The 144,179-nt window shown below is 34.1% G+C and overlaps 8 protein-coding genes across 8 annotated transcripts; 4 read left to right on the forward strand and 4 right to left on the reverse strand.

Moving 5' to 3' along the window:
- The first annotated feature begins 5,404 nt into the window (after positions 1-5,404).
- On the forward strand, positions 5,405-6,452 carry LOC113780019 (transcription factor MYB41-like). The gene is made up of 2 exons (XM_027325840.1): positions 5,405-5,670; positions 5,777-6,452. The coding sequence occupies exons 1-2, from the start codon at positions 5,405-5,407 to the stop codon at positions 6,450-6,452; spliced, it is 942 nt and encodes a 313-aa protein (XP_027181641.1).
- Positions 6,453-6,933: 481 nt separating this feature from the next.
- Positions 6,934-9,077, reverse strand: LOC113781054 (pentatricopeptide repeat-containing protein At5g15300). The gene has a single exon (XM_027326891.1). It carries the CDS (start codon positions 8,937-8,939, stop codon positions 7,266-7,268), a length of 1,674 nt encoding a protein of 557 aa, XP_027182692.1. The 5' UTR covers positions 8,940-9,077; the 3' UTR covers positions 6,934-7,265.
- A 7,261-nt stretch (positions 9,078-16,338) lies between these two features.
- Positions 16,339-17,471, forward strand: LOC113780020 (transcription factor MYB41-like). Its single transcript, XM_027325841.1, has 2 exons — positions 16,339-16,592; positions 16,739-17,471. Exons 1-2 carry the CDS (start codon positions 16,339-16,341, stop codon positions 17,469-17,471), a joined length of 987 nt encoding a protein of 328 aa, XP_027181642.1.
- Positions 17,472-29,878: 12,407 nt separating this feature from the next.
- On the forward strand, positions 29,879-30,994 carry LOC113780021 (transcription factor MYB41-like). Its single transcript, XM_027325842.1, has 2 exons — positions 29,879-30,132; positions 30,265-30,994. Exons 1-2 carry the CDS (start codon positions 29,879-29,881, stop codon positions 30,992-30,994), a joined length of 984 nt encoding a protein of 327 aa, XP_027181643.1.
- Positions 30,995-54,548: 23,554 nt separating this feature from the next.
- Positions 54,549-56,093, forward strand: LOC113781141 (transcription factor MYB41-like). Its single transcript, XM_027327003.1, has 2 exons — positions 54,549-54,914; positions 55,010-56,093. Exons 1-2 carry the CDS (start codon positions 54,661-54,663, stop codon positions 55,737-55,739), a joined length of 984 nt encoding a protein of 327 aa, XP_027182804.1. The 5' UTR covers positions 54,549-54,660; the 3' UTR covers positions 55,740-56,093.
- A 7,584-nt stretch (positions 56,094-63,677) lies between these two features.
- On the reverse strand, positions 63,678-65,347 carry LOC113781159 (inositol-tetrakisphosphate 1-kinase 1-like). The gene has a single exon (XM_027327032.1). The coding sequence runs from the start codon at positions 65,109-65,111 to the stop codon at positions 64,002-64,004; it is 1,110 nt and encodes a 369-aa protein (XP_027182833.1). The 5' UTR covers positions 65,112-65,347; the 3' UTR covers positions 63,678-64,001.
- Positions 65,348-76,433: 11,086 nt separating this feature from the next.
- On the reverse strand, positions 76,434-77,048 carry LOC113780022 (probable leucine-rich repeat receptor-like protein kinase At2g33170). Its single transcript, XM_027325843.1, has one exon. The coding sequence runs from the start codon at positions 77,046-77,048 to the stop codon at positions 76,434-76,436; it is 615 nt and encodes a 204-aa protein (XP_027181644.1).
- A 27,362-nt stretch (positions 77,049-104,410) lies between these two features.
- On the reverse strand, positions 104,411-105,817 carry LOC113779688 (myb-related protein Zm38-like). The gene is made up of 3 exons (XM_027325370.1): positions 105,616-105,817; positions 105,348-105,477; positions 104,411-105,196 (listed from the first exon to the last, which is right to left on the reverse strand). The coding sequence occupies exons 1-3, from the start codon at positions 105,746-105,748 to the stop codon at positions 104,506-104,508; spliced, it is 954 nt and encodes a 317-aa protein (XP_027181171.1). The 5' UTR covers positions 105,749-105,817; the 3' UTR covers positions 104,411-104,505.
- Positions 105,818-144,179: the final 38,362 nt, after the last annotated feature.

Genomic DNA, 144,179 nt, shown 5'->3' on the forward strand with positions numbered 1-144,179 from the left:
ATAGCCGGGAACTAAGCCAATCTTTTAAGGAAAGACTAGTAATACCTCACGTGCTTTGCACGCGATCGTCTTAATTCAAAATATGACACTTTTATGATACTAAAAATCTTTGTAAAATTTTTGTTGTTGGCTTTAGAATAGAATACTTCTTATATGAATTTTTAAATTTTGAACTCTTATATGAGAATTTTTTTTTTTACTTTTTTAGACAAATCATGACCCAAACTCTGATACACAAGTATTGATTCTTTGCAAGAAATGTACATGCATATGTCGAGTGGGGAGTAACAAATAAAATTGATAAACACTAGTAAAGTAAAGATTTAACCTGTAAAAATAATTTGGGAAAATCGTTCAAAACGTCCCTCACATTGTGTAAAATGACTTTTTTCGTCCCTCACTTTTAAAAGTGTAATTTTACATCCCTTACAAATTCATATTGGTCAAATTTGGTCCCTACATAGGTTTCCGACTAATTTTTGGTCGGAATTCATCACGTGCCTTGCATGTGATTATTTTTGAGGGGTAAAATTGTCAAATCAAAAATTACATAATCCATCTATAATCCCTTACATTTCACAAAATAAATTTTTCATCCCTCACATTTCACAAAATGAATTTTTTCATCTCTCATTGACCATGTACACAAATAATTTTTTTTTAAATTCATGTATATATATATTTGATTTCACCTGAACAATATGAATAGTATGTAATATATCTCTATTTTATTTCACTTAAACAGACTAATTGTAGTTGTGCATATGCTATTCAATAGATATATACATTAGTTTAAATCTAATAATTTTTTTTAAACCCATATATTTATATTTGATTTCATCATGTAAATTTATTTAATATTTGTAACCTTTTCTATTTTGGTAATAATTCATTTATTAAGTTGCATAATAAGACCATCTAATTAATCAATGTTAATTCGAATTTTATAGCCATGCTAACAAATTGCAATTTAAATCTGAAATTTTTACTCGCTACCTTTATGACTAATAGTTGAATTTCTTACTTTATGATTATCTTAAAATTTAAAAATGTCAATCACTTACTTCATTTGGTCATACTTTTTTTTGTTTATTTTTTCTATCCAAATTTAATTCGGTATAAATGCTTGATAATGTTTAGAATTAAATATCTTCTTTGTTTTCAATTTTTGAGTAAAAGGAATGAACATTAGTAAAAAACTAACAAATTTTTTTAAACCACTGTATATATCTATTTTAATTTCACTTGAACAGTATGTTCAGATGAAATGTTTAGGTGAAATTAAATAGAGAATACTATTTATATTGTTCAGGTGAAATTAAATAGATATATATTAATTTTAAAAAAAAGTTATTTGTACATATGATCAATAAGGGATGAAAAAATTTATTTTTTAAAATATGAGGGACGAAGTAATTCATTTTGTGAAATGTAAGGGACTATGGATCGGATTATGTAAACTTTGATTTGACAATTTTGCCCTTAAAAAATGATTACAAGCAAGGCACATGGTGGATTTCGATTAAAAACTAGTCGGAAACCTAGATAGGGATCAAATTTAACCAATGTGAATTTGTAAGGGATGTAAAAATATACTTTTAAAAGTGAGGGACGCAAAAAGTCATTTTGTAAAATGTGAGGGATGTTTTGAACGATTTTCTCAAATAATTTTTAAAGAGTATATAACTGGAAACGTGATAATGATCCGCCACATCTAATTATTTCTAGCTAACTGTTTCTCTTTTTCTTTTTAACGAAGGAATTCTTTCTTTCTTTTTCCATTAGATGCTGTCATTTTTTGTCCATTATTACTTGCATTAATTAGAAGGCTGCATCAATGTATAACAATCTTTTTGCCTCGTTATAAACTCCCCTTGCTGGATCTTGTACAAGATTGGTTAAGTTGCATGGGAATAACTTTGACTTACATTTGATTTACCTCTAAGAACTTTGTTTTATTCTCACCTTAGATGGTAATCTTTACATTATATCTGTCAATTCAATCCATAGAACTCTTGAGATGTCACTCTTACATAACCTTTTAGCTGGAAGTCAAGCAAATGACGAAAGAAATGGACAAAACTGCCTTTACTGTTCAAAAGCAGCCGCTACCAGCTAAACCGGCCCATTTCAACTTTCCTATGGTTGAAAACAGCAACCGACCAGCGTTCCGATTGTTTTCAACTTTCGGATGTTAATTTCTGCTGCATTATATCTTGATTTGGTCCACTAAGAATTCCACAAGAAATTTTTTTAGTCCATTTCTTAGTATTCTTAAAAACTAGCTATGTTATTTTAAGTCAAAGATGGTAGAAAAGGTAAACTTTTGGTTGCAACAATTTATCTTCCTCAACTACCAAAATGTTAATATTAGGGGAAATGTAACTAAACAAGAAAGGTATTATCTGGTTCTTCGGCTTACTCGAGTTCGACTCGACTCAATTTTCTAAACAAGAAAGGCATTATCTGGTTCTTCGGCTTACTCGAGTTCGAGTTCGACTCAAATTTGATTGAGTCGAGTCGAGCTCAAGCTCGAACTTTAAAAAATAAAAATAATTATTTTATTTGTTTAAAAAATGAACAAAATAATAATTGTTATTTAATAAATAATAATAAATTAGGGATATATATGTAATTTTACTATTAAAATAAAAATAAGATAAATATATATTTAAAATCGAGTCGTATCGCGAGTTAACGAGTTGAGTATTTTTAAACTCTGAGTTCAAGTTCGAGTTACTCGAATTCGATGTTGACCGAATTCAAGTTGAGTTTTGACTTGAGCTACTCTCAATCGATTCGCAAATAGCTCGACTCGTGTGCACGCCACAATGGCATCACCTGAAATATCACATTTGCACCAACTACTCGCCGTCATTATGCGGCGAATGATAGTTGAAATTAGTGCCATGCATGGACATGCATATCCAATACTTTTCAATAGGACCACAGCTAGCCATAAATGATAACACAGCCTTAATTAAGCCTTAAAAGCTAAGGGTTTGGATTATGTATTGTAAATCAGGACATCTTATAAAAAGGAAATCTTCTTCCAGAAAAAAATAGGAATACAACACATGTGGCTTTGACCATGAACTTTCTGGATCAATTGCTGGATCTCTGAACTTTCTTTTTAAGAGGAAACAAAGTTTCCCTCTTCAGTCTTACGTACTTACCTTAATAATTAGGGCAGATTATGAGGAAATTGTTTATCACATTTAACATATGCACTTAAACTTGTAAGCCAGATTGATGAATGAAACTTAGCAATCCAGAGGGGGAGTACTGAGTAGCCACCACCTAAGCCACTATTTTAAATAGAGCTACAATAACAATGAAAGTTGTAGCCAAAAGTTTTAGAAGGACTTTGTATTAAGTACTTTTCAAGGCCGACTTGATCTTACTAGGATCAATATTGTCAGCAATTTTAGATAGCAGTTGGACAAGTTTAGGTAGAAGAAAGAAATAAATGCCTAGACAATGATGATCCGAGTCCATCAATGTATTACAATCTTTTTTGTCCAAATGATTTGTGTTGCTTGAATTGATCATTAGAAGAGCTCAACCGAGTGAGTACATAATGACAATAATATGATTTTAGCACCTTAATTGTACTCAATTGGCTTCCTCAACTCTCCAATTGCTCCCATCAAAAAGGAATTGCACCAAATTGTCTTGCTTAAATTAAAGTGCATTGGTTAGAGTTGCACATTCTTTACAATTTTGAGGTGCTCTATTTCCTCAAATTTGGAATTGAAGGAATGCAAAGTTTTAGGGTAGTAAAATGGATCCAAAAGCGTACAAAAGCATGAACTTGTTGGGATTGAAAATGAAGAGAAAGGGAGAGTTTGAACAAAGTGCAAAGTAGGCAGTTGGGATTTGCAGATGAAGAGAAAGGAAGTTGTTTAGGTTGGTGTGGGATATATATATAATTAAAGAGCTACCGTTGGTGAAGGCAAGATGAACCGTGCCATTCAAAGCAGCAGTTAGAGACTTCTTCTGTTGAAGAAGCCATATTAGAAAAATGGTGTTAGAGGATGTGAAAAATAGCTCCTAACTTTCCCAAAAAAAAAAAAAAAGGAAAGAGAAAATGACGAGAGCATTGCTGACGATTTCAGTGACATTTTATTATGACCAGAAAAAAATTATTTAAGAAGAGGAGCAGCCTGGATAATTATTAACTAATTGCACTTCACTTACCCTGGCTCCAAAAAAAAAAAAAAAAAAAAGGAGTATTGCAACTAGTAGATCAGTTCAAGTACTAACGTAATACGTACATAGCCCAACGTTCATCTACATTCACAAATTACAAAAACCAATTAGCTCCCAGCAAGCAGAGTCAGAGCTAGGACTCTATAATTAAGGGGGACAATAATCAACTCAATCAATAGTATATGGCTTTTAAAATATTAATTTTACATCTCTTACAAATTCAAATTAATAAAATTTAGTTCTTACCTAAGTTTTTTACTACTTTTTAGCCTAAAATTACCATGTAACCCACATGCAGTTCTTTTTTTATAGTCAAAAATATTTCTCGATTTTAGTGGCAAAAATGAATATAAATTAGGTCAGATCCCATTTTCTTAGAAGAAAAAGTAAATATGATTGAGGTCAGATCCTACATTTTTAGAGACAAAAATGAATATGGATCAGGTCATTTGTTTAATTACAATAAGATCTAACCTTTTTGCTTTTAAAAAAATGACAATGTGTCAGTCACGTAATGCATTTAAGGTAAAAAATAGTCGGGATCAAATTTTATTGACTTGATTTTGTAAGGGATGTAAATTTATTATTTTAAAAGTGAAGGATGAAAAAATTTATTTGACGAAATATGAGGTACGTTTTGAATGATTTTTTCTTAAAAAATTGTGAAAATTTTTAAACTTAATGTCTAAGTTTTGAAAGTAGAAGGGATTAAAATAATCCTAATAGCTTTTTTTTCCTTTTTTATTTTTGGTAATATTAGAATTCTAATTTGTTACTACACGTTAAGACTGTAGAGTACCAAACAGTGCTAAGCAACTTCCACTGTAGAGTACCAAACAGTGCTAAGCAACTTCCAAGAACTCGACTCCGGTAAACTTCAAAGCTATTTATGAAACTTGAGTATCTGTGGAGTTTGATTTAATATGTCAACCTTTTGCAATTCAAATGTTGATGAGATCACATTCTCCTTTCGTGCAGAGAATTGGCTTACAGTCAACTTCTACTTTTGTTAAGTAGTTGGAGAAAATCTATTTGTAACAAATAAATATTGATTGGGAAGATATTGATTTGACCTGGACTTGTATGTTGTACATATGTCCCTCTGCACATATATACACCCCATTGGGTTCAACTTTCAACAAAACGATTCAAGCTCTAAGTTATCGATCTCCTAACATTTTAGCTGCAGAAAATGGTTAGATCTCCATGCTGCGAAACCAATCATGGCTTGAAAAGAGGGCCATGGACAGATGAAGAAGATGACAAATTGATCAATTACGTGCAAAACTACGGCCATGGAACCTGGAAAAGTTTACCTAAGAAAGCTGGACTGAACAGGTGTGGAAAGAGCTGCAGATTGAGGTGGAATAATTACCTCAGGCCTGATATTAAGAGAGGAATGTTTTCGGACCAAGAAGATCGCCTCATTGTTGAACTCCATTCCATTCTTGGAAATAAGTATGTAAAATACGACAACATTTTCATCTTATGACATCTTAAATCGCATTGAAATTATGATGATGAATTATGATTTATTGCTAATCAAATGAACATTTTTCTGCAGGTGGTCGAAAATAGCTGCACATCTTCCGGGGAGGACTGATAATGAAATCAAGAATCATTGGAATACAAAGCTGAGGAGAAAGCTTCTCCAGCTTGGGATTGATCCACAAAGTCACAAGCCAGTAGTGCCTGATATTAACCAATTTGTTGATTTTTCTCGGTTCTTATCAGCATTTAATCCTGCTAGCAATTTGATGAATGTCTGGACAAATGTTCTACTGTCACAAGTTGATGCAACTCAACTGGCGAAATTCCAACTACTGCAAAAGCTACTGAAGCCAGTTAATCCAGGTCCAGCACAAAATAATCTTGTTTCATCAACCAGATTCATCAATGCAGATGGTGCTCAAGTTAATACAGATTTTATCCTACCAACCCTGCAATCTTCGAATTTTGACCCCACTTTTCCAGATAATAATTATGGACTTTCAAATGCAGTAACGTTCTCTGCTCAAAATGATAAAACAAATAGCTTGAGCAGTACAACTTCCACCAGCAGTCAAAAGAATAACTATCTTCCTTCAGTTCTTGAAGCAACGACAGCTCATGTATCTTCTTCTGTTGACCAAGTTAATCCACCTCAAGATCCATTAATGACTTCGTCCATCATTGATACATTTGATTCTTGGGAAGAACTCATGGATAATGAACCATTTTGGGAAGATATTCTGGTCTAACTTGCAGGTCCATTCACCGTGCAGAACTCTTTTTTTTTTTTTTTTTTGTAATTCTGATGTCTTTTACAGGACCTTTGATATTCTTTCTAGACTACGTTGGAAAAATTCAGTCATTGTTTTGGTTCTTTATCAATATTATCTTCTTTTATAATTGATATACCTCCCTAGTTCATTTTCTCTTTCCTTTCTCTAGCTGCTTTGGAATGTATTTTGCAGAACAAGGTAACTGGCCTTTTATGGGCTAAAATCCCACAGCTGTTTTTATAGCACATCTCCCGTCTTTCTGCCATTCAATATCTAACTTTGGAACACTCGTCAGAAGAAAATAAACAAAGAGGCAATGTATGGCTAAAGGAAAAAGAATGAAGAAGAAAAAGAGTAACTGCCATATCCTTGTCCGAATTTGACAAAAAAAAAAAGAAAAAGAAAAAATATCCTTGTCTGAAAGCTTAATTAGTCTTCAATTAGGAGCCAGCCGGTATTTTTCTTCATCAAACTGGGATCAATCTTAGTCACCCGCAAATTAGATAATCTTACACCAAATTTGTTCAGATACTCTACCACAAGTGCTATACCTACTCCTATAAAATTTCTCGTGAAACACAATTTTTTCACTTGCCTGGAACTGAAAATATTATTATACCTATTGTTGTGTCTACCATCTGTTGGGCCATATCACAACTTTGGATATTCGCTGTCAATCTTCTTTTTTCCTCATGGGAGTACGACTACAAATACATGAATTGTGCACAATCAGATATCAATAGTTGAATGTTAGAAACTCTGATGACGGAAAGAAGAGAAACCCAGATTTTAAGTAACAGATTCGACATTCTTGGCTTTGACATCTACTATTGTTCTATTTCTGGATTCTATTTGACGTTTCGAATCAAGTACAAATTGGAGGAAAGCTCTGTTCTCTGACTCAATTAGGCTACAACCAACCTCTTTCTTCACTCCACTGTCATCCATCAACTTCCTCACCTTTTCCGCACCATCCCACTCACCTTTCAATGCATATATGTGTGACAGCAGCACATAGTCACCGCTCTCATCATGATCCAATTTGAGCAGTGCCTCATTTGCTCGCCTCCCCAGCTGAACATTACCATGAATTTTACAAGCTCCAAGCAGAGTCCTCCAAATGATACCATTTGGCTTAATCTCCATGGTGTCTATGAACTCAAAAGCTTCCTCCAATAGACCAGCACGCCCAAACATGTCCACCATACAACCAAGATGCCGTATGTTTGGCAAAATCTTATACTGATTTTTCATTAGATTGAAGTATCTGCGCCCTGCATCAACTTTTCCAGCATGACTACAAGCTACCAGTACCCCGGTAAATGTAATCTCATTGGGTGCAAACTTTGTTCTTCTCATTTTTTCAAAAAGATTAATGCATTCCTCTGGATCACCATGGAAAGCTAAGCCACCTAGAATGGAATTCCATGATGTGACATCTTTCTCTTTCATGCCATGGAATACTTGAAAAGCCTTCTCGATGCTTCCACACTTAGCGTACATATCGATGAGCGCATTGCCAAGCATAATGCTTATCTCCCCCTCATCCATATCCAAAATAGACGAATGCAGCTTCTCTCCCACATCCAAAGCTCCCGATTCAGCACAAGCAGATAGGAGGCTCAACATGGTAACCTCATCTGGGTACTCTCCAGCACTCCTCATCTCGCGCTGAAGCTCAAAGGCCTGCTGATACTCAGCGCGAAGAACATATCCGGAAATCATTGCATTCCAAGTAACAACATCCCTCTTTGGCACCATATCAAACAACTCCCTCGCACTCTCCATCTCTCCTTGCTTAACGTACCCCGTGATCATCACATTCCAAGAAACCAAATCTTTTTCTGGCATCTCATCAAAAAGCCTCCTTGCCATGCTCAACTCCCCTCTCCTTGCATATCCAGCAGTCATAGCAGACCAGGCAACAACATCCCTCTTCGCCATATCGTCAAAAAGTGCCCTGGCAATCCTTATCTCCCCACAATTCGCATGAAAATATATAAGGGTATTCCTTGTAAACTTATTCCATTCAAACCCATGTTTCACAATTTTCCCATGCACAACCTTCCCAGAATTTACCCAAGAAAGCCTAGTACATGCCTTGAGCACAAATTGAAACGTATAACAATCAGGCCTTACGTAATGTCTTTCCATCTGGGCATAGAGCGGCATAGTAACGGATGGCTTGGAACTCTGAGCAGAGCCTCGAAGCAAGGTGTTCCACATGAAGATATCTGGTTCGGAGATTTCAGCGAAAAGTTGGTGGGCATAATGGATGGCAGATGGCAACGCAATTGCAGAGGCGTAGATGAGTTCTCTGAGAGCATGGGAGTTGGAGTTAAAGCCATTGACTACCATCAAGGCGTGGATTTGCTTCAGGGTTCGGAAGTTCGTGCAATTTCGCCATAGATTTGAGCGTTGGTGGCGTTTGCAGCTCTTGTTTGCTGTGGCTTTTCTGATCATCTAATTTGCATCTTTACTGGAACACACGCTATCCAAGTATACTACATGAAATGAAAAAAATGCGCACTTTTCACTACTAAACTACATGAAATAATGAGAATATGAATTCGAAAAAACACTTCTGTATTAAGAGCTGAAAAAGTTTGTTCCAAAAAAAAAAAAAAAGAGCTGGAAAAGGAAGAAAGAATGAAATATGAAGTAGCCGATGTTGATATCCGTACTGGGCTTTCTATTGTTACGCGGTTGTGATTGATTCGGATTCATTGAGAGGAGAAGTGGAAAACGGGCCTCATTTGCCCGGAAAACTATTGCGAGCAATGGCCCTGCAGTTGACCCAAAAAATAGCAATCCAATCTGCCATTCTTAGTTCTTCTTAGACCATGTCTTGTCCTTTGAATTGAAAATACTCTCTAGAGTGCATTTGGGTTGAGTCCACCTCGAGTGTCATTATGCTCTAACTTGGACTCAATGACTTCTCGAGCTAAACATGTGCTTGAATAAGCATGAGAGTCGAAATTTGAACTCGACTCAAAGGTTCCTATTTGAACTTGAACTCGATTCGAAAAGGATCGAAATAGTTGTCAAACCTAATCAATTTTGAGCACTCTCGAGTTTAGTTAGTGGTTATAAGTTTTTTAGTAAATTTCACAAAAAACTTACCTAAAAGGGTAATTTTGTAATATTTAATAATTTTATAAAAAAAGGCTACTACTTGAATTAGCTCATCGAGCCTTTTCGAGTACTGGAATTTGGAGCTCAAACTCGACTCCTAAGTTCGAATGAGTAGCTCGAGCTCGACCCAACATTTTGAACTCGATCCAACATTGATCAAGGTCGAGCTCGAGTCGAACTGTTGACCGATTTACTTGCGAGTTCAAAACGAATAGCTTGAATCTTCTACACCCCTACTCCAAACTCCTCCTACTTAAATAATTTACACACTATGAATCTTAGGGATGTTCATGGACTCGATAATTAGTTTATTTGCAATTTTTCTAATCATAATTACATATACTGGTTGGGTAGAATTGTATTTCATACTCTAATTCTATGAATAGGTTAACCTACGAAATATGGTCAAGCATAGAGAATAACGTAACCTTCTTGTAGTTGATGAGAAAAAACTAGATTAATAGAGAAAATAATAAAATACTTATCTAAAGTAAATAAGGGCACTTAATCTTGCAACTCTGGAAAGTCTACTAACAATTAACCCAAAAAAATAATACATAAATTAAAACACTGAATATTCTGAGCATTAGTTCTGATATTCTCTATTTCTTGAAAACCATCAAATCATTTTTGAATAGGAATAACAGATTGCTCCACAACCAAACATGAAAGCATTAAAATTCAAAAAACAAAAATAGTTGAATTAAGTGCATAGATTTTATGAGTAAAGAAAAGAAATTTTGGAAGAGACAAAGAAATGGACTGGTTCACTGAATTGAGTTAGGGGCGGCGAATATAGGAATAAGGAAGGCTAATAAACCGGAGTTAATGTTAACTAATTAAGTTTATAAGTCGTGAAAACATAACTAGTATGCATTGAGCCTCCTAACATTTTTTTTCCCGATCAAATGCAAGTTTCATCAACGAATTATCAGATTTGTCTAGTTTCTCTCAATGAGAGAGCCGGAGGAGGTTTTGATAGCAGGACTTTGTTAGCATGGAATTATGTATTCCTTATATTTCAATTAACTAATACCATAAATGCAGATGTTTCTAACTAACTAGTTCAAATATAGTTTCGTATGTATCATTTTTCGATTCTATAAGCCCTATGTAACTATTTATTTAATCACTCTACACGTATATAACTATCAAACAACGTCGGAAATTAGTATATATATACACAAGGCCCTTCTAAAACTCACTTCTAGTACCCTACCATGACGATCTCTAATTTTGAGCATGATCTGTGGATAAATTTGATTACTACATTATGTAGAAACACGAAACTGTGTTTTTTTTTTTGATAAGCGGAAGATATTGAATCCAAAATTTTCTACTTACAATTCATTCTATCTTACTGTCCAATTTAATTCTCTTCCAAACACAAAACATTGTTTTTCTTTATATTTGCATTTTGACATACATTGGATATGTGCCACGCGTTTGAAAGTTTAGGTCATAGCAACGTTTTAGACTTGGACCAATGACTTAAAATTTTTTAGCTTATCGACCTCGTGCATTCATCGTCCATCCTTAGCAAGTTGCCTGAACAAATACAACAATATCAAATGCCAAATGGATTACCAAACCTGTTTTTTCAACTTGTTTTTTCTATCAATTTTCGATGGTTGGAGATGGTTCTTAATCTTGATTTTTAACCAAACTATCAATTCAAGATTGTTGAACTTAATCTAGTCCATTCTTGTAAATAATTAATTAAACTTCTAGATTATTAAAGATGCTTATGAACTTGCCGTTCAAGCAAATTACGTAATGGAGTGGGATGAATACTCAGCATATTTTACCGTCTTCTTAGCTATTCCAACCCCAACACACCCCTCCCCCCCAAAAAAAAACCCTAAAAAAAACCTTCCTCCTATTGGAAAAATGGTGTCTCGTAAAGTTATTGGCTGCATGGGAGCGGGTATTGACGCTGAATAGGGACGTAGAATAGTAAGAAGATCGCGTTCAACTGCACGAAACTGAGAAACCGTGGGGGGAAGATTTTAGTATTTTACTTTTTACGGCTTTGATTTTTGAAAATTGAATTCGACATCTAATTTGACTTCAACTGCTCAGAGAACTAATTACATGTAGTTTATTAGCTCATTTGCCACGACGAGGTCCCTTATGAACATGATCTTGATTATGAATGTATTGTATTAAGAACATCAACAACTACTTTAAATAATGTTTTTTCTAAACTACATTATACTTTGCTAGTTGGCTTGTCTGTAAATAATGTAGGAATCGAGATGACTAGTTAGGGCCAATATTTTTTTCTCAACTTCTGGACAAATTGGGAGAGTGATGAGGAATTCAGTTCCACTTTGTAATAGATAACATCAACTTCAGGCAATTCTAGAGAGGGGCGGAGCCAACACTCTATGCATGGTAAATGGGGTCAAATTTTAATACAGTAAAACTTGTTTTTTTGGTTGTACATTAAAACTTTGACAAAGCAAAAGTTAGAATATAAAAATAGAAAAGGCATAAATTACTAACATTACATACAAATTATAATTGTACCATGCGAGCACTCATCTTCTGAAAAAGTTGCAAAATCAATTCATGAAGCTCTTGATTAAACACATCTTTTTCAATGTAAGTAACTGAAACTCTTGATTTTTTTTAAAAAAATATTTTGCAAATACTGTCAACTTGATCTTCTACAAGGTTATTTTAAGAAATTTGTCTATAACTTGTCATAAATAAAAATCATAATAACTTAATTTTGTATTATAAATAAAAAATTTAGCATCCACTTGAAAAATTCTTGTTTTTGGAAACTTTGAATTTGAAAGAATTTATTCATGAAATAACTCCATAAATAATTTGACATAAATTCAAAATTTTTGTGATGGTAACAATTATGAATTTTCAATTGTTTGGGGATCAACGTATATGGAAAAGAGAATTTGTTAAAATTTAGTGAGGTCAAATAAAATGCAACATTAAAATTTTCTGAATTTTCTAAGTCTAAAAACGAAATTTTCAGAAGTTAAGTGGGATCAATTCACCCCACTTGCTTACGTATGGCTTCGCCACTGATTCTAGATCTTCCTTCAGCCAAATATGTTGGACTTATAAATTTTGTACTTGGAGAAAAGCATTCTGAAAATTTTCAATTTAAACAATTTCTTCTGGATTAATTCCACTCTTATCTTTAATATTCTTAAGATTCATATATCATTTTTTAAAATTGTCAAAATGTCTCAACTAACCATGCTGACATGAATGAAACTACACATGCAGATATATATATAGAGACACACACATTGGAAAGTAATAGAGGCTAGGTGCTAGGTGTATATACAGATTTTGGTTGTAAGTTTTCATTAATCTTGTTCTAAATTACAGTGATTTGCCAAGCATTGATCATTTTCTGATGCGAAGCATTCGAAATGAAAACATTAAGATGCTATGTGAACCTAAGTGTGGAAAGTGTCCATAAATAAAGTGAAAATCACCGAAAGCAGTAAGGTTCAAAGTGGAACTAGCCTATTGGTAAACTTTTAGATCATTCCGAAGACTCCAACCCCCACCCTCCATATGAACTTGAAATATTGACCTCATAAATCTTAATCTCCTTTGCCCTTAAAATTCTTCTCACTTAAGTACAAGTTTTCATCAATTCTCCATATGAACTTGAACTTGATTTAAGGAAGCTGTTCTTTCCTTCTTCCTTCCTTCTTCTTTTTTTCTTTTTTAAGTTTTTGCAAACCTTGATTTCAAGGAAGTTGCTTTGAGGTGAAATGGCAAGGATATATGTACAGCTCAGTACTTCCCATACCAAACCACACTCAGGCCTAATTTAAGTTAGATCAGTAAAACTCCAACCACACATATCTTTCCTTCACTAGAATTAATTGGCCCTTCATCTTGATTGATTCAACATTATCATCCTTGTTCGAATTTTAATTTTTAATCCTACAATGAAGATTTGTAAGCATAGCAATAGAGGTCAGCAAGAAGAAATAATTTGCTCTTATAAGCCATTTTCTCAACAACTATTGACTACCAGGTAAGTGACGTCCTGTGTTTTTTTTTTTTTTTTTTTTTGGTCACCTTATTATCTTATTAAGGAGAGACTTGCCAGGGAAAGTGGCTCTCAGTTTAGTCTTCGTTTAAGTTTCTGAGATCTTTCAGATGAAGAACGTGTATAATGATAATAAAAAACTTAATCCAATGGCTGCTAATTTCCACTAAAACGTTGGTCTCAGATACAAACCATGCATGCATTTTCTTTCCCCTTGCACTTTCTTTATCCAGGGAATTGGAGACAAAATAGCCTATAGAGTACTGACTGGTCGGATAACTGGAGACAGAATAACTATTAGACTTGTTCAAAATACGCAAGCTGTAAAATCAAAGGGCACGTGAATCTATCAGCATTCATTATATAATTACAAAGAAGAAGGATCTAAAGCAGCCAAATCTGCATCTCTTTTATTTTCTTTTAACATTGACTTTTCCAATTGCGTATAGTCCAACAAATTGACTAACATAATTCAGGCATCCCAGCAATTTTTTTTTCAGTACAAGCGGAGGGTTTGAATCTATGATATCTTACTTACACTCTTTTCGAATCATCTAATTCGTTCTTTTCGAACCATCTTTGTACGGTTATTATATTGGTTTAATGTCTATGTGGAGTTGTTATTATTGGTTTTTTTTTTTAAGTTGATCCTTTCTCTATGATGGGAATGTATTGCGCAATGCAGATCTTAAACTTGGGAAGAAGATGGAAGCTGCAAAAAAAGTTGGCTATCCAAAAATGCATTATTGTTTTGATGCATGTACTGATTTTCTATCACACATGCACAAAACTAGCTTTTCACTCCGCGTAGTACTTCGATATAGAAAAGGACCAAAAAATATGTTTGAAAATGAAGAAAGGAGAAACCCATAACATTGTACACTATTATTATTAAAGAGCATTGCTGGTGGAGAGAAGATAAGCTGTGTAGTTATTTGGGATCAATTCATGTGTAAAACCAACAGAACCAAAGGCAAAAATATTGACAAAATAATGACCATTTTTCGTTGACGTCAGTTGATAAGATCAAAGATGACAAAGGAACCAAAGAAAATACGAGCAGCCAAGCTAATCGGTTGATTAATGACGGTCGATGATCTGTTATTTTAGTTGTGGCTATGATGAATTCCATCCGTATCAGAAATTTTTATCTTTGATGGTTATAAATAGAATGGATTTAAATGAGTTTTAGGAGACGTTAAAACAATAAAGATTTTAAAAAGCACCAAACTTAAAGAAATTTTTAGCAGGCTATTTGAAATTTTGGATTATTAGATGTTTTATATTGTCTTTGTACTCGTTCTTCATAGTGAAATTCTAATTTTTCTCTATTCATAGACAACAGACTAGTTCAATCCAAACATGTAAAATCTGGTATCTTTTTCTTTTATTATTTGTTGATTTGTTATCGTCTTTTGGGATTGATAAAAGCCCTTTCCTTTCATCAATTTCTTGGAACTTACCCTAATTTGTTGAACTGTCAAAGAACAACAATGCATGTAGAGGAATCAAGAAAAATATCTGATTATATACATGTTTGAATCTAAGGATGGAATTACAATTGATCAAAAAAGTTTCTTTTAGAAAGACGTTCTAACCTTTCACATGTAACAGTTAGAAACAGCAGGCATAAAAGTGACATATAAATATGTTAAATATGTTGATAACCATGATCCTTTTTTAAAAAAAAATTTTGTTAAATATGTTCAATCAATTTTACCCTTCTTAGTAAGGAAACAAAATGTGACATATAAATATTTAAAGTAATCACCGTGTATTAAAACTAAAAGTAGACTCACGGTTTATATATTGTATGTTGTATATCGTATAAATGCGTATTGCACAAATGACAAATTTTATCTTTCAAAATGGGTGAAAAAAGGGTTAAAAAGAAGCAGAGAAGCAAAAGTCATGGTAGAGGCCTGGCATTAAGAAGGTTCTCCATTGCATTTTAATATTTCACATTTTTTACCGTCGTTGTTTTTATGAATTCTACATGATGTCTTGAATTCAGGGAGGGACTATGGTTTGGTAAAAACAAAAGATTAAACAAAGACCTCAGGAAATGTTCGATGATTTTGCTTGAACCCGCAGTGAATATTGAAAGGAAAAAACCCCAAAAAAAAAAAGAGAGAGAGAGAGAAGATTCGACAAGCGTGCACGTTCCAACATATGATTTGTTGAATGATCTTTTTGTGGTATTATTTGTATCTACTGACGAAGTATTAATGATAATTATCAGTAAAAACAGACAGACTAGTACCTTATGGCGTCGCGTAAGCAGGTGGAAAATCTTCTTATTAAGCAGTAGTAGCAGTAAAATTTTTCACTCCAGTTGAAGGGCATAGGAACGTGGTGGTGTAGAGAAATTCTGGTCTTACTTAGGCTGGAATCTTTACCTTGGGCTCCAAGCACCGCGAATTCTAAAAAGCAGGCATAAAAGAAGGAGGTTCCTAGATAACTTTCTTGTGTTTTTAACTTCATGCTGGAAGCAAGACTAAAAATAATTGAGAAAAGAGTTTGACCTTCTAATAAGAAAAATGTCTTCCCTGATAGTATAAAAAAATAATGACATGTCTCGCTATAGCCACAATATAAATGCCTGTGATTTGTCTCAATTTAAAGATACAGACAAGCAAAATCTCACATTTGTTTTTATTTTGTCCATCTATCCTTCTGGATTGCATGGCTACTTCTCCAGAGAACGGTGTAAAGAAAGGGGCATGGTCTAAAGAAGAGGACCAGATTTTGATTCATTATATGGGAAATCATGACCTGGAAACTTGGAAGACAGTCTCAGAGCAAGCAGGCTTAAACAGGTGTGGAAAGAGTTGCAGGCTAAGATGGACTAATTATCTGAAGCCTGGCATTAAGAGAGGAGAATTCTCAGCTGATGAAGAAGCAACAATAATTTCTCTCCAGAGAGAACATGGAAATAAGTATGTATCTTTCTGATTTTCAAGGTTTAATTATGACTAGTTATGTGGATTAGATTGTACTGCATTTGTGTTAAGATGTTAATGTACTGAAAAACCTGGGATAATAATTGAGCTTAACTCCCGTTTTTTTTTTTTTTTGGTTTAAGGTGGTCAAGAATTGCAGCTCATCTTCCTGGACGAACTGACAATGATATCAAGAATTTTTGGAACACACGCTTGAAGAAGAAACTTCTCAGGAGGGTCATCAACCCGACAACTCACAAGCCAATTCCTGATTTTAATCTCCTCAACTTTGCTGATCAGGCTCAGCTCTTATCGGTCTCAGACAACCCTAATCTGGAAGCTGCACTGGCTAATAATGCAAATGAACTCATCAAAAACCAAGTCAAAGCCCTTCAAAACATGTTGCAGATTATAAATCCAAATCCACTTCAATATTTTCAGGGAAATCTTGACTTGTATGAGCTTATTCAACTTAACGGGTTTTTTGACAGGACAACCACTGACTTAGCTCTTAATCCCTTGCAACCTCAGTCCATGATTGCAGGTTTCAGCAATGAATCTCCGGTACTACTAAACCAACAGCAGCCTTACACTTCAAATTCTTTGCCATGCTTTGATGGTGAAACTATCCCAGGTCCGGTTCTTGATGACAACATTATTCACTCGGATAACATCTGCAATTCAGAATATTCTCTTCCGTCATTAGTTTCAGCAGCCCCTGAAAGTTTGACTGTCAAACAAATGGAAAGCTTTTATGTATCTGCAGAAGCACCTGAGCAGTACAATGTCTTTGATGCTTGGGAAAATCCTGTGGATATTGATGAAGCCAGCGGTTCTTTTTGGAAAGACAATTTCCGTTTCCCAGCAGACGGTTGAGTATATAAGCAAACCATGCTATATTTATGTACGTTAATCAAAATTTTGTCCTGACTGGGAGCAAATATTATCAGCCAAGTTCAATAACAAGTCGGTAGGTGCAGCAAAAAGCCCTCCAAAACTAACCTTCGGCTCAGGGAGCCAAATCCTGTGTCCGATGTTCCACTATTTATGGGATAGTCTCTCCAAACAGTTGCAGTATCATTTGATTCATTTCATGTACATTCATGTGGGATAGTTATTGTTTTTAAGGCACCTTGGGGTAAGGGCACCATTTGTACAAATATGTCTTATAACTTCATCATGTAAGTTCAGTGTTGGCTATATATACATATTGGTTTATCGAGGAACTCTCGGTCTTGTTACTTATAGTACTTGTATGGTTAGTAAACTGTCGATGAACATTCATGAATCATGATGCTCATTTGTGGATAGTTAGGCCATTCAAGTACCTAAATCACCTTTGAACAAATAGAGAGAAAAAAAATCTATTAGCCCGATCATATACCTTTATGGTTAAATAGATCAAACTATTTATTACCAAAATGATCTGAACTAAGTCTTGTTGAAAATGCCACTCGCTGTCCTCAAGAACGAATTTTGTTTAGCGGCACTCAGATTGCATAATCCATTGACAGCTGCATGGATGACTAGAATTATACATCAAGAAAACATCGAGCAATCTAAGCTCAAACCGTTACTTGAAGATTAAATTGATCCATATTAAGTAAAGAATTAATTTTATATATACTGTCAGTGCAGAGATTTTTTACGCTAACAGATATATATATATATATATGACACATGGATAAAAAGTGAATTTAAAATTTAAGCAGTAATGATTCGTCATTCATCTAAACCTGCTTGTATAATCTTTACACTGACAGTTATAAAAATTAATCCCGTGAGTAAAACTAGTTTCATTCTATTTGAGATGGTGCGAATGTTTGCGAGTATTGGACTCCATCACCGGTAGTTGATTAGGCCGCATTGATGGGCCTAATGTGTAAGTAATACCAAAACGTCCTGTTGTTAGCCAATCTAGGGCTACTGACCCTACCTACAATTGACCCAAGAGATTACACCCAAATCCAATTTTACTTTCAGCACAAATATTTTACGTCACGGAGGTCCCATGGAGAGAAACTCTTTGGGCCGCCCACTCCATGGCTAAGATAGACTAGCTGAAAAGCCCCACATGTGATCCGTTATGAAATATTAATAAACGAATAAACAAAATATAAACAACTTCAACTTCAAACGGTAGGATAGAAAGAACTCAAAAAATTCAAGCATGATGTCATTTTCTTGGACATAAACTATTCAAGCATAATGTTATCTTCTTGAATACAAACCACTGTTTTTCATGTTCATTCGAGCAATTGGTTTTGTTTGCGAATCAGAAACTGTTAGTGTATATAAAATTTACTTTTATTCAATTGTTTAAACAACTAATTCAAAAACCGAAATTGTTCTTATCCTCAAATAACTAGTCTAATTAGCAGTCTACATCATTAAAAGTATCTAATAAAGGTAGACATTTAATGGTGTACACCTAATCCTTACGAAATTCGCTTCACAGCATCCTACCATTCAAATCTCTGACTTTAAAGCACTATATATCCATGAAATGTTAAATATGATCATTTAACCAAATTATATTTGAGAAAAAAAAATACATATTGTCTCACATAGGCTTTGCTTCTATATAGAATTTGTAATTCTTCATCAAGTTCCTTAACAAATTTGATGCCAAGAACCACCCTTAGCTAGATAAATTTGTCCATCTTTCATTCCCTGCAAGTATGATAACAATTCTACTATATTTTTATGTCTACATGTCCTACTTACAAAGTTCATTTAGATAGTATCTTCCCTTGTCAATCTCTGATACCGGGATGTATATTAGTAAAGGCCTGTACCGATTCTGAGTTATGAGTTAGGAAGCTATGAGAAAAGAGTCCTTATTGATCTTACAGTAACTCAAGGCAATTCGCTAAAAGTTGCTCTTAGTTCCCCTTTAGTGAGTGATCCTTGGGTAGCTACATCAACTACTAGCTCAGGCTCCCTTAGAAAATAATAGCGTCAATAGATGCTTCTTTTGGCATTGCTTTCTAACTCTTCAAATATGTCCCTTCCCCTTACTGAGCAGATTAATGATTCTCCGCTTTCTGCTGGGAGGGAGGGTTTCATTCTGCTAGTCTCACCTCCTAGTATGGCTTGAAAACTCTTTTTTTTTAAATTAGAATTCAAGCGAAGAGAAGGATTGCTCGGGGAGGCATCCGATTTGCTTTGTCTCACCACTTGGAGAGGTTTATTTCACCGAAATTTCTAAGTAAAGCAAATAAGACATTAGTAGAAGCTCTGAGTTCCCTCATGTTCTCTCTAAAATCCCTCTATATACCCTATAAAATAGGGACTCAACCAAAGGCTCAGCCGAAAGAGAAACTTTTTCAGTCGAAGGGTCAATGTAATTGAGTCAAATCTCACTTTTAGACGGTTGTTAATTTGCTAAAAGTAGCTCTAAATTCCCCTTTAGTGAGTGATTCTTGGGTAAGGAGCACGAACGAGTAAAGCGAGTAGGTCTTTAGTAGAGCGACTGCGGACTAATTCCTAATTATATATATATATATATATATATATATATATGTCTTCTTTTCAGAATTTCTTACTTTTAACAAGTCCGATACAAATTCGCTACCAACCAATGAACCACCCTTAGCAACGTGAATTTCTTAATATTTCGTTCTTAATTATCTTTTGTTTGGGGGCTGGCGTGATCGGTTGTTCCTCAATCTAGATCCTTTTACCAAACTTTTAACCCAAAAGTGTCGAACCAGATTTAATTAATCTGGTTCATTCTCATACACTAATTAATTTCACTTCTACATTAATGATGATTATGGATTTACCATGATTCAAGCAAATGAGGTAAGGAACTCGGATGATTTCCTGCGTATCTCACCCATTTCCTAACCACCCCCGCTCGTACTATTGACAAAATAGGATTAGTGATGTCAAAATTGTTGATTAGGGGGCATAAATAACCTTAACATAACTTTAATCAATGGAGAGGTCAAGCACGATGCAAATTCAGCAGAATTCCTACTTCTGCTTTAACTAATTAATAATTAATAATCAGGTAATAATATTATTTTTGTGTCGTAAAGTTATTGGTTGCATGGAAGCTAGTTGGATAATACGTACGTAAATTGCTTTCAACTACAAGAAACTGACTAGGCAGTGAGACATTACCAGCTCAGGTGAAAAGCCTCGTGATTTTACTTGTTGCTGAATTAATGTTTGAATTCCATAATTAAATTTAACTTTTACCGACTCCATAACGCGGCCTTGATATTTGACTCATATTTGCAGTTAAATTGGTATACTCCATCTGCTGTGACGTTATTTCTTGAAAATTTTAGTCTGATTTGGGAGTGTGTATATGTGTGTGTGTGTGTTTGTGTGTGTATATATATATATATAGATAGATACACACAGGTATGGTCTTTTTAGCTATCCTTTTCTTTGTTCCCCAGAAATAAAACTACCCTATTCTCACAATGGAAATAAACCGGCAAAACTACCACAATTTCCTCGGATGACGACAGATATAATAATTTATTGGTCATAGGGGCATTTATTTTATGATTATATGATTGTCTGCTAACTGAAAGCTGTTTCTATTTCTCTTTGGGTGGTTAGAAAATCAGTTGATACCATTTGACCAATCGTTTCTTAACTTTAAATTATTGGACACAGTTATTTATTGCTTTTTTTTAAAAAAAAAAAAATTATTATTATATTAGAAGAAAACAGAGAAATACAAGCAGGTGAGGTATAACAATTAGGGCGTGGCACCTGTAACCCTAAACCGGCGAAAGGAAGGAAAGCCTAGCCTATCCAATCGGTATGCACCCCTAGCCAATTTGGGTAAATCCTTAATACCCTCATAGACATAAACCACATGCTGATGAGACACAGTTATTTATTGCTGATGAGGAAGAATATTGAACATTCTTAGGTAATTTTGTTAATCTTTTTTTCCTCTATTGACAATTTCTCAAATTAAACACAAGTTTCTCGTGTTTTCTCTTTTTCAAACGAGAGTTCACAAGAGTTAAATTCACCAATATTAATTCTCAATTCCCATCTTAAATTTACTAAAAACTTATATTAGTAAGCAAAACTACTTGTAAACAAATTGAATTGAGTATATGTAGGAGGCTAGTTGATTTTTTCTCCCAAGAAAGAAAAATTTCATACGGAAAGGACATCGATGTACGGAAAATTAGAAGCTAAATTGAATAAGTTTATTAATCACTGAATTCATTATAATCATGAGACTTCGACTCTGGTTATGAATTTCTTAACTTGTAGTAAATGTTAATTGGATTTACTTTCTTGAATCCCCAATTCATAATGAGCACTAGACTATTATAGTTCGTATATTATTGAGAAAAATGCCTACTACCAAGTCGTGTTATTTTCTTTCTATTAATTATATTTTTTCTCTTTTTGTGGAAAAGTTCAATAGTACCCAAGCTTGAATTTTCAAAACACGATGAGCATTACGTGTGTATTTTGAATGATCAAAATGCCAACTACCCGATTTTGTAATTTTTGTGTCATCAATTACCTCCCCGGTTTAATTTCTTTTAATGAGCGAAATTGTGTTACTAATTACTTTTTTTTTCCGTTTAGCAAAACCTGATAATAAACTTTGTTTTGTTTTCTAGGATAATGCTAATTTTTAATTACTTAATGGATGAAAATGAAATCCTACCAGTTTTAATTCTAATTAATTTGTTTCACTTACACAGGTGACTTGGAAAGATAGAAGAGCGTGGTAATTTATTTTCTCACATTCATTTAACCTAGAATTTCAATATGTTAGTAAGATTTTTATTTACTTTTTGACCTTTGCCAGGCAGGATCCAAGTGCTGTTAGATTTTGTTTCCTAACCCCAGAAGTAATTATAGACAACAAAGTCTTTAATGCCGACAGGCTAAACAAATCAATGTTCAAAAGAGCAGTTGGTCATAAGCAACATGACGAAGGCATTGATAGATACCAAATAATTCAAAGTACTTGGAAGTTAAGGAAGTTGACACATTTACAGGAAGGAAAATGTTATTTGCTCTCTCATTTTTGTTAATCACATTTTTACTATCATTTTAATTATATAATTTTCATTTATTAGACTATATGATAAAACAAATGATAGAGCATAAACAACAAAAAATAGAATGCAAATAACATTTCTGTTTAAAGAATTCTGCACAGAGACACTAGGGTGCAATGCACCAGTCGAAGTAAATGAACCATGAAACAAAGCTAGACGTTCCAATACTGCAATCACAATACAGTCCAATATGAGTTGAAGAGTATTGAGAAAGAACTTTTTTAATGAAGACTCATTAATTCACTTTATTTGTACTTAATTTACTATTTGAATGCACAAATTAGACAATGTTTTGTTTCGGTAAAGATTCGGTTAATAACATAAATTTCATTTCATTTCATTTCATTTTTGTTCGGACACCCGGGGAAGATAATTGTCATATATGGTAAAGTCTATCACAAATGTCAAACCTCAAAATTTTGTAGTAGTATATACATACCAAAAGCCATATAAAATAAAGATTAAAATTGATATGACAAATGATGATGGTCTGCTTAATTCTTTTTTTTTTTTTTTCCTTTGAGGTAAAGGGTTCACTTCATAATTAGAGAAGGAAGCAATGATTTTTGTAGTTTATTATCACCCAACATATGTTATACTTTATGATGAAATATTCGAACACATTAGGAGTTACGTTAATATAATGCACCTCATCAAATTTCACAAACTAATACTACGAAAGAAAATTTTGAAATTAAATAAAATCATATCATAAATTTTTATATTGTTCTTAGATAAGGTCATATGTTTTCTCACCTTTTGGACAAATTGGGAGAGATAATAGTTATAGTTTGACCTAGAAATAGTATTAACAAAGTCATACTCACAAAGATAAATTTGAGAGAGCAGTTGGATAATTAACGTTAGATTTGAAGTAAGACTTTCATTTCAGGCAATTTCCCCTCCGTAGACTTTTACAAAGGTACTTCACATCATCCCCAACTCCCTCAAGCCATGCACCCCTCCCTCCAGGGATTAAAAGATAAAAAAAATAAAAAATCATTTTCATTTTTAACCACAGCACATACATGAATTTGCACTTTCAACTTCAAAATCAATTCACCAATAACTGTTTTATTTGAATTATAAAAATATTAGAAACTTAGGCACTTTTGTAGCAAACAGTCAATCTACTAGTGGCACATTGTTGAATAAAACAACATTATTCATCTGCTAGTTTGCATAATCCATACTTGATTTAAGGAATCTTTTTCCATAAAATGTAATTTATTTGAAGGTAATGCTTTCAGGATTAGTATCTCCAATGCTTAATCAAATTTGGAAATATATTTGACTACACAAATTCAACAAATGCATCTCCCTTCTCTAGTTGTTTGGACGCCATCTTCAACTCTTAATCCTTTCATCTCCATCGTGGCTCACAATTTTTAGTTTTCAATTCTGCAGTGAAGACTTGTGAATGCAGCCAAAGTGGTCAGATGGCAAAAGATTATTTTTGTCTTGCAAGCCATTTTCTCAACGCTGATTGATCACTAGGTTAAGTGACGTCCTATTTCTCTCATAATTATTCTTGATTCTAATTTTTAGTTTGAAAATGTCTGCTGTTGTTAAGGAGCACAAGTAACCTATATTAAGTCTTAAACACTTCCAAACCACGACATTATATGCCTTAAATACGGATTATGTCTTCAAAGTTGGGCGAGAAGAATATTAAAGTATATGAGATGATTTCTTTAGAGAAAAGATAAATAAAAACAAATATATATCTACTTGGCTGATTCCCATTATTCTAATAATGACAATCAACTTAACATATCTAATATTAGCCTCTTTTCACAACTAAATGATATATAGTACATTGGCCAATGCATGTTTTTAACCGAACTTTCTAAAGCTATAGAGTTACTACTTTGTGAGGTGAATAAAAACTCGAGATTGAAACTTTGACCTCAACATACGAGGAAAAGTCGAACGAAATACAAAGAAGATGCAAGAATTTGGTGGATTTGTTCAAAGTGCTTGCAATTTTGTAAAGTTTCAAGATTAGTGGGCAAGGTTTTTCTCTAAATGGGATTCACTAACAATCACAAGTTTATCTGCAAAAGCAAGCCAACGTTGCAATGCAGATTCGGATATGAAATATAAAAGACGTCCCCTGACCATCACGTTGCATGGTAATGCTTTTGCTTTGCTCCTTTACTATTTAAAAAATTGGAGACATTTTTTTTATGGGAAAATTAGAGACAAATTGGTCAAACTACGCAACTCTTTAATCAAATATAAAGAAATCGTCAAATGGGAAGATCTATATTCGACATATAGATGATTCGTCTATTTAATTATTTTACCAGAAAATGGTGTAATTCGGGTAGCACAGCATTTTTTATTTGAAGTATCATTGTCCCGCGGCCACAGTTTTCTAATTCTTTGGATATGCTAATTGGTTGTCTCCCTTTCATGAGAATCCATTACGTATTGCAGATCTTATGAAGGGGAAAAAGATACGGGAATTATAAATAAAGTTGGTTATCCACCAATTACAAAGACATCCAACGCGCATTTCATACAAGGCGAATTTGGCACATTTGTAGTCACATAAATGATTTGAGAGTACATATCTATCTAGGTGTGTCTGTCACTATATATATATATATATATATATATATAAAACTTAAGTAGCCTAAAATAATTTATACATCACACTAGAGCAATTAGTGAGGTAATATTTCATATGATATGCATTAACGCTGTGACCTGCTTGTGTACGAGTAATTAGCATGAATGTGATTTCTTTTTTTCTTCCTGGCAAAAAAAAAAAAAAAAAGGAAAGAGAAAATGATTAAAAGGAATAAAAGAAGAAAAACATATAGTTGTGCATAGCTGGAGAAATATAGAGAGGGAGAAAAGAAATTGGAATCTGAGCTTGAGTTGGCTATTTGTTGAATCTATTTCTGTTTAGCTCTATGCTGTTTTGTTTTTGCTTGTATTTAGGGTCTGTTTGTTTCGACTGAAAAGATTTTCCAGAAAAATATTTTTTGTGATTTCCGCTGTTTGGCACAATTTAGAGCTAAGAAAATGATTTCTCTTGTAAAATCTTGTCCATAAGTGGGTGTAAAATAATTTCACTTATAAACTTGCTGAAGTTATTTTCCACCCTCTAATCCTGTCCCTTTTGTCCATAGTTACATTCATCAACATAAGAAGTAAAAGGCCATAGGAAACAGTTCCTGTGGGATTGTCCGACATCTTTTGGCAAAACATCGATCCTGTCATCCCCCTCTATTCATTCCATGTTATTCCTCCTCTCACACAAATGCAATCCAACCTATCACACATCCCATTGCATCTGAAACAATTAAGATCTATGGAAATAGGGAGGATCTAGAGAGACAAAACAAGGAGATTGGCAGCATAAAGAAAGAAGGGATCTCAAAGGAACTTTTACAGAAGGAAGAAAGTCTTTTAAGATTGGCCACGGAGGAGAGAGATGAACTAATTCTATATATCACTAAAAATGTCCAATTTTTGCGTTGGAAATTTCAATCTGAGATCTTCTAGATCTTTGAAAGAATTTTAGCGGTAAAAATATTCTTGTGAAAATTGGTTTTATTTCATTGTCATCTTCAATGTCTTATGACTGATTATGGTTGACTTGGAAAATTGATATTGATCATTCATGTGTCTATTGCCTTAATCTCATTTCAGTCAGAGAATGATGGCAAGAATTCATGAGGAATTGAATTAATTACTCATGAGGACAAATGTTTTCCAAAAGTAACCAAACAGATGAAAATTAGAAAGAAAACAAAACTTTTTCAAGAAGAAGACTTCCAATGAAATTATTTTTCCAAAGAAAATATTTTACAGCCTACCAAACAGACCCTTAGTGTAGTTTTTGTTCCTTCAGAGCTGTGCTATGTTTGAGGGTTTATCCTTTGTGCAAATTTTTCTTGAGTTTGGCAATAAAATTGAGCTTAAAAAACCATTTTTTTTAAGTATAAATAGGAAGTTTTGAATTCCCGATCTCTCACTCACATTTCTTTCTTTCGTACCATTCAAACCAAAAGAACGTATAATTTGAGATAGTAGCTTAGTTGGTGGAGGGAAGATAAACTATGCAACAGTCACATTCAAAATAAGCAGTTAGAACTAGAGACATTTGATTTGTACATAAATGAATCAAGACTGAATGGAATAATATGTGAATGTAGTCGTAAAATGACAAAATTGATGACATTTTGGTAGATGTGATTGTGAGGATTAAAGATGCATGATTTTGGAATAAAATAAAAATACGAGCAGCAGCCAAGCTAATCATTTGAGTATTGACGCTGAATGTAGCATATTAGCTGCCATATTTTTTTTTTTTTAAAAAAAAAACGAACGAAATGATCATTCATATCAAAGGACTACAAAACGAATTAGTTGCATTTGTATTGGAATCTCAGAAAAGAATTACTATTCAGTAGCATTGATGACCGAAGATAGAAACCTTGGAGATTTAAGGTTAAACCGTAACAACTCCTGCAAATGAAATCTTATGTCTTCAGTCGACTTAACTAGATGTGCTAATGTGCAAAGCAATGACAGAAATCTGTAGTATTGTTTTGTTGCTTAATTTCTATAAGTCATAAACAAGGGTTTGATACTATTTCTTGCACTAGGCATGGAATAATTATCTATAACAAAAAATTAAAGAAAGAAAAGCAACTTATTATGTAAGCCAAAATACAAAAGAAGGGGAATCCCAGTGAAATTTACCTCTAAATTAATAAGAGTTTAGATATGGTGGAGCAAAGATGAATACGTGTGATGAAAATGTTGAACCCGACAAACAAATAGTAAAAAGGTTACATATCTGAACCCCTCTCAGCATTCAAAACTGCTTTCTGTTTATACCATCTTATGTTTGTAGAAACTTTATGTGCTTCTCTCCTGACAAACATTTGGGACGTTACTCTATTCATTAGTCTCAAAAGGAATGTTTTACTTGTTGATCTAGTTCTTCTAAACCTACTTTCTTGTTTTCCATTATACCAAAACTTTCAATTGCAAAGTCTTCTTTCTTTCTAGATGCTTGATAAACTGAAGAAAAAAATAAAAGAAAAAAAAATAACACATTTATGGCCACTTCTCTAAAATTTAATCAATACCAACATGGTGAGCTACAAACTATACCAACTTTTTGAGCTATGATACATGTGCTTAGCTTAGACAAAACCTAGAATTGATTTGGCAAAAAGGCACTCGAAAATAATCTCAAAAACCAAAAGCCCATTTAGATGGTAAGTTTTCTAAAATTTTTTTTAAAAAAATATACTATAATATCGTGATGTATACAAGGTAAAAAGATGATTGAAAAATATATTGAGAAATTTTTCTTTTTTTTTTTACAAAAACTCGCAATCCAAGAAGGGCCCAAGATTTTTAAGGTGGCACTAAGGTAAAAGCAACAATACATGTTCGCTAAAACGTATTAAGCAAGTAACTTAGGTGTAATAACCAGATAATAATTCTAGTGTTGCCTTGGAAGTCAGCACTAGGCAAGTACAATTGAAAAGCACACAAGACAAATGGCCCTCTAGGCAAAAGGCAAAGTCTTATTTCTTCTCTTGTGGTCTAGACAAATTTCCAATCTTCTTTTCTTTGGTCGTCTAAATCGATAGAACCGATGTAAAAGTAGTACGCAACTTCCGTGCACCGAAGACTTGTTACTTTTTTTTTCTCGAAGACGAAATAAGACACACACACCCAACTAATTAAATTTGACTGAGGGTTAAAGCTAAGAAGACCTAAGAGGTAACCTAAGGGGGACCACAAAGCTTACCTATCCAGCCAATTGGTGACAGGAAGGCAAACCTGTGGACCTTAAGCCCAGGTTAAGTAATTCACATCCTAGCGATGTGGGAAGGATGCCCCTTTCCCCTCCCCCCAGGAGAACGCACCACCTGAATGGTTGTTTCTTTCTCGAAAACGAAATAAGACACACACACCCAACTAATTAAATTTGACTGAGGGTTAAAGTTAAGAAGACCTAAGAGGTAACCTAAGGGGGGCACCGAAGACTTGTTACAAGAATGTGTCTTTGGATTGTAAGTTTTCAAAGAAAATTTGTTACGTTTTCCGCGGACACATTTTTCAATCACGTTTTTATCTCATATATATCAAATCACTACAGTAATTTTTCTACAAAAAATTCAGAAAAATACAATCCAAACAATGCCTCACTGGAGCATGTATAAGCTGGAAAATTATCTAAAGGGTAATTTTATGGATTTTTTTTTCTGAAGGGTAATTTTTTTTTATGTATAATGCATGCACGGATTCTTCAGAAAACTATCTAGAATCGAAATGAATATATACATGCATAAACTCTCTACTATCTGAAATGAAAATGAGATTATTTTCAGTATGACAAATTTGTGGAGGATACATTAATAAAGCAATCAATGAAAAGGTTAATTGAACCACGGTCATCAAACTATTTCAAATATTTTGGTAATTTCATTCATTTAACTTCTAAATGTCTATTGATTTTTATTTTTGAAAAATAAACCAAGATACCCTTGGAGTGGTAAGATTGGACATGACATTAACTGAAGCAAATTAACAAAAGTGGCCCAAGTAAAAAATAAAAAGAAAGAGGTTCCATTTAGCATAAGTGAAATTTTGCAGTAGTTCACAATTACTGGATCACTTTGCTTGACCGAACATATAACAACAAACAAGAAGCAATTAGAAGGAAAGTACTATTTACTCAAATAATTTCACTATTGACTTGCTATTTCTTGGTCGTACTAACAAGAATTGTCCATCAAACTTGGTGGAAAAGGTAGAAAAAGGTAGAAGTAAAAGTCCTGATGGACAGCTTTCAACATACATACGTGTTCGAATGAACTGTTGAGAAAGTTCTGTCCACACAATGAAAGCGATACTGTCATTACCTAAACCTTATTTTAATTTCTATATGCAATTGGTTACGAGAAGCCTAGCTCTTCCTTCTGTAGAGGACTTCAAAAACAAACAAGAAACAAGAGGGTTGCTAGACGACTTTTTCTGGTTTTTCCTTCAGTTTGGAAGCAACACTTAAAATAACTGAGAAAAAGATTTTGACCTTCTCAATGAGAATTCCATCATAAAAGATTATGTTATCGCTCTTTACATCATATATATATACCTGTGATCTGTCCCAGTTTACCAATACATTGGATCAATATATCTCCTGTTTTTTGTATTGTTCGTGTCCTTCATCCTTGCAGGATGGCGAGGTCCCCAGAAAATGGTGTAAAGAAGGGGCCATGGTCGATTGAGGAAGACAAAAAATTGATTGAATATATTGAAAAGCATGGCCAGGGAAACTGGCAGACTCTTCCCAAGCAAGCAGGCTTAAATAGGTGCGGCAAGAGTTGCAGGCTAAGATGGACCAATTACCTGAGGCCTGGTATCAAGAGAGGAGGCTTCTCAGCTGAAGAGGAAGCGACCATCACAGCCCTCCATAAACAACTGGGAAACAAGTAAATATCTTCTTTTACCTTTTGTCATTTTATTTTTATCAACGATGAAAAACTTTGACAGTCAAATTTCGTGTTCCTTGTGGAACAATTAGGAATATTGGGCTTAACCTTGATATTTAACATGTGGTTTAGGTGGTCAAGAATTGCAGCTCACCTTCCTAGACGAACTGACAATGAAATCAAGAATTTTTGGAACACGCATTTGAAGAAGAAGCTGCTAAGGAAGGGCATTGACCCGACAACTCACAAGCCAATTCCTGATTTTAATCTCCTTAATCTTTCTCAGACTCAGCTCTCATCAGTTTCGAATCTGTACAATGTCATCAGTCCTTTGGATACTGCTCTTAACTTTCAAGCAAGTGCTAATGACTTGATCAAGTTCCAACTCCTCCAAAACATGATGCAAGCTATAAATCCAAATCCTCTTCCATATGTTCAGGGAAACACCAACTTGGCAGATCTTATCCAACTTAACTGGATTTTCAATGGGGCAAACACCGACTTCACTGTTGATCCCTTACAAGCACAGTCCATGACTGCAAATTTCTGCAATATTTCTCCACTACTGAATCAACAACAGACTTCCACTTCACATTCTTTGCAATGCTCAGATGGTGAAATGATTCCAGGTCCCATTCGTGATGACAACGTTAAAGTCCCCAGCAACGTGTATAAGTCAGAATATTCTCTTCCATCATTATTTTCAGTAACCCCTGAAAGCTCCGTTGTGAACCCACTTGAAAGCTTCATGCACACTTCCATACCCGCAGAAGCACCTGAACAGTCCAATGTCTTCGATGCTTTGGAAAGTCTCGTGGATGATGAAGCCAGCAGTTCGTTCTGGAAAGACATTTTGGGATGAGTTTTCTTCCCCGTCTTGCAACTGAAGGTTTCAGAGTAAATAAACATACCACCAAGTGGTAATACAAATTATGCATGTTAGATAAAGTCTTCTCCTGCTTCCGTTTGGCTGTTGGGAACTTGGTCGGGAGCAGAACCACCAGGCAGGGTGGTCGAGAATTATTCCCCTATTAACTTTGGCTCAGAGGAGCCAAAATCTCGTGAAAATCCTACTTATTTATGGAGTCATCTCCAAATTTGTTGCAGCATCATGCCACCATGGATGATAATGCTCTTCTATGGCACCATGAGGTGTGTCTGCCTATGTAAAAATACACCTGACTACTACGTGTATATCATTGTTCGTGAATATAGATTCGGTTCCTTATAGAAAGTGATTACTGCAGAGTTGTTCTTCATTCAGGACAGTCTTAAACTTCGTGAATATTTAAGCCTGAATGCATCTATAGTTGGTAATAAGATAAATTTTCCTTTATGTATTGGTTGAGGATAGAAAAATCTTCGCTTCATTGACTTCGTTAATAACAAAATCTTCGTTATAGATAAGATTTGTTAAAACGATATCTATGTGAGAAAGACAGTAACTCAAGTTTAAGCATTAACTATCTAGGTGCTGCCTGTAAAATTCCCTCTTGTTCATCATATTCTGGGCCATGTAACTTGAGTGTCGGATTGCCTTTTCCATTATGCACTTAACAATATTTGTCCATTTCACCTGTACTACCACACAAGTGGTAGAATTTCTTATAATTACTGATAGAATTTCTTAATTCACACATTAGGATTATTGTATTTGCTCATTTAGGCTGCACAAAAATATTATAACATTCTCTTATTTGGACAAATAACCACATAAATCGTGATAATATAGAATATATAACAGAGTAGAATGGCCACAATAATTATCATGAGGCAGCTGTCCATCTTAGCAAGAAGCTTCTATTCCATATACTTTATTCGGTCGGCCTTTTTCTGTTTTTCACCAAGTATTGTAATTATCCTATATAGTTGGTCTTTTTTTTTTTTTTTCCGAGACGCTAGAAGACTTGCATTGATCTAAAAGGTAACTTTACAATTCGAGCAACTGCTTGTTGACCCATATAACTTGTGTTCAAGAACACAGAGAAAAAGAAGCTTCCTCATCCAACCAAATGCCAAAGGCATATGAGCTAACATTAGCATTAGTAATACTATTATCATTCCTATCTAAGCAAAAAAAGCACATTCGAAACAATGACTTTAAGCAAAATATATCGTCTAGGATCATTGTCAATCTACCATCAAATGCTGTGCCGTGCTTACTATATAGTTGGTCATATATCAATTTTGATATCCATATTTCATTTCATGTATCAGAATCTCAACAAGTTAATGTAAACAATCCTAATAAGGAAGAAATAGACAGTAACTATTATATCTATTTGATCGTCGGAATATTAGTCCTGTACGATGTCTTGCGATACCATACAAGAGCAAACATGATGCACTATTTTACACTTGCTCATTCAATTATTTAATCAATGATAGTAAAACTCCATGGAACAAACTAATATGTTTCCAAAATTTTTTTGGTGCTAATGCATTCATCAATAGATATGCTTAAACGTACACCTTAAGATTTATGTATTATTCATAGAGTAATGTAGCAGTTAATTCACCTTGATGTGCTTAAATCCATCAAAACTCTTTTCGTTCTATAATAGAAAACAATAGTGAAAAACCTCAATAAAACATAAACAACTCAATTAATCACAAATAGTTAGAAACATTATAGCAAATATGAAATTAGCTAATGAGTTCCTTATTAGTGAAATGAACATGAAGATAACTCTGCCGGCATCCTTAAATTATAAGATCAAGAATCATACATAACGTAAAGGTGATATATCCTCAATAACTATATCAATTTACTTAATTGAACGCTCACTTTTTTCTTTTTTCTTTTTGCATTGTTTAGTACTAAGACCAAGAAAAATGCATAGGCATTTTTTGGTTTTTTCCTCTCCATGTATCTATTATATTTGTGTGAGTGATGGGTAAATGTTGGGCTACAAATGAATCCAATGACTTGCAAGTGTTCACGAGCCGACCCGGCCAAAAGTCAACTTGAATTCAATTAACATTGAGATCGAATCAAGTTCAAACCAATTAAGTTGAGCTATCAAACTCAAGCTGAGCATAGAGAAACTCGATTCATTAGCTTGCAAGTATATATACATGTGTGTTTGTGTATATATAAATATAAATAAATAACAAAAAAGCCCCCTGTGGTATAGCTATCATACAAAAAATTCCCTCTGGTTTCATATCATACACGTCGATACCCCATGCTTTGAATTATTGTGAAAATTCGACGGAAATCGTCAAATGTATCACGTTTGACTTAAACGCACTGGAAATGCGCGTGTTTCTTGCGGACAAGAGATTTCTACCACAAACTTTCAGCTGATATGCCTTCGTTACCCTTCAGTGACTTTAATAAAAAGTGGGAGACATCAAAATTGAAGGCTCGACCTTCATTGACTTTAATTCTTTCAGCTGATATGCTCGGCTTCAGCCAAAATTGAACGATTTCCATACATCGAGAGTAATCAGTCAAGCAGAGGTTGCAAGCCAGCAAAGGAATTGCAGGAAAGTGGAGAATCGACGTCTTCCTCAAGCTCTCGAACAACCAGCGGCGGAAACGGAGCTAGAGGTCTGCGATACCAGTATAAGATATGTATTTGTGGAAGGAATGTGAAGCTAAAGATTGTTGAGTCGGAAAAGCCATCGAAAGGAATGTTGTATTTTGTGTGTGAAAAAGATGAATATCGGTTCTTTTCATGGTATAGTCCAATCTACAGAGACGAGCCAGATCGAGATGCACCTGTCCCCGTAGTGAGCCAGCATGTTCAAGAAAATTCATATTTGGGTGGCGTGCTCTCAAAACTGGAAAATTTGGACAATGAAATGAAGAACTTGAAATTGCTAGTTGGAGGTTGTGTTATGGTAGCTATTTTTTCTATTTTATTGTTGTTGATGTCTACCAGATAAGATAATGGTAGGCTATTGTTGATGATGTAGTTCTTCATCTATCGAATTGCTAGTTGGTAGGCTGCTGTTGATGTTTTGGCATTTTGTTGCAGTGAAAAGGAATGAAATTGGTAATCTGTATATTGGAGTTTTGTTCTGGCAATTTGCATTTTGAAAACCCCCAAAAATGAACGAAATAAGCAATTTGGAGTTTTGTTTGGTAATCTGCATTTGAGCAAGTGTCTTGAAAATGAACAGAATTGCAGCAAGTACTAGTTGGAGTTTTGCGTTTTGTGTTATGTTATCTTTCCCTGTGGTGTTTTGTTTGATGTCTACCAACCGAATAATGGTCAGTGTTAGACCAAAAGTTCAATTCAAAGTTCTAACTACAAATCATCTTACCAATTTTACCGCTTCCCAATTGAAAAACTACACAATTCTTGAAATTTGCAAAGAAATATCGGCTCGTAGAATTGTGGGATGCTATCATCTTACCAATTTCCAGATTCATTCAGCAACTACAACTTACATAGTTGACAGAAAAAGAAGCAAAAAATAAATGTAGTTGCCATTTCACATAGCAGACACCAAAATCTGTTCACAGAAGAGATGTACAACAAATGTTTCCAGATTCATTCAGCAACTATAACTTATATAGTTGACCGAAAAAGAAGACAAAAAATGAATGTAACTGCCATTTCACATAACAGACACCAAAATCTGTTCACAGAATCTGTTCCCAGAAGAGATATACAACAAATGTTATAGATTCATTCAGCAACTACAACATCACATCACCCATATCACATAACATTAATCTGGTGGTTGCCAAGAACTTCAACCCAAAATCTATTCCCAGAACATAGATTCACCAAATGTTCAGTTTCATTCAGCAACTACAAATATTCCAAAAGCTATTCTAACTACGACTAGGCCACTATTCTGGCAGGTAATTAAGCCTTCTTTGGCTTTTGATCTCTTTGGCCTTAACTTCCGCAGGACATCAGTAACAGTTGGAGCTCTGGCTCTTTTTACTGTTGCAGTGGTGCCATCAGCCCTGTTACCTCCATTCTTTGTAGTACTTCGAGTACCATTAGCTCCTTCACTAATTGGCTGTTGTTGAGTGGACGACTCAGCAATTGGTTGTGATTGAATGAATTCAGCTGCGCTTGCTTCAGGTGCCTATAAATGCCATTTAACATTGTTAAAACATACAGATGCTATAACAATGACATTTAAGCGTATAAGGAAAATTACCTTATAAAATTTGGAGTTAGGGTGAATGGAATTCTTGCACGTCCGTGAGTTATGCCGTGGCTGAAAACATCTCTTGCAATGTACCACAAGACCCTTTCTAGTTGATACTTGACCCTTCTTAGGCTCATCTTGCGCTCTTCGGCGTAGTTTCTTCGGTCTACCAGGCATTCTCCTAACCACATGGGGGTTTATGGCCTCTTCTTCGCAAGTTATCAAATAAATATCACTTGGAACAGGTGTGATAGTATGTGCATATGTTTTCAGATATTCAGCTCTAGTGTAGCAAGTATGCACATAATTTTTTATAGGTAATCTACACACTTTTATCGCAGTACATGCATGGGCACAAGGATAACCTGTTAATTGAAAATACCCACAGGTACATGTCTAGTTTTTCAAGTCTACTACTACACATTTTCTCACACCACAGTCAACCTCATACTTGTGACCCCCGTCCCAGGTCGCAACAAATGTCCTACTCAACCTCTGATTCTTGTCAATCTTTTCTGCTATATTAGGACAGATTTCTCCTTGAAACTTTTGCATTCCAGATCTCTTTGTTCGAATTCTCTGCATCAATCTTCTCCTTATCCATTCAAGCATCCCAATGGTAGGTAACTCTCTTGCTTCTAATATGTAGTTGTTGAATGACTCATTTAGATTGTTTACCAGAATGTCACATTTACTACATCCTGTAAAATGTGATCTACTCCAAAGAGTTGGTGGAATTCTGCTCAACCAGTCAGCAGCTTCTTTGTTTGCCTTTTCTAGTTCAATCCTTGCCACTTTCCATTCCTTTTCATTGCCAACACTTGCAGCAGCCCAAAACATGTCTTTCATTTCTTTTCCTTTGAACCTTTGGTTAAAATTCTGGTACATATGCCTCAAACAAAATCTATGTTCTGAATCTGGAAACACTTCATTGACGGCATGCACAAGCCCTTTCTGTTTATCTGAGATAAAGGTCTAAGGAATGTTATCTCTTCCCATGCCCAAATCAGCCATTAGCAACTCCAAAAACCATTTCCAGGAGTCATACCGCTCTACCTCTACCACTGCAATTGCTATTGGCACCATGTTATCGTTGCCATCTCTGCCAAGTGCTGACAATAATTGCCCACCAAATGCTGTCTTAAGAAAACAGCCATCTAGACCAATTATTGGTCTACAACCATCAAGGAAACCCTGCTTGCAGGCATGCAAGCAATAATATAACCTTTGAAATATACCTGTTGAACCATCAGGTGTTTGTCAATCTGAATTTTTATAGTACTTCCAGCATTTGTGTCTCGGACGGTGGCGGCATAACTCCAGAGTTTTTGATACTGCTCCATGTCCGTGCCAAGCATCATATCCTTTGCCTTACGCTTAGCTCTACCAACCTTAGCAATTGACACATTGATCATTAAATCTCTTCTGATGTCATTCTTCAACCCCATCAACTCAATTTTTGGATTATCCCTGATCTTATCTTGATATTTGCTGCTCAGATATGTGGCTGTTGCATGCTTATTTTGATATTCTCGAGCACACACATGCTCACCCTTCAGTGACTTTATTTGGAAGGTTGATTCATCTTGAATTGGTGTTGCCTGAATCCTCCAACTACAACCTTTTGCACAGTTGGCAATAATTTTCTTGGAGTAGTTTTTCACCCAAGTAACTTCATAACCCTCTCTTACTAGCCATTCACACAACACAGATCTAAACACTCTAAAATTAGTAAACTTTTGCCCCACTTTCAGCTCAAAGTGTGGCTTCCTAAACTCAACTTCAGGATTAAAGTCAAGGCAGTCATCTTCTTCTCCACTACCAGATCTAAATTTGTCTAGCAACTCTTCATCCGGAACCACAGGTTCTTGCCAATCCTCTTCAGTCACCTCAGCATTCCCTACCCTTTCGTCTTCTTCTCTCAAATCTGATTCTCTAAATGTTGCAGGTGGTTTTTCAATGTTTATAGCTTCATCTTTTGATAGCTTCTGAGATGAAACAGGTCCCTTTTCAATGCTTACATCTTCAACTTCTGATGGTCTTTGCTCTGAAACAGGTGGTGTAATTTGCTGAATCACATCAGACCCTCTATATTGTGAATTTTTACTGGCCCTTTTCTTTCTCACAGAACCCCTTTTAGGAGAACTTTTTTCATCTGACTTTCCAGCAAATGAGAATACATGCACTGGCAATTTTGAAGAAGCACTAGTGCCATCACCTTTTTTTATGTCTCCATCTGCCCCTGCCCCACCTTTTTTGTTGTAGTTGCTGTCTCCAACAGCATCTTTCTTTGGGCTAAAGATGTCTTCATCTTCTATTGTTTCCAACCCATCTTTTAACCATTCTGGCTCTTCATCATCTTCACATGCACCTGTCCCCGTAGTGTTAGTGACCCCACCATCTTCACATGCACCCGTATCATGGCCTTCATTTTTTATTCCATCACTGACCCCACCATCTTCTGGCTCCTTTTCAAATGGCTCATCCCCACTGCAAGCATAAATTAGCCTTTCCTTAGGCAAGTTCCAGTAGCACTGGTTCATTAATTCAATATCATTATTGTCTCTAATTGGGTGTAGACCACCTTCTAAATCCACATCTGGGACACAACCAAAGAGTTACTCTAGTTGCTCCTTCATCTACCTTTTTAAACATTCTACACAGACTCACTATCGATAACTGATTTTCGATTCTATCTTTGAAAATAGCCATATGGGTTCCTGTGTAGTGGAGCCTTGGCTTTTCTCTAAATCTTCCACCAAAATACATGTGTATGTCAACTTTGCCCTCGGATTTCTCCTCTGCTGCAGTATGATAAGCAATAAATGACATCAGATATTAGTAATTTGTCTTTGACAACTACACAAAAAACTAACATAACACAACCAGAACAAACAATTCATTGTAGGTGGGATTGGGGACCACATTGAACCACAACATGTCTCCATATAAGCCATATTAAGATAATTACAGATTACAGAAGCTGTCGTGCTTGACTAGTCATGGCATTTAACAGTAGTAATTGATCAATAGAAGTAATACTACACATTGATAGTATAAATTTAAGCCAAAAACACGGACTGTCAGACTCAAGAATTGAGTCTGACCAAAAAGAAGGGGTGACCAGATTAGGACATGAAACGCGTAGCCTTATCTTTGCCAAACAATTGAGGAATTGGAACCAAAGCTAGTAAACGAGGGACCTCTTCTATAAAGTTATCCCTTTTTAAGCTTTCAATAATTATCAAAACTTTAGCAATTTGAAAGGGACGCTTAAACTGTCTATCTATGCAGCTAGGTTTGCTGGGCATACATGAACAATCTTCATCTTCATTATGTAAATACATCAAAAATATTATCTTTGTTAAATAATGGCCTCCCAATTTAATCTGAAATCAGTAAATAACATTTTCGCTTCCACATCATACCCTAAAACCCGAATGGAAATAGATGAGAGATGATATACTAACCCATTTTTCTTCGATTTTTCACCGCAAATCTTCACTTCCTCCTATTTTCCGTCGATCTTGATATTTGATTGAAATAAGAATCAAATTTTTTGCTGAAAATTGGCTACAGAAGGGGCTGCAATTGGCTACAAAAGGGCTGCTTTTTCTTCGATTTTTCACCGCAGATCTTCACTTCCTCGTATTATCTGTCGATCTTGATATTTGATTGAAATAACAATCGAAATTTTTGCTGAAATTTGGCTACAAAAGAGGCTGCTCCATCTTCTCTCTAGGGTTTTTTATTTCTTTCTCTCTCTCTTCGTTGGTTTTGACAGAATGAAGAGCAAAATTACTTCTGCAATTGTCGCTTATATCAAAAGGGTATTTTCATCTTTTCACTCAGCTCCGTCTGTTTTAACGATTTCCGTCGAATTTTCACAATAATTCAAACCATGGGGTATCGACGTGTATGATATGAAACCAGAGGGGGTTTTTTTGTATGATAGCTATACCACAGGGAGCTTTTTTGTTGTTTACCCTAAATATAAATATATATGTATGCATGCATATATATTATTTTAATAGTAAAATTACAAATATATTCCTAATATTTTTATTATTTATTAAGGAAAATAAATATTTTATTCATTTTTAAAAAATAAAATAATTATTTTTAAGCTCAAGTTCAAGTACGACTAGGCTCGAATTTGAGATCGAACTTGAGCTCCAATTTTATATTAAAAGCTCTTGAGCTTGATTTCAAGTTCTAAGTTCTAACTTGATAAAATTGAGTCAAGACTCAACTCAATTTGACCAAAACTCGACTCGCCTCATTTAAAACCCTAGATAGACATACAAACGTAGATTAGATGAAAGAACGGAGAAGCAAGAGTCCGTACATATTACTATATTAGAGTTCAAACCCCTTCTGGAGTTTAGAGTTATAGATAAATTCAAACTCTATAAGACTATTATTACAAATAGAACTGAAATAGGTGTCATAATTTCCTCTAATTATTTATCTATTTTTGAAGTCTGTAGTTGCTTTTTCTTTTCTTTCATTTTTAATTGCTTATTCATAGGTATCTACATAACTATTTATACTTTTAATAACTGAAAAAATATATTCACTTATACATTAAGAATGCTGTACCGTGGTAATGTAGGCCACACAAAAATATTCTAACATTACTTACAAATCAGAAACTATTTAGGTCTTCAATTGTTTAAACAACTGATTCAAAATTCAAATATGTACTTACCCTCAATTAATTATTCTAAGTATTAGTCTAGATCACTATAACTATTGAATAAAATCGACATTGTATTGTACACTTGATCTTTAAAAATTCACTTCATATTACCCTACCCTTTAAACCTCTAATTTAAAGCATGGATAAACATGATCATCATTTAAAACCATGGAACTAAATTATGTTTGAGTAAAAATATATGTTTTCTTACATAGTATTTTCTACTGTATAGAATATCTTTCTTTATTGTTGGGATATCAAGTGTGAATCAATATCCCACATCGGAAAGGGAGATTGTTGGGATATCAAGTGTGAATCAATATCCCACATCGGAAAGAGATGAGTAGAATGAGGAACATATAAGTGGGAATGATCCATAGACCCAATGCCTTAAGGTTTTGGGTTGGATGTGGTGTCAAACCCATGGTTGTGGTTCCCATTATAACTCATGGTTAAATTCTTCCCGAGTTTGGCTCTCCCAGAGCCCAACATTTATTTATTCCCTTAACAAATTTGAAGAGCCACCATTAGCTAGATAAATTTCTTCTTCTTTCATTCTTAATTTACTTTGGTTAGGGGATGGCTATTGGGTGTTCCCAACCTAGATCTTTTCATCAAACTTTTAACCAAGAAGTGTTAGACCAGGTTTGATTAATCTAATCCATTCTCTTAAGCTAATTACTTTCACTTATAGGTTAATGATGGTTGTGGACTTACCATTTTCAAGCAAATCAGGTAAGGAACTCGGATGAACTTCAGCAAATCTCACCAATCTTCCTAACCACTGCCTTCGATCTATTGACAAAATGGGAGCGCTGATGTCAAGAGTGTTGATTAGAGCGGCATAAAGAACCTTGAGATAACTTTAGCGGAGGTCAAGCACTACGGAAATTCGGTGAAATTCTGCTTCTACTGTAAATTATTACTAATCAGGTAAATAGAATATTTTTGTGCCATAAAGCTATTGGTTGCATGGGAGTTGGTAGGATAATACGTAAATTGCATCCAAATACAAGGAACTGACGAGGCTGGAAGATGGTACCAGCTCGGGAGAAAAGGGTCAAGAAAAAAATTTGGGACTGGCATTCCTATCCATATTTGAAATTTGTCATTAAAAAAAAAGTGTCATGATTTCTCGAATTTGGGACAGGAACGGCTGCTTCTGCAATCATACCTGAACATTTCACTGTCTTAATTGGTCAAGAAAAAATTGTATGATTTAGATTACGAGCTGTACATCGATTTTAACATTGTACGTAAGACTCATAAAAGATGAATTAAATTTACATTATTTTCAAATTAATTTACATCCTAAACATATGCATTTACATTTTATCCAAATACATGAAACTGTCTGGACGGTTTTCACAGGTGACAGTTCCAACCTTTGATCTTGATTTCTCTCGTCACTGAGTTAGTGTTCGAATTCCATACGTAAATTTAACTTTGCCCACTCAACAACATGGCCAAGATTTTGACTCATATTGCCATTCAATTGGCATATGTGCTATCCAGGAGGCGACATTATTTGCACATCATTATCCATCCCTTTCTTTAACAATCAATCTTGTGATTTGAATTCTTCTCGACTTGTTCCTGATTGGCAAATAGGAGCATCTTGCTCACCCAATAACTATGTTCTTTCACCTAATTATTATTTTGTTCCAAAACCGAGTATATTGATAAGAATTCAATTGTTTTCTGAAAATCAAAGCACTCTGTGTTTCCTTTTTTTATTAATTGGAAAGTCAATGATAACTATATGACCTTCTCCATGTCGACCAGGATCCTATATATGTTTATGGTCGCTTTAACTATAATTTTTATAGTAGGGCAAAATAAAATTACCCTTTTTTGTTTGCACAAAAAAAAAAATTCACATACAGTGAAAATAATTTCTAGCATATAAAAATATGCAGAAAGATGAGAAGAATAATCACACAAAAAATATTTAACAATTTTGTTAACTCGAATTTCAACAATAAAACTCATAAATAATAATTTTAGAGACTTTCCTCTGTTCTCACAATTCAACTCTTCAAGTAATGTTCCAACACAACTAGTATGTATAGATTAATCAACCAAAACCAAGACTAATTAAGTTGGACAACTAACTCAAACATCACCACCGACTTTGTTTAAGCCTACGACTCTTGGAAACCTTCCTCTGGGCTTAAGTTAATGAACTTGAAACTCGAGATCAACTAGAGCTATTGACTAAGATGCAAACATAAAAACTAGCAAAATCTAAGAAAGACTCAAATAGTGCTATATTCCTATGTGGCACCAATTTATAAATAATGTAAAACTTACACAAAAAAAAATAGTTAAGACTACAAAGTTATAACTTATATAATTTATTAAAATTGGTTTGAAAAATGCTTCTAACATTTTCTCATTGTGGATTAAGCTGGCAAAGCTACACACAATTTCCTTGGATGATGACAGTTTTAAGATTTTAAGTGTCACAGGGGCCGGCCATCAATTCTATGATTATATGAATGTCTGCTAAATGAAAGCTGCTTCTATTTCTCTTTGGGTGGTTAGGAAATCAGTTGATACTATTTGACCAACCATTTCCAACTTTGATTGTCAAACTATTATTTATTTCTGATGGGGCAGAATCTTGACCATCCATAGGGAATGTGATGGGGTTTTCCCCTATGCACATTTTGTCATATTAAACTGAAATATCTTGTGCTTTTTCATTTTTATTTCATGGTACAATAATATCCGTTCATATTTCGAATGGCTAAAGCTAAAATAATTTTACCACAAAATGACAACTACCCACTCTGATAATAATTACTTCCTTTAATTTTTTGTTAATTTTTTGGGTCAGTTTTCTCCAAAGCATGCTTCACAGCTACTCATTCGTCTTAACCAAATAGTAGAATCTCTCTCTTTTATTGGCTAAACTTGACAATAAACGTTTTCTTATTAAGGAGGACGCCAATCCCCAATTGCTTAGTGCTAAGAATTTGTTCAAAACCTTCCCCGAGTTTATAACAATAAATTTGTTTCATTTACGCAGGTGATTAACTTGAAAAGAAAGAAGAACGAGCTATTTTGTATTCAGCTCAAGTGTTAAAAAAAAAAATTTTTTTAAAGCTCAAAAAAAGAAAAAAGAACTTAGTAGTTCAATGTGTTAGTAAGATTTTTTTTCTTTACTTTTTGACCTTTGTGAGAGAGGATCTAAGTGCTGTTAGATTTGTTTCCCTAAAGAAAACCCAATAGTGAGATTATATACATTTAAGTCTTAATCCCGGTAGACAATACAAATCAATATTCAAAGAGCAGTTGGTGATATGTTTAAAGAATTCTGCTGAGAAATAATAAAGGTGCAATGCATCATCCGGAGTAATTAATGAAGCAATTAAACTAACCAAGGCATTCGAACATGTTACCAAATAAAGCCATAGTAGTCGAAATGAAACATTTCTTTTTGGTATGATGCAATCACCGGATTAATATGAACTGAAAATGTTTAACTGCGAAAGAATTTTTTTAAACTGCCAAACCAAATGAAGATCAAATTGATATAGCGATTGTCTACTTCATTCTCTTTTGGTTTTATGGAGGCAAAAGGTTTTCGCTTCATTGGAGAAGGAACCGCATGGATTTTGTAGCTGATGGCATATGTTATAGCGTAGGATGAAACATTGAACCTATGCAAATTAGCAGATAAGTAATGCACCTTTATCAAATTTCAAAAATAATAAGAAGAGAAATTACGACTAAATGTGGGGCTAATAGACAGGGAGTTTAATTCCTGCACGGCAGACCAGGAATCGACCCTGACTGCCAGGTTTGGGGTAGGGAAGGACTAGGGGAAGGGTTAAAAAGAAAAAGAAAAAAAAAAGAGTCATACTTAAAAATAGTGAAAAAAAAGTAATGCTTTTAAGTGTTTGAAGTAACAGTAATTAAGCTTAAACTATGACTATCATTATATAACCTGCTGTTCTATCTTCTTTCAGATAAATAGTTGGGTTAAGAAATCTTCTTCCTACTTGAGAGAGTAGTTGGATATTTGACCTTAAGTTGGAAGCAAGACTTTCAATTCAGAAGTACTATTCCTCCTTTGTAAACTTTTACAGAAGTACTATCATCCTCAATTCCCTCAAACCACCCCACTTTCTCCAAAATAAAGTAAATAAATAAACCTTAGGTATTTTCAGCTTCATACTAAACCTGTTTCAGGGCAAATTTTTTCCATTCTACACCAACATTTTATCAGTAACTTTTTCTGAATTTCATAGAAACTGAGGCACTCTCGCACCAAACTATTAATGTACTATTTGGCATATTGTTGAACAAAACAACATTAGTAATCTCCTGGCTAGCTTGCCATATCCATACGTGACTAAAAGGAAGAATTATTTTTAAAGTGTGATTTACTTGAAGTTGCTTCAAGGTAAAATGGTAAATTCTCGATATTAGTAGTTTCAATACCTAATCCAATTTGGAAAATCGATCGATTCAATTACTGAAATCCAATATAGGCACCTTTTGCTTCTCTAGCTTTGTGGACATAATTTTGAATTCCGGATCCTTCTTTTTTTTTTTTTTTTTGTCGTGGACTGAATCTTTTATTTTTAAAATCTTTAGAAGCAGAATCATAAATGTAGCAAAAAGCTCAGCAAGCAAAAAATTATTTTCTTAGAACTCTCCTTGTTGTCAGGCTCAGAAGGATTCGAATCTTAGATCTGACGGTCGGTGGTGGAAAGGGAATGGGAAAGGATAGGGATGGGAAGTAAAAAAAAAAGCAAGAAATTATTTTGCTCTTGCAAGCCATTTTCTTAACGCTCATTGACCACCAGGATAAGTGACGTCCTATTTCTCTTGTCATTTTGCTTAACTTTAATTTTTAGTTAGAAGATGTCCGATGAAATTGAGGAGCACAAGTAACCCCACCTTATAATCTTTATAAACTTCTAAACCAAGACACTGTGCCTTAAATGTGGATTATGTCTTCAAGTTTGGAACAGAAGCATAATAAATATCAACTAAGTAGTATTTAAGATGATTTGTTGGCTGATTCTAACTTAATTTAATAAACATGTACTGGGCTGATTCTCACTACTTTAATAATGACACAAAATGTACCCGGATTCACACTAGATCTATCCATAGTTTAATTACTAACGATAATCAACTTAATTAATCTATTATTAGCCTCTTGTCACAACTAAATGATACTACACTGCCCAATAAATTTTGTGAATGAACTTTTTAAAGTTTGACGTGCGCGGGGTATACATATAACATTTAGCTCATCCACAATCAAGTTTTACATTTATAATTCCTAAATACCTCACACGCGATTTATCGCAAGTATACGAATCGTGAGCGAGTATAGGGTATTAAGGGTCGATCCCACAAGGAAGATTGCAATTACCGGTGTTTTTCGAATTCCTTTATTATTTAGACTATAAGCATGAAGTAAAAGTAATAAAATTAACACTAGAAAGCTCCTAGAGGTATGGAATTCCTTACTACTCTTGCAAATGAGATTACTGATTAAGTGAATGCTATTATCTTGACTGGTTATGGCGTAATTTCCTAATGTATGTGAAACCTACTCTTGTAGTGAATCAACTATACTTGTAGCTAAACCATACCTACTCTCGTGGTTATGATATTAATTACAAGCTCATTTATTCTATGAAATTACATGAAACAAGTCACTAAAGCCACATAGGTGCACCTCTACTCTCGTAAGTGTACTCCCTAGGCTTATCACTTCTTTGAACTAATGTTAAATTTCAATTTTCATTGCAAACTTAACACCTTAAGATTATCATAATTAATGGCCAGTTAATCATGATTAGATAACCAAAAGTGATAAATAACTTGCTCAAAATAATATCACCAAGTAGTCAAGTAAACATCACAAACAAAATATAGCAAGTTTAACCATAACTCTAGGCATAAACTTTAACTAAACATAATAAAAACACAAAGCCAACTTGTATTATAATTAAACATGAAATCCAATACAAGAGAGAAAGTAGTAGAAGAGATATCACCCTTGTCACATGAGATCAACCTCTTCATCTTTGCTCCTCAATCTTCATCCAAATCTAACTACAAATACAAGATGAATAAACTACACTAACTGCTCTATGCTAATGAACTAAGAAAAACTAGTGAAGACTACATTTTTGTGGAGTTTCTCTAGCCTACCAAAGTTATCAAAATGGTTCTCCAAGGCAGCTATTTATAGAGAAATTTCTTGCAAGAAACAAGGTGTTAAATCGTGTCTTGAGCCCATAAACAAGCTAGAATGAGTTGTAAAGCTTCTTTTGCAGCTGTCTTGGGCTATTTCCATCGATATTCTTGTAGGAAAAATGGACCAAAAAGTTTGTGTGAGTAAAACACAATTTTCTGAGCAAGTTGCAGCTGCAATTGAGGAATACGCGACTTGAGAAAACGCGGATTCATGCAACGTTTTCACTGAGCCACGTTTTCACTTCTGTGCATTTGATATTACTTCAACTGCTATTTGCTCGATAATGGAGGCCGAACTAGCTCTTGTGTAAAACATAGAAGTTGTAGCCCTTTGAGTTAGCTTTCCAATGCCTTAAGAATCATCCCATTTGGTGCTCTTTAGACCGAGATATGACCAAAATACTAAAGACTGGTCAGAGCTCTATTTTCAACTTTGGACAGCTGAGTTGAATTTCGGTATTTCAACTTTTGGACTATGAAAACGGCTGAATTGGACTTTGATGTCTTCATACCAAATGTAGATACATCTCTTAGTTTCAAAATGGTATAAAAATCATTTCAATCCAACATATGTAGCCCAAGATATAGCCAAAATACCAACAGATGCCAAAGCTGACTTTTGTTTGATTCTTTTGTCCTCAAATTGCATTTTTCCTTTTACACTTCATATTTTATTTTCATCACTCTAAATCATCATCAATCATCCAAATATCTTCTCAATGGTCTCCATTTGATGATTGAATCATTAAACCTGTAAAATATGAAATTTTTACCATAAAAATCCATAGAAATGCAATTTTCACACTTTAACCACAAAATGCATATTTTCACTAGAATCTTAGTTAATTATTTATAAAACTAAATAAAACACACCAAAACTAACCAATAAAGCACACTAAAAATACGTAAAATATACTCTTATCAAAGTTGATATACAGCTAATATGTGGCATACATAAAAACTCGAGCTAAAAACTTTCCCTTAGATAATGGGGCGAAAACGAACGAAATACAAAAAAAAAAAAAAAAAAAAGCTGCAAGAATTAGGTGGATTTGTTCAAAATACTGCTTGCAATTTTGTAAAATATTTTTTGCCATAATGGGAGTTATTTAGATATTCAACAGTTTAATTATATGGAGAAGCAAACCGACGTTGATATCCGAAAACCATCACGTTGCATGGTAATACCTGAGCTTTGCCCCTGCAGCATTAAAAAATTAGAGCCAAAACTAGATTACAGACAAATTGGTCAAACTACGTAACTCTTAATCAAATAAACAGTAGTCATTGTTAAAATTAATTTTTAATTTCAAGAGCTTCTGTTACAGTAGTCAAATCTGCAGATATATTGTTTCAAGTATCATTGTCGGGCCACAAGTTTTTCTAATTGTTTGAATATGCTAATTGGTCCTCCCCCTTTCATGAGAATCCATTACGTATTGCAGATCTTATATTGGGGAATCCATTACGTATTGCAGATCATTTTTCCTTATTTAACCTAAAATTACTGCATACATCAGTAACATCACACCTTAGAGCAATCAGTGAGGTATTGTTTTCATACGGTATGGATCAACTGTGGGATATATATTTCGTAGAGGTGGCAATTTGTCCCAAGTCCCAATGGGTTACCCATGCCCATTGAGACTTTGGGCGGGATGGGTATTGGAATTTGATATTGGGTTTAAAATGGGACAAATCCCAATTGTACCCATTAATTGATGGGAAATTTTGGAAAATACTTGGGTACCCATTGGGCTCAAATAGCAAGGGCTCCGTTTGGATTAACTATTTTTGGGGGTTGTTTTTGAAATATTTTATTGTAGTAGTGTATATGAAAAATTTGTACTATAAAATTTTTTTGAAATATTTGATATACTAATATGGATGGGATGTTTTTTGAGTTATTGTATATCACTGTAACATTGTATTTGAAAAACTTATTTTTTGAAAAAATAGCCAATCCAAACGGAGTCTTAGATTCAAAAATTATTTTTAACAATTTTTATAGTCATGATTGTATATCTATCTTTTCCTTTATTTGTTAATCCAATTTTTGGTGATAATCCTGAGTATAAAGCACTTGCATGTTTATTTAATAAAACTAAAAGAAATTTAATAAATCAAAATATTAAAATTATATTAAAAAAATAAAAAATAAATTAAAGGAAAAAAATATGTAGAAAATAGATTTGGGTATTGGGCGGGATCAATCTAAACCCATCCCAAAGTGATCCCGCCCAAGTTAGTCCCAAAACATATATGGGTAAGGTTGGGCCCAAACCCATATGACTCGGTTCCATCTTAAACCCAAGCAAATCCCGCCTATCCCGCCCATTTTGCCACCTCTAATATTTCGGTTCTAATGGTATAAATGTGTGTGAAAGCAAAAAGATTGCTTTTCTCTTTTCTTGAAAAAAAAAGAGAAAAAATTCTGAAATTAGAAAAGCAGGAAAACATTTATTTTAGTGCTCATTGTAAACTGAAAGCTTGGTTGGTGAGGGAGTATAAACAATACACAGCAGTCAATTCAAGTAAGCAGTTAGAAACATTTCATTTCCAAATGAATTAATCAAGACAAAATGCAAGAAGACGTGAATCTATTAGGAGATGACGAAACTGATGACATTTTCCATGATGTGACTTTAAGGATTAAAGATGATTGTGGAATAAAATAAACGGTTTGTCTAACGGGTGCACTCTCGTTAAAATGTATTTCATGTGTTATATTTTTAAAAATATAAAATTAATTAGAGAAAAAATAAATAAATATAAGAGAGGGTAAGCAAGATTAAATAGAGAAAATATATAAATATAAGAGAAAATAATAATTGTTAGTATACATATACATATGATTGGTTAGATGAATATTAGGTGTGTTAACGAATGCCCTATAAGCATCCGTTAGAAAAACTCTAAAATAAAATACGAGCAGTCAAGCTAGTCATTCGATTATTGACCTGAATGTAGTATATTAGCCACAGTTACTAAATCCAACTCCGCAAGAAACCTAGCAAAAGGTTCGGATGGATGGGTCACTAGTTTTGTCAATGATTTAATGATTGAATCAGTCGACTTATATCCAAAGCACAGCAACAATAGATTAGCTGATTTGCAAGGAAAAGATATCCATCTATAACTCTGTTTGTTGTTTTCTATAAATACTAGCAACGATTTGATACAGTATTACAGTATATTGCACTAGACATGTAAAAATTGCACAGAGAAAAACCAAAAAATGAACAAAAAAATATCCATACCTAAATCACTCCATTTACTTTTCTTTCTCTGGTTGGCACTGGTATGAGTTGGAGATTGAGATCATGACACCAATTGAGTTCGAAGAGATTGATATCATTTGGAATAGGTTGGAGATTTATTTACAATTTTCGCAGATCTGGTGTATATGTAAATCTTTCAAATTTGTTGTTTTTATGATATTCGACGATTATTTTTCTATCATTAGTGCAGATTTATGAATGAAATGATATTTTTTATTCAAAGAAAAGAAAAAGAAAAAGATTAATGATGATTATAGGACTTACCATTATTCAAGCGACTCAGGTAAGGAACCCGGATGACCTCCCAGCAAATCTGACCCAACTTCCTAACCACCCATTTCGATCTATTGACAAAATCGTAGTAGTGATGTCAACTGTGTTGATTAAGGGGCATAAAGAACCTTTTATGGAAGTCAAGGATAAGGACTACGGAAATTCAGTGAAATTCTGCTTCAACTGTAAATTATTTTTTTTTTTGTGGTAAAAGTTTTCGGCTGCATGGAAACTGGTAGGGTAATACGTAAATTGCATTCAACCACAAGAAACTGACGAGGCAGTGAGAAACATTACCAACAACTCAGGTGACAAGGGTCATGATTTTGACTCGTATTGCCTTTGAATTGGCATATGTGCTTTGCTAGGAGGTAACATATTATTTGCACATCATTTTTATCCTTTTTTTTTGACAATTTTTTTTTATGGTTTGAGTTCTTCACTCAATATCTATTCTTTCCATTTTTTGATTAATTAGAAGGTCAATGTTAATTATATATGGTGGTCGTTTTAACTATACTTTTTTTTTTGTACCCCCCAAAAATAAAAACTACCCTTTTCTCATAGTGGAAATATAACAAATAAGCGGGCAAAAGTTGGCACAATCTCTCTGAATGGCGGCTGATTTAATGTTACAAGGGTCATTATATGACTGCCTGCTTAACTTGTAGCTGTTTCTTTTCTCTTTGGGTGGTTAGGAAATCAGTTGATACTATTTGACCAATCATTTGATACTTTTCAAACTACTTTCTGTAGCTGATGTGGCAGAATATTTACCATTTATAGGGAATGTGATGATTTCCAATTTAATAGTTTAATTTCTCGATTTAAGTGGATACAATAATTAATAATTTACCTTAACTTTGTTGGGTCACCCGTGGAAAATAGTTCTTGGACATGGTAACTTAATTTAGTAAGTACGCACCAAAAGGCGAACCATATAAGATGATTTCCAGGCTGATTCTCATTACTTTAATAATGACATACACACGAATTCACGCTAGATCTCTACTTAATTCAAGTACAAACGACAATCAACTTAATATATCTCTATTATTAGCCCCCTGTCACAACTAAATGGTACTACATTGCCCAATAGAGTTTATAATGAACTTTTAAAGTTAAGGCAAATTACACTTTACCCCCTGTGATTTAGTATTTTATTACATAATCTCCCTATAATTTCAAAAGCTATACATAACCCCCTTATGGTTTGAATTAAAGCGTCAAAGTGATGGAATTTACAATCTATAACGGAGTCAACTAAAATGTCAAAAATACCCTTATGTAAAGTTAAAAATTATTTATTAACCATAGGGCGGTTATGTATATATATTGAAAATCATAAGGAGATTATATGGTAAAGAACTAAATCATAAGAGGGTAATATGGTAAAATATAGAACCACACAAAATTAGAGTGTCATGCATATTACGTTTATATATTTTGGTCACTTAAGCCATTTTACTTTTTAAACAAGGGTAGTTTTGACATTTTTAAAGGTTCCATTACGGATGATCATTTTCATCACTTTAACACTTTAATCCAAACTATGAGAGGGTTATATATAGCTTTTAAAACTAGATGGAGGTTATATAAAAATTAGTTATATCACAGGGGAATAAAGTGTAATTTGCCCTTAAAGTTAATATATAGTTACTTTATATCACTGCTTTGGGATCGAAACTTGAGATTTTAATTTTAACATTTGAACATGGTATAATAGAGTTTCTTAAATCTTAGCGGGCAAAGTCTATTTGTTAGAAGGCTATCAAAAAATTTTCTAATTTTTCAAAGAGGTATTTAAGAATTTTTAGAGTCTAGGTTGGGTGGCTACCCCATTTGGTACCCCTACCACCTGCATCCACCAGTGTTATATATGTCATGCATAAAATCTTGGCGGGTGTGCTTTGAATTTTTGGATGGCTCCGTTGTAGAGGGACCAAATCTGTAAAAAAAAATTTGAAAGGATATTTGTTCGCAATTTTGTAAAGTTCCAAGATAAGAGGGCAAAATATTTCGCATAATTGAAGTCATTTCTAATAGTTAAATGGACACTCACCAATTTAATTACAAAAACAAGCGAACTTGGCCATGCAGATACATGCATATGAAAGATGCTAGATATCCCAGAACCATCACGTTGCATGGTAATGCTTTTGCTTTGTCCTTACACTATTGGAAAAAAATCAGAGACAATACTAGATCCCAGAAGAATTGGTCATATTACGCAAATCTTCAAAAGAAGTCTTGGTAAAAATAATTTTAAAAAAAAAAAAATTGCAAGAGGTTCTGATCTGTTATAGCAGTCAAAGCAGCAGATCTATACTGTACATATAATTAATGTTTTGTTCACTTAAATAGTCTACCAGAGAATGGTTAAATTAAAATTCATTATTTCAAGCATCACTGTCAAGACACAGTTTTCTAAATATGCTTTGAATATGCTAATTGCTCGTTTCCCGTTCATGAGAATCCAATACGTATTTGCAGATCTCATGCTGGGGGATAAAGATAATGAAAATTACAAATTGAGTTGGTTATCCACCAATTACAAAGACACCCTACATCTATTTCATACCACAAAGGCAAGTTTGGTATGGTCTCATGGTCTCAATTTTATAGTGGCATAAATAATTTGAGAAATACATATACCTATCCAGGTGTGTCCATGCATACTAGACGTGAGATAGAGCAATAGAATGTGGTAATATTTTCATCCAATTTTGTAGATTAAAAGTGTTTTTTTTTTCCTCTTTCAAAGAAAGAAAAGGATTAAAAGGGAGAAAAAAGAAAAGAAAAACATTTATTTTAGTGTTCATTGTAAACCAAAAGAGCTTTGTTGGGGAGAGAAGTTCAACAATTCATCGCAGCTAGCCACATTCAAATAGGCAGTTAGAAACCTGTCATTTTGCAATGAAATTAATCAAGCCTGAATGCGTGAAGATGTGAAACTGGTAATGAAATGACAAATTGATAACATTTTCGATGATGTGATAGTGAGGATTAAAGATGCATGATTTTGGAAAAAAATAAAAATACGAGCAGCAGCCAAGCTAATCATTTGATTATTGATGTTGAATGTAGTATATTAGCTGTCATAACTCAAAACAAGAAGAGAGAAGCTAATAAATGGAAATAATCAATTTGTATAAGAGGACTGACATTATTTCCATTTTATTTACACGCACTGACTTGCTTGCATCATCAACACATTTTTGAATCTGTTTTTTATCTCACATGCATTATATCGAAAAAGTGCTACAGTATTTTTTTTACAAAATTATCTCAAATAATTTACTATCCAAACACACTCAATATTATTAATGTTAACGTTTTCAGAAAAAAAAAAAAACAAAGACTAGTTGCATTATTGTTGGAATCTCATAAAAGAATTACTATTCAAGAATATTTATGACCGAAGATATAAAACCTTGTAGATTTGAGGTCAATAAAAATGTGTGAACTCATTAAAATGAAGTCTTTGCTATGTTAGCTAAACCGTATGGAGCAAGTAATTGGCAAAGTCCTTTTCCTTTGGATTGAGAAATTTAATGAAGAATTTGAAAAATCCATCAACATCACTCTAGTTGTTTGGATTGAATAAGAAATATATGGACTTGTAATTTACCCAATTATATATCTAAATGTATTTTAAAAACTAAATCAATTAGTGAGTCACATCACATATTCAAATATTTCCTAAATAATCTACACAATTAGAGAAATTGAAAAGAATTTCAAACACAGCCTAAATTGCCAAAGTCGTTTAGATAATTGGTAAGGTCGTCGTGCTATTTCTTATTTTCCATTTATTCTCTTCGGTCGTCGAAATCGATAAAACCCATGTAAAAGTAGCATGCAACTTCCGCGCACCGCAGACTCATTTATTATCTCTAGTCATTGTAACATTTTCCACCCCGCGTAAAAGCTGGAAAATTATATCAATGGTGATTACTGTGAAATTTCAAGTAGTAGTAAAACTTGTACTAAAAAATAGGGATTTTTCAGGAAACTATCTAGAATAGAAGTAGATATATATGCTTGAACTCTCGACTTTTTAAAATGAGATTATCTTCAATATGGCAAATTTGCAGAGTAAACAATGAGCAATTAATGAAAGAGTGTGCTGATTAATAAAATTAGGGGCTGGCATCCCCACCCTGTGCATAGGGTTGCCGTTAAAAAAAAAAATTAATGAAAGAGTGAAGTGCACCAATGGTCAACAAACCAATTCAAAAATTTGGTTAAATGAAGCAGATTAAACGAACTAGAAATAATGCAAGGGCAGATTGACCCCCAAAAAAAAAAGGGTTGAGAAAAGTGATATTTTGCAATATTTTAGTAATTTTGCCTTGATGAAAATATTATACTATCAGATATCAATCCTACTATAACGCAAATACTACTATGTACTCAAATAATCTCAGTAGTGGCTCATTATTTCTTTTGGTCATCCATGCTAAGAAGTTTCATCCTTCAAACTTTGTGGAAAAAGTTAAAAAAGTAGTCATGATGGATACCTTTCAACATACGTGTTCTGAGGAACAGTCACAGTGCAAGTTCTACCCCTACCCCCCACAATGCAAGCAACAGTCACCACCTAAACCTTATTTTAATTTCTGCATCCAATTGGTGGTGAGGAGCCTAGCTCTTCCTTTACAAAGAAAAAAGGGTTGCTAGAAGACTTGTTTCTGTTTTTAACTTCAGTTTGGAAGCAACATTTAAAATAATCGAGTAAAGATTTTGACCTTCTCATGAGAAAAATGTCTTCCACTTAATCATTAAAAAAAAAAAATCATGTTCTCTCTCTTTAAATCTTCATATGTACAACTATGAGCTGTCCCGGTTTACCTATACATTCAGTCAATATATCTCCTATTCTTCTTTGCTTTTGTCTCTGTCTTTCATCCTCGCAGCATGGTGAGGCCTCCAGAAAAAGGTGTAAAGAAAGGGCCATGGTCGATTGAGGAAGACCAAAGGTTGGTTGAATATATTGAAAAGCATGGCCAGGGGAACTGGCAGGCTCTTCCCAAGCAAGCAGGCTTGAATAGGTGCGGCAAGAGTTGCAGGCTAAGATGGACAAATTATCTGAGGCCTGGTATTAAGAGAGGAGGCTTCTCGGCTGAAGAAGAAGCAGCTATCATAGCCCTCCATAAGCAACTGGGAAACAAGTAATTTATCTTCTTTCACTTTCTGTCATTTTATTTTTATCAATGATGAAAAACTTCTGCACTCAACCTTCGTCTTATTTAACATGTGGTTTTAGGTGGTCAAGAATTGCAGCTCACCTTCCTAGACGAACTGACAACGAAATCAAGAATTTTTGGAACACGCATTTGAAGAAGAAGCTGCTAAGGAGGGGCATTGACCCGACAACTCACAAGCCAATTCCTGATTTTAGTCTTCTTAATCTTTCTCAGGCTCAGCTCTTATCAGTTTCTGATCTGTACAATTTCATCAATCCTTTGGATGCTGCTCTTAACTTACAGGCAAATGCTAATGACTTGATCAAGTTCCAACTCCTCAAAAACATGATGCAAGCTATAAATCCAAATCCTCTTCCATATATTCAGGGAAACACCAACTTGGCAGATCTTATCCAACTTAACCGGCTTTTCGACGGCACAAACACCGACTTCACCGTTGACCCCTTACAAGCACAGTCCATGAATACAAGTTTCTGCAATATTTCTCCACTACTGAATCAACAACAGACTTCCACTTCACATTCTTTGCCATGCTTAGATGGTCAAATCACTCCAGGTCCAATTCTTGGTGACGGCTTTAATGTCTCCAGCAACATGTATAACTCGGAATATTCTCTCCCGTCATTAGTTTCAGCGACACCTGAGAGTTCCATCATCAACCCGTTTGAAAGCTTCAAACACAGTTCTATACCCGCAGAAGCACCTGAGCAGTCCAATGTCTTCGATGATTGGAATAGTCTCGTGAACGATGAAGCCAGCAGTTCGTTCTGGAAAGACGTTTTAGGATGAGATTTCTACCCACTTCTCAAACTGAAGGTTTCAGTATATAAACATTCCACTAGGTAGTAGTAGAAATTATGCATGTCAGATAAAGTTTTCTCCTGTTTCCATTTTGCTGTTGGAAACTCTGTCGGGAGCAGAACCACCGGGCAGGGTGGCCGAGAATCATTCCACTTTTTACTTTAGCTCAGAGGAACCAAAATCTTGTCAAAATCCTACATATTTATGGAGTCATCTCCAAATTGAAGCAGTATCATGCCACCAGGCATCGTCTTTGGCACCTTTAGGTGGGTCTGCCATGTACAAATATAGCTGACTACTTCGTGTATATCATTGTTCATTAATAATATAAATTGGTCTATCGAAATCTTGTTCCTTATAGAAAGTGTTTAATACACTCTTCATCTTCTTTCAGGGCAGTCTTGAAACTTCATGAATATTTAAGCATGAAAGCATCTGCAGTCACTAATTATAAGATAAATTTTCCTTATGTATTGATTTTGAGGGTAGGAAAAATCTTCATCACTTCATTGACTTCCTTAAGAAACAAAATCTTAGTCATAGATAAGATTTGTTAAAACGTTATCTACGTGAGACAAGACAGGCATCCAAGTTTAAGCGTTAATCATCTTTCTTTTTTTTTTCCCTCAAGTTGTAGTGGGGCTGTTTGTAGAATTTCTTCTTGTTAATTATATACTGGGCCATGCCTCTTTTTGAGTGTCCAAGTGCCATTTCTGTTTTGGTGCAGTTCTACTTAGCATTGTTTGCCCAATTTTCTTGGAAAAAACACACAAGTGGAGTAGTGCAGGTCTGGTGCAGCATCATATAATAATAATCAACCAAACTAGATGGAGGAAAGCTAAACAACTCTGCCAGAAAGAGACTCTTAAAATTATCAAAGAGATGCAGGGAGACATCGACTACTTCATATCAGTCTTCTTAACTCATCTTCTGGCGCCTAGTAAACTCACTAGCTGTGATGTTGTTGTATACCTTTGTAGATAGCAATAAGATGAAACTCAGGTTGGAAAAAAGAATGAGGATGACAATTAGGTGTTATTACCATGTAATATATCCAGGCATTTATGACCATTCTCTAGAATTCTAGGGCCTAAGACGTCCTCATTCCTACTCATTTGTGAGCTGCTCTGGCACAATTCACTTTGTCCTCCTGGCAAATAAGAAGAATTCGTAAAGGAGAAAAAGAAAATTAATCAAAAGAAGAAACTTTCCCGTGGACATATTTTTTATATTCAAATAAAGTTCTCAATTACAAAATTTCATAATGTATTTAGGAATCATTAAATAGTGATGAATATGAATCAATAGAATTAAAAAAAGAAACAAATCTAGAATATGACATTCTGAAAACATTATTTACTTTTTCTCAATAGATTTCAAGTTACACGCAAGGGCCTTTGTATATCAGAAAATTAAAGGAACTGTAATGATCGTAAGGGAGTTTAAATGCACTATGATTCAAGTCAGATGTTTGTTACCTATTAGGTAAGTTTACTTTCGTGCAATTTAAGCCACTAACTACACAAGGCCACATATTTTAACAGCAAAGGCTCGAATCATTATGTGGTCTGTATATGACTTACCTAACTAACGCTAAATTTAGGCCTCCGAGTAACTCATATGACTAGTACTGCTAACTGTTAAGCCTTAATTAAATCCCTAGGGTCCAAGCCTCTAGCAGTCTCTGCTTTAGTATACAGTATAAACCTATTCTAACCCCTAAGGCTACATACTGACCAAATTGCAGCCTGGTCCTATCATACATTATTGAATATTGATCTCTATCTATTAAGCAAAGGTTGGCAAGTATACTTACCTAGTGATCGACTTAGCAACAGAGCACTTGGCATATCCCTAGAAGAAAAAATCAGTGCAGCAGCTTAAAAGGTCAAACAAAATGTACAATTGCAACTGTGCCATGCAATGCGAATATGGTAAATTGGATACTGCAATTTGCTTGTGTTACAGGGTCCTAGTTGACAATACCAATAACATCCATTTACTCAGAGTTCTATCTAAGGTTAGGCATAGATTTAGCGATACTTCAAATCATGGAACTGCAAGGAAGTCAACAAAGGTAATTAATTAACTCACACTGTTACTATTCAATAATCATAGGAAGCAGATGACAAGGTAGGATAAGACATGCTTGCTTTGCTAACTTTCGTTGTGGTCCTGCTAAAATTTGTCTTTGAAATATCAAAACGTTTCTTGTAGATGAAACTCCTAGTCACACATTTATGGAACCTTTCTAATAAAGCTGTCTACTTTACATTCATGACAAACTTCCAAGCATGGAAATGCATGGAAGAAAATTAAAGTAAAACTTGAACTTTCAAAACTATGATGTATTTCTTGCTCTGACATTCAGTACCAATTTCGACTGTCCAAAAACCAGTTGGATGATTTGAAAACTCACACTTGACTGTTGCATGCGCCTTGAATGCTGAACAAAAAACTCAACATTGATATTCTGCTACAGTAAGCTCATTAACATTCTGCTCAGGCATACTTACATATTTACATACTCTGCAATGCTTGTCATACAAAAATAATCAAAACTTTATCTGAAGATTTACAACATTTAGCAGTCACCTGAATTTCTGAGGAAGTTTCTGAACTACAATTCCAGAAAGCGTATCATTGACAACCAACAGAATCCTCCACCCAGGAAGAAGCAACAGTCATTGCTCAACAGTTAAAGATGCTGCAATTCCTGCCATTACAAATAGAGACACCTGATATCATACACTAGTATATCTTGAACAGAATCAAAACAAAACCAAAGAAAGTTAAGCTTGCATTGTACTATCAACCAAATATACACTCCACCATGATTTGCTTCCAGAGAGTGAATGAATCTATTTATCATTAAATAATTATGTACATGAAACTGTTCACTGCAGATACATTCCTGAAAATTTTGTTTGTTGGAGCAGAAGTAGAAAAATCTTCTTTGTAGGTTAACCCTTCGATTGCTGTATTTTTTCAACTGTTGTTCAAGCGCCCCAATAACAAGCTCTTAGTTTGATATTTAAACATAATCAATCCATGTAAACTTTATTAACTTTCGAAACGTCAATAGTCGTAGCTGTGATTACAAAAAAATACATCTCATGTATTTCATTTCAGAGTCTTTGATTACCGAATTAATATATATATCTAACTATCAAACCTTTAAAAACTTCTGAATATCCATCATGTGCAAGTTATTTGCTAGCATCACACACACAAGCATGAGAGAGAGAGAGAGAGAGAGAGAGAGAGAGAGGGAGAAAGTGAGAGGACTGAGGAGGAAGTATGACAAAAGTTTTTCTGCCTTGTACTATTTCTGCTAAATAGGTAAATAATAGAAACCAATATACAATGCACTCGACCTAGAACAATGGAAGGAGCAGTTGGGCAGAATCAGAATCACTTGAGAGAGAGAGAGAGAGAGAGATAAGGGAGGAAGGAGGATAAGATGACATCAAAGATCTTTCTGTAACATACTGCAATCAACCAATGTAGCATCTGCAAAACCACCTATAAACAGAAAATCGACAAACTATAAACAGCAGTTAGAAGGATAACAGAGAAAAGGAAGGTGGTGCTAATTGTGCTTGACTCAATAGCAGAAGTTTTCATAGAATGTCATCTCATAAGCCAACATTGATACATGCATTTTCCAGATTACACTATAAACTGCATAAAGCAAAAGTTTGAAGGAAACAAAAGCAAAACCATTAATGACAAAAGTGAATGACACAAATGCACAAAAACGAATTGGCAAGCGTGTACATTCTTAAATGGTGAACTCAACTTCTTTAACCACCCTTAGAAAATGAGCACCTCTCACTTAGACCATGAAACAGGTTCTTCGAACCCACTAATTTGAAAGAACAATCCTTTGTGATTCTATAACAGTATCTATTATCTTTAATGGGCAGGTTCGCATTATGCTTAAATAATTAATCCCTTCTGGGGAATAAAAAATTAATCCCTTCTGGAATGCAAAAAGAGCAAGTGAGGTTGCAAAAACTAGGAGGAAAAGCCAAGTCAAGAACTTCGCTCCAGAGTCTCTCAACATGAATTCTCTTTCTAACAAACCAAAAATGATTTCTGGCATCTACTTTGAAAGCATTTTGCGTCTCTATAGACAATAATGTTCCCAAAAACAGAGAGTTCTCTTCTGTTTACATATTTCCACATCAAGATGTCCTTTCTAAATCCATCCCACCTTCAGCATATTCACCCATTCCATTCTCACTCTCTGGTCTTACCGTCATCGCAAATATCCCATGCTAAAGATGAGTACCAATTTATCCAAAACAGACAAAAATATGTCCAAAAGTGCTCTACCACTGGCTTTTGCTGAAGAGTAAGTATGGAGATTAAATTTCTTGGACTCTTTCCAATTATACTGCTTTAACTTGTTCCTATCTCACACATAAATTGAGAGTACTACCTGTTGTATCCAAAATTAGGTCCTCTTAACTTTCTAGAAACTTCATCTATCATTAGTATTATCATTTAAAAACTTGCACAATTAAGACCAGTTCATTTAACACCACCATAGTTTACAGCAATCCATGTGCCACTTAATTTTTTCTTAAGAAACAGTAAACTATACCTCAATGTTTCATGCATTTGCCAGGCTAAAACAGTTCCTTTTCAAACAAATAATGTTCACCTAGTAACATCTAATTCTTGCTAAATTATCTCCCAGATTTCAAGCTCTAGTATGTCTTTGTCATCTGGATGCATTTAACTTTGCAGAAAACAAAAGAATAAATAAACTGATTAGGACTTTCTTCATCCAAACTTAAACCTCAATTTGCATTTAAGAACTTGTAAAGAAACTACTGCTAAAAAAGTATCTTGTATGCTCATCTTGGTTAGCAAGTCCATATACATATGTTCTTCATCTTTACTAGTCATTGCTCATCATCCAGAATGATACAGGAATACTTCTGCGCTTTATATGTAGCACTTACTAGCATGCTTTATTCTGAGGGCATAGTTAAAACATTCATCATGCATAATTATTATTGTTCCTTTACCAAATCTCATGACGTTTCTCTTTTGTTTCAACAGAAAAAAGAAATATGTAAAACAGAGAAGAAGCATGACAAAAATTGCATTGACATTACAGGAACATTCTATCCACTAGGGAGAACTACTGAGTACTTGAAAGAGATACAAAACCATATACTTTAAATATTTAGAGTAATAATGGTTCCCTCTCATTTTGGGAAACAAAGTAAACAAAAAACCTGAAATTCTATGGGAAACTTAAAGATGCTGAAATAGTTGAGAGGAGAGTATATAGGTGTTGCTAAAAAAGTTCACTCACCAGAAAATGTAAATAGAGATAGCAAATTCCCATCCCGAACTCTTTTCCTTCACAATTCCTGATAACCCATTAGCATCCTGAGATTTTCATTGTAATTCCCAGTAATAATTGCTGCACCACCTAGCAAATAGCAATCAAATTTCAAACTGATATCATTAAATGAATCTATGCTTGTATTTGATTGTGAATAATATGACAGATTCAAGAAACTTACAATGGCAATTATGAATTAAAATGTCAGAAAATTTTTGACATTTCATAAACTATAGCCTAGAGCACATGCTCCACGACAAGCTGCTCTATTAGGAGTTATTAGTAAAACCGGCAAAAAGGAATAATCTTAAGTCACTTTACTTTGATCACGTTAGGAAACATTCTTATCAACAGCCAAGACAAGTAAATGGAGCCACTTGTCTTAAGGTACATCAATACTCAATAGCAGCTTCTTCAGTAATCATGTCTACCATATGGAACAACTGATACAAATGCATGAATTCTCTACAATCTTATTAAAAATGCATTGGATGATAATGCAAGTTTAAAGAAGACTACGCTTTGCATAGCATGCTGAAACCTTCCATCCACATAGTGACATCCCAGATAAGAAAAGAAAGAAAGCAAACATGGATAATACATGTTTAAGATTGCAGAGGAAGGGGGGACTGAATCACACCTTATTCTTTACTCGCAATCAGCCATCCTAGACAGCGTCAATACAGGTGTTTTGTATCTATTTTTAAATATCTCACAATGAGAAACCATAAATCTGGAGCTGCTTCTTCTCATTGATGCTCCCAAAAGTTTGGGTCATAAAATCTGTATTCGGTCACCAAGGATGCAAATCAGTGCAAACAATTGCAGATGAATGCATTGGAAATGAGCCTTTAATGAAATAAGGATACCTGAGAGACATACTAGCTTGAAAAGCCAGTAGTTGACAGCCAAATCTCCAAAAATACCAAATGACGAGACTTTTAAACTGCACGGTCAAACGAATGACACTAGGTAACTATTTGAATTTGACAAAAAACCACCTCTACATCACATACACGATACGGATAACAATCAAATATATATACACCTTTAACCAGACAAAAGTGTTGGCATTGAGATGATACAAAAAGCTCTTCAAGACTGAGTCACAGAAAAACCATGACCAATAAAAAGTAATTCACATAGCATCTAAAAAATCAAAGATATGAGCAGTAACTGACTATGGAAGCTTGTAGAGAGAAACTGTGTTAAAGAAAATTTGATCAATAAAATTTGATCAAGAAAAGTATGCATCAAAAGAAAATTTGATAAATTTGGTAACACGTGGAAAAGTAAGAAACAAGCATCCAAGATAAATTTTTCTCTGTGATGGGTTACTAATTAAAAGGATTTTCCCCTACATATTTCTATACATTTTTGGCATTGGTTAAGCCTTTGAATAGAATACTCACTTTCAGTACGATCACAGATGGGAGGAAGCACAGAAGTCAAATTCAAAACTACCTCAACCTTCCACAACCCAGACTAGCTTCATAATGCTTATATTTGGCAATACAGCTTCTTTGTTGAGATAAAAGTTTATAAAGCACTCCCATCTGAAGAGCCTTGCTACTACACTTGGACCCTTCAATAACTTAACAAAGTCACCTTGTCGACATCTCATTTGCACCTTGCTGCACCTGAGAACTAGTTTTATAAGGCATTCACCTTTGGCAACTATTGCATCATGGAAAACCCTTAGTTGATGATCAGGTTCTGGGTATGTAATATTGAATAACTGGACTTTGCTAATCTTAATGAACCCTCCTGATTCATCTTGGGATGCTTGTTACAAGGATCCCATTTCACTACCTTTGACAAATGCTAGTGATAGATGCAACAAGAGAAAACAGACAAAAATGCAGGTTTTAAGTATCACAGATATGCATACTAGAAATGGAGACAACAAATTCATTAACATCCAACATACAGATTCCAAAACTGACCCCCAGAAAAAAACAAGTCAATATTACATATATTATCCAACAATGTAACCACAAACAACAAGAGAATAAGCCCTCTAACCAACATCCTGCTTCCGGAAAGCAGCCTGGTCAAACTGGGTATCCAAATGAATCCTTTGAACCACTGCAGATGCTTTCAGAAGCAACTAAATTCACAGTAATGTCAAGTTTGTGGATCTCCATCGAGCCCAAAAAGGTAAATCAAATAAAACCCAAGAAATTTGCTATCCTTCAAGAACAGTTTCCTGAAAGAAGCATGCTACATCTGACATAGCAATTTAGCATAGATTAGAACTGCATGCAACAACAAAATAAGCCCTGCACCTCAGATCAGGCATCTGGAGAGCAGCCTATTCAAATTGGAATCTCTAAGTCATTTAGTTACATCTACATACTTCGGACACGATTCAAAACGGAATCTTCTCATCTACAAACACCATTATCAGATATGACATAAGCTGCCCATAATCAAACTGAAGTTTATGATTGTCATTACTGTCACTTGTGGTAAGAAATACAGTGCAAAAGTAGATACTATAATCATAGTTGTAAACAAAAGACTCTAACAAGAACTTTTTTGACATAGCAAAATGATTTACGTGACCAAATGGCTAAACTCATTAAATCATGTTACCAAAGGAGTTTGCTTACATTTGCGATTTTTTGATAACTATAACCTCCCTAAACATTTCAGCCTATTCAACAGCACCTATCTATGCAATGTACATGATCAACAAGGTACACCATTTAATGTCTGTTAGCAATCTAAAACAAAGCAAGAACCTAGTTATTCACCGCTACACTACCTATCTGCCTTCTGAAGCTCTCTATGTCAAATCTGGAGAAATTTCCACCATCATTCTGCAATTACCCACCTCCTTTTTCTTCCCTCCAGATAAATCACGAAATTGCTGCAACTCAGACTTGAAGGGAATGTTCCTTTTCTTCCCGCTTAAGAGGAGAAGCCGGGATCATGCCCTCATCCTCCCCAAAACGATGATGACCGCAAATGGTATTCCTCGTGCCAATTTCACAGGTAGCCAACTTTGTAACATCAAAATCCTTATCATCACTGGTCAAAAGTTTCCAGAAAAAATCCACTAAGACAGTCTCATAATTGGGCATCTTAGCATAACCAGGAAAGTAATTAATGTCAACAACAAGATACCTATTTCCAACTTTGGCGTCCCTAATAACATCAAAATTGAATAAATGCAGCTTAGTTGCCCTCCTCAAACCCTTGGCTATCTCATTTATCAAGCTCATTGGGGGCAACTCTGCACTCTCCAAATGCATCAGTTTATAATATTTGTCAGGATTTATCTCATGAGCACCTACGTTAGATACCTGACAGAATGATAAGGACCCCTCCAAGCTCCTCAAATTCTCCTCACTGATGTCAGGCAGAGACTTCCTCTTCACACACTTCACATACTCGCCAACCACGTAGACCTTGAAAATCACCCCACCATGATTTACAAACTCCTGCAACACAATCGGTGGCTTGAGCTTATTCAGCCCGTCATTGTTATAAACCAAAAGCATCTTATGCGATTTCGCGCTGCCATCGGCAACTAACGGCTTGGCAATGACAGGAAATTTCAGACCCTCCTTTTCCACATTCACCTCCGAGACCGAACCAAAATCATAAATCACAGTCTGCTTTGGAATCCCGAACGAAGCCGTCTCCGCCCCTGCTATTTTAGACGGGTCCATTTCGAGCTCCGCCACCACCTGGAGCATCGAAATCCGGTTATGGAGCCGCTCAATTGCCTCCGGCTGGTCAATAATCAAAGCGCTAGGGCTGTTCTCCTCAAACTCCTTCAATTGCCGCTTCCAATCATCACTATACAACTTATGGAGCACGCAATCAAACGGTCCTTGATCTACCAGTTGCCGTTGGAGGTCGATTTGTACCAAATCGATGCCTCTTTCGCACGCGAGTTGCACAAGCGAGCCTTGTATGAAGCTCGCTTGCTTCTTCGGCGCCAACGCATAGCCGACCGCGAACCTTTTCGGCTCCTCCATTGTCCAAATTTCGCGAGAATCAAGAAATGCAGAGGAATTTAATCTTCGATTGGGGAAATCGATGGCTTCAACAGGATTGCCGCATTGCAAAAAAATGCAACAAAACCCCAAATAGCTCAGCACCAATTTCAACCGAAGAAAATGCTAGGGTTTTTGAAATGAAGGAATCTTTCGTGGAAATTGAGGTTAAAGAAAAAAAATTGAAATGTACATGTAGATATAAGCATGTGTGTATATAGATATATATATATATATATAGGTTCTGTAGAAAGAATAGGAAAGCAGCAAAAAATAAGACCGAGAAAGGCGAGATAGAAAAAAAGTGAGTGAAGTAGGGTATTTATAGGATAAGGGTAGGGAGGGGTCGGCAGGGATTTGATATCTTCACTCGACTGTGCTGTTCAAGTTGACGTGGACGCGCTCCATAAACGCGATTAAACGGGGCGTGACTGTGCGGTATCAGGTAAGCCGAGGGTGATGGATATGGACGGTGAGGATAGGGAGGTCTATTAAGAATGATGGAGGTGAGAATTGTTTGGGATTTGGTGAGCTAGTGGTAGTAGTAGCCATTTTGACTATGGTCTGGTGTTGTATTGATTTGGGGGAATATTTTGGATGGTTAGGGGAGAGTTGAAAAGTGGTCCTAATAATAGCCGTTGACTCCAATTGGGAAATGGGAATAAGGGATAATTTAATTTATTTTATTTTATTTTTTTTGCTTCTTGTGGATTAGATTCTATTGGTGTATTCTTTTATTCTTTTCTTAATTAAATAGTAATGGATATGGGATTGGTGTTTGTGAGAAATTAAAAAATAGTAATGATATACGTCCATATTGGTTGAGGAGGGGAATTGGATTTGTTTTATGACTTTTTGGTAAGGGGGCTTTTTCATGATTGTGACTGGTAAGAGAGAAATAGTACTACAAAATTGTGGTGAATCAAAAAGACAAAAAGGTCTTTGTTGGATAAAGGGATGTGTCTGAAATTGTCGTGCAATTCAGCTCCATTGAAAAGTTCTAAAAAGCAATTTTCGTGGGTTTTGATGTGTTCTTTGTTGCCTACGAAAATGAAAAGAGAAAGAGACGAAGATCTACGAAATTGAAAAGAAAAAGAGATAAAAGAAGAGGACAAGTGGTTTGTTTTCTTGCCTAGCTTGAAATAATGGAGTAGGCGGTGACTCAAGCCACTACTACTTGTGGTACATTTCTTGTTTTCATGTTTCTGTGCAACTTTAGCTTTTGGTGTTTTGTTGATTGCCTGTGAAAAACATGGCCAAATTGTGAGAAAAGAAGCTTCTCATTTCCTCTACTGTAATCGGGTACTGCATCATGTACAAAGAAAGGTAATAATTAAGGGGAAAAGTAGAGGGGAGAGGGTCTGTCATAAAACTACATATCAGAACTCAATATGAAGAGTTAGCTTAGACAAGGTAAAGATGGGAAACAAGTAAAACACACAAGTATATATATATATGTGTGTGTGTGTACGCGTGTATGATAATTCGTTTTTTTATTATCAATTTGTTGTGATAAAAAGGATGTATTTTATTAAGTTAGTTTGCTTGAATTTTTTTTCTTTTATGTATTTCATTCTTTTTATACAAAAGCGAGACGTTGTTGATTAAGATTTTTAAATTGTATCAAACATGAAGAAACAAGTTAGAAGATCAAAGCAATAATTAAACTTAATTTACGTTGCACTTCCTGCTAACAATTCTAAAGAATGGTTAGCAAAATTGTTATTGGTTTATACATGTAGTAAAATGAGACCAGGGCAATCAGGTGGGAGAGGAGGGGAGGGGAGCTTTTGTAACACTGTATGATAACAAGAGAGGTCTTCCTTGCCTCAACTCCATATGTTGTTGTCCCTACTATCAATGTTTAAAAATTCGGACCATTAATTGAACCGATGCAGTGATCGAGTCAAGATTCAATCAATCGAACCAGTTCAATTCTGGTTCAATATATATATATATATAGACACAGACACACACCTGTGCACAGAATGAAATATCTCATACATATCATCAGATAAAAAATTAAATATTTCTAAACACAAAAATTTTTAAAATTGTAAATTCAAACGAATAAATTCATATCAATTGTACTTACTAGAAAAAAATCTTAAATCCTACATAAACCACCACCATATTCTGAAATTAAAGAAAAGTCATTGAAACTTCTGAAATTAAACAAAATCCAATAAAACTATAAATGCTAAAACCCCAACTAACATAAGAGCAATGTTATAGTTATTCAACTTACATGTCCAATTGTCTAAATAGTATTATAATTTACAAAGAATAATATAAAAACTCATATAAGTCTATAAAACAGTCAAATTTCATTTTAGTGTGTACAAACCAGTAATTAGGTTTAGATAGAGCTGTAAACGAGTCGAATCGAATCGAGTATCTCATGTTTGAGCTTTGTTCGTTAAGCGATTCGAACAACGTTCATGTTCGTTCGTTAATTTTTGAACTCCAAACCTGTATTCGTGTTCGGTTCGTTAAGCAAAATTCATGTTCGAGTTCGTGTTTGTATTCGACTCGTTTAACATAAACGAGCCATTCGCGAACATGCTCGAAATGCTCGAATCCAAATTATTTTAAGCCTTAAATATGCCATACAAATCATTAATCATTCTAAAAAATAATTAAAGCACTAAGTAACTAAATTCTATTATTCATTAACTATATAACTAACATTAACATAAAAATAACAAATAAAACCCTCCAAATATAAAAGTCTAGTCATAAAATTAACCTTAAAATTTGTTAAATGATAATTATGTCCATGTTCGCTAACGTTCATTAAAACTCGTGAATATGCTCGTGTTCGCTAGATTATTAATTGAAAAAAAAATTCGTTCGAACTCGATTCATTTAAGATTTCGAACGAGTCTTTCACGAACACGAACGTGTCGAAATGAATCGAGCTAACGAACAGTTCAGTTCATTTTAACAGCTTTAGGTTTACATAATTTTCAATCAAATTTGTGAAAACAAAAAATCGTGGTTCACAGTTCGATCCAATTTGAACCGGTTGAATGGTTTTTTATTTTTTTGACTGATTGTTGTGTCAAGTCAACATAACCTATGAACCGGGCCGTACATATGATCGATTCATAATTCGACTGTCAAACCGACGGGTCTAGTCCAGGTTGGAAAACATTGCCTACTACTTGGCACTCAATGCTTGAAAAGGCTTAATGTATTAGTATGTTAGAAAAATGAAGTTACATCGAGAAAGTGCCAAAATATGAAAAAAAACAATAAATGTGAAAGTGTCTATATACATGATGAACTAGGTGTAAAATATGCTAAATCATAAACCAAATGTATCCCCAATCATTAACATTTTTAAAATGACTACTATTTTGGTTTGATGACTTTTTGTATAGGTTTCGCTTTTATTTCTTTATTTGGTCATGAAAGTGGCTAGTTGGAATTGGGCACTTTATTATACGCCAGTTGCACAATATTGTAGCATCTTTGCAGCGAGTGACAAAGAGGTGATGTCTTATTCGATTGAGGGATGAGGGTGGAATTCCATAAAAGTCCTAAAGCATTTTTCGTGCGTTTGTCGTGAAGGAGATAAATGAACTTCTTTGAAAATGAAAACATAAAAAGGAGAATAAAAAGAGAAGGATTGCTTCGGCAGTTGCATAAATTGACTTATATAGTTCAAAGTCATATCCAGTATCCTTGAAAGTATTGCATTAACAAATTTTACACATAATTGTAGTAGAAGGGAGAGAGAAGAGGTCTAAAACTTTGATACCAAAAACAAAAACAAGAAAAAAAGATTGAATAAAAAAAGAAGAAGAAAGGAAGAGAAGGAACACTGTTTAGCATGAAAATATGATATGGCTTTTTTTCCGAGTAAATCTTACATACATTGATAGTTTATACACTATCACGGTTAGATATACGACATATATGCAAAATTTGAATTTCAAATTTAAATTCGAATTATGTATTATGCATCTAATGTTGAAAGTGTATATACTGTCAGCGTATAGAAGATTAATCATTTCTTTAATATACCTAAATTTCACCTAACCTACCATGTATGTATACAAATTAAGAATTATTACTCTACCTTCCATTTATATATTTTTTCTAATTAATCTTATTTTTTCAAAATTCTAACACCTAAAGTACATTTTAACGAGTGTCCGATAGGCAGCCATTACACAAATCCAACATGATAATTTACAGGCTGGAGATAAAAGTACATACATGTGACAAGTAATTTGATTCTATCTAAGTTGATCAAGAGTTATACATTGCAGGAAAATACTTGTGTACATTTGGTCTGTGTTGACTTGTGGATTACATTGAAAGTTTAAAAGGCATTCTCATGTCGTCATACATTACTCGCCGTCACTTTATCTTTATCATTATATTTTATAATAATTCATGACCATGCAGTCGTTGAATATATCAAATTATTGTCTACAAGTGATTCTGTAGGCCAAACCTATTCAAATACTTACCTAAATTGAAACTATTTCTTTTTTTTTTTTCCAAACCAATCCTTATAGGCTTAATTTTTTTTTGTTTTCATTTTTCAAGTTTAATTAGTACTTGTCACTTTTTCTTTTTTTTTTCCTCTAGCTGTCCCAGACCAAAATCTAATTTTCTTTTTTTGCCGTAAAGATAACTGCTCCGTTTGAATTAACTGTTTTTTAGGGTGTTTTTGAAAAATTTTACTGTAGCAGAGTTTTTAGAGTATATTTTGAGATATTTTTAGAAAATATTTTGAAATATTTAAAAGTAGTAGAGTTTTTAAAACATATTTTGGGATATTTTTTGAATATTAAAAAATTTTAGACTACTTTTTAGAGTACCTTTTAAAGTACTTTTTAAAAACTTTTATATAATATTTGAAAAACTAATGAATCCAAACAGAGTTAACATTCTTTTAAGAGAAAAATGCAATTTTGGTACCTAAACTTTGACGCACGAGCGGTTTTAGTCCCCAAATTTTGGACGAAAACAAATTTGGTACCCGAACTTTCAAATTTTGAGCACATTAAGTACCCTTGACGATTTTTTCCCAAATTGTTACCGGAAAAAGCCATGTGACTGTCACGTGTCCGGCCAAAATGGAATAAAAAAAGGTCAAAAATGCAGTTTTGGTACCTAAACTTTGACGCACGAGCGGTTTTAGTCCCCAAATTTTGGACGAAAACAAATTTGGTACCGAACTTTCAAATTTTGAGCACATTAAGTACCCTTGACGATTTTTTCCCAAATTATTATCGAAAAAAGCCATATGACAGTCACGTGTCCGGCCACAATTGTATAAAAAAAGGCCCAAAAAATATCAAATGCCATTCTAATACTAAGTATTAAATTTAAGGACTAATAGCGTAATAAAGAAAAAATCCAAGGACTAAATAACATCACATGAGTCAACAAAACCCAAGAACCGATACAAATGAGCTCCAATTCCAGACAAATTTTGTGACTTGATTCTTAGATTAATGTACTGGAATTGGAGCTCATTTGTATCGGTTCTTGGGTTTTGTTGACTCATGTGATGTTATTTAGTCCTTGGATTTTTTCTTTATTACGCTATTAGTCCTTAAATTTAATACTTAGTATTAGAATGGCATTTGATATTTTTTGGGCCTTTTTTTATACAATTGTGGCCGGACACGTGACTGTCATATGGCTTTTTTCGATAATAATTTGGGAAAAAATCGTCAAGGGTACTTAATGTGCTCAAAATTTGAAAGTTTGGGTACCAAATTTGTTTTCGTCCAAAATTTGGGGACTAAAACCGCTCGTGCGTCAAAGTTTAGGTACCAAAACTGCATTTTTGACCTTTTTTTATTCCATTTTGGCCGGACACGTGACAGTCACATGGCTTTTTCCGGTAACAATTTGGGAAAAAATCGTCAAGGGTACTTAATGTGCTCAAAATTTGAAAGTTCGGGTACCAAATTTGTTTTCGTCCAAAATTTGGGGACTAAAACCGCTCGTGCGTCAAAGTTTAGGTACCAAAATTGCATTTTTCTCTTCTTTTAATCTAATATATCATATTCTATAGAAAGGGAGAGCCTGAAGAGATTGTATAAAGAACTAACAGGTATACAAATACTATTAGACCAAAATCTAATTGCGTCGTCCATTTACATTTCAATATTTCATCTATATCTTAAACACGCAAATTTTCCTTACACGATTGCAGTTGCGACTTTTAGATTACCTTTTGCACTTGTTCAAATGCCACATAGTGGGTCCTATAACTTCTATTTATCGGTCCCATTTTCCTGGACAAAGGTGCAACCGTTTGTGCCGGTTGTATTCATTTTTCACATCGCGTAACTTCCATTGAACACGATGTAACTTACTTTGCACACGACGTACGTAATTTTACAACACTTTTTTGCGAGCCTCACACATGGCGTGAAAATCGAGTTACATGCTGTAATCTGAGTCGCACAAATTTTTGAGGCCACATCGTGGCCGTGAACCTTCAGGAACGGTTGTCACTTGTCCGTTCCTGCCCCATTTCCCATTTTCCTGGTCTCTTGCTTTTTATCAGGTCATTTTTTTTTTCTCTTCTTATTGAGCCTTATTTGATTAAGCTATGTCTGGGTATATATATAGTGGTGCTGGCAGATGTCCAAGAACAGTGCATTTCTCGTGCATTGCATATGCGTGTAAAAAGAGAAAATGAGTTTCTATCAAAATAAAAGTGCATTATCCAGAATTTAAAATATAAAGATGTAAGTTATAAAAGCAATTACTTATAAGAATATTAAAACATTAATTAATTTCACATGATTTATCCTGTTATAAATATGATTTCACGTATAAAATTTCTTTTAATCTTTTGTTTAGCCTCTAAAAACAATGAAGAATAATTGTTTGACACAGATTTTTAATTATACTTCTCCTTCCTGTAATGACTTACACATCAAAAAAAAAAAAAGCTTAGGATCTCAAAATGTTCTTTACAAAGCATCATAAATTATGGCGTCAAAACTCCATGCACTTGCAGAGCTTTGATCATACTTTGAAGTAAAAATGACAGAAATATTTCCTAATCGTGAATGATCAGAGTGATCGTTTATTGAAAAAAAAAAAAAAAGAATCATCACAGTGGTAAGTACTTTTGTCAAGAAATTATTGAATTTTTCTTTGTCTATTTATTTCTTCGATAGAACACTGGTGCATTCTGCCCTTCGTTGGAAGGTGGGATAGGATATGAGAAAGAACACTTTCGGGAAGATCACTGATTCTATCTTCACTAGTCACGCAGTCAAAATCGTTCAAAGCTTGACGAATTGCATCCATTGCTTAAACATGACTTTAAAAAAAGAAATTCAAATTTTGTCTTCTTTATCTTGTTAATAATTGTATATGCTAGTCGCAAATAAGGTTCTTTTTGGTAAAGATTTGACTGAGTTGAAATCATGAAATAAACTAAATTGTATATGTGGCAGCCTTAATTGGTTTTCTTTGATGTAGTCTCTACTCACATCGACTCCCCCTTCCCTTCCCCTTGATTAGACTAGATTAGGTTATACCCGTTGCGACAAAAAAAAAAAGAAATCATGAAATAAACTAAAAAATATACGAAAAGTAAATGTGTTAAAGAAATGTTGTATTCTTGCCGTAATCGTGGTTTGATATTACAAAGTATTAAAAAACATACAGGCAAGCATGATAAGGAAATCGGAAATTTCTAATTCTAGGAGAGAAGATTATAAAATTTTGGGTAAAATACAGAAAACCTCCCTGTGGTTTGACTATTTAACACACTTCCTCCTCATTATTTAAAAACACCCATATTACCCACTCATGCTTTGGACTAGAATGGAATTACGCTTTTTGACCTGTGAACCGGTAGTCTGTCTATTATTAATTTTTTTCTTTTTTATTTTATTTTCCTTTCCTTTTCTATTCTTCCTCTCCTTCTTCCTCCATTCCACATTCTCCACGACTCACAATATCGAAGCAAGGGGTCTTGCTTTTCTGTTTCTCCTTTTTTTTTCCATTCTTTTCTTCTTTTTCCTTTCGCCGCGATTGCTGCCATGGCCGCTGCCACTTTGTTAGCCATTACTGCCACCATCACCTACCACGAAACTTTCAGCAACCCAAGAGACATAAATAGACAAATAAAAGGTCAGGCATCACGCTATAGTACCTTTGGCTTTGACTCCTCCCCCGCAAGGAAAGAGAGGAGAGGCCATCGGCAATTTTCCCAATTAACAAACAGACAAAAAGAAGTAACGTCCTCGGCAGATCAGGCATGGGATCAGTTTTGTCTAACGTTTTTGGAGGTGGTGAAGCCGCGGCAGCAGCTGAGTCCTCAGAGCCATCACGCGTGACGACCTTTCATTCAGCTAACCGATGGCAGCTTCACTTCAACAGCTCCAAGCAATTAAATAAATTGGTTCGTCTTCCACCTCATCGTGGTTATAATATACAATCATTGTAGTTTATGATTGAAAATTCTGTAAAATTCCCTTTTTTTTGGGGGGTTCTACTTTAATAATTTTGCCCAATGGTTATATGGAATCAGAATTACTAATTTTAATACGTAAAAAAAAATAGACAAATAAAAGGGGAAAAATGAAGGAAAAACCCTAAATCTTCGCCTTTGAACTTAATCATTGCGACGAAATTCCGAATTCAACAATGCTAGAGAGTTACGTGAATGATGAAGATCAAGGTTTACGAACCCCTGATAGAATTGGATGAAGATGAATTGATTTATCGGATCAAGTCAGACTGAATTGACAGTGGAAGTGACCAGATTTTTGGGATTCTTTGGGCAACAAGGTCCACCTAGATTCTGTGAGGTGCTATAGTAGATTTTAGCGATGAAGATTTTGGATCGAGTAAAAGAAGAAAAGGAAAGGAAAATGGAAGGGAAGAGCAAAATAGAAAAAATGAAAACTGAAGGAAAAAAAAGGAAGGAGCAAGATTTCTCCTATAAAATTTGTAAAGATACCTATGATAGTTAAGTCAAAGCACCAAAATTGAAAGAAAAAATGACTATAAAATAAAAAATATTAAAAAAATAATAATACATCACTTGCAGGTAGCATTCCGGTTACCGGTTAAATTTCACTTTAGTCTAAAACACGAGGGGGCTATATGGGTGTTTTTAAATAATGAGGAAGTAGTGTGTTAAATAGTCAAACCACATGGGAGTTTTCTGTATTTTACCCTAGTTTTAATAACAAGAGAAGAAATCTAATGTAAAATACTAAATATTTATATTGTTTGGAAGAAATACCGACAAACAACTCAATAGCAGCTTATGAATGATAACAAAATAATAATAAAAAAAGAATCTAACAAAAGCATTCGATTAAAAAGCTAAACTTTGAAAAGAAAAGCAATGTTAAAATGCAATTTAAACGTCAAACAAACATTGATAGTACCTCTGACTTCCGAACAAGAATAATTGTTTATATAATTAATAACTAAGATGTAAAGTACAATAGAACAACTTCTGATAAAAATAAAAAAAAATTTCCATGGAACATGAAGTTTTGGAAGTTTCCATGTCGTCTTGTCTAGTTACATGGACTAATACTACTAAGTTTCCAAAATTGCTGTACTTAACTGGAATTACATTAAAGTTATATTTCCTTTTTATCTTTGCATTCCTTTTTTATTGCATTTTCTTTTATCATTAGTTTCTATTGTTGCATTATGTTAATTATAATGAGGAGATTTATATACAGTGGAAAAGGGGGCTATATATGATAATTAAATATTCTTGAGGGGGCAAGAGTACAAAGTAAATTAGGTAAAGATCACAAAACTTGTATTTCACAGGAAGTTGGATAAAATCTTTAGGTGGGGTTTTTTTTTGGTGGGGATTTGGGGTGGGGGGGGGGGGGGGAGGGAAGAGGTATGAGGGGGTGCCCCCTGATTTCGTTCTTGAAGAGAGTTATAAAGTCTTTATTATTGACAACCATAAAAAAGAAAATAACTTACCTTAACAAGAACTGAACTAACAAACATTGAAAAGAGAATGAAGAAGAAGAAGAAGAGAAAGAATCATGAATTAATGAATTCAAAATTAATGGTGTCAAGCGTAAATGGATCATGAAAATGTTAAAGCATCAATTTAGCATAATTTGTCGCTTAATAGTTAATACACAGAATCACGGATGTGGCATTTCTTTCAACCCTTTTAAAACTATTTATTCTTTTTAAAAGATTCAAAGCAGAAAATATCTAAATTGACATTTCATGGTGCAAAATTAGTAGCGTAAATATGTCAAAAAGAAAAAGAAAAAGAAAAAAAAGGGTGGCAACGTAAAGAGGTAAGAGACCCCTTTTCCCCCTCCTTTGAGCTCTTCTTTTGTTTTCCTGCTAATTAAAGTCGGTTACTTTACATGCAAGACAATCAAAAGAGATAGTGATGCTATTAATGACCATTTGATGTGGTTTTCTGGCATATAAAAGGCAAAACTACAAACTTCAATAATTAATCAGAGACCATTTTGTATCAACTTGAGAATGAGATGTCCTTATCAATTTGGCAAACTTTCAATAATCCATGCTTGGAATATGATGTACTAGTACATTACGGACAAAAGAAATGTTCTTATATCATTCCAGTGAGAAGTATCTATACTGAATTAAAAATCAAGTCTTGGTCTAGAATTCTGCTTACATCTTCAACCCATTTCTCCATTCTAGTGATTGAAAGCTTTTAGAGCTAAAACTGAGGAGTATACATAACAATTGGACGCGTTGGATAGATTTTGGACTAGTTAAGATTGGGTTTTCATTTAAATAAGTTATATTCAATCCGTCCAACTTTAGATTGGATTGATTTTGAATTGAGTCTTATTGATTCATCTCAAACCCATGATACAAATATAACCCAACATATTATCTAATACATTTTGATACATAAACTCATTCACATACTTTTTCACACACAAAAAGGTTTCTTTTCACATACATAAATATATTTTCACAAACTTTCATGCACACACAAACACACACTCATTTCTTAAGCTCCTTAAAAGCACATCATAAATAGAAGGGAAAAGAGTCCCAATGGCCCTCCAACTCTTTTTCAGGTAAAGTTTTAGCCCTCCAACAATTAAAGATAAAGTTTTAGCCCTCGATCTAACAAAATAGCATATTAGTAGCCCTTCTGTCAAATCCAGCAGTTAATTATGACGGGAAGCATCATCTAGTGAGACGCGCGACCAAATATGAAGGGCACTATTGTCTCTTTGCCAAGACAGAGTAAAAATAGTTTCACCAACAATTTTTCCTCCAACAATTTCCACCCCCTTTGCTGTAAAACCCTAATGTGACTTAAATCAGAGTACTCCATCCGGACGCTGCAGCGAAAGTGGTAATTGCCGGCGTAGGAGGAGTTGTAAAGGCAGAAATGGAGTGGCGAATACGGTTGGACATGTTGGAGATAGAAGGTGGGATAGAACCTGCAAAGCTGTTGTTTTTGAGAGAAAAGTAATGGAGTTTTTGCAAGGAACCGACCCAAGAGGGAATAGATCCACCTAGCTTGTTAGCGGTGAGATTAAGGACCCGCAACCTGCGCAAATGGGTCAATTCACGGGGAAGTTCTCCTTGGAAGTTGTTCCAGCTCATATCCAGTGACACTAGAAAGGACAGATTCCCCAGCTGGGGAGGAATTGTGCCAGTAAGACCCAATTTGGAGATATTCAAGGCAATCACTCTGTAGTGATGAGAGCTGCACGTGACTCCTCTCCAGTCACAAACTGAGGTTGCAAGGGACCAGTTTTTTGCCAGAATTTGATGCGGATCTGAAGTGATTTTATCTCTCAAATCAACAAGTGCTAATTGATCAGTGGTAACATTTGTGGTGGTCATGGCTAAGCTAGCTAACACAAAACTCAACAAGGAGAGTCCAACTCCAGTGGGGAAATAGCGGTAGTACGTCTTCTTCATGACTATATAACCTGCGATGACTCAAAACTAAGTGCTGCTTCAGGTGCATATAGAATACTTACACTGATAGAGCGGTTATTTGGCACATTTTGCACCGTTATTTTGTCCTAATTTTGGCTATTCACGGTGCTAAGAATTGGAATTTCACTCATATTCGATATTTGCGTGAATTGTAGGTGGTCGGCATGAAAAATGATCTCGCGGGGTAAATTTCCAGAAGACTTTTCGTCTCAAGACGTGGCCACGCCTTAGAAGGTGGACGAAACCGAAAGCCGGACTGCGGTTCACGTGAACCGCAAGAAGCATGGGATAAAAACTTCAAAAGGCTAGCTTTTGTTGGAAGGAATTGGGCCAGACGTCTGGAGAGCTCCTGCGGCGGCTATAAAGAAAGGAAAAAGCAAGATTCAAGGGATCACTACTCTTAGCCTTAGTTTCTCTTTTTCTACTTTTCTTAGGGGAAGATTTGTCAGACGCTTTTATTTTTCTTTTGTTTCTTCTGCGGCCGAATGGGTCAGACACAGAAGACTTTTCTTTCCCTTGTTTTTGGCGTCTGCGTCTGACTCTTTTGCTTTTCGCTTTCGAATTCATTCAACTTCCGTTGGTTTTGGCATTGAACTTGGGGAATCCAGTACGGACTCCCACGCAGAGTCAAGCGAGACTTTTCATTTTTTCTATCTGCGCTACTTCACCAATCCAGATTCTGTGATGTTTGCGCGGGTGTTTTCAATTAAATCACACGGATTGACATGATGAGGAGCGGTTTTGGCGCGAGGGCGCTGTCCATCACATCTGTGAGATCTAACCGAATCTTCATTATTTCTCCCAATTTATTGCTATTCGTGCGTTTCCTGAATTAATTGTTCATGGGTATTTATATTAATTGAATATCAACGGCCGGGTATTGATTTAATTTAATAGCCTACTGCCACATTAATTAAATAGAATCCATAATTGTTCATTTAGTTAACACCTCGTGGCAACCACCATAATTGGTTTATGATGGGAAACACAAGATCTAACTTAAATAAACCCTCTTAGCGTGTTTATTGGTTAGGGTTGGGTTCTTCTAGCTTTAATGCAATTGGGTAATTAAATTCCTACGGTCGTACTTAGGGTTGTTATCTGGGTTAGAGAAGCAGTCAATGGTCGTACCTTGACTGTCGAAAAAGTAAGGAAGAGCTGGTTGTCAGAGCTTATTGATGGCTATAACCAACCTAGTGATAAATGGATGAAATATCTTTGCATCGATGAGCATTTATTTGGACCGTGCCTGAGCAGTTGATCCTTTGGGTAGAATTTATTAATTGCTATTTTTAGTTTAATTGTGCTTTGTGAGTTAGTTTTGAATTTTGTTTGTTTTATTTTATTTTATTTTTGTTTGCCTCCCATTGAAAATCCCCAATTTCGTTCTACTAATTTGGAAAGAAATAATTCCTACCTGCTCGCTGGGAATCGACCCTACTTGCCATTTTTACGCAAAACTTATATTTTTATAGACAAATCCGGTATATCGGATCAAGCAAACTCTTCGGGAACAGGGTGAATCAAGTAACCCATTGCACACCTAGGGTCCCTGCTCCAGTACTTGGATTTGTTCTATAATTATTTAATTGAGGTGGTAATTAGGATTTTTTAGTAATTATTATTGCACCCTATGGGGGCCAAGGTCAGGTGCGGTCGAAATTTTGGTTTGGTACAATTATCCAGTTATGATAATTGTACATCTCCAACATGCCCAATATCCGCAGCAACCTTCTGCGCACACAGCAAACCTTCGCCCAGGATTTTTTGAAGTCCACGAAGTAATCACCCTAGTCTCTTTCTCACATCTACACACCGGTAGAGGGGAACTGTTCATTCTTCGCATTTTCAGCTCCAACTTTGACTGGATAGAGATTTTTGTTGCTCTAACTTAAGGTAAGAGAAGAAGCTACCTTTTTACTCTCTTTTTGCTTGGTCAACCATCCTTTAGAGACTATAATGCCCTTCATATTTGGTCGCGTGTCTCACGAGATGAATCTTTCCGTCATAGTTAACTGCTGGATTTGACAGAAGAGCCACTAATATGCTATTTTGTTAGATCGAGGGCTAAACCTTTATCTTTAATTGTTAGAGGGCCAAAACTTTACCTGGGTAAGAGTTGGAGGGCCATTGGGACTCTTTTCCCTAAATAGAATAATAGTTTATATTGCTTGTATTGTGAATTTTAGCTAATAAATTATACATTTAAATAGATTAGCTAAAAAATTTGTTTACTTTATAATTTTTAATACTATTGATTGATTGAAACTTATTTTTGTCACAATTTATTAAACATTTTTAATATTCATATCCATTTTATTGTAATTTGTAATATTTCATGTATTTTGATTGTTGAGTGCTAGATTATATTATGCTTGAAAATGTAATTAAGAGATATATAATTTGTTGTATTATAATATTGATGAGGAATTATTAACAATAAAATAAAACAAGTTAGAGAAAAGTAAAAGAATGCAATTAGAATAAATTTAAAACTCTATTCTAGATACACGAAATATTAACAAACAGAAGCAAGTAGCAACCGGAGAACAACAACCGAAAAAAAGAAAAAAAGAGGAGGAAAATAACATACTCTTAAAAGGCATAATAAATTATGGGATAATTTTAGAAACCTCAAGGAGGTTTCTGACTATTTCACTCAGCTCCCCTCAGGTTTAAGAAATTACACTTATCTCCCTTGACATAGTAAAATACATATAATGCCTTTCACTTAGTAGAAAATTTTAAATTTAAGGCAATAAATTTACAAACCTAAAAAAAAAATCTATTTTGTATCTCTTTTCTATTTTTTAGTTAATATATCATCTTTTTATTATCTTCAATTTTGTGGATATTAGCAAATTGAAATTACAAAATCTACAAAGGGAGTAGATTATGTGTCAAACTAGAAGAAAATGTAGAGACTCGAAGTAATAGAGAAATAAATAATGAAATTAATGATTGAAATAGGAAGAAGAACTAAAGATGTATTTGTCATATTTTGTTTGTTGTTAAGAAAAACTTTTATAAAATGTCTATAATTACATAATGATTTCTTTCATTGTATTAGAAATTTTTTAGTATGATTTTATTGTGGAGGTAGAATATTCTCTTTGAGATATCAATATTTTTAAGGCCATAGGAGAGTTGTAATGGTGGTTCTAGGTCAAATTAGCTTATATTGAAAAGGTATTTGAGTATTGATATTTAATTCGGGGGTATAAAATTTGTTGTTAATGGGCTTTTGTGTTTTTTTTTTTTAATCGTGGCAAGTATTAATACTGTATATGCAATTTGGGATCTTTTGAACGACTACTTGATTTTAGAACTTATGCTTGGATGATTGTTAGGGATTTGGCTCATTGATTTATGCAAAGTGTGGAACAAAATGATTGAATATACTATATTTTTCTTTCTTAGTTTTGTACAAAAGGGCAATTTAGGATTTTTGAAAAAAAAAATCTAAGTTCTTGGACCTACATTGTTACTAAATAGTAAAAGTAAGGGAGGTATATGTAATTTTCAAAACATGAGGGAAGCTTTTTGTAATTGTGAAAAACCTCAGAGGAGGTTTGTTAAATCATCCCATAAATTATTATAGAAGTGGAGGAAGTTTAACTACTGTTGTAAAAGTAAAATAAGCAAGTTTTTATTTCAAGTTTCTTTTTTCTTTTAAATAAAAATTAAAAAAAATTTATTGAAAACATATATGTGATAATTTTGAATACAAATTGATCAATAAATTATTAACACATGCCCAAATGTAAGTGGTTGGGCATATGTGTAGTGAATATTGTATTTATTCATTTTGAATTATTTTTAAATAGGCTGGGTATTGGGTACCCAAACAAAAAATCCAACCTGCCCAATAAATAAGTTGGGTTGTTCTTACTCAACCCAACAAAACCCATAACCTAACTGATCCAACCCATCTTTTAAAATTAATGGGCACGTTGGGTGAGTTATTGGGATTTGGGTTTCTTTTCCAACTCTACTGAGGAGGCATTAAACTAAACTTTTGAATGCTAAAGTCTTAATTTGCTGAATTTATAAAGTCAAATTTGTTTCATAATGAACAAAACATGGGCACTGAATTGAAATATTTTACTTCACATATATATAAATATATAATGTTGATACTAATATTAGGTCTTATTTTGCCAGTATATTAGTATACTTCTTAATATTAGTAAACTGTACACTAATATGAAAAACATGATTATGTGTGTGTGAGAGAGAGTATGTAATTACGCCTGGAAATATGTGTTTTAAAACATGTTTTGTTTTTATGTGTGTAGCATAGAGAGATTATATTCGCAATGTGTGGGAGAAAAGAAAATATGAGAGAGAGAGAGAGAGAATGTGTGTGTGTATTTTTATATATGTGAAATTGTGTGGATGTGTAAAATAATATGTTAAGAAAGAGAAGAACATGTCAATTTTAATTTTACAGTAGTATGATCTAAGTACTACTAGTCATGGTTATAACTAAATTATACTTGCATTTCACACAGCCATTGGATGTGTGATCCAAGAAATAAACGTTAGTATATTGCATCAACATTTTCGAAACTAATTGATGCGAAATAAATGGCTCTGTTTCATGTATATGTAAGTACCACCAAGATGTATAATTTGAGAAATTTCTCATGGGTCTACGTCAGGAATAGTTTCTCATAGGTAGATAATTAAGTCACGTACACATGCAATTTCTCACTCTGAGCGGAGAAGAAAGCGTTATTGCTCTCTAAAAATTGAAGCAGACAAAAAGCATCGTTGTCTTGTTAATAAGAATGAGTAGCCATGTAATAATATTATAAATTAATTTTTTATGCACTGACAGTGTGATGTATGATACATAATCTAAATTTAAATTTCAAATTTCAAATTTTGCATATGTGTCATGCATTCAATTGCGATATTATACACACTGTCAATATATATAAAATTAACTCTAATATTATTTTTTTTAAAGGAAACTATATCCTCGTACAGGGAGAAAAGAAATCCGAAATCGAAGGGTGAAAAACAAAATTTTATCCAAAAGGAAAACCTAGCTAAGCCTAAAACAAGAAAAAAGAAACAAGAACGAAAGGGAGCATTACTCTGATGAAATATGAAGAAAACAGGGAAATGGAATTGCTTTGTGATGAAATAGTATTTCACTTTTGTTACACTATCTGAATAATACGTATTTCATGCAATAATAAATAACAATCTAAGTTTTAAAATCTTTCTTTTCGAAGAGAATTAAAGTGTATTATTTCTCCAAAAAAAAAAATGGTTGTGTAAATAGATTGCATTGAGTAAAAGTGAAATTTCGTGCGTCTACTGTGCCATGGTCAGAATAGACGTAAAATTTTTTTTTGGTTCCAAACAACAAAAGTAGAGGAAGAAAAATGGAATTCCTCTTTTAGATTATTATAAAAGCAGGTGATTTTTGGTGCTTCATATCATTTCATGTTAAGAAAAGTTTATATTCATTATGCAAATTTGTTTTGTTTGATAACTTCATGTGTAAATAAATTTTATATTGAGCATCTATAGAATTTTGGCTTGTCAAATATTAATCAATTACATCATTATATGGATTGTATGATCTGATGTAGCCACTTCAATCTATTATGGACAACAACCGACTTTCTAAGAGCAAGCCAAGCGGGTTGTTCGGTATGCCAAGTGACGTCCTCTTGCAGATCTTTGCCTTTCTTAGTGTAACTAGTTTTGTACCCGTTCGTTGAACGGAAATTGTCGAAAAATAATAAACTTTAGTCAATTTATAAAAATGATGATATAAAATACATATTTAATGTATAATCTATTATAATTTGTCTTAAGTATATTACTATGTGCGCATTGTAATGTAAAATATTCTTATAATATAAATTTGAACATCTAATTCAATGAATAATAATTCAAAAATAGAAAAAATAACATTCAACAATACCATAACATTCAAAAACTTGAAAATAAATAAAAAATGCAGTAAATAGTATCAAATAATATTCTATTATTCAGAAACTTGTTTTCGTTTTTTTTTTTCTGTTTGAATATTCTCTTCGATTTGTCCGTGTAAATCAGCATTTATTGATTTTCTATTATCACTGCATGATAGCAAAGTAGGATAACTAAGTATAAAAAAAATAAATGATTTATCGCATTCAAGTTTGTGTATAACAATACGTAAAGATTATAATAAGTAAACGGCCAGAGTTTTTTAATTAACTAATGAATTTGCAGATATATTTAATAGAGATATTTATGTCTCTTGTATTTATATCGCATTACTTTCCAGTGCCTTTTGTTTTTAGTTGTTTTTCCTGAAGGCAAATTAACAAACATCGTAGTATATGATCAAAAAAATCAATTAACAAACATGTTAGAAAAAATCCTACAAAAATAACGATGAAAGTACTTGTTCAAATCCTATGTCTTCATACAAAACAAATAGAAAATAAAATAAAAAAAAAACAAAATTCAAGATATGTTACTAAGCTCTTACAATTGAAGATCAACATGCCTTTTTAAAAGATATATATATATATATGTATATATATTGAAAGAAGATGTACCTGATAATCAAGAGGAGTGGAAATCCAAAATCGATACTTTAATATGCCAACCGCTTGCACTGGAAATACCTAACCGTGAATTTGATGCTTGAAATCAATATATTAGAGGCTATATGTAGTGTAAACATAGGAAATAAGAATTGATAAGAATACAAAGAGATATTGATAAGAACATTAAAAGTATTTTTATCTTAATTTAAGTTGCTTAAACTACGTAACTTTGGGTAGGAAATAAGAATCCTATAATATTAAGAATTCCTATAGGAAATAAAACCATAATCGTCCAAATAACTTTGGGTAGGAAATAAGACCTTATGTGACCCGTACTATACACGTATATAAACCTGTACGTGATAAATTTACAAATGCGTTATCAAGATAGATTTTACCGACCTTAAAAGACCACCTCCACTATATCGAGTCCTTTAAATGCATGGACTCCTATGATGTGGGTCTACACACGAAATACTCCCCACCATCTAGGCAGAGATGTATTGTGATTAAGGAATTATTAGTAGAAATATATTAAAAAAAAGACGGGTGGATGACACTACGGACGGAGGCCTTTCTCTTGGATTGGAGGACACTACGGACGGAGGGTCGGGTAGGGGCCTTCGGGGTGCAAAACTTCAACAAATATCTAATGTTTTATCTCATCTTTCTTTAGCTATGATAATGGGATTTTATTTCTTTGGTTGATGACACTCCATTTTCTTTATGGACTTTTCCAGAATTTTTCAATCAGATGAAGTGCCATTTCTCTTTGTACATCAATTATGCATGGGGACTGTGAGTCTTGTAAAAACTTTCTCGGGCTAACTTTCTTTAATTTCCATGTCTAGATTGTTTGTATGTTATTCTATATATGGGTAGATTATCTTAAAATAAAAAAGATCTATGATGAAGCTGTTAAGAAAAAAAGAATAGGACACTATAAAAATATATATTATCATTTATTCCTGTATATCTAATAGAGGAGATTTATGTCTCTTTTATTTATATCGCATTACTTTCCAGTTCCTTTTTTGGGTAGGAAATAAGAATCATATAATATTAAGAATTTTTATAGGAAATAAAAATTGATATATATCCAAACAAAAAAGGAGCAAGCCACGTAGGAAACTACTTGCCGTCTCGTTAAGCCACGTAGGAAAGAGAAAATATGAAGGGATAAGTATGAAAATACGACTTTATTATATATATATATATATGATGGATAGAATACTGAATGCCTTGGAGGTTTGTAGCTCCTGGCCGACAGCATGCTCATTTCTGAATTCAGAAAACTGGTGGTGATGGATCCAAATTGATAATAAATCATAAATCCACAGGAACAATCACAACAATTTAACATATGAGGTAAAGGAAAATCTTCACTAACGATCAAGCGAGGCTGCGACCCTTTTAGCTATGTTTTTAGATTCAGACCGGGCATCAACTCGGTCGAGCTCAGGAGTCAGGGGTCAATAGATTCGACCGGGTTCGATCGGGGTTGAATCGGATGACGTCATAAATAAAAATTATTTAAAAATTAAAATATTGTATGTAAAATACTTAAGAACATGTTAATATTAATACATGTATATTCATATATATTTGATGTTTCAAATATATTTAACAAGAAAATACAAAAAAAAAAAATAGAATGATCAAGTAGCAATTTATATTATTCAATGAACATTAACAAGTTTAGAATTAAAATTATGGATTTGATTGAAAAATAACACCAAACTTTAGGACAATATTTATAAAGTATGAAATATTTGAGATATATTAATAATTTTTAACAAATTAGGGGCTAAAACATAATATTGAAAATGCTTTGACCTTTCAAAAAAAAAAAATTGGACGGCAGGACTGAGGCTGAGGTCTCCAACTCTGCTGCGCATGCCATGTCAGGGATCCGCTTCAATTAAGAAGGCCCCATTATATCTTTCCATCGGCCCACCAGGATCCTACCGCTAGTTTGTAAGTAGGTCTAGACTAGATTAGGATTAGAAGTAAGTGCAGATGTAAAAAAAAAAAAAAAAAAGGAATGGAATCCACACAAACGGTAGCTTTGAGCTTCCCCTGAAAGACCTGCACATTAATTGTTGCCTGCTGAAGGTACTTGGCAACCTCTTCAGTGATCGGTGGATTTGTGGTTCCCGCCCGAATGCTGGCAACATCATAAAATTTCACCAAAAAAAAAAAAAACAATAGTGTTATAACTGAATTGCAAAAAAAAAAAAAAAGTAATAATAATAAAAGGAAAGTGTAGTATGAGGTAATTTGCTTTTGAAAACCGACAAAAGAAATTAGTGAAGCCTGAAAGAGGTCACACCAACGAAATTAGGAAGAGAGGATGGACCAAAAAATGAAATACAAGAAAAATCAAACATGAGCAAAGATTTTTAACAAGAACATTATTATATGACATACTATGTAAATCGATATAGATTTATTCTATAACAACTTATTTAACATTATCCAGGTGACTTCATATATGTACTTTTCGAAATGTCATTTTGAATATAAAATTCCAAAATATTAGTTTATAGTACTGCGTATTGTTATTTGTCTACTTAGCAAGGCTTTCCCTGACTAAGAATCATAATATTCCTTGGCAATTTAAAGCAAGCCCTCGAGAAGAATCAAACTTTACATATGAATCAACTACTTTCTTAATATATTTTACAAAGAATAGAGTCTCCTTTCTTTCTTCCATGCCAATTTCATTTGTTCATAGAAATGTTCCCCCCCCCCCCCAAAAAAAAAAAGAAAAAAAAAGCAACCAATAGGAGAAATAGACATTTGTCATAAAGAAATACATACTTGTCAACAAATATGCGATTATTTTCAGTGTTGGGATATTATTTTTTGTAAGTCTTTAGTAAATGTTTTTCTTATACTTTTGTCAAAAACAAAGAACACTGGATTATTTTGGAGAGAGAAGTGGATCAATGATTATTTTCTTTGAAAATAAGGTGATGCTATGCCAGCTCCAAAGAACTAAAAGAAGAAAAAAGAAAATATCATAGATATGATATTCGATAGTGGACCACGTGAGTCTTTTTTCTACTTAAAACAATATAACATGAAATTTAGACTAGAAGAAATATATCAATAATAACAAACTTTTGTCATTAGTCATGGAAAACAACTTTAATATAGGCATAACGTGCGACATTCGTGAAAGAACACTAATAGAATATATACTCCGAATAAACTTCCTCAACTCTTATCAAATTGATCTCTTTTTCAAAGCCAAGGTCGATCCTACCACCAATTTTTTCTTCAATTGCTCCGCCATCATCAAATTATCTCAAAAAAAAAAAAAAGAATGATGTAGACCCTTAATGAATTACAGAGCTAAAAGGAAAAGTTTATGGAGTAATTTCTTTTTTAAAAAGTAAAAAAATAAAATAAAAAAGAGGTGACATTTTAGGGGTTAAAGTTGAAATTTTCAAGTATAGCTAGTTTCTACAAATGTAAAACCTGTTGATAATTAAATAAAATCGTATAAACAAGGATACCGAACTGAACATGTACTATATGCAGATTTGCAGAGTACTATGCTCTAAATATCATAATTTTACCTGAAAATCAAGTTAGTAAGTAATTTAAAAGAGTTTCATAAAATTTAGCATCACATAGGTAACCAACTCTTTAAGCTCCACATGAAAATTATGGTAATATATGTTAGGTCTTGCCTTAGGAAATTGACAAAATGAGAATAACAAGCTTTTTGGCAACTCAATAATGATAATAATAGAACAAATAAATCAAACAGAGAGAAACAGAATTTTACGTGGTTCAGTCCAATTGACCTACGTCAACGGGCAGGGGTAATACATTTACTATAACAAAAAGAGAAAGTATAAAATTCTAGAAAATAATTTCTAAACCCAAAAGGCATGTAAAATTGATAACATAAAGAATCTAAATAGCACAAAATGCTTAATGCTCTAAAGGCCCATAACTTGCTCTTTTGGTTTGATGCCTAATCAAAACTCTTCTCAAACTGGGGTGTGGACCCCCCAAAACTCTCTTGAATTAGTACATACGGCACTTGGATTGGTGCTGTTAGCATACTTAAATTCACTTAAATCCACTATATTTATAATAACCAAAATGAGAAATTCCTTTGTAAACTTTTGATGTGGGATATAAAGACAAACTCAACAAATCTCCATCTTGGCGTGTCTCTAATATCAATAAATAGTAGACAAATAGTAAATAAGCTCTACTTTCTTCATAAATGTACCAACGGATCACAACGAATCACAAAAACTCCAACAGACCTCAACGAGCCACCAACGAACCAAAATGCAAAAAAGGCTTAACATGTCCCAACGGGCCAAAACTCACAAAAACGTTCAACAGATCCCAGCGGGCTAAAAAATCACGAACATAGTAATCTTGCTTCACCTTCTTCACAAAACAATCAACGAATTCCAACGCGTCAAATATCACTTCTTCAAAATTCAACTGAATTCCAATGGGAAATTTTTTTCTTTACTCTGTAGCACCCAAAATTGATATTGATAGTTTGTTATTGTCATCAACAACCTAAAACCTGAAACCCAGAAACCTGATTCTGATACCAATTTGTTAGGTTTGGTTCTAGGAAATTGACAAATGAGAATAATGGAATTCTTGGCAACTAAATAATGACAATAACAGAATAAATAAATCAAACAGAGAGAAATAGAATTTTACGTGGTTCGGTCCAATAAACCTGTCCATGAGCGAAGAGGTAGTACATTTACAATAAAAGAAAGAGAGAGTACAAAAGAGAAAATATAAAATCCTAGGAAATAATCTAAATAGCACAAAATGTTTAATGGCCCAATGACCCATAACTTACTCTTTTGGTTTGATGCCTTACCAAAACTCGGCTCATACTAGGGCATGAGCCCTCCAAAACTCTCTTAAGTTGGTGCATACGGCACTTGGATTGGTGCTTTTAGTATACTTAAACTCATTTAAATCCACTATATTTATAATAGCAACAAGAAGAGATTTCTTTGTAATCTTCCGATGTTGGATACAAAAACAAACTCAACAATATCCTAACGGATAGGAACACTTGCCATCTGACGGATAGGTGTATACCCTCTTTACAAACAATCACTTTTTCCCTACCCAAAAAAAAAATCACTTTTTCTTTCTTTATAATTTTGTTGGGAAGAGTAGTAGTGCGGTTTTTGTGTTCTTGATTTTGGAATTCTATAAAGTACTCCATTTACTTTTGGATTTTGCAAATAATATTAAAAATTGAAGTCTCAAATTGAAAATTATCTGTAAATCAGGAGAAAAGGAAGCATCACACGAATGGGATCATAGTTACATTTTGTTAACTTTTTTGCCTTGTAGGATATGTGTTCGAACAAGGGCTTTTTAAGTTGGAAAAAATGGCTAAACTAATTGGTTGAAACAAGTTTTAAAAGATGAACCCCAAAAAAAAAGGTTTTAAAAGATGAAAGGAGTTGAATCCTTTACTGGCAGTTGGGGGTAGGAAGGATGCATGAAAGGTGGAAGGTTTCAAAAAAAGAGTTAAATTTAAAAAGTATACTTAATTTGTCACCACTAGCATTTTGAGCAAAGGCTAACTTGGATTGCAATTATTTATAATATTTGAGACATTATTTTCTTAAAGTCTTTGCTAAATGTTATTCTCACTAATTTACCATAAACAAAGAATACCTGATTATTTTGGAGAGAAAAGTAGATCAATGTTTCTTTTATTTTAAAATGTGGTGACATTATGTCAAACACCAAAGGATTACGAAAAAATATAAATATTATAAATATAATACTAGAAAGTGGACCACATGAATCTTTTTTCTCCTTAAAACTTGAAATTTTGACGAGAGCACACCGTGCGAAATCCGCGAAGTAACACTAATAGGGATACATACTCAGAATAAACTTCCCTTTTCTTCAATGGCTCTGCCATCATCAAATTATCTCAAGAAAGAACAATAGGTACAAATTACAAAAATAAAAGGAAAGGGATATGGAGTTGTATCTTTTTTAAAAACAGTAAAAAATGAAACTTTAAAAGAGGTGACACCAAATTAAGAAATGTAGGATCAGACGATGTACAAAAAAAATGGAAAAAAGGAGAGAAAGCAATATGAAACCTCAATATAAATTCGTATCAAGAAGATTTTACAACATAGCAAAATAAAATTTAAACAAAGAGGTTTTTTTTGGCATGCAATTGCCTTTAAAAAAAAAAAAACTCTAACCATCCCTAAAATTCATCCAAATAGTTTTAGTTGTTTGAATTACTTAAGAAGCATCTCAATTTGTGATTCATCAATTATCAAAGTGTATTTTAAAAACTATAATAATTAATTATTCATAAATTTGAATACCTCTAATTAAATAATTAGACAATTAGAAGAATTTAAGAGAATTTCAAATCTTTCACCAAATCTCTTGATCCAAATGTACCCTTAGACTATTCAGCAGCAGCACAATCTCCTCTTCCTCCCCAGACAACGGGTTCCTACCAAGAGATTCCTCGTGCCAATTTCTTAGCTAGACAGCTTCCAAACGTCATCATTCTTCATCAAAACTCCTCAATATCGACAACAAGTATCTATATCTATCCATCTTACGAAAAAAAAAATACCAAACTCTGACCGTGTGTCGTCCTTGATAACATTCACAATTAAGCAACTTTACCTAGTTGCCATTCTCAACTCCTCGGCTATCTCAGTTATCAAGCTCATTGGAGGCAACTCTGCATTCTCTAAACGGTTCGATTTGTGGTAAAAGCAAGCCGAAGCCTACAGAACCAAAACCAAGAGTAACGGTCCAAGCAAACTGGACCTTAGCAGGGGGACCGAGTAACACAAGTTTCGGTCCACTTAAGCTTCAAAGACCAGCCAATTAAAAGTCTTTTCAAGAAATTCATGTTTTCTTTGCTGGATTGTGGTGAGCTCTAATACAAAATTAATGAATTAATTTTACTAATAATGGAGGCAAACAATGAATTTTGTTACACTCAAAAGTGTATACAATAACAACTCTCACAAAATAAACTTATACCAGAAACTACTAAATTGAGTCTTACTCTTGAGAATATCTGCTTTAATTTTATCAGAGTCTCATTCTTGAGATACCTGCTCAAACATTGATCACTTGTCACGAGTGTCAAAAATTAAATACTACAAATCCAAAACCCGTAGTAGTGGGAGTTCAGGTCGAACCCATAGGAAATAGTTAAAAATTTCGATTTCCTTTTTTAAAATAGTAAATAGTAAATTGAGATAACTAAAACTACCGCCAAAACTAAAACAATAATAATAAAAATAGAAGATAAAATTAATAAATAATGAGTCAAACCAAGGACATGAAGATCTTTATTCTGATTAATCATCAACTTCTAAAGATTCAATCTTTAATCAACTATTTGACTTAAGTTACCTAGGACGCCAGTAATAATTCACGGATTCTCTGAATTCAACAATTAGAATGATGCACTCAAATTGTATTCTTGTTATCAGACAATTTAGGTATTGACGCAATCCCAATTACTCTAATAATAGCATAAGAACTAAGAATCAGCTAAAAATGACAATAACCCGTGACACACGCAGTTATTTAATCAACACCATGATTCCTCCTAACGGTTCACAAAAGGAGACAATCAATTGTTAGCCTTATTTGCCACATCAAAATACTAATATAAGACAATTACAGATTAAGATTAGTATTTTGGCACGAAAAATACATGTAGAGAGAATAATTGGCCACTTACTCTACCATATATGTATCAATGTAGAATAAAATCAAGAAATCACAGATAGCAAATTAAAGATTGAAAAAAATCAAATCTGGTTTCATAATCGTTGGAATAAATAGTTCAACCCTTGGCTTGAATAGAAAACTAGCTAGATACTGCCTTTAAGAGAGAAACAGAGTTGGTCATGGCCAAACTCTAGGTCTACTTATTCTAATCTACTTCTAAGAATATAGGATATGAGAAAATAGCGGCCACAGGCCGTTCTCCCTCCCCGACTCCCCTAGAATCGACCAAAATCTCCTATTTATAGTGTTAGGAGATAGGGTTTTTAAGTTGTAATTGGATAGATGCGTTAAAACTAAGAAAATCAAGATAATGCGTTAAAACTAAGAAAACGTGCGTCAAGATAATGCCGGGTCTTGAAGGAAATTAAACCAAGCTATTTTAGTATTTAGTTTCCTAATTCCTTTTGGTATCTTATTTGTTTAGTTTCCATATTACATTAGGAAATCTCAAGTCAATTTCCAAATAAGTTTTGGTTTACAATTATATTTATTTTAGGAAGTTTTAGAACCTATAAATACTACTAGTCTAGTAGGTTATTAGGTGAAGAGAAGTGAAGTGGAGAGTTGAGTTGAGTCTAGAGATTAGACTTGAGAGAAAATCTCATAGTTAAGATTTGTGAGTTGTCGTGAGCAAAAGGCTACGACTTAATATTTGTTTTGAGTTAAATAAATTATTGAGTGTTTGTTCTGCTCCTCTTCCCACATATTTTTTATATGTGTTAGAATTGCTTCCGCTGTGTGCACGGGGATTCTTCGTGCCAACAAAGTGGTATCAGAGCTCTAGGCTTTGATCTTGGGGCTTGTTTGCAAAATTGGGGCTTGGAGCTTGTTTGTGAAATTAAAATATGGATCCGCATTATTTACCACATTGTGGTGTATTTATCTTTGATAGTAAAAACGATTTTGAGATTTGGAGGTCGATAATGAAGAATTTTTTCAAAAATATTAGAGTTTTGAATATTATCCAAAAGGGGTTCATGGAACCTATAGAAGGCACAGAATTATCAAGGGATGCAGTTGAAAAATTTGAAAGGAATAGACAGTTGAACTATAAGGCATTATACTATCTCCATACCCAAATCCAGTTACATGTAGCAAAAAATTTCATACATGTAAAGACAGCGAAGGAGGCTTGGAAAATTTTAACAAATTCCTATGGTCATGGTGAAGAAGAAATTTGTGACGAGGAAGAAGAAAAAGAAGTTTTTTATGAGACAAAGAAAGAAGAAATTGTAACAATTGTGGATACACATGAAAATGAAGAAATTGTGATTGAAGAAGAAATTTCACAAGTGGTTGAGAAAGAAAGTGAAATCATTGATCAAATTAAAGATGTGATTGAAGATCATGATGATAGAGAAATTGTTGACTTTACTGAGGTTGATGAATCTTTTGAAGAGAAAAATCAAGTGATGAGATTGGTTGAAATCAATTGTGAGATGGACAAATTAATTGAAGGTTGTGATACTGCAAAAGTTGATGCAGTTGTTAGTGCTGAAAAACTAAAGGAAAAATATGGTGATGTTGAAAACCTTACTGGTAAAAATTATGATTTTCTGATCTTTGGAGACTTTATTGGTGATATGGATGAATTGAATTGTGGAGTATCTAATAAAGAATTGGTGGATATATTTGAATTTTTTTACAAGAGCGATCAAGAGAAGAAATTGTTTGAGAATTACAAGTTTCGTCCATCATCGTGCGTAAAGATGAAATTAGAGATCAATTACAAGTTGGAATTCCATATCATCTATACATCAACTGAATTTTTCATGGAGATTCAAGCTAGGGATGGCATTGGAGATAACAACATCAAGAGCTTGGTTTAAGGGAGGCAATGAAGGAAATTAAACCAAGCTATTTTAGTATTTAGTTTCCTAATTCCTTTTGGTATCTTATTTGTTTAGTTTCCATATTAGATTAGGAAATCTCAAGTCAATTTCCAAATAAGTTTTGGTTTACAATTATATTTATTTTAGGAAGTTTTAGAACCTACAAATACTACTAGTCTAGTAGGTTATTAGGTGAAGAGAAGTGAAGTGGAGAGTTGAGTTGTGTCTAGAGATTAGACTTGAGAGAAAATCTCATAGTTGAGATTTGTGAGTTGTCGTGAGCGAAAGGCTACGACTTAATTTTTGTTTTGAATTAAATAAATTATTGAGTGTTTGTTCTCCTTCTCTTCCCACATATTTTTTTATATGTCTTAGAATTGCTTCCGTTGTGTGCACGGGGATTTTTCGTGCCAACAGGTCTTATATCGGGTTGTAAGATGGGCGCCCATCATCATTTAACTTGTCAATTTGAATGAAATCAGGTTCAAACTCGAACGGGCCTTATGTTTGCCCCCATTATAGCGCTCATTAGCTGCTGCCTTAGTGAATTTAGTATTTTCCTTCCAAATTGAACTCCCTTTGTATCATTTTCATTCCGAGTGTTTTTTAATCTATCTAACCATAAAACATATCTTAAATAACACTTTAAAAGATAAAATATGTATAAAATCATAGTGATAAAGGGATATAAAAACATAACAGTTATGACTTATCAAACACTCACTTAACAACTGAGCTGGTTTGTTTGCTATCGTTTTCTCTCGAACTCTGGTGCACTTCAACTGATGAAATGGGCCGTTATTTATACTGGCAAGGTGCTCAACATGCAACCTATGTTTTCAGAACCGGACCGAGTATCGACTCGGTCGAGCTCAGGGGTCAGAGGTCAATGGGTTCAACCGGGTTCGATCGGGGTTGAACCGGATGATGTCATAAATAAAAATTATTTAAAAATTAAAATATTATATGTAAAATACCTAATAACATGTTAATATTAATAAATATATATTTATATGTATTTGATGTTTCAAATATATTTAACAAGAAAATACAAAAAAATTAGAACAATCAAGTAGCAATTTATATTATTTAATGAGTATTAACAAGTTTAAAATTAAAATTATGGACTTAATTAAAAAATAACACCAAATTTTAAGATAATATTTATAAAGTATAAAATATTTGAGATATATTAATAATTTTTAATAACCTAGAGGTCAAAACATAATATTAAAAATATTTTGATCTTTAAAAAAAAAGTAAAAAAAAAAGAGTCTATATACATGCATGGAGAGGGTGGAGCAAGAAGATGTGGATGTTGTATGAAGACGTGCGAGCGAGTTGTGGCCAGGGATGTAGAAGCACTGCAACAGTAATCAACTGTGCATGCATGTGCCACTACAAAAATCGCGTGTTGTTTTCGGATATTGGCTGAGCATATGGAGCCAAGAGGAGTGGGTCCCTCTCTTTCCTTTCCTTGAGTGAGATGCATGGGGGAAATTCTCGGTTCTTATTTTTCCGGTCAAATCGGGTCAAATCCGGTCAAACCCGAATTTTGACCTGGTTTGACCGAGTTTTAAAACTTCCGATTTTTAGAATTAGCTCGGACTGGATACTTGGCCGGTTCTCGATTCGATCGGCCGGTCCGGTCCGAATTTAAAAACAGAGCATGCAACACCAAGTTTTCTCGTCACATTAAGTGCTAGCTTCCTGAAAATCTAGTAAAATCAAGACGGGTTCAAATCTTCAACAGTCAAAATCTCCCACGTTCATGCAGTGAAAATGGACTTTGGCAATTTGTCCATTTTCTCTTGTCAGATATCCTACTGTGCTTAGTAATGTCTATTGTCTTGATAAGCCAACTACGTCAGTATTCCATGCATGTAAACAATCTTATAACAATAAAGTGAATTCAACAATCATGTCTCATCATAAATGATCAAGAAAAAGTCAACGTTGCACTTATTTTAACATTCTGCTCTTAAAATTTTGAGAATTGTTTAAACTCTTTTATATATTTAGCTATTTGCCCCTCCTTCCCGTCCCCCTTAGAAAAGTTCTCAAAATTACTTTACATTGACTTTGAGGTATACGGCAAAATTTTCTACAAAACTCGTAAAAGTTGCAACCCAAACTTTATGACTATTCTTCAATGGCCCAACATTAGCTTGCCAAGTTCATTAATACATGAAGAGAATTGATGGCTAAGGTTAAGATTCAAATAATTAGATATATATCCTGGATTTTAATTCTCCTAACCCCTTCCACTTCTTAAATCTCATCGCTCCGATAAAAAAAAAAAAGCATGAAGAGAATTGACTTTGACAAGTTGGCAGCTTTAGAGTTGATCTCTTGATATTTTCCGGCACTTAAAAATAATTTCTACAGAAAAACTCGATGCTAGATAATGCACACATGGAATTAGAGGACGTCCACATATACAGGTGTCCGGTAAAGCAACGCAGATTTAGAGATGGACGGAGTATCCACCCCCAAGATATGAGATTGAAATTTCATTTTGTGCCTTTGTAAAAGCCAAAATTCATCCACCTCAAATTAATCAAACACATGGGGTATGCAAAATAAGAAAAGTAAAGGATAAAAAGAAATTGCCTTTCAAAATTTGCATCTTGAATTTGCCACTAGGCTCAAGATTTTGACATCCTTCTTTCGCTTCTCGTTCAAGTAATTTCAAACATTGTCAAACAGGACTTACATGAGTTAAAATAAGCAGTTGTGATTCTTTGTACTATTATCTGATGCTAAATTCAGTGTCAATCTCATTTATCACGTGAGGATAGAAAAAAGTTAAATAAATAGTACATAACAAATTAAATAAATAGGGCACTTAACATAAATACAGAAGTGGTACTGAATTGACACCATAAAGTAGTGCTAAAGATCCCATGTGTTAAATAAGTGGATGCATGGAAACCACCGTCAAATGTGACAAGAAATAACTCAAAGTACAGCACTAAAATTCACTGTTTTCTTATTTTATTATTTTTATTTGGTTACAAAAGCAGGTAATATTCCGAAGCAAGAAGGTTAACCTACATTTTCCTTCAAGAAATTTTACACTATCGTCAGATCTCTCTTTATTTGAAGCAAAAGGACCTGCACTAAGTCGAGGTCGAAGCTTAGAACTTATTGAAAAGTTGCTGCTATTATCAAATATGCTATAAATCCCCACTTGTGCTGAAAATACAAGTAGGGATGGGTATAGGTCGGGTACCTGCTCCATGCACCATTTGACTGATCAGACTTGTCTTATGGGTCAGCTATTTTCTGACCCTTATCCGTCTTGTATATTTACACGTATTTGGTTATCTAGTACCCGATGAGATAGGATCGGATTAACGGATACCCATTCTCCCCCCCCCCATTTATCATTTAATTTTTTTAAAAACAATTTATATTTATTTTATTTTATTTTTACATATTCATCTAAGATTTAATAAAGATTTTTTCTAAAAAAAAAAATCTCTTATCAGGAAACAAACATGCGAAAAGAATATAAGAAAAAGGAAAAAATTAAAAGAATTCAAAATCAATAAAATTTGAAATAAGTAATACTTTTTTAAATATATATTTCATATTAATTAAATTTTTTTCTAAAAATGATCATGGACTTCTGAATCTTGTAAACAAACTAAGGGTCTGTTTGTTTGGCAAACAAGTTTTTGATCAAATTTACCTATTATAAGTTTTTTAATAACTTTAATTAAAATAATTTTAAAAAATTTCTCAAAATTTTTAAATTATACATTTAAAAATATCTAAAAATTTACATACTTTAAAACTTTTTTTACAACTTTTACAGTAAAACTTTAAATAAACATAAAAAATGACATATGCCGTACGACTTATTATCAAAAATGACATTTTATATCAAAAATGACATATTTGCGAAAGAAATCTTCGTAAGACTCATCAGGAATCTTCGTACAACCCAGCTGACACAAAATTGACGTACAACAAATGCCGCTCGGACGTGGGGGTTGGAGCGGTTGTCAGAACAACCGCTCCGGAAGGTGTAACATCATTTATACATGGTGTAACATCATTTGTACAAAATGTAACAATAGAACAACAGCGAGTAATAATAGAATAACATTTTTGTGAATCCCACACGACGTGAAAATCGAATTACAAGACGTGATCTCAACCGCACAAATTTTTAAGGCCTCGTCGGTGAACTGCCTGGGACAGTTGTCAGTCCCATTGTCTCTGACAACCGTCCAGGCCCCTCGTCCATACCGCTCCACGATGGGAACCATCCGGGACCATGTGTCAGTTCTCTCAGAATGGATAGTTGACATGACACGAATGACAATGTCCAGAGAGGATCGTTTTGTGGTGGCTAGAAGAAATCACGTGCAGTGCTAGCTCAAAGTCAAAGATCGTGGCGGAAGGAAAGTCCTAAAACTAAACAAACGAGTGGGTTGGAGGTGGAACACATATTATGTGTGTCCATATTTTAGAAAAAAATAAATAGTAAAAAGGATATAAAATAAAAAATTACTTAGAGAGATTTTTAGAAAGTGATGCAATGCTCATTGATGAATTAGTTAAGTGTACTGATAGTTATATAGGAGTGGAAGATTTTTCAGATAAGATTTGGATGAATAATGATAAATGTTAAAGAGATTTTTTTGAAATAACAAATAATGACACTTTTTGTTAACACCAAATCCCTACTTATGCTTTACTATATACAAAGATTAGTGTCGAGGGCACAGTTAATATGTGTGCAAGTTAAAAATAATTAAAATGAATTAATTTTATATGAACTTTTGTTTTTAAATAAATCAAATTTATACAAATTTTTTATTAAAGAACTTTGTTTTATAATGTTATAATAATTTGGTAGATAGATTAGGGTGGTTATGTGTAGTTATAAAGGCAAAATATGATTAGTGATAATTTTAAAAATTATTTATTTATAAAGGTGAAGTTGGAAGTTCAAAAGATGACCAAAATTATTTACATCAACTGTCACCTTTCTAGCTTTATATATTGTGTAGATTTTTTTATCAATTCTTCACTTCATTATTTATACTTTGTTACACGCACTTCCAAACTTATTAAACACCTACAAGTAAATATAGCATACATTCTTAACTTCATTTCTTCATCACTACTTCAATTGTTATTGAAAAGTTACTCCTTCCTGAAAATTACATAGAAATCCCCAACAAATTGTAATTCAACACCTTCTTATATTGTATTACTAATAGGTCATGTACTTTGTATGTGATTATAATATCATAAATATAATATTTCTAACATTAATTCTTTTTTGTAAAATTTTATTATTAACATCATAAATAAAAATTTGCTTAATTTTCACCTTTTTTATTTTTATTTTCTTTAGCCAATTGTCCTTAAAATAATTATTTTAAATTCAAAGAAATCAGTGGTATCCCTGATTTGTAAGATATCTTTGGGGATTTTATTTAAATTTTTATATCTAACATTTTGTGGACTTCTTTTATGGCTTTTCAAATGTTTTACCGATGTTGTATTGGTAACATTGTTATGTTTAAATCATAATATTAAAGTCTTTCTACACAAAATAAAGCTCTTAGGCAAGAAAAATGAATATACATCTGAAGTGTAAGAGAAGCAAATACAATTTATAAATACTTATAAAGTAAAGGTATAAACTATAATATCAAAATATAGATGGGAATTAGGTTGAATGTGCTTGTTTATTTTATTTTTAATATTTTAGGGCACTTGTCATACTATTTTTTGACCCTTAATATCCCTTCCATTAGACCCCCTAAATTTGATTTAATTCATTTCTCAAATAGCCATGTCAAAATTATTAATCATTTAGAGCACAAATATGTCATTTTCTTAAGCAAAGTAAAGCTCATGATGGACTTTCAATGAAATCAATAAATTTCAACAATAAAAAAACTGATTTGACCAAACGTGAAAGGATATGACAAAAATATCAATATTTTGAATGGTATGTACAATATTGATACTTCTAATTATATATTTTTTGCCATAGCAAACAAGATGTGAAATATGATTTTAATTAGATGTGTGAACAATTTTTTTTGGAGTTGGATGACATGAAGTTTCATGCTAAGCAAAAGTTAATTGCCTGTATAAAGATCGTTTGCATGCACTACATATTTATTTTTCATGATACGTGAGTTGAATTTGTTAGTATTTTGATCAAATTCCTTAATATTAAGTTAAATGCGCCCTTTTTGAAAAATGAAGAGACGTACAGTAATTGGAGTTGAACTCTTTATATTATTTTGTGCGTTATTTCTATTAATAATAGAGTATAAATGATCCATCATAAACACTTTTTTTTCTGTCTAATTGTTCATTTTTTATAAATGAAATTTCATTGATAAGATAAACTAATCTTTTTTTTTTCTATTTTTGGACAGAATCTATAAAGCACAAATGACAAAGACTCCATTGTCCTAGAGCACTTTGTTTTAATATCAAATACCAATATTTTTTACGATTTAGAAATAAGGATCAGACTGTAAGTATCAAGACTCATGGTACTTTTATAACAGTAACGATAACAATAGTGATCTATAATAGTTAAGTACTGATGCATTTCTTTACAGTCTCGCTCCACTGCCGTAATACAGTTTCTCCTTCCATGTTTGCATTTCTTTCTTCACACATTTTTTTTTTCCAGTCCCTTTACCAGTGGTTCCCCCATATCCGCGCGGCCATCATTTGCCTCCAGTTCTTCTAGTCTTTTGGACTACTGAACCCCTTCGACCATTTCTCAGCCTTACATGTCGATTTCTACCTTAACCAAGGCGACTTTACCTGCGGTAGATACAGCAAACACTACCTACAATAGACGAATCCGTATAACATTGGCAATACCTGGCACCTAAGCGGGAATAAGAATATCACTACTGTTAATCAGAATCGACCAGTCCCGTTCCCGTCGGAGATGTCGTTTTCGTAGTTACTGTTGCTTTCTTTCAACTAAGCTTCAGAAACGGAAGGGCAGGTAGTTATCGACGGGGATTTTGTACACCGCAGCATGTGGTCCGCGGTCTAGCTTATTTTTTCCGGGTCATTCCTGACAAGACAAAATTAGTAGAGTCGTGCTCGTGATCGCTGGACCGAATTCACTATCCATCGATACAAGCATCTTTTGTGCAATTCATCCGCGATCACGAGCACGACTCTACTAATTTTGTCTTGTCAGGAATGACCCGGAAAAAATAAGCTGGACCGCGGACCACAGCTGACCGAATGGTAAAGAAGGACCGCTAGTATGACCAGACAGGGGATATTTAACCTTGTCAAACTTAGTCAAAATCATTTAACCTCCCGGTTCAACTTGAAACTCGTTTGATGTTTGGTTGACTCCCAGCTCCCCCCCCCCCTCTATTTCTCCCTTCCCTTTTTTGTTTAATGAATGCAGTTATTTGTTTTTGGATCAAAATTTATATATGGTTTCTACAATAATGAAATTTGGACCTCCTTTTAAATGTGCATAACGCTTCGCCATTTGCTAAGATTTTATTTGACAACTATATATTCCTTTAAATAAATAAATTTATTTTTTATCATGCAATTAGTCCTTTTAATTTCAAACTAAAAATGCTATTATTTTGTTATAATAGTTGAATGGTTAGAAATTTATTTTTTTAAAAAAAATAAAATAATAAATATTATGCTATTTCCTTGACACTAAATGAAATAATTTCGTTTCGTATCTGACTACATATTTTATTTTTGTAAAAGTAGAATAAAATTAAATTAAATCTTGTATTAATGCTTTTATGTTCATTATATGTCTTTATAAATACAATAATTAATGGCTAATTAAAGCACTTTATTATATATTTTAGATATACTAAAGTTACTATCTTGTATTTATAAACATTATTTTAGTGACCCACCAATTGGTGACCATCCACTTGGTCTCTTTGCTAGACGGGTTCTAATAACTATTATGCTTCTACCCTACTTCCTATACCATTACATATCTCACTATCTATTATATAGCCACACATCATTCATAAATATTCCATTTTAATTCCCTTTTTATCCTCTTAAGTTCCAAATATTGATAGGGTAGAGCACAAAATACAACATATTAAAAGTATATATAACAGAAAAACAAAAAAAATAATAAAAAAATTCATAAATTGTGTTTTTGAATTGTGTTATATTTTACATTCTACTGTTGGTAGTTGTTAAAACTTAAGGGAAAAGGATAAAAATAAATTGAAAATGTTCATGAAGAATATATAGTGATACATTAAATAGTGGGATAGGGAATTGTATATGGAATAGGACAGAAGATCCGTTGTAAATGTAAATGCCTTAGCATTGAGATCAGTTCCTACTATGGCTTTAAAGATTAATATTGGTATTATCAGTTCGGGACTACTGACATGGGCATGCAGTGTCACGTAATTATGCATGTAAGTAGCTGAAAAACTTAATTCCTAAATTGCAAACTTGTACTATAACAAAACAAACGCCCAAAAAAATCCCAATCCAAACTGTGCCAATGTTTGGGTGTTTCGTTGTTCAGATCAGTTCGACGGCGTTAGGTGCAATAAATGTTGTCTAGAACGTGTAGCGCCCTCCTTACTCCGAGAATTAAAGATTTTAGAGGTCATAAATACCTCAAAGCCAGCTACATTACCATTCATTGTCCATACAATTACCATCTTCTGAATTTTAGACAAGGTTATTTCTTCCTCTTTTGAGCGTTATCATATATATAATAAAATAATGTTCAGTTCTGGTTTTAATAGGTTGCTGAGTTAGATAATGTAGCATTCTATTAAGTGGATTATCTAACTTTTCTTTACGTGGACGTAAAAAATGTTCATATTTTTTATTTTTTTTTTAATTTTTGGTAGTAATTAATTCCCTTCCTTTTTTTACTTCATTTATCGCATGATTTCTTATTTATAGTCAATTTCAATAAATCTACTAATGACCGACCTTATATAAATTTGTATTAATTGTACATTCTTTATTATTTTTTCATCAATGAACTCATATCTTTCCTTTTCTAATAATCTTCAATCAAGTTACTTATTTCTAATATTGGTTTGATTATTTATTGCTATTAATAATTTGGATAAAGTTTGCCACGTTATATATATATATTCGCTGTTCACTTTCTATTCTAATAAGTTGCTAAGTTAGTTGTAAGTTAGTTGTATTTTGTCAACTAAAAATTTATCTTTTTGCCATGTCAAAAAATGCGTTTGCTTATCTTTCTTGATGGATTTTATTCTTTATCTACTTTTTATACCAATAAATTACAGTCTTTTTTTGCTCCCTTATTTATAATAACTTTCAAAAATCTATTAATTAAATCTATTATATACGTTTTATAATAGATGCCTTAATTTATTTTTTTGTCAATAGTAGTTTTTCTATTTTAATTCTCTATAACCACATTCTCTGCTCCTATTATTAGATTGATAATTTATTACTATTACTAAAATTTGGAAAATCTTTCATTTTTTCCTATTATTCTATATTTTCTTATTTATATTAAATTTCAATTATTAATTCCCGACTTCATATACTGTTATGTTGATCAATTATTGCCATTACTAACATATTTCTATACTTCTTTGTTAAAAATTTCAATCCATTAATTCCCTTTTTCATATATATTTACATTTATCTTTCTTGATTCTTTTATCAATCAATGCACAATTTTTCTTTTCTTGATTTTATATGTTCACTCTATCTCTAGTATTATTATTCTTGATTATTTATTTGTAATTCTAAAGTTTTGACAATTTTCATTTTTTTAATGAATCTATATTACACAATTTTAACATATTACTCATACAAGTCCATTTAAATTTAAAAAAAAAATTACATTTATATTGTATAAATAGTCATTCTTTCCTAAAATATTATATTAATTTTAATACTCTTTCCATTCAAATTCAATTTAGGCCAAAGTAGTATTCATATAAACATGAGGTTGTAAAAGTTCTCTCAAATTACTTTTCTTTGTTTTTAATAATTTGAGCAAATAATAAGTTCATCATTTTAGTTGTGAAATTCTATTAAAAATTCTTTTTAATCATGAAAGAATCAAATATTTAATTGCACTTATTTCTTTATATATCTTCTTCACTCATATGTTGACTTGCTAAACTTAATTAGAGTAAACATTGAATTATGGGATGAGAGTGATTAGAAAATCTCAAGTTGTAAGTCTCCCACGGGTTTGTAACCATGTACTAATTACACTTTTGTTCATTTCTCGCCTGGCTAGATAAAGTTTCTAATTGCAGTCTCAAAAAAACATAAAAGAAAAAAAATAAAAAAGATCATGGTGTGAGGACCACATAATTGAACAACTAACAGGAGAAATTGAACAACCATAATTGAACAACTAATTGGCCACATGGTTCAAAGATTCGGCCGAGTCATCTTGGACTCGGCCGATTCGTCATCGGAATGAAGCTCTTCGATACGATATTGGAACGAGATGATTTCGAAATAATGGATCATCGAGAACTCGGCCGAGACATCTCCGAGACAGATAGAAACGGTTGAATTGTCCCGAGTCAACTCAATTTTTTATTATTTTTGTTAATTTTTTATAATTTTTCTTGATCTTTAAATGTTTCAAAATTTGCGTCTCACTGAAATTGCGACCGATATGTCGAAACCGATATGAAACGGTCTAGGCTACAACCGCGACCGCGACTTTGAACCATGATTGGCCACCGACCCATTTAATTGGCATCTAATGAAAGTTTTTGCAACAAAAAGTTCCAATAATAAACAGCTGACGCAGCACAAGAGGAATAGCAAGAAGAAAAAGACAATCAGGCATACAGCCGTCTTGAATCCTGTCAGGAAACTAGGAGAATGATATTAGCACTTCTTAAACTTCGTCTAATGAAAAAGAAGCGAAAGAGTGCGTGAGATTTTTAAGGGGTGCTAATATTAAGTGTGTTTCAATAGTAGATTATTTAAGATAATTTTTTTTTAAAAATTATTGTAGCATTTTATTTTAGTTGATATATATGAGATAAAAGGATAGTTAAAAAATGTTGACACAAGCAAACAAAATTTGGTAAATAATTTACCATCCTCGGAAATTAACCTGTTTCTCGCGCAGAAATTACTTGCAACGTCCATTTTATTAATAATCACAAAGATAATACAAGCACAGTTGTTCTCGGGTACAAGAAGACGCTATCTTTCTAGCTGCTTAATTTAGTGGTCTTCGTTAAGCCAGGCCAGAGCAGTATCAAGAAGAGTTGGCATGGAACCAAGATCCCCATGATCATTCCGATCAACCTGCGAAAGCGGTTTTGGACAGCAGTTGGGAGAGAAATCAATGGCCTCACCATTCGTCTCAACGCAGGTACCATTTGCGAGCACTTGGGGAAAATCCTGTTCAAATCCCACGAAATCCTTGTTGAGAAAATCAGAAAGGAAATCGTCGTCCATTTCAAAATCCATCACGAAGTCCGAAGAGTAGTAGCCTCCTTTTCCGGAAAAAGCACCTGATGCAGGGTCGGGGCCAACTTTTTCGCCGTTGTCAGTAGTACGAGCTTCGCTGAAGTCGTCTTTGGCTGCAGCCCCGGACGGTGCCATAATTATGCCGGGTTGTTGTTGTGTACAAGAAGTTTGTAAGTCTACGTTGATGAAACCTTTAGTTAACCTTCTAGCCTTCGTGCGGACCACATGAGTAGGGGATCCTTCTAGTTTTTCTGTATTTGACGGCTGATGAGTGCTTGTCGGATTTTGCAGTACTGGGGCTGCTCTGGACCTAGTTGTTGATGATGACGGCTCGGCGGCTAAGTGTTGAGGGCCTCCAATTTTCTTGGCGAGGTTGGTGTTCCAAAAGTTCTTGATTTCATTGTCTGTTCTCCCCGGAAGCCTTCCAGCTATCAAGGACCATCTGCAGGACATAAATCAGCTACTCAGCAGCAGATTTGCAAACTAGAAAAATGGTGTAGTGCGTAGAAAAAAAGTAACGTACCAACAGTGTGAAAATGAAAAACATGCATGAGGATTGAATAATAATACAGTACGAGTGAGTGTGGACTGGCCTGTTTCCAAGGAGCTTATGTAGCCTGATTATGAGGTCTTCTTCATCATCAGTTATGTTTCCTCTCTTGATGTCAGGTCTCAGATAGTTCAACCAACGAAGCCTGCAGCTCTTCCCGCATCTTTTGAGACCTAGGTTTTTTTTTTTTTTTTCCCCAGTTTATAATTTGACATGACAGAATTATGAAGCTTTTAGTTTTACCACAAACCCTTATCAAGCGTGCAGATTATTAAGCATATCACGCATTAATTTAAACTGATAAAACTGACCTGCTCGTTTGGGAAGACTTCTCCATTTTCCCTGGCCGTGGGACTTGATGTAGTCTATCAGCATTGTATCTTCCGAAGGAGTCCAAGCTCCTTTCTTTAAGCCTTCCTTAGCGCAACATGGGGTTCTCCCCATCTTTCTTTCTTTGGAAAAAGGCTTTGACTCTTATTAACCTCCGAGATTGCGGGAGTGACTCTTGGCGAAGGGTACTCGTTTTTTCCACCCAAATGGTAGAGGAATGCGTGCATATTTATAAGTAGGGCTGCTCACGGATCGATAGCGAGCGGCTCGAATACGAGTTCGGTCAATATCGAACTCGAGTCGAGTTTGAACTAATCAAGTCGATTTCGAATTAAAAAATATTAAATTTGTTGGCTCACGAGATTGTATATATATATATTTTTTTTTATTTTTTATTTTAGTACTCTCTTCGTCTCATTAGAAGTGTCATACTTTCCTTTTTGGTCCGTCTCAAAATTAGTTTTACGTACCAATAATGGTAATAACAACTTTCCCCGATTTCCACTGATACCCTTAAATCTTACAACAAGATTCTTATATTTTAGTGGGCTCCAAAGTTCACATAGAGAATTTTCATGTGATGGTGTGTGAGTGTCACGTTAGAACCAGCAGATTCGTGCATTGCACTTTCTCCAAAAGAGCTTGAAAATATATCATATGTATGGGTCCAACAATTTTATTACTACTCTATCCTACCATCAATGAAGCAACACGTCAGGCTGCATAGCTAATTCAACCAGGGCATTCTTGGAACATAACCCATTACCTTTTGAAATCTGAGCACTGTTGAAAAAATGTGGGATTCCCAAAGCACGACAAATTGATCGGACAAAGGGAGTAGTAAAATTACCATAGTTATTAAACCCAATCCGGGAAGGAATCCGGCGAAAGATGTGGGTTAACGGGTTATTGGTTTAACTGGTGGGTGAGTGGTTGAACCGATGGGTCACTAAATGTCAGGATCAAGCGCTTACCATTGCACCAAAAGCTATAGCTGTTAGTGAAGGCGCAACTTTATTTCCTTAACCACAATGGCAGCGCAAAGCACCGTACCACGCTCGGCCAGCATGAGGGTCTGCACCCCTGGGTGCCACGGGCTGGGCGGTTAGTCCCGTCGAACCGGGATCTGAGGGATGTTGCTGATTAGGCCAACAATCCCTCCCCCAGCAACAGCCAGGGAGATTCGAACCCGCGACCTCGCTCTGATACCACTTGTCAGGATCAAGCGCTTACCATTGCACCAAAAGCTATAGCTGTTAGTGAAGGCGCAACTTTATTTCCTTAACCACAATGGCAGCGCAAAGCACCGTACCACGCTCGGCCAGCATGAGGGTCTGCACCCCTGGGTGCCACGGGCTGGGCGGTTAGTCCCGTCGAACCGGGATCTGAGGGATGTTGCTGATTAGACCAACACTAAATATATTTAAATATTATATTTCATAATTTTTTATATAAGATATATGATATAAATTGTAATAAATAATGTCATAGCAAAAGCTCATTTAATTTAATTTGTTATAAAATAATTAATTCATATAAGAATCAATCAAATATAAAGTTATTTAGTAATACACCAAACTTCAAGTGTAAAGTTTTATCTATATTCAGTGTAATTATCTAGCTTATTTATGAATTTTAGGTGTAAAAAATTATTAAAAATAATATTTGTCTTTAAAATGAATTATGTAATATGTTATTTTTGAAATCCATTTTATAACTTATAGAGTTTGGAGGGTAATAAATTTTTATTAAAAGATTCCAATATATTTGTTTTAGAGAAAAAAAAGATAGAATTGAAAAAACATTTATATATTATAATAAAGCTATTTTGTTAGCATATTTCGAAATAGCCTGGTGGTAAGTATGTTGTAGTGTTGGATAGAGGTTTAAGGTTCGAATTCCGACAAAAGTAATAAATTTTTCGACAAGACCCGGTTCTTTGACAAAACCGGCCGGGTTTTCGGTTTTACCCCGGTCAGACCGCCGGGTTATTGACTAGTCAACGGTCTCCTTGCTCAACCGATCCAATTTAAAATCCGGCCCGGTTCAATGGCCGGTTCACCTGTTTGACCAGTTCGACCGCCGGACTGGACCGGATTTAATAACTATGAAAATTAAATATATATTCATAATATTTTATTATTTATTAAAAAATTATTATTTTATTTATTTTTAAAAATAAAATAATTATTTTTTATTTTTTTAAAAATATAAAATAATTATTATTATTTTTAAGCTCGAGCTCGATTCGAATTTGAGTCGAGTTCGAGTTCGAGTTTGATATTTTGAGTTCAAGTTTCATGAAATTAACTGAAAGCTCGACTCGATAAGTCCAAAACTCGACTCGACTCGACTTGTTTGCACCCCCTATTTATAAGCATTGTGATTTTAAAGGTTAGCCGTGAGGGGTTGGCGTATATGACCAAATGTTTTCGATTAACGTTGTCCGTCCCGAAAGACTTCAATGAGGTTTCTGGCGTTTTGGTTGTCCAGTGCGCAATGGGTGACCATGTGATTTGCGCAGAAGACAATCAAGAGGAATGGGTGACCATGTGATTTGCGCATATGACGTACGGTAAGATATTATTTGGGATATTTGGGATATTATTTTCTTCTGAGAACAGTATTCAGTAAGAATGTTCCGATCCAGTCAACATATTTTCCTATTTTACTTTTCAATTCATTCCTCTAGTTCTTTCTTAATATTTATACCTGCTTAAAACCGAGGCTTGCATTTCGAGATTTTAAAGTAGTTTACTCTCCTCAAACATTGGAGATTTTAAAGTACTTATCTTGAATTAATGTATGATAATATATTCATACAAGAATCTAATTTTTATAACTTTATAATTATTGAATGTGCAAAACACGTTTATAAAAGATGCGAAACGTCATAGTTCCCTGAAATAGGTCTCTGTCATGAACAGGACAACGGTCACAACATATATTGCGGACAAATGACAAGCGCAGGTCATTGATTATTTGGGCTCCATCGATATTTGTTTGCATTCACAGAAAATGATTTTCTGTCTCATTTCTCGTCACATTTCTATCTCCACCTTTCGTTACATTATCATTGCTAATCCTTTACTAGATAGTTTACTATTTGTAGTAGTTTTTTTTTATTTTCGCATGCAGTTTTTATTGGAGCATTTAAGTTGTCACAAGAGTATAAAGGATCTCCTGTCCAACTTTCTGTACCATTTCCTATTCCAATATCTATTAAATCACCATATATCCTTTATGAACATTCAATTTTAATTTTATCTTGTCCCTTTAAATTCTAACACTACTAACAGAGTAGAATACAAAAAGTAACAAACTAAAAAAAATAAAATTTAACTAAAAAGTGAATTTTTTTATGAATTTTCTTTTTTCTTTTTCTATTTATATTTTATTTAGTTTGTTATATTTGTACTCCACCCAATAACTATTGGAATTCAAGGGGGGCAAGAAAAAAGTCAAAATGGGATACTCATAAAGAAAATATAATATTTTAATAAATATTAGGACAGAAAATAGTACACCAAGTGAAATGAAAGAGAAGATCTTTTATGGTCACTAGGAATCCTAAGCATGCAAAGAGGTAAAGATATCGTTATTCCCTAACAGCCTAAACTTTGTCATATTAGCCACTATAGGGCGATCTTAATAATCATGCATATAGGCTTTGGTATAGTAACACGGATGACAACGCTCTGTCATCCCAAAAAGAGAGTCGCCTAGTTCACCAATGTTAATTTTTTTTAAGTGGAAATTCTTGAATTGAGGAGTTCCTACTTACGATCTCTCCCGTCTTACCATCTCATCTAACCCAATCCTTCCCCGTCAATGTTTCTGCACATGCTAAATAGTACATCTGTAGGCTATAGAGTGTCAAACAGTGGTTATTATTTATTTTAGAGTTTTTGAATAGGTATCCACTAATACATCTAAATTATTCTTAATCTATTATGTAAATTTACATACTAATAATTATTACCATCTCTTATACTTATATATTACCCTAATTAATTTTACTTTTTAAAAAATTTAACATCAGAATTACATCCTAATGTGAATAGACCCATAAAACGTGTTTTTACCAAAAAAAAAAAATATTAATAAAGAGTGAAGAGAGCGAGGGACCATGAGTCAGGGATGACCACAATCACTTTGGTTTGCACCTTATTTACACGAAATAACTTGTTTATATCATCAACATATTTTTCAATCACCTTTTTTATCTCACATATATCATATCAAAAAAATGTTACAATATTTTTTTTTCAAAAAATTATCCCAAATAATCTTCAATCCAAACACACCATACAGAAATAGATGCTCCCACGAGGCCGTGGAGGGTCAAATATGTGGTGGGCAACGAAACTGAGAATAACGTTTTTGAGGGGACCGAAAGAGGGCGGAGTGGGCCGATTAGGAGAAGCCATCGTCGTGCGGCCGCCGTGACATTGTCTCATCTCATTAGACATGAATCATTTACCCTTGAAAAATAAAAGCAGAAAGAGGGGCATGGGTCACTTTTAGCTAATTAGTTTGTTGTCCAGAAATTCACCAAGTGGTAGCTACGCACACACATATTAGTTGATTGGGGGACCTCAAGCCTTCCAGAATTTTATGTATAATAGGTAGAGCTTGTAAAAGAGTAGATGTACAGCTTTATAATATGTGCAGATTATTGAAAAACATGCCTGACAATAATCCAAGAAAATTAACTTGCAGTATTGAAATTTCACCGCTGAATGGTACAAACAAAATTGGCTATAAGTTGACGCGATGACAATCTAAGAATTGTATATGCGTTCACAATTAACTAATTGCCCAACATGAGATTTTGAGAAAACGCTAATACAAAAAGAAAAAATGATAATGATAATAAACCATGATGCCTGAGAAAGAGAACGTTTGGGTTGTAAACTAGCAATTCAAACCAAGGAATATGAAGCCCCAAATCAATGCTGTAAACAACACTACCCAATTGTGTTATGCTGAAGAAGACAACGAATGAAAACTTGAGAAAAAGAAAGCAATTAATTGGCCCAAGTAGAGAATTTAGTGAACATTTTTAAACTTATTAGTTGGTCAAAAAGCAGTGAAACTTGCCAGAGAATGCGAAATAAGCAAATTAGCTGAAATTCCACAAATGCCTAAAATTATCAAAAACAAACTTTCATAATTGTCCACCTAGTCCAAGTGTCAATAGGGGACCAAATTCACTTTCATAGTTGTGGTGGCAAGTGACTCAGTTGTAGCACTTTGATGAGGCTGAGAATCGGATGTTGGACTGATTGGTTGTTTGCCTGATTGTGTGCAGTTGATGATATTTGTTCAGGAGTCGTGTAGGATGATGAGCCAATAAAAGATATGCAAAGCTCAATCAACAGCAATTCTCTAAGTTGAGACAATGAACCATTATTCCACAATGATTTAACTTGGGGCTCAATGCGTACACGAAAATTGCAACCCAAGTAGCTGAAAATAAGTATGTAGAAACCAACTACACAAATTGATCAAATCCAAATAAAAATGTAGCCAATTATCCTTGACTATAATAGATGAAGAAAAGACTTCCCAAATAAACAGCTCCATGCATGCAATAAAAAAAGCACGATTGGCAACAAACCAATGAACACTCACTCAAATGAAAAGACTGAGTAAATGGTGCAAAAGTAAACAAAAAATGCTAATAAATAACAAAGCAATTGACCAACACTTTTCAAAGCTAGCATAGAGCAAGTGGGAATGTTGAATAGAGGAAATTGCAACTTATGACTTCAGCAATGTCTCAAGTGTACAATTGATTTGAGAACGGACAATCTTAACTTCTTTTTATGCTCTGGATTTTAGCAATTTGATCACAACTAGTTCACGATCAAATGAAGAGTAAAGCATTAGTGTAAAAAGCACTATATTTGCACCGCTCACGTGAGACATCAAATTTTTTATACATCGCTTGAAAAGTAGACACCTAAACCAACAACATCACTAAAGCAAGGCAATAAAGTAAAATCACACCACCACGCTTGCTATATGCCTAACACAATTAAGCAATTTTAGCACCTTTCAACTCTTTCCACCTAAGCCACACAATGCAAACTATCAATTAATCCCACACACTAAATGTGCCCATAGGGGACCTCTGTTACTATTCATAGGAGGAACTCCCACTTATATTCTCTTAGGATATATTACTAGCATGTTTGAAGAGATAATTGTTCTCTACGTCAACTTCTCTTTGGATATTCTTCGTCCTCTTTTTTGACTTTTTAAAAAGGCTAGATCTAATCATAACAAAAAGATCATCTGCTATCTGTTGTGGGGTTAGGTGTAATAAAAACCTAGGTAATTTGATTCCAACGGTTGCTCTAGCATTTTTTCCCCTTTTCTTCTAGTTCCCTTTCTTGTGCTAGCCTCCTTTTTATCCTAGCCATATTTCTTGTCCTTGTTCTCCTAAATAGACTATCCTTGATCATTGAATGAGGATTCCATAATTTTGTCCAAGTTGAGACTTCTCACAAGGCAAATTTGGTCAGAAACTTCAAAGATCGGACTCCTTATTTTCAAGAAAAACATATGTATGTATTCCTTTTAAATTACTCGAACTAGGAAGCAAACTAAGTGACAAACCTTTTGTTTCGCGAACTATCTGAAACCATGTTGAGTACTCTGCTTCAATTATCTGAGGGAACAGGAATTTAAAGTCTCCATTAAGTTTGCTACCAACGCTTACGTTCCTTCTCGAGAAGCAGAGAGCCTGATATACCACAATAAACAATACAAACACTTTATGTGGTTTTAAGAAATAATCCATCTAAAACATAGCCTCTCATATGCAATTTGATTTTGATTTGCATACTGGAGATGTTCTGAAGGCATCAAATTTCAAGTAAAACGTGTACTAGTTCCCCTAAACCAGTGAAATTTATCCTTGCTGTTACGTAGTTGCAATGGCTTCTCAATTGGTGAATTGTGTTTCGATTGCACTCCTGAAATAATTTTTCCAGTCATTACTAAGTGGTTGTTTGGTAAAAGTTCATCCATCACAATTAGTAAAATTATGATTAATTAGCTAATGATAATGGGTTCTTGTTGAAACCCATAGATCATTTGACAGCTAAAATTCAAATATGGATTTTACACTTTTTTTTCTTTTTCGTACTCATTTTTCTTTTATGTTTTATCCACTCTCTTCATTTCTTCTAGTATATTTTTTAGCTTTTATATTTCTAATAAAATATACATGACACATGGATAAATAAAGATTTATTCCCTTCTGAAAAGTAGTTAATCACAAAACTCTTAGAATGAGTTTATAATATCCATTAACTCATTTTGATTAAACGTAACCAAACGATAAATATCACTTCCCTAATGTGCTTAAATGTTTTTTTTTTCCTTATAAATTCACCAAAAACAAAAGTACACTTCATTATTTTGGAGAAAGAAGTGGATTGATTCTTCTTTTCATTGAAACCTTGATGACGCTATGCCTAACACTAAAGAAATTTAAAGAAAAAAAAATATGATGGTAGATAAAAAACGGGAAATTGGACCAGCATGAATCTTTTTTTTTTTTTTGATAGGTCCGATTTGAATCTTTTTGTCGTAAGAATTTGTGGTCAATTACGAAAACAATTCACTTGGGCTACCTCGCGCAGCATCCGTGAAGCAACACTAGATGGGATATTATACTTAGTGTAAACTATCACCAGTTTTTACGAAATTTTACGACGGGAAACCAAGCCCACTACGAAGCTCTTTTCCAATAGCACCGCCATCAACAAATTACTTCAAGAAAGAAATGGCGATGCTGGTTATTTACAAAATTAAATGCAAAGAATTAGGGAGGAGTTTTCTCTTTTAACTAACCAATCAAAAGCAATCTCTAAAAACTTTTATCCCTTCATCTAAATTATCATCAGCTTAATAATATTAAATAACTTGCTTTAGTAGATATATGTGGAGTAATGGGATATTGATATGTATATCAATTTTATACAACAATAGATAATTTGTATTCACTGAACTCATTTGTTTAACTAATTTTTATAAAAAATTATCTCCAATAAAGTCAAATATTAAAACTCAACATGGAAATTTATTATTTCAGACTAAATAATTTTTTAAAAAGGCATAGATGCCCTAGATGCAATATAGTGTCACTCTGTGCAATATATGTGTAGTATCCCACATTAGTGGTGGGAAGAGGAAAAAAAAGGGTTTAATAGCTGGGTCCAATCGCTACTTTATAATTTGAGTTAACCATTTTGGGCTGATGAATTTCAATCCAAAAATTGCTTGGGCTAACCCCTGAATATGGGTTGTGATAGTTGATATCAGAACGAATCTCGCATGATCTTTGTGTGGGTTTAGTTGGTATCAGAGCGAATCTCCTATGGTCTTTGTGCGGGATGAGTTTGGATAAACAGATTTTGGTTTCGACTACATAAAGAAGTGTAAGAAACTAAATGCTGTGCAAGGCTAAGTGCCATGTCGGACAGGGCTACCTGCGGGAATATCTCTAGAACCTACGGAATTAAATGCCATGATCAAGTGTACAGTTTGAATCCTGAAAGTGGAGAGAACGTAGTATCCCACATCGGCAGACCAAGTGGACAGTCTGAATTCCGAAGGTGAGGAGAATGCAGTATCCCACATCGGCGGTGGGAAGAGGAAAGGAAAGGTTTAATACTTGGGTCCAATAGGTTACTTTGTAATTTGGATTAACCATTTTGAACCAATGAATTTCGATTCAAAAATTACTTGAACTAACCTTTGGACCAGGATCGTGACAATATGCATGGGTTAAAATCCAGAATTTGATGATTTCTAGATATGTCCAACTACGTTCCGAGCAATTAACTTCAAATTCAATTGCTTTACATGTGTACCTATTGATGAAACGGCTGTATAATTTTAGTCAACTACGTTCCGAGGAGATCACCAAGAGATTGGTAAAAGCGAGCCAAAGCTTGATATCACTAAAACTGGGAGTAGCCATCCAAGAAAACTGGAGCTTACAGCAAACACCGAAGACCAACCAATTAAAAGTCCGCACGATTGCAAGCCTAATTGGAGCTGCATTAGAGCAAAATGTCAACGAACGTTTCCATCATTTCCTTCAAAAAAAAAAAAAAACGTTTCCATCATTGTTTGCTTATTTCCATTTGTTCCCTTCTTATTCTTCAACTTTCTCTGAAAAGTTAATGAATTTGTTTGAGAGGGAGATTTGAAAGCCATGGAAAAATTAATACACCCAATACTTTAGTATGGAGGCAGGAATTTAGTTTCTTAGATATCATGTTAGGTAATGCAATCCGACCAAACAATGGTCATATATTGCTGAATGAAATTCATGTTTAAATACTAGATAGAAACCTTAAAATTTTGATAAATGACATTACACCTGCACCTTTCGATATAGAAAATGGACAGACATTAAAAATTCCAGTATAAAAGTGAAAAGGGTTTAAAAAAAAAACAAAACTAAGCATGAATTGGGGAGGATCATTTGTCTCACTGGAATCCTATTGCTTCAAATGTTCCCATTGAAATCCATCGTTTTGGTTCAACTTCTTCACTTAAATCGTTAGTTAAAACTACGACTAGTCTTGGAATATAACAAATGGATAAAAATTGCATGGCAAATTATAAAGACTCAAACAATATTAGACAAGCTTTAGCCAAGAAGTAACTTCGGAAATGGTTCTCTTAATTGATCATCGATGCAAGAATAATTCCACTTATAAATTGATAAACAAGTTATAATTGCCAAATAAGTGATGACAGTCAATTTCTCCTTAAATTATCGATAGCCAAGGTACGACCGTTAGTTATTACCCTAATTACACAATAACCCTAGGTACGACCGTATAGTTCAATTTTCTAATTGCCTTATGAATTAGAGAAACCCTGTTCTAATCAAACAACACGCTACGAGGGTTGTTTTAAATTAACCCGTATATTTCCTTGACACAAATCTAATTATACCAGTTACCACTAATTTAGAATAATTAAACAATTACGAATTTAATCACTCTAATTGGTTTTAGGTTGTTAAATTAATCTAAAATCCGGACCCCAGATAATTGAATAATACAACAACTGTAAGAACACAAGGCAGAAAATATACGAATACTAGAAAATAGTAGGAAAAAGTAAATCAGTTCGATCTCACAATTTAAATTGAACCAAATCCTTCATTATTTCTTGACTAGAAAAAGAGATTTAATTTATCTCCGTTGAAAAAGTCTCACATAAAATTGCGGAAATATTGTTGAATGGTGCGTCCCTCCAAATTGAGGTGATGAAAATCAATGGAAAATAATAAAAGAACAAGACAAAAGCAAGTCTCCTCTTGCTTGTGGCGGCTGACTTTTTCCCAATGTTTTAAAACCCGGACCGTCAATTGAACCGGTGAGGTGAAAGGGTCGAGGTTCAACCGGTCGGACCGGTTCAACCTCGGTTCAATGAATTTTTTTAAAAATAATTTATATAAATATATATATGCACAAAATAAGACATGCAATGGACTAATTTAAAACTTTATATGATGAAAAGTTCACTATTTTTGAATAATTTGGATTTTCAAAAATAAATTTTTTAAATTATAAGTTAAAACAAATAAATTTCATCTTAATTTCAATTATATCTACCAAAAAAATCTTAAATCCAACCAAAAAATATCACAATATTTTGAAATTATACAAAATTCACGTCTATGAGAATTTGACATTGTGAACTTAAATTTTAATTTACGTCTTTGAGATTTAAAGATTGTAATTTAAAAAAGGAAGTTTGGAGTTCGAAAGAAGTCAAGAGAATCGAAAATAGAAATGCAAACTTGATAAGAAACAAAAAATGAGATAAAAGTGAGCGGTTGTGGCATTAAATAATTTGGGTTAAAGAAAAATAATTCTTTTTTAACTTTTTCAATTTAATGGATAAAAACAAAATTAAAAGATAGAAGAAAACATCAATATATTAAAACTAAAGAGGTTTGATTAAAAAGGAAGTGACAAAAGAAAAGATGAGAGAGAAAGAGAGAGTTGAAGATTAAAAAGAAAGAGTCATGAGAGGATGGAATTTTGTAAGAAAAATGGAAAAATGAAATATAGATGTTTGTTTTATATAAATAAGTTATCAAATGAAGCAAATAAGATGTGATGGTGCAATGGTTACTACATTGGTTTTCTATTGCAAAAGTCTTGAGTTCGAATCTTGATAGAAGCATTTTGCAAAAAGTAAAAAAAAAAAAAAAGAAAAAAGAAAAAAAAACTTGAAAACCGGTTCAATCCGGTTCGATACGGTTCACACGGTTTTTACCGGGTTTGACCGGGTTTCTGGCAAAGTCAACACAAGCATAGAACCGGACCGGTGCAATGGCCGATTCACGGTTCAACCGGTCGAACCGGCCGGTCCGGTCCGATTTTCAAAACACTGCTTTTTCCAAAACTAAAGTCTTCCAAAGGTTAAGTCGAGAGTCCTGGTCTCTCTTTTTTTTCGGACACGACAACTGTTGTATAACCTAATCTATTCTACATTAAGGGGGAGGGAGCGGACCTAAGGAGGTCTAGGGATAATCCGAAGGGGACTAAACTATCACCGGACCAAACTGGTACACAACACACCCGTCTGAATTTTTTGAAGCAAATCACTTAAATGTGATATTTTGGTGGTGGGCTGGTGGTTAGAGTCCTGGTCTCTCTTGACTTCCCCTTTTTTAAAAGCTACCTAAAGAAGAAAAAGGAAGAGCCCTAAAAAAATAGCTCCTAGTCTGCCGCACTTTGACCACTAGATAAGAAAACTATCTTAACTTGGTCTCCCATTTCCTACTACTACTGAAACTCTTTTAATACCAAAAGAATTGATCCTGCATATCCCATGTTCACCGAAAACATATGGCCGACAATTGCATCAGTTGGCAGATTTTGTGACCCTACTTTGCAACTCTAGATGTCCCGCATCAATTAGTAAATATAGTAGGAAATTTGTACCAAATTACCACATTTTGTTTCAATTTCTTGCTATCAAAACAAAATTCTAAAAGTGAATAGAATCCGACAATTAACACAAATTTGATAAGATAATAAGAGGGAATTGGTTATAAAATAAATGACAAAATTGTGACCTATCAAATAGTATAAACATAAACTTTATAATGTAGTTTAAAGGTGTAAAACACTAACAAAGTAGCAAACATATAAACTCGATATTGGTTAGAAGATTATAGGTCCTTTCTAACTAGAATAAAGTCAAATTTAGAATGCAACCGTGTATTAAAACATTGGGATGAAGCTTGGAATGCAGTTTGAGTCTTTGAGATATGGTTATCCATAAAGAAATGATGCAATTTAAGTGGTACTGTATATTATTAGTTTTTAACTTTGTCACTGTCTCATTTGTTGTATCTTCACAAACATCATCTTGGCAAGAGCCAAAACTCCCTTTCCTCACCCATTCTAAACCCCTAAATTTTATCCTCCGCCACTTCCGCCTATTTTTCCATATTTTTCATTGGTAAGAAATTTCTTTTTATTTTTATTTTCTCCTAATTTTTTCCATTGTTTTTTTTCCTATTTTTTTAAAAATTTTGTTGTAAGTTTTTTTTTCAAAAGAAAATGACAACCACGTAAAATTTCAAACAAACCATAGAATTCGGGGAAATGAGGATCATCCTGGTTGTTTTTGGGAAAAACTTCCAGTGTATGTGTTTTGGTTTCCTCTTTTTTTTTTTTTTTTTTCTTGTTTGATCCGTTAAAAAATTTGGATATCTCTGCACAACCCTTTTTTTTTCTTCTTTTTATTACTTTCTTAGAAGCCATTTTGCTTTCTGCTCGTACACCTTCCATTAGGGCTTTACCGTATATTCCACCCTTTTTGGTATATATTACCTTTTGTTTGCTAGTGTTTTACTACAACTAAATCTTGAAATTTCGAATTCTTTTCGTTCCCAAAATTCTATATATAAGGGTTAATGTTTTTTTCAACGAGCAGCAACATAAATTGCATAGATAGGGGTTAGTTTTGGCAACTTAGGGGGTTTTCTGTAGATGGCAGGGAAGCAAAAAGTTCTTTTGGTGAACTGAACATCAATGTAACGCAATAGTAAAATAGTTGACATTTCTATTTTTGGTTGCTTCCCTCTTTTTTGGGGCTTTTAATAGCGACAAAAGAAAGCAGCTTTATTATTATTTTTTTTGGTGGGAATTTTTACAGAAAAATGTCTGCGTCTGAGACTGGAGGAGGAGGAGAACTGGAGAAGTGATCACTGCCTCTGCCTCTATTGGGCTAATGCTTTCTAACAATGTCAAACCTCAATTCTGCCTCATTAAGTACTGCCCAGATTGTTCCCTTGCAATGGCTTGACTTGTGGCCTTGATGACTAACCAATTTATCATTGGCGTGCAAAATTCGGGAATTATTCCAACTTTTTACAAATTTTCTTCCATTTACATCCCTAAAACTTTTCTTACGCATTCATGTCAACATTAATTGAAGAAAACCATGATAAATTATCAGAAGCATCCTCATCAAACAAGGGTAAAAGGAAGAAGAAAGGGTTCCAAGATGAATCAAAGTTCAAGGTGAGGAGAAGCTTCCCTGGTGATCTTGCAAAGAAGACACCACTACAACTCTAATTGGAGGAATTTTTTGCTACAGCCCAGGAAAATCTGATGAACCTGTTATCACCTAAACCTAAGGCTAAGAAGGTTGAGAAGAAGAATAAAAACTGGAACATTTCAGCCGATGCACGAGAAAAATTGCATGGAGGTTTAGGAAAGGAAGGAAATAGGAGCAAACATCAAGAGGTTGTTGGTAATCAAAGTCGTGGGGAGATTGAAGAGATGATAAATGAGCTTCGCGACATTGGAGCTGATATTCTGAAATTGTATTCCTCCAAAATTCAGAGCCACGAAACATCCAGCAAGGTGGGATAAATCCAGAGGCGCCAAATGCTCATCATCTAGCTAAAAATATAGATCAGTGCATGATTGAAGAGACGATGAACGAGCTTTATCTGGCAGCATTTGATAATCCTAAAAATCTCCAACATCCAGAGCCACCAAACTTTCTGCAAGGTGGTAATCTACATCTGCGCACAAATCCTTAGCAAGCCAATAATATGGAGCTGCCAAATCCTTGGAAACTTACTGATCTAGATATTGATGATGTACTAGGAGCGGTCAATGAACTGAGTGAGGAAAAAATGGAAACAGAGAAAATTTTTACCTGAAGTTTAGATAGATCAAGGTTAATATGATATTAAGTTCTGTCGCAAAGATATTCAGAGAAATTTCCAAATTTGTAATGGATTTCGAAAAAATTTCTGCAAAAAGGATGATTTTGGTGTGGAATTTCAACAAGCAATCGTCGCATTTAGGGAATGCGAAGTCAGATGAGCTCGCATTTGATGAATGAGAGCTCACCTGACAAATGGGTTTTAAAAAAATCATTTTTAAATGTGAGCTTCCAAAAAAAATTTTTTAAAAAAATCTTGGAGCTCGCATTAAGTCCAAGAAAAATATATTAAAAAATATTTTTTTTTGTGGAGCTCGCATTTGATCTAGTAAAATTTTATTTCAAAAATCTTTTCTTATTATGGAGTTCGCATTTAGTAAATGTGAGCTTTTAAAAAATATGATTTAAAAATCAATTTTATTTTTGAACTTGCATTTGATAAATGCAAGCTCCAGGAAAATTTTATTTAAAAAATCTTTTTTTATTTTGGAGTTCACATTTAGTAAATGCTGCTGCTTATGGTATAGACGTTAAAGCTTAGTTTGTGAGTTTAGGATAGAAAAGAAGAGAAGGAAAAACTTCAAATGACATATTAGGGATAGGAGAAGAGATTCTAATATTGTTTGAGTTTTGGAAACAAGTGCAAATGATTTGGACATGTAAGTCAATAAAACTTTGTTCTGCAGCTTCCTAAGGACAAACAAAGGTGTGGACAAGCTTCCAGCAAGTTTCTCTCATCTTCTGCCCGAAATTGAGCGCAAACTTTTTGACCTGCAGCACAACTTTCATTCCTCCAAATCTATCCATTTAGCCTAAAGATAATGCTGATCAGAAACTCATCTAGCATGGGGCATGATGCGTGCAATTCTCCATTTCATGTGGCATCACTGTATCAGATGTGATAATTGAACCATACTACTTATTTACCATTGCATATTCTTTCTAAACTCTTCGATTTTCTATGTAACCAAAACATACTCTCTTCCTAAATCTTGGTCAGTCAAGAATGTGTTGTGCGCTGGACAAATTTTGGATAAGTGTAGATAAAGCCAGTTAAGTTTTGATTGATGAATCCTACCTACTTTTTGTTACTTGATACCAACTTAATTAAGAATCCTCCAAATGATGATAAATGTTGCCGATTGTTGGTTATAAAGAAGCCGTTACAGATGTAAAGAATATAGAATACGCATTGGTAGTAATCTATCTACAAAATGGCGCATGGTTTCGACTTTCGAGAATAGGTCTTTTCTGGATTGCCATTTTTCTCCAAAAAAATTTTACATTTTTCGAGAACATATTTTTCAATCAAATTTGCATCTCACATACATCAAATCACTAAAATACATTTTTGGTGGGCATTTTAAAGAAAAATGTCAGCGTCTGAGACCAGAGGAGGAGGAGAAGTGATCACTGCCTCTGCCTCTACTGGACTGCTGCTTTCTAACAATGTCAACCTCAATTCGGGCGATACCTGTCAAGCAGAAGAGAGGGAGGCCGATAAATTACAGCCTAGATGGTTCCCTAGCAATGGCTTGACTTGTGGCCTTGATGACTGACCAATTTATCATTGGCGTGCAAAATTCGGGAATTATTCCAACTTTTTACAAATTTTCTTCCATTTACATCCCTAAAACTTTTCTTACGCATTCATGACGACATTAATTGAAGAAAACCATGATAAATTATCAGAAGCATCCTCATCAAACAAGGGTAATAGGAAGAAGAAAGGGTTCCAAGACGAATCAAAGTTCAAGATGAGGAGAAGCTTCCCCGGTGATCATGCAAAGAAGACACCACTACAACTCCAATTGGAGGAATTTTTTGCTACAGCCCACGAAAATCTGATGAACCAGTTATCACCTAAACTTGAGGCTAAGAAGATTGAGAAGAAGGATAATAACCAGCACATTTCAGCCAATGCACGAGAAAAATTGCTTGGAGGTTAAGGAAAAGAAGGAAATAGGAGCAAACATCAAGAGGTTGTTGGTAATCAAACTCGAGGAGAGATTGAGGAGATGATAAATGAGCTTCGCGAGATTGGAGCTGATATTCTGAAATTGGATTTTGCTTCGAAATTAGCCTGGTGAAGGGACATCCCAACAGGACCTCATCTGAAGTCAAGCCCCCAACCACGCAACGGATCTTCTGTCCCACACCCTGTGCCACTTTCTGTGCCAATTTTTATTATATTGTTATTTCTCCTTCACAAATATCATGTTTTAATTTTTTTTTATTTCCTTAAGATCCAATAACTATTAATTGAGTAAAAACTAAATACAACAGCTTCAAAAAACTAATATATAATAGAAAATTAAAAAATACAGCAGAAAATTCATAAAAAATCTCATTTTTTATGCATTTTGATTTTTTGAGTTTGTTAAATTTTGTGTATTACTCAATTAATAGTTATTGGATCTTAAGGAAATTAAAAAAAATTAAAACATGATGTTTATGAAGGAGAAATAGCAATATAATAAAAAGTGGGATAGAGTGTGGCACAGGATATGGGACAGAAGATCCGTTGCGCCCCACGCAGTATGATATTTGTGAAGGAGAAATAACAATATAATAAAAATTGGCACAGAAAGTGGCACAGGGTGTGGGACAGAAGATCCGTTGCGCCCCAATAGTCTCCGTAATCAAAATCATTAGGGCTATCTCTGGATCATTCCTTTGTTGGTTGAATTGGATGCTTGAGAAAATACAAAAAATCTCTACATGGAAGAACGCCCTGTGAAGTCAAACTATGAAAAAGATCAAGCACGCCTATCTTTTCTACAATGAAGAACTATTGAGTTGACTTGTTGGCCTTGGTGGATGACAAATTCTAAATTCTACATACTATGAAGCCATTTTGCCCGTGCGATATTCGTGAATTATTCCAATTAGAACTTTTGTACAGTTGAACGTTTACATGCCCTAGCACTTTTCTTACGCATGCATGTCAACATTAATTGAAGAAAACCATCATAAATTATCAGAAGCATCCTCATCAAACAAGGGTAAAAGGAAGAAGAAAGGGTTCCAAGATGAATCAAAGTTCAAGATAAGGAGAAGCTTCCCTGGTGATCTTGCAAAGAAGGCACCACTACAACTCCAATTGGAGGAATTTTTTGCTATAGCCCACGAAAATCTGGTGAACCTGTTATCACCTAAACCTAAGGCTAAGAAGGTTGAGAAGAAGAATAAAAACTGGAACATTTCAGCCGATGCACGAGAAAAATTGCATGGAGGTTTAGGAAAGGAAGGAAGTAGGAGTAAACATCAAGTGGTTGTTGGTAAACAAAGTCGTGGGGAGATTGAGGAGATGATAAATGAGGTTCACGACATTGGAGCTGATATTCTGAAATTGTATTCCTCCAAAATTCAGAGCCACGAAACATCCAGCAAGGTGGGATAAATCCAGAGGCGCCAAATGCTCATCATCTAGCTAAAAATATAGATCAGTGCATGATTGAAGAGAGGGTGAACGAGCTTTATCTGGCAGCATTTGATAATACTAAAAATCTCCAACATCCAGAGCCACCAAACTTTCTACAAGGCGGTAATCTACAGCTGCGCACAAATCCTTAGCAAGCCAATAATATGGAGCCGCCAAATCCTTGGAAACTTACTGATCTAGATATTGATGATATACTAGGAGCGGTCAATGAACTGAGTGAGGAAAAAATGGAAATAGAGAAAATTTTTACCTGAGGTTTAGATAGATCAAGGATAATGTCATGATAAGTTCTGTCGCAAAGATATTCAAAGAATTTCCAAGTTTGTGATGGATTTCAAAAAATTTTGCAAAAAGTGTGATGTTGGTATGGAATTCCAACAAGTGACCTTCGCATTTAGGGAATGCGAAGTCAGATGAGCTCGCATTTGATGAATAGGAGCTCACCTGAGAAATGGGTTTAAAAAAAATTGTTTTTATTAACAAATGAGATCTCCCAAAAAATTTTAGTTAAAATTTTTTTTAGTTTGGAGCTCACATTTAGTCCTAGAAAAGTATATTTAAAAAAAATATTCTTTTGTGATCCAGTAAAATTTTATTTCAAAAATCTTTTAAAAAATATGATTTAAAAATCATTTTTATTTTGGAACTTGCATTTGGTAAATGCAAGCTCCAGGAAAATTTTATTTTAAAATCTTTTTTTTTATTCTAGAGCTCACATTTAGTGAATGCTACTGCTTATGGTGTAGACATCAAAGCTTAATTTGTGAGTTTAGGATAGAAAAGAAGAGAAGGAAAATCTTTAAATGACATATCAGAGAGGAGAAGAGATTCTAATATTGTTTGAGTTTTGGAAACAAGTACAAATGATTTGGACATGTAAGTCGAAAAAACTTTGTTCCGCAGCTTCTTAAGGACAAACAATGCATTAAAAAGAAAGGTGAGATGGTGTGATACAATCTGCATCAATGGGTCTTTGAAAAGTGAATCTACCCAAATTTTGGCCTTTCTTTTTTGTTATCTGCCTCACTTAAATCTTACAAATGACATAACAGCCAGCTTTCTTTTTCTTTGTTTTCTTTGACCTAAACCTCAACTCCCAAGCTAAGCGTAAAGATAATGCTGATGAGAAACTCATCTAGCGTGGGGCATGATGCGTGCAATTCTCCATTTCTTGTGGCATCAGATGTGATAATTGGAACCATACTACTTAATTTACCATTGTATATTCTTTCTAAACTCTTCGATTTTCTATGTAACCAAAACATCCTCTCTTCCTAAATCTTGGTCAATCAAGAATGTGTTGTGCGCTGGATAAATTTTGGATAAGTGGAGATAAAGCTCAGTTAAGCTTTGTTTGATGAATCCTACCTACTTTTTGTTACTTGTTACCAACTTAATTAAAAATCCTCCAAAAGATGATAAGTGTTGCTGATTGTCGGGCATAAAGAAGCCGTTACAGATGTAAAGAATATAGAATACACTTTGGTAGTAATCTGTCTACAAAATGGCGCACGGTTTCGACTTTCAAGAATAGGTCTTTTCTGGATTGCCATTTTTCTCCAAAAATTTTTTTTACATTTTTTGAAAACATATTTTTCAATTAACTTTTTATCTCACATACATTAAATCGTTAAAATACATTTTTCTTAAAAAATTTCAAATAATAGCAATCCAAATGGGCACACAAACCCTCATTTCAACCTATATTATTGCATCCATGTAATGTAAATGTTGTTAAAGTGGCTTTGTCCCACATCGCCTTTTGTATAAGGGAGTATTTCCCTTAGTTGCCTATAAATATAATGGACCTATGATGGAGTTAAGTGCACCAAATCAAGAGAGCATTAGTGAGATATTTGGGGTTTTGAGTCATTAAGTCTTTTGTTTAGTTAAATATTTTTGGGTTCTCTTGTGTTTTAAATATTAGGTGTTTTAGGCGTAGGAACACTATCTTAAGGCATTTTTGTATTTTCTTTTTCATAGTAAAATATTGCTTCTCCTCCGCCCATGGACGTAGGTCAATTTGACCGTATCACGTAAATTTTTGTGTTCCTGTTTTATTTATTTCTGCTTTTTTATTTGTCTTTTGGGAGTTGTCAAAATCCTTTCGTCAATTTCTTGGGGTTAGACCTAACAAACTGGTATCAGAACTTCTTCGGAGGCTTTGAATTTTCTGGCAACAATGACAATAACAAAGACTGTTGTCTAGAAATTCGTTAGGAATGTCAACTTCGGGATGTAGCAGCTCAAGATGGAGGTCATTTGGTTCAAAACGGAATTGATTTAGCGATACACGGAATTGAGAAAAAACCAGAGGGTGTGACAGATGCAAATTTTGTTGAGATGGATAAGAAGGCAAGGTCCAGTATTATTTTAAATCTCTCTGACGAGATTTTACAGGAGGTAGCCACTGAGATTTCGGCAAAGGCCATGTGGGATAAAGTTAAGGTCTTGTACATGAAGAAAACAGTTGAGAATCGATTTTATTTAAAGCAAAATTTGAATATGCTTCACATGACTGAAGGTACATCTATACTCTCACGTCTTCATAAATTTGATTCCATTATTATAGATTTGGAGAATATAGATTCGAAAATTGATGATGAGAATCAGGCCTTGTTACTTTTGTATTCCCTTTTACAATCTTTTAAACATTTTCACAATACTATGATTAATGGAAAGAAACAATTTCGTATCGAAAAATTAAATCTGCATTAAAATCTAAGAAGCAGATAGACAGGGATATTACTGGAGAATTTAATGGAGGTCAGACAAAAGGTCTGGTTGTTAGGGGCAGAACTGAGAGAAGAGAATTTGACAGTAGTAGATCTAAATCTAGATATAAATCCAGACATAGAAATATGGAGTGCAATTATTATCATAAAATGGGGCACATTAAGGCAAATTGTTTTAAATTGAAAAATAGATTGAAACAAAAGGGGAAACCTGATGAGAAAAATATTGAGACTGCTGAAACTGGTATTCCAGCTGATGAGAATGAAGGAAATATTTTCTTTGTGACTGATGACAAGATAAGGTCTAAAAATGAATGAATTTTAGATTCGAGGTGCTCTAATCACATGTGTTCCAATAGGGATTTATTTTCCATTTATGAATTTTATAATGGTGGAATTGTTTTGATGGGCAATAATGCCGCTTGTAATGTTGTTGGCAAGGGTACAATCCGAATTAAAATGCATGATGGTATTGTGAGGACGCTCACTAATGTGAGATATATTCCTAATTTAAAAAAGAATCTCATCTCTTTGAGCACCCTAGGGGTTCTTGGGTGCAAATACACAACTGAAAATGGCGTTATGAAAGTTTTTAAAGGTGCTCTCGTTGTAATGAAAGCTTGCAAGGTTGGTAGTTTATATGTTTTGCAGAGATCTACTGTCACAGGTTCGATTGCAGTTTCGTCATCATCATCTTTGTTTGATTTTGATATCACCAAATTGTGACATATGCATTTGGGACATATGAGAGAGAAAAGCTTAGGCATACTAAGCAAAAGGGGACTTTTTTGCGGTCAGAGTACTGGGTCACTGAATTCTGTGAACATTGTGTTTTTGGAAAGTAAAAAAGCATTAGCTTCAATTCTTCAGCAATCCATAAGACAAAAGGTACTCTTAATTATATTCATTCAGATCTTTGGAGTCTATCTCGTGTTCCGTCTAAGGGTGGTACCAGGTATATGTTGACTTTCATTGATAATTATTCAAGAAAAGTTTGGATTTATTTTCTTAAACATAAAAATGATGTTTACCTCACTTTCAAGCAATGGAAAGTTTTGATTGAGAAACATACAGGTAAATAGATCAAGCGGCTTAGAACAGACAATGGCATGAAATTTTGTGAAAGGAAATTTGATGTCATTTTGCAAGAATGAAGGAATTGTTTGGCATCACACTGTCAGGATGATGCTTCAACAAAATATTGTGGTTGAGCATATAAACAGAACACTTTTGGAGAGAGCGAGATGCATGATATCTAACGCAGGGTTGGCAAAGAATTTTTGGATTGATGCAATTTTTATGGCCTGTTATATTGTCAATTGTGCTCCTTCTGTTACTCTTAATTTCAAAACTCTTGAGAAAATTTGGTCAGGTACTCCTGCTGATTATTCTGATTTTAAAATTTTTGGGTGCCCAAAATACATGAATATAAATGATGGAAAATTAGAGTTTCGAGTTAAAAATGTATTTTCCTTGAGTATGCTTTTGGGGTGAAAGGATACAGATTATGGTGTCCTAATCCCAAATCTGTAAAATTTATAATCAGTAGAAATGTTACTTTTGATGAATTCTCTATGTTATCTTCCAAGAAAAAGTCGTCTAGTTCTTGTCAAGCAGATGATAGTATACAGAAGCAGGTGAAACTTGAGATTGGTAGTTCTGGTCATTCTATTCAATAAGTGCCAGTAGATGAATCTGAATCTACTATTGAAAATAATTCAGAAGAGGAAGAATATATTATTGCTAGAAATAGACCAATGAGGGATATTCGACCACCACAAAGATATGCAAAATTGGATACATATGATTTGTCTGTCGCAGAAGAAACTAATGTAGTTGATGAGCCTATTACCTATTCAAATGCAATTTCTTGTGATGATTCTACTAATTGGTTGGTTGTGATGAATGAAGAAATTGAATCTCTCCATCGAAATGAAACTTGGATTTTTGTGAAGCCGTCTCCAAATAAGAAAATTGTTGGATGCAAATAGATCTTCAAAAAGAAAGAATGTATTCCAGAGGTCGAAAATGCAATGTACAAAGCACATTTAGTTGCAAAGGGCTATAGTCAGGTATAAGATATTGATTTTAATAAAATATTTTCACATGTTATTAAGCATACCTCTATTCGTGTTTTGCTTGCTTTAGTTGCCATGTATGATTTGTAGTTGGAGCAACTTGATATTAAGACAGCTTTCTTGCATGGTGAATTTGAAGAAAAAATTTATATGAAGCAACTTCAGGGATTTAAAATTGAAGGAAAGGAAGACCATATTTGTTTGCTAAAGAAATCCTTATATGGATTGAATCAGTCTCCAAGACAGTGGTATAAGGGGTTTGACACTTTTATGTTGAGTCATGGTTATTCAAGGAGCATGTATGATAGTTGCATTTACTTTTGGAAGTTAGATGATGGTTCTTTCATTTATTTGCTACTTTATGTTGATGACATACTCATTGCTGCCAAGAATTTGTCAGAAATTCACACTTTGTAATTGCAGTTAAGTAGTGAATTTGAAATGAAACATTTGGGAGTAGCTAAAAAAATTTTTTGGCATAGAGATCAAAAGAGACCAAGGAGTTGGAAAATTATTCTTGACTCAAGAAAATTATTTTGAGAAGATCTTGGAGAAGTTTGACATGAAAGATGCTAAACGTGTGACTACTCCTCTTGCTAGTCATATTCGACTATCTGCTGCTTAGTCGACACAGTCAGTTGAAGAGGAAGAGTATATGGCACGGATTCCTTATTCCGGTATTATATATGCAATGGTTTGTACTCGTCCAGATATTAAACGAGCAGTCAATGTGGTTAGCAGATATATGTCTTGTTCTGAAAAAGTACATTGGCAGGCTGTGAAGTGGATTCTCAGATACTTGCGAGGGACTTCAAACTGCTGTTTGGAGTTTGGGAGAAATAATGACACTTTGGTTGATTTTGTAGACTCTGACTATGCTGAGGATTTTGACAGGAGAAAATCACTCTCAGGTTACGTATTCTGCATTGACAGTTTGTGCAGTAGTTGAAAAGTTACTTTACAACCCGTTGTAGCTTTATCTACTACGTAGGCAAAATATATGGCCATGACCGAGGCAATCAAAGAAGCCTTGTGGTTGAAGAGTTTGTGTTGGTGAACTTAATCTGCATCAAGGTGTTACTACTATTTACTGTGATAGTCCAAGTGCCATTCATTTGACTAAAGACCAGATGTATCATGAGAGGACGAAACACATTGATGTGAAATTTCATTTCATTCGAGATACTATTGTTGAGGGAAAAGTTCTTGTTCAGAAAATCAGTACTAAGGAGAATCCTACTGACATGTTCACGAAACCTCTTAAAGTTTACAAGTCCAAACAATGCTTGAATTGGGTTGGTGTTCGTTGTTGGTGATTTAGGCCAATTAGGGTTTATGTGGTGAAGGTGGAGCAGATTTGCCATTGTCAATGTTGGGGACACGCCAAGGTAGAGATTTGTTAAAGTGGCTTTGTCCCATATCGCCTTTTGTATAAGGGAGTCTTTCCCTTAGTTGCCTATAAATATAGTAGGTCTGTGATGAAGTTAAGTACACCAAATCAAGAGAGCATTAGTGGGTTATTTCGATTTTTGGATCATTAAACATTTTGTTTAGTTAAATATTTTTGGGCTCTCTTGTGTTTTAAGTATTAGATATTTTGGGCGTAAGAACACTTTCTTAAGGCATTTTTGTACTCTCTTCTTCATAGTAAAATATTGCTCCTCCTCCGCCCATGGACGTAGGTCAATTTAACCGAATCAGGTAAATTTCTGTGTTCCTGTTTTATTTATTTCTGTTTTGTTATTTGTCTTTTGGGAGTTTCCAAAATCCTTTCATCAATTTCTCAGGCCAAACCTAACAAACATCACCTACCTATTATCATTAAACCATTCAAATATTATTTGTAAACTAGCATTCTGCCAATGTAAATGCACTGAAAAAACTATGATTGTATAGCTTTGTTATAAGAAAGATACAATTAAAAAAAAAGGTACATTTGTTATAATAAATTATCTTTTAGACAATTAAAAAAATGATTTGACAAAAGTTTGAAAGTACAAATAAAGATATACAAACATAATTGGCCATTTCTTAATATTTGAGATATGACTAAAAATATTAAGTGTTAGCAGCCCCCCCTCCCAACAAAAAAAAAGTCCTCACATGATCCATTAACATCCTCTTCTTCATAGATACCAATCAAACTTTTTGTTTACTATTCGGTTTATTTTTGCCTTTTGTTTTCGTCCAGAACATTCTCATAATGAAGAAAGGAAAAACAAAGCCCAAAAACTTATGTCACAAAAAAAAAAAAAAACTAGCAACTTAGTTCATCATTAGGTTTGCCAATAATGCTACAGAAATACAAGGTGATTATACCACAAAGGACGAGCAAGAGATGGTTTTATGGCCCAAGGTAGTTTTTGCGTTTGTGGGGGAAGGGGATGTTGGAGATGGTTGACGGGAAAGCCTCGTGGCCTGGGTTTTTAAAAAGAGGAGGAAGGAGTGAGGAAGAATGACGACTTCTAGCCTCCCAGGACTACAAGGAGAGTTTAGAGGAGAGTGACAAAGAAGTGACATTGGATCCTCTGTTTTCCATTTACATGTCACGTTGACGAGTTGGTGTAATGGCGAAAAAATTCTTCCCAATTAATGGAGAGGACCTAACCCGGTTAATATATTATCGTATTTCACTTTCCTAAACCAAACAACACTACCTTCTTATTCCTCAGCAGTGTCTTCATATAGGTATAACCAAGTGCTTTCTCACCTTCTACGATCAAAATTCTTAAAAAAAATTTTTGTTGTGGACTTCATCAACTGGAACCATCATGCACACAGCTGAAAACCTCATTTCCACTTCGAGTCATGTCCAAAGTAAAGATTATAAAGCTCAAATTATTTAGACGTGCGCTATTCGTAAGGTATTCCAATTAAATAGTTACATTGATCAATTGCTTCTTATTGTGTTTAATTCCCTAGTTAATTTTGCATCTCTGAATTGATTTTTCTTGCATTTGAAAAACAAAAACAATATTCTCCTGACTTGAAAATTTTTAGGAGCCAAGAAATCCCTCAAGATGATCAACTACGTATAAGTTCCAATTTAGGCAAGAATTCATCCTTCCAAAAGAAAATTTTAGCTAGACCGAGAGCTATATCTTTGGAAGAGTTTTGCTTGGAAATCCTACAAGGCCCATCTAAATTTTAGGGCGCCAAGATTGGTACGCAAGACATTACTTTCGCTAAGAAGAAAATAGGTGAGCATGAGAGAGATGGGAAGGAAATGACCAAAAAAATAATAAAAATGAAAAAATGAAAAACCAATGCAGGAGCTGTAGAGAGAAACTAAGTTACCTAACTTCTTATTAGAGCTAACTCCTCAGGAAATTAAACATAATATCTTTGCCATGGCTGAACTAGGCTAGTACATATCTGAAGGCAGCAAAAAATATCCAAAAAGAAGTAACACAACGAATTATTCCAATTAGAAGTAAGACAATATAAAAAGTGCTATAATGATTATTATAGATAATATTTCAAATAATAATAATCTAAACACACTCAATATTTGTTTTGTCAATTTGGTAACCTTACCTTGTTTTCACTACAACAAAAATGGTCTTTCAGGGTATTTAAAAGTGTTAGTATAGATAATCTAAACTGACACTTTACCTTTCCTCACATCTCGAACGAATGTCGTCCCTTCCAATGTAGCGATAGGTTAATAGCATTCAAATATGTCAGGAAAACTAATTTGTTACAATATTTCATCTGCCAACAAAAATTCCTTTTCTTGATAATCGAAAGTGTCAGGATAACTATAGTATAACATTAGGATATCGAATTCTATGAAGGCATCTTGAGTTGTCTTAATATATGACTTTTAAGGACACTTAGCCATGTCATAAAACATTGCTTTGGACGACATTCTCATGTGTCATTAGATATTACTTTAAAAGTTGAACTACGCTGACACTTTTAACTGTCAGGAGTTTTTTTTTTCTTTTTTTTTAAATAAAGAAGCAACCTGGTAGTGCTCCCTGCTATATATTCCGTCAATCAGATACCCAAAGACTTGTAAAATTATTCCAAAGAACAGAATGCATGCAGTAAATTAAAAGCAAAAGTCAATGCTCAAATATCATTTGTTGAACTAAAAGTCAGTAATAAGTACAAACATAGTTAATCGAAAAAGTTGTTTAAAGTAGTGTAACAATGTTAAACAACGCCACTAGCTAAATTAAAATAAAAGATCCTCCTAATGTAAAAAATTGAAAGAACTTGCAATAGCTTGCAAACTTTCCAACCAAATGAGAGCCTTCAGTCATAACCATGAAGACACCTTCAATCTTCAGTTGGTACCTCCTGTGCACAAAGTAGTTTAGTATAAGAAATAAATCTAACCATAAATATTTTAGTTTGAGCAACAAGCGGAAATGAAGCTTCAAAAACAGGAATTTTCCCTTTATTAACTAATCACAAAATATAATATGTAGTATCATTCATTAATAATCAACCCAAAACATTCATACATACTACAATAATTTACTTACAAAAAATTCTGATTTACCTTAATCACATATACTAGCTGATTATTTGTGAAGTTAGAAAGATAACTATTTGGACATTCCGTATAAGGTGGGGATCATTAGATCATCATAGCTAGCAATAAAATTCCAGAAAAGTCAATGAGTAAATAAGTACATATAATACCAAATGACAAGGCCAAGCAATTAGTGCGCTAAGTGCATCTTGAATTGTTTGTTGCAAATCATACGGTCTAATCAATTGCTCACTTGGACTCATTGCAACTTGTATCTGTATCTCACACAGTTTGGTCCAATAGCTTGTTCCTCGACCTCATCCAATGGATTCAGACTATGTAAATGTCCCTTTGCCACGATTTTTGTTGGGTCAAAGAAACTTTTCAGTGAAACCATGGGCCTGTTTGGAATCTTGGTTTTTTACCAAGTTTATATAAAACTAGTTTTTTAACAACTTTTGCTACAGGAATCTCAAAAAACTTATCAAAGTTTTTAACCTACACAGTTCAAAAATACACAAAATACTTTCCCTTCAACTTTTCTTCTTTTTCCTCCCCCACCCAACCCACCACGTCCTCCGTCGCCGGCCATCACCTCCACCACCGCTGCCGGCGCCGGTCACTATTCCAGCAGTCAGTTCCGGCCTTCTTCTTTTTTTTTTCTCTCTCCCTCACCCCCTCTGCTTCTGTCCCCTCCCCCTTTGACTGATCTGTTGGTGCTCTTTTTTTTTCTTTCTCTCTCCCCCCTCCCCTCTTCGCTTATGCCTCTCCCGCCACCCTCCCCCTCTCCCTTTGACCGATCTAGTCGCTCGACCAGATCGCAAAGGGGGAGAGGGAAGGGGGCTGCGATCTGGTCGCACGACCAGATCACAGCTAGGAGAGGGGGAGAGTAGCGTGGGAGGGGAGTAGAGGGGGGGAGGGGTGGCGAGGGAAGGAAGGGGAAGGGGAGAGGGATGGCGGGGAAGGGAGAGGGAAGTGATAAGTGACTAATTTACGTAATAATTGTATGATATTTTATATTATTTTTAGTCACTTTAGTTATATTATTGGAAGAATATGAATCATTTTGGCTATAATTGGTGAATAAATGTTTTTAAGTGATTAAATGAGGTTTTTATCACTTTTTACTTGGATTTTGTGTATTTTGACAGTTTTGACACATTTTCGTATTTCGACTATAACTTGAGCTACAATGATCGGATTGGGATGATTCTTGAACCCATTTGAAGATAAGAGATAGATCTACAACTTTGGTGAAGACATCTGAATCCAGTTTGAAGGTTTTCCAGGTCAAAAGGCCGAAGTACAGAGTCAATTGCTATTGGTCGAAACTGGAACAAGACATGGAGCAGGCAAGGGTATTTCAGTCATATCTCAGCCTACACAGATCCAAATGAGGTGATTCTTGATGCATTAGAAAGATAACTCAAAAGGCTACAACTTTCATGTTTTAGACATGAGCTGGTTCAGCCTCTAACATCAAGAAAAGATTGGTTGAAGTTGGGACAAAAACAGAGCAAGTGATCCACACTCGGATCCACTATTCATCCGAACCCTCGGTTGTTTCTGGGTTAGTGGAACCGAGCTCGGATCCATACGGATCCGAGGTACTGTAGCAGCTCGGATCACTGTAGCAGCCCAGATTTACTGTAGCAATCCGGCCTAAATTTGGCCGGATTTGTGGCCGGATTCCTGGCCGGATTGTGGTCAGAAAAGGCTGCTCTGTACGCGTAAAACTCAATTTCACCTCCACCAACTCACATTGGATGCTAGACATGTGAGAAACATTTCCAACTGTAAAAGGGAGATGTAATCCTCATTTCTTGACCACCTTTCATCATAAAAGAGCCAAATTCATTGCAAAGAGAGAGATTTGAGTCCATAGCAGAAAAATAGAGAGACATACGGGAGAAGCTTGAAGTTGCAGAAATGTAGCTCTTTCATCTCCCTAGTGTTAGTTTAGCTTAGTATAGAGTAGTGTAGCTTTTCCATTCTTGTTTATTATCTAGATTAGGATGAAGATGGAGGATGAAGAAGGCAAGGAAGAAAGCTCATGTGACAAGGGTTGTATTCCTTCCAAACTCTTTATCTTTTGTATTTAATTCCAAGTTTAGTTAATATACAAGTTCTGGATTTTGTGTTCATTATGTGTTTCTAAAGTTTATACCTTGGGTTTGGTTGAACTTTCTATAATTGTTAGTGTTTATTATTTGGTTATTTGACTGCTATGATTTGAGCAAGTTATTTAGCACTTTAGCTCTTTAAATCATGATTAATCTGGTACCATTAATTGTGATTATCTAAGGTGTTGTTTCTGCAATGGAAATTGAGATTTAACACTAGTTCAAGAAGTGCTAAACATAGGAAGTACACTCACGAAAGTAGAGGTGCATCTATGTGGTTTTTAGTGATTTATTTCATGTAATTTCATTGAAGAAATGAACTTGTAGCTAATTTCATAACCATGAGAATAGGTATGGATTAGTTATAAGTATAATTGATTCACTACGAAAGTAGGATTCAAATGCATAAGGAAATTACACCATAATTAGCCTAGATGTAGTACTCAATGATCCAAATATAACACTTGCATGAGTAGTTAGGGATACCACAACCTAAGGAGCTTTCATTTGTTATTTTGTATAATTTCAGTAGGATAAATTTGTTATAATTCATTGATAGTCTAAATAATAGAGAAGCTTTAGTAATACCGGTAATTGTTCACTCTTCCCTGTGGGATCGACCCGATATATACCCTAAACTACTAGTTGATCTGTATACTTGCAGTGAACGGGTGTAATTCGATATTTTTTAGCTTGCACGTATGTAAAATACCCGTCAAGTTTTTGGCGCCGTTGCCGGGGAAGATTTGGCAATATCGGTGTGAAGAGTAACTTTATTAGTTTAGACATATTATTAGTTATACTGTGAATGTTATTTTCTGTGTTTTATATGTGTATGTGTTTTATCACCTATTCTTCTTACTAATTTTGCTCTGAAGTTGTTTAAAAGCAATTTTAGGTGATGAGAAGGGTAGGACAATTTGGAGGACAATGCTTGAGAAATGGAAGATTGGTAATGGATGGTTACCAAGTGCAAAGCTCCTTTAATAGAGGTAACCAAGAATTTACTGAATGTATGTCTTTTGAAGATGGTTTAAGGTGCTTAAAGGCAAAATTTGATGTAATTAAGTTACAAGTTCAAATGGACACCATGATGCATGAAATTGAGCAGAGGAGGAATGTTAATGTTTTTAATTCTTATCATGTGATTTGTGACTTGTGTGGAGGTTATCATGCTACTAATACATGTATGCAAGCACAAAATGTGGATTATTATGATGAATTAGAGCATTACAATCCTTGTTTTGATCAATATAGTGCTAATGGGAGCAATTCTCCTGCTTATGGTTGGGATAATCAACGTACATATAGTGATTATTCATATTTTTATGATTACCAACTTGAAAGTGTCCACTATGAATCAAAACCATCTTGGGAGTTGGCAATAGAGAAGTTAGCTAATGCACCTCTACCTTGGGAGTTAGAAAGTGAACCATTAGCTAATGATTCTAATGCATCTTGGGAGCTAGCTGTAGAAAATTTTTCTAATCAATTTGATTTAGCAATAGAAAAGCAAGCAAATGCAACTTCCGATCGTTTTGATAGGATTGAGGAAAGAATAGATGAATTAGCTTCTCACTTTGGTGATATACATGAGCAATTGAATGTATTGTGTGAAGTTATTTCTTCTAATAATTTGCAAAATGATCCTAGCATGAATGGTGGAAATATTGTATGTGAAAATGGATTGCATTTGGATGAAAATGATGAATCTCAATTATATTTCAATGAGCAAATATCCATTTCACATAATAATATCTTTGGAACTAACTTTGAACCTCAAGAGGTGAGTTTCAATGACTCATTTTTCACCCCTCTTGAGGAGTGCAGTGAAAGTATAGGTTCTAAAGGTATTCCTGCCCAAGATACTCTTATGACATTTCCTTTGGTAAGTTCTCAAGTGGTGTATATTCAAGGTAATATCTATGAAACACTTGGGATAGGTAAGTCACTTTCATTTCTCACATCATTAGATCATGTGGCTTTGGCTATAAAGTCACCATTTAATGATCCACCACGGCCTAAAATGGTGGATTATTCGTTAACTAAACCTCCTTGAAAAATAAGGAGAAATAGTCAAGCTATTGACTTTAAAGAAGCGCTTATTGGGAGGCAACCCAATGTTTGTTTAAGTTGATGTTACTTTGGAGTGATTTTATGTTTAAAGTATAAGTTTGAATAATTTTGTTGTTTTTCATTTGTAGGTTTTGGAAAAGTGACCAAATGAGGTGAAAAAGGCGAAGTTTGATCAAAGATCTCAATACCTCAAATTCAGTAATTGTGATTTTTGATGCATTAAAGAGGTTTAGAATGCATGTTTAGATCATTTTACATGTGCGTGAACGATTTATTTTGACATAGAAATGATCTAGGGTGTATTTTGAAGAATTGAGGTCAAACTGAAAATTGCAAAAATTCTGCAATAAGTGCAGATTCAATGGATCCGAGGCCTCGGATCCACTTCTGCAATCAGAAAAAAATTCGAACTTCTTGATCCGAGCTCACTCACAATGATCCGACCTCGGATCCTTTCAAAAACGACCTCGGATCCTTTTAAAAACGAAGGCTTGGATCACTTTTCAACTCCACTTTTCTTCATGTTGGCTTGTTTTTAGTAAGTTTTAGTTGTTCGACTAATGTTCTTGTGTGTTTTGGAGGTGGCAATGGCAAGAGTTCATGCAAATGATCTCAATTGCAAAGGTGTTTATATTAAGGCAAAAAGGGAGTTTTCATGTTCAATTGCTGCATTTCATGCATTTAAAGTGTTTCATGTTTAAGTTATATTCATGCATGATCATGTTAAATTTGAATTTTATTCAAAGAACATGAAGTAGGTTGAATGTGGAAGGTTGGCCAAGCAAATTTGGAGGAAAAACTGCAGAAAACAGCTTTTTCTGCAGAAAATCCGGCCATAAATCCGGCCAGGAAGGGTGGCGGGGGAGAGAAAGGGAAAGAGAAAAAAAAGCAAAAAAAAAAAAAGAGGGGTGGCGGGGAAGGAAGGAAAGGGGAAATGGAGAAGAGGGATGGCGGAGGAGGGAGAGGGGAAGAGAAAAAAAGCAAAAAAAAAAGAAAAAAGAATCACCTGTTAGTTGTTGCCATGGAAGTCTCGAGAGAGGGAACAAGGAAGGGAAAGGGGAGGGAGAAGAAGTAGGAAGGGAGGAAGGAAAAGAAAAAAGAAAGAAAGAAAAAAAAAAGAAAAAAGAAAATGAAAGAAAGAAAATGAAAAGGAAAAAAAAAATTCATCTTACAAACACCCAAAGTTTTTCTACAACTTCTACAGTGATTTTCAGTAAAGTTTTATACAAACACCCCAAAAACTCACCTTCCAAACAGGCCCCATATTCCTTACCTAGTAAAAGATCCAACAAGTACAAGAATCAAAGTCATGCTCAAACTTTCGACCATGTGCACTTTAAAAATTGAAGAGTAAAATTTAGATTAACCACTGAAATCAAGGTAGCAATTTTTTAAACAATTTAGCCACTACAATTAACTGTCTAAATATTTTAATCCTTTTCTTTTATTATCCTGTTTGCTAGCCAAATTCCAGATTAACCACCTAAAAGTTTAGAAGTTGTAAAGACTTACTCGAATAGGTCGCGTTGGAGTATGGTTTGAAACATTGTTAGACGATGATGAAGGATATCTCGGGCTGTCAACTGTATTGCCCCTTCCATGTTGAACTAAAACCATTTTCTTCAAGTTGGCAATTTCCTCATCTTGTCGCTAAAGCTTTTCCTCCAAATGGACCAATGTTGACTATTATTGAATACTTATACGGTAATATGTGGTACGACTAGGAATGTCTTCCCATAAATCCATTAGATTCACACCTTTGCTAAACAAGCAAACATGACCATATTTGTCTTGTCCAATCACCTGGGCAAATATATCATTTTGACCAACTAGATCTTGTGAATCCGATGGAAGTTGATTTTTCAACTCATTCATTTTTTGCTACACAAGAAAGGAAAATACTTGTTATTGCAAATATAATGAAAACAATGGTAGAATTTGAATGCCTGTGTTTCAGGGATCCTTACCAAATTCTCAGCAACGATAGTACTTGATGGAGTTCCATCGGCATGGGTATAAAACTTATTGAATATTTCTACTCTAATAGGAGGTCTTTCCAACTGTTTGGCCTATAAGAAATTTAATTTTTTTTAATTATAGTATTAGCATCTAGCATATAATAAAAAAAACAAAACTAAGATAATCAACCGTGTATAATTAAAAAAAATTAGCAACTAAAAAAGTCAAAGATATCACCATGTTATTTCGAAGCTAAGCAAACGATTTTTTTCCGGTTGTGTGGTTCATTTTTTCTCCCCTCTAGCTTTCTTGTTCCTCTGAATTAGTTTCTAAAATTGAAAATCATAACCAAGATTATGCCATTGAATAAACATAACTTTATTAAGAATGTTGTAGCTGATTTGTACCTTTGCTTCTTCACTTTTCCAATAAGTCCAAAGTTTTATCCATTGCTCTTCCCGAACCCTTACATCCTTTTGAAACATAAACACCGGTTACAATAATTGGAGAAAACTTGAAATTGTATTTTGTTCATCACAATGTACTTTCTTAACCACATAGCTGAGCAAAGTTGAATGTAACTTTAATCAAGTTCAAGACTTTACAGTCTACTAAATCAAGCAGCCGAGCAAACAAAGGAAATCAACAAAATGCAAAATTTCTCAATAATCTGTAAAATAAGAAATTGCAAGCAAGCGGATAGAAATTTTATTTACCTAATAACAGAAGAAAGCCCTTTGTACCAACTCCTGTGCTTGCGTCTTTGCAAAATTCCTAATTTCAATATGAAATTTCAAAGGTTAAACGACACAAGAGCGTGAGTCAGACTCTGTTTTTAAACTTGGATCGGACTGTCCGACCGATCGAACCGGGAATCGGCCAATTGTTCGGTCCGAGTTGACTCTAAAAACAGGAAAATCATAAACTCAGTCAAACAAGGTCAAAAACTGGGTTGACCGGATTTTGACCTGGTTTGACCGGAAAAATAAGAACCGGGATTCCACTATGCATCTCACGCAAGGAAAGGAAAGAAAGGGTCCCCCTCCTCTTGGCTCCATATGCCCAGCCAAAATCCCAAAACGCAACACACGATTTTTGTAGTGGGACATGTATGCACAGTTGATTACTGCTGCAGTGCTGCTACATCCCTGGCCACAACTCGCTCGCGCATGTTCATACAATATCCATAGCTTCTTGCTCCCACCTCTCCATGTATGTATATAGACTCTTTTTTTTTTACTTTTTTTGAAAGGTCAAAATATTGTTAATATTATGTTTTGACCCCTAGGTTGTTAAAAATTATTAATATACCTCAAATATTTCATACTTTATAAATGTTGTCTTAAAATTTGGTGTTATTTTTTCAATTAAGTCCATAATTTTAATTCTAAACTTGTTAATGCTCATTAAATAATATAAATTGCTACTTGATTGTTCTAATTTCTTTGTATTTTCTTGTTAAATATATTTGAAACATTAAATATATATGAATATACCTTTATTAATATTAACATGTTATTAGGTATTTTACATACAATATTTTAATTTTTAAATAATTTTTATTTATGACATCATCTGGTTCAACCCCGATCAAACCCGGTTAAATCCATTGACCCCTGACCCCTGAGCTCGACCGAGTCGATACCCGGTTCGGTTCTGAAAACATAGGAGTCAGCATGATATTCATAAAAACCTAACTACTTAAAGAGAACTTCAATTACAACTAAGTTTCATCGATTAACATTAAAAGAAATTCGAAAAAAAAGAAAAATAGGGGACTTGACATTTTATCGAACAGGTTATGGACAACAAATCCATAACAAATTAATCACATGAATCAAGTAGATAGCTGAGAGGAATCAAGATGAACAACAAGTACACTCAAATCATAAATTATTACTACATCCATTTCAATCTCAAACAGATGGGACAATCTCAAATGTAATCAATTTAGGGCAAACTTTGAAACTTAACCCACCTGGAGTCCATTTTAATCTGTGTAACTTTGCTAATTGGCTGGATGGGTATTTCTTGTGGGTCCCCCTTAGATTCAACCCTCGGAGTGTTTCGGCTCATTTTAATCTATGTAACTTTACCGTTTGAAAAAATTCAACACAATATAGTACACAGCTTCAAGGATAACTAATAATGTCCAATATAATCTCAAAAAAAAAAAAAGAACAACTTGAAGAACAGACAACTTCTTTACGGTGAGATTCAGCAAAAACATTATCTGATAACTCACAAAATAAAAAAATTTACTATGCAATTACATACCTTTAATGGGAAAGCAAGGATAGTTTGTTTGTGGAGAGATTCAGTAGAAAAAACTCCAAGTGTTTTCGCCAAGAGATAATTTGCCTTGATAGCTTGTTTGCGGAGAGGTTGATTCTTGTGAGAGAGATGAGAATAAGCAAATTTTCACTAAGTCTTTTGGCCGGCAAAATGAAAGTTTTGAGTATTTTATTAAGTGTTTTGGAAAATGAATCTTCTGCCAAAATCAAACAATGTCGTTTTGTGTGTTTCTTTTTTTTGATATATCTCACATTTTCTCAAGTGTCATGATAGGTAGTCTAAAGACACATTATTATTTTTATATCAGATAAAATAAAAAAAATTAGAGTACATATTATTGAGTTGATAACAAGTGTCATGATAGAAGTGCAATAATGATACAAATCAGTAAGTGTCCTCATAGGTATGTCAGGAAAGACCATTTTTGTTATAGTGTTTGGAGTTTGTTTCTTTTGCAATTGACTCTTGGATTGTGGTTGGAATTCGGTAACGTTGAGCTCCATCCAATTAAGGAAAATGTCGGAAAAATCTAATTTCACGGATTTTGGTTTTCTCCAAGATTGACTCTTGGATTTCAATACGTGCAGTGTACGTGCAAAACTTTGAAAAATAAAAATTTTACAGCAGTATGTTCTTAAAATTATGTTACATGGCATGTTACTTAATGGATACTTTGCGCAAAGCATGAAATTTTCAGACACATCATAACTTGTCACAGAAACACCTTTTACTAAACCAAAACAACTAATTTAGTTCATCGTAAAATTGAGATTCAAGAACGAAAAAAGTATGGAACTGTGTATAATTTTCCTACAGTAGCTAATATGTTGGATCATGGGATGCGCAATATGTCCTTCATGGTTTTTTCACATGTATAGAACACTATTATAAATAAACACCTAACTTTTTAAAGAAAACTAAATATGTGTTTGGAAAGGTGGTGAAACAATTTTCTATTCAGAAAGAAAGATAAAAACGATGAATATTTGACATTATATTAAGGCAAAACATATATATCATTTTTTTCCTACAAAAGTTACATGAAGTCTCCCTATAAATTAATTCGTGCAGCACTCGATCGTCAATCATTCGAAAGTCGGATAACTTAATAGTATTCACATGGATGAACAATTTTAAAATAGCTTGCTTGAAGCACATTTCTCTTAGGCCGATTCGATGCTCCATGCATGAATAAGTTCCAATAGATAGCCTAATGATTAGGCATAAATGATGTAGTAACTATGCACAACTCATGTAAATCAAAACAAAGAATAAGTAAGGATAGGGTAGAATAAAGTACAATGCTGAGTGTGCTCTGAAATATGGTATACTAATTCGGTCATAAAGGTGGCAGCCCGGGGAGAGGGAGATTTGGGTTCAGTCGTAACCATAACTCCGCCCTCCGATTGATCGCCGCCGTCAATTTGAAATTCAGTCATCGAATCTGCTGAAGCTAGGGCTTCGCGAGGAGAATTATTAGCAGCGTCAGCTTTGTGCTTTTTACTTCGCTTATAGAAGACCAGGACGGCAGCCCGGGGAGAGGGAGAGGGAGATTTTGTTGGGGGGGCGTGGGGTTTGGCATGAATAGGGAGGTACAGCAGTTGATGCGACTGTTGGTTTTGGGGCAGAGATTTGGATCTCCATTGCGTAGGGAGGTCCAGCTCTCGTTTCATATATGGTTGTGTGTTGTTGGGTTCAAATGATTGAACGCAACAACACGAATGAATCTGTATAACTATCGGCGTCAGTGTGTGAGTGTGAGTGGCAAATAGGCCTGTGCATGTAGCTTGAGGAGTGTGAATTTCCAGAAACCGCAACAACACCACCACTGCGGCCACCACCAGCTGCACTTGCTGCCTCCACCTCTTCCTAGTGATGTGAAGAAGATGTAGAAGGACTCTGACTCCTTATATTATCCAGAACTGACTTGGGCTCACTATCCTTATATGATCAAGAAATAGCTTATATTCAAGAAATAGCTTGCCATATAATTATTGGTGTTTTTTATTGTTCCAGAAGAAGAAGAAGAAACGTTGCATTAGAAATAGTCTAATGGTGAATGGATTTATGAAAAATTAAAAAAAATTTCTTTATTTCATTGTAGACTCTCATCTAAAAGAGCAAGAAATGTTTGTATTAAAGCAAAAAAAAAGGCCTGCACGTGTCACGTGCGTGCAAATGATCCTTTCTTCATGAGCCTTGAATTAAATGACACTGCTGTTGTGGTTGATCAGATCTTAATCAGATTTTCAATTTCACCCCATGATTTTCACATTTAAACATAGTCTGAGAATTGCTAATTAGACAATATATATACATTCATTGAAACGTGCAAAATGAAATTAACCATATGTACCTTATAGGAGGAGAATATTAATGATTTTGTACAAAATATTCTTTATCATTGTGAGAATTTGAGAATTCAAAATCTTATGTTCCAAGAGTTATGATGCATGCCAAGTAACAAAGTGAAACAAAATTAATTGCTTTTCTACACTTAATATAAAGTTTTACATATGGAATTTTTAATTTTTTTTTTTTGTTATGGTCTTTCATTTAGATCTTTAATATATGCTTTTGATTTTAAAACAAGAAATTAAGAAGGGTTTTGTGCATATCTTTGCAATAACAAAAACTGTGGCTCTTGCCTCAGAAGTCATCAATTTCTTCACTCTACTATAGCTGGTATGGAAAATTAAGCAAATCAACTTGAAATTATAAAAATAGAGTCCCAAATAGGAGAACAAGTGGAGGTTTGCTATTAGGAGAACAACTTGAAATCATTTAAGATTTGCTATTATGAGTTTTAATCAATATAAAGTGGAGAACAAGGCCCTCCTAAAATAAGATGTGTCTGGACCAATGGTAAAATTTGATCTCATGCATCAATGTTGCTAAGCACCATTGGGTACAGCCTTTGATTCCGATATTTTACTTTATTTTGTACGAGTTAGCTGATACACATGAGATTGATGGTTAGTGGACTAAAATTATATCTATTGGAAGTTCCAGTCGAACTACTTTGTCTACTTCCCTTCAATTGAAAAAGTGGTGCCTTTCTGGTTGGTGATTTGAGGATGCCTCAGGAATGGTCACCATTCAAAAAT

Source organism: Coffea eugenioides, chromosome 8 (genome assembly GCF_003713205.1).
Source record: "Coffea eugenioides isolate CCC68of chromosome 8, Ceug_1.0, whole genome shotgun sequence".
Classification (NCBI taxonomy): domain Eukaryota; kingdom Viridiplantae; phylum Streptophyta; class Magnoliopsida; order Gentianales; family Rubiaceae; genus Coffea; species Coffea eugenioides.

Coding starts and splice junctions, on each gene's coding strand:
- LOC113780019 (XM_027325840.1), top strand. CDS start 5,405: ATGGTTAGATCTCCATGCTGCGAAACCAATCATGGCTTGAAAAGAGGG. Junction 5,671..5,776: donor CATTCCATTCTTGGAAATAA/GTATGTAAAATA, acceptor ATTTTTCTGCAG/GTGGTCGAAAATAGCTGCAC.
- LOC113781054 (XM_027326891.1), bottom strand. CDS start 8,939: ATGATCAGAAAAGCCACAGCAAACAAGAGCTGCAAACGCCACCAACGC.
- LOC113780020 (XM_027325841.1), top strand. CDS start 16,339: ATGGCTACTTCTCCAGAGAACGGTGTAAAGAAAGGGGCATGGTCTAAA. Junction 16,593..16,738: donor CAGAGAGAACATGGAAATAA/GTATGTATCTTT, acceptor TTTTGGTTTAAG/GTGGTCAAGAATTGCAGCTC.
- LOC113780021 (XM_027325842.1), top strand. CDS start 29,879: ATGGCGAGGTCCCCAGAAAATGGTGTAAAGAAGGGGCCATGGTCGATT. Junction 30,133..30,264: donor CATAAACAACTGGGAAACAA/GTAAATATCTTC, acceptor CATGTGGTTTAG/GTGGTCAAGAATTGCAGCTC.
- LOC113781141 (XM_027327003.1), top strand. CDS start 54,661: ATGGTGAGGCCTCCAGAAAAAGGTGTAAAGAAAGGGCCATGGTCGATT. Junction 54,915..55,009: donor CATAAGCAACTGGGAAACAA/GTAATTTATCTT, acceptor ATGTGGTTTTAG/GTGGTCAAGAATTGCAGCTC.
- LOC113781159 (XM_027327032.1), bottom strand. CDS start 65,111: ATGGAGGAGCCGAAAAGGTTCGCGGTCGGCTATGCGTTGGCGCCGAAG.
- LOC113780022 (XM_027325843.1), bottom strand. CDS start 77,048: ATGAAGAAGACGTACTACCGCTATTTCCCCACTGGAGTTGGACTCTCC.
- LOC113779688 (XM_027325370.1), bottom strand. CDS start 105,748: ATGGGGAGAACCCCATGTTGCGCTAAGGAAGGCTTAAAGAAAGGAGCT. Junction 105,478..105,615: donor AAGTCTTCCCAAACGAGCAG/GTCAGTTTTATC, acceptor AAAAAAACCTAG/GTCTCAAAAGATGCGGGAAG. Junction 105,197..105,347: donor CATAAGCTCCTTGGAAACAG/GCCAGTCCACAC, acceptor TATGTCCTGCAG/ATGGTCCTTGATAGCTGGAA.